General features: G+C 43.6%; 3 protein-coding genes across 10 annotated transcripts; 2 read left to right on the top strand and 1 right to left on the bottom strand.

Moving 5' to 3' along the window:
* The first annotated feature begins 6543 nt into the window (after window positions 1-6543).
* On the top strand, window positions 6544-39277 carry SUSD3 (sushi domain containing 3). Of its 3 annotated transcripts, none has more exons than XM_085073172.1 (5): window positions 6544-6823; window positions 23711-23904; window positions 25401-25516; window positions 28358-28525; window positions 38883-39277. In XM_085073172.1, the coding sequence occupies exons 1-5, from the start codon at window positions 6739-6741 to the stop codon at window positions 39088-39090; spliced, it is 771 nt and encodes a 256-aa protein (XP_084929298.1). In that variant the 5' UTR covers window positions 6544-6738; the 3' UTR covers window positions 39091-39277. The 3 variants fall into 3 exon arrangements, with proteins under 3 accessions (XP_084929298.1, XP_084929297.1, XP_084929299.1); XM_085073171.1 differs by having other exon boundaries at window positions 6546-6823; window positions 23711-23899; window positions 25369-25516; XM_085073173.1 differs by lacking the exon at window positions 6544-6823 and adding an exon at window positions 18013-18099 and having other exon boundaries at window positions 23711-23899.
* Window positions 39278-49560: 10283 nt separating this feature from the next.
* On the top strand, window positions 49561-81139 carry CARD19 (caspase recruitment domain family member 19). Of its 6 annotated transcripts, XM_085073165.1 has the most exons (7): window positions 53661-53740; window positions 56509-56574; window positions 60130-60272; window positions 62133-62286; window positions 66526-66585; window positions 68407-68478; window positions 69146-72271. In XM_085073165.1, exons 3-7 carry the CDS (start codon window positions 60162-60164, stop codon window positions 69256-69258), a joined length of 510 nt encoding a protein of 169 aa, XP_084929291.1. In that variant the 5' UTR covers window positions 53661-53740; window positions 56509-56574; window positions 60130-60161; the 3' UTR covers window positions 69259-72271. The 6 variants fall into 6 exon arrangements, with proteins under 6 accessions (XP_084929293.1, XP_084929290.1, XP_084929294.1 ...); XM_085073167.1 differs by lacking the exons at window positions 53661-53740; window positions 56509-56574; window positions 69146-72271 and adding exons at window positions 49561-49720; window positions 78359-81139; XM_085073164.1 differs by lacking the exons at window positions 53661-53740; window positions 56509-56574 and adding an exon at window positions 49561-49720.
* A 1177-nt stretch (window positions 81140-82316) lies between these two features.
* On the bottom strand, window positions 82317-101777 carry NINJ1 (ninjurin 1). Its single transcript, XM_085073170.1, has 4 exons — window positions 101554-101777; window positions 93107-93341; window positions 88165-88326; window positions 82317-85959 (listed from the first exon to the last, which is right to left on the bottom strand). Exons 1-3 carry the CDS (start codon window positions 101623-101625, stop codon window positions 88172-88174), a joined length of 462 nt encoding a protein of 153 aa, XP_084929296.1. The 5' UTR covers window positions 101626-101777; the 3' UTR covers window positions 82317-85959; window positions 88165-88171.
* Window positions 101778-109991: the final 8214 nt, after the last annotated feature.

Genomic DNA, 109991 nt, shown 5'->3' with positions numbered 1-109991 from the left:
GGCTATTATAGAAAACTGCCTGCAAAAAGCTGATGCATAAAGCACTGCTGTACTTTACACACAGCAATAAACTGAGCAAGAAGATCCACTCAACTTCCTCAAGCCACCAGCAAATGTGAAGCTTGCACTTTCACAAGTTGCTGATGTCTTTCTTCATAACTTTTCTCAGAAATATATTTTCTTCATTGCTGTACCCATTAAAAATGAGCACCTGAGGTTTCACAGAGACTCAAGGTACAAAGACTGAGGGGATGCAATGAAGTAAAACGTACTAATTACCGGAGGGAAGTCAGCAGGGGTTGCAGCGCTGCCAGCTCACACAATATGTTTTGGATGACTGTTGACTCCGGGGTTTAGTTTGTGGTGGGAAAATAAAATTAACATAAATATTCTAATAAATACTTTCCTTGCCTGTGAAATCAGATTGACAAGTCCTGTGGGGGAAAATTACTCCTTTAATGAGCCTTTCTGAAGATGATGAGTGCTGAGCTTGTTCTGGCTGGTATGAATTTGGGAAGTATATATGAATTTTGGGAAGTATATTGTGTCTCTCCTGGATACTTTTTATTTTCAAGACAGAAAACAGGACATAGAAGTGTGCATTTATTTTTGGTTTTAACAAAATAAGTACATTCAGGAGTACATTTAATGCCTTTGCTTAGAATCAATCTTAGTGGAACAAGTCATGCATGGGTAAGAAGTACAAGCTCCAACTCAAAAGCAGTTGGAACCTAAGCCCATGCTGACTCCAATATTTTTCACTAATACGTAATAGGAATGAACTTTGCCCATCTTCTTGGGAATAATTAATAATTATCACTTGAAACTCAGTTTTTTGGGGGAACCTGTCAGCATTCTCCTCTTTATATGATCTAAAACAGGCCATCTCACTTCAGCTGATAACATTATAAGCCTTAATAAAGCCTTAATAAACCCTATCTGTGGCATCAAACCCTGTTTGTCTTATAATTTCTCCATCTTTAACTCTCTATATTTGTTCATATTATCTCATCCCTGAGGCTAGATTTTCAGCTGTGATGGAGAAGAACTTGGAATTGGGGGAAATGAAGAAATTCAAGCTCAGTTCTGAATATTGAGTACAAGGTGCAGTTGAGGACAATCATTGTGATTACTTCTTCCTCTTTTTTTGAAGTCCACAAGGAAGAATGGAAATTAATAGAATTGATTTCTAAGAAATTAATCCCCTCCACACCATGAATTCTACTTCTTGGGAACTGGTAGATTCCCCAGTGTGGGACACTTCTAATATTTGTTCGGACAGGGTGCTGGGCCATCATGTCTAGACCATGCTTTTGCCAAGAAAATCTGGACCAGATGATCCTGAGGTCCCTTCCAACTTGGTGTTCTATGATTCCATAAAGCCAGGAACTGTGCTGCAGGAAGCTGCCTCTGTCTTAAACTGGCACCACTCTGATCTTCCCAGCAGATCTGCTTTCCAAGAGCTCCAGGTCTTAAGTAGAGAGGAAAATCCCACACCCACATAAAGAAACCAAGCAACATTGTGACTGTGGGCTCCCTACCTAACACAACAAATGCTTAGATCAAATTTGTTTCCAACCCATTCTGGGCAGATCTGTTTATCTCAACGATTCAAACCCCACCTTGGGTGCCAAATAAGGCTTTTGTGGTTTAGAGGCAGTATTCTCCAATTTAGTGCTCCCACTGACACTCTCCAAACCAAACTGCTGCTTGCTCACTCTCCCTCTCCTCTCCCTCCTGTGGCTAGAGAGAATTGGAGGCACAAAAGGTAAAGATCATGGGATGAGAGAGAGGAATAATTTACTGGAAACAGCAATGAGATAAGAAAACAAACAGAAACAGTAACAATAACAGAACTGTACAAGAGAGAAAGGGTGATTCACAGGCAAAATGCTCACCAACCCAACCTAAGTGCAGCCACACCACCCTGACTGCTTCCTCTGGCTCAGAACTGGCATTACCCAATTTTCTCCCTCAGCCATGTTTTCTCAACTGGAAGAAACCCCTTATCTACAGAAGAGACTCTCTTCACCCTGTCCCCAGTAATGACATGAGGTGGTACAGAATAATCTCTGGGTGCTGGCCATTTCTGGCTACTGCAAAAATTAACCCTGTCCTGGCCAGAACAGGGCAGCTGGACATCAGCAGGCCTGAGGCAGCTTTGCAGCATGCTCTCACACATTTCTAGGAGGGCCCAAGGCTGTCAGACCCACACTGTGATGCAGCTTGCATGTTTTTAATGTAGGGGTTTGCATGTTTTTACCATTCATTTTGTTTTCTTATTCCTATAATCAGCACGAACAATTTACATGAGGAAACAGAATTATCAGTATTTGCTTTCCATTACAATGCTAAGAAATGAAGTTGGAGAAGGAAGTGTGACATATACCAGATTACCACAGGCACCACATCCCAAACCAAACATGAATTTGCAAGGCCATGTCTGCTTAACTGGAACCATGCTGATTAGCCCCAAACAATGCTGGAGGAGATAGCTTGCGTGAGTGTTCACAGCAACATTTTATCTTGAAGACACAAATGGTTGTTCTCAGAATGTTTGTTTTTCCAACCTACTGACAAACAGTATGTGTATTGATGCCACTTGGCCTGTCACACTGTATTTATTCATTTCTATAACAGAAGGAACAAAAATGTTTCCTCTTCAAATTAGCTTAGCATTTTCATTTTCAGACTCTGATGTAGCTGTGTGCTGGTGTGTTTTTCTAAACCTTAACATTGGACTGCATTTAATAGTAATACCAGAAAATAGCTCCTGAGCTATGGCCCCCACGCTGAATCCACTACCTCCCTACTTGAAAGAAAGAAAAACGCACTAGAGTTTGCAGCACGCAAGCAGGTCACTTGTTATCAGCCATAAGCCATCTTTGCATGAGCACTGCAGAGCTCTGTGCCACTGATAGCTATGAGGAGTACCTGGAGGAGCCAAAATGGAGCTAGGTGTGGGCATACAGTGTGTCCTTGTCAGAAAGGACTCCCCAGGTCCCTGCATGCAGTATTTCTCAGTACAGGACCAGGTTGGTTTCTTCCATACTGAGGAGTTCCCCAGCATCACTCCCCTCTGCTGAGAGAAGCAGTCCCTTATTCCTACATCTGTCATAGAATCACAGAATGGTTTGGGTTGTCAGTAACCTTAAAGCCCATCTCGTTCCACCCCCTGCCTTTAGTGCTGTGTCCAGTTCTGGGCCCCTCAATTTAGAAAAGATGTTGAGATGCTAGATGCATGTCCAGAGAAGGTCAACAAGGCTGGCAAAGGGTCTAGAACACAACTCCTGTGAGGAGCGGTTGAGGGAGCTAGGGTTGTTTATCCTGCAGAAAAGGAGGCTCAGGGATGACCATATCACTCTCTCCAACTCCCTGACAGGAGGGTACAGCCAGGTTGAGGTCAGTCTCTTGTCCCAGGCAACCAACAAGAGGACAAGAGGACACAGTCTTAAGCTGCCCCAGGGGAAGTTGAGGCTGAACATTAGGAAAAAATTCTTCACAGAAAGAGTGATTGGGAACTGGGATGGGTTGCCCAGGGAGGTGGTGGAGTCACCATCCCTGGAGATGTTAAGAAAAGACTGAATGTGGCACTTAGTGCCATAGTCTAGTTGAAAAGGTGGCGTTAGGTCACAGGTTTGACTCAGTGATCTCAAAGGTCTTTTTCAACCTAGTTAATTCTGTGATTCTGTGGGTGAAACCTACAGCTGGGATGGAAGGAAGAGGAAAAGCCAGGGGTTAGAGTGAAGTTACTTCCCTGAGGCAGCAGCACACCACTGATCCAGCAACCTGGGGGATGGGAACAGCTCCAACAACCCAACAGATCATTTCATGTAACTTCTAAGGGTCACGTTTTTTTTTTTCAGGGATCTAACTGCTGAGCTTTTAGCGACCACACCTATACATATGTGATCTGATTAAACAGAAACTAAAGCAGAGAGCTACTATTCTCCTTTTCAAGAGTTACTGAACGAGCAACAGGGTCTCTCTGAGGCTCTTAGCAGTGTAGGCAAACCCAAGAGTCAGTGCCTTGGGGCTGAGGAACTGATGCTCAGCTAAGCCAGGCTCACCTCCTGGGGCTCAGGGAAGAAGGGGATGGCAGCAGGGCTGGCCAGGAGAGGAGAAAACTTGCAGTTTGCTGCTGCTGGAGGGTTGGAAAGCTGCCATCACTGGGCTGGGACTTGGGAGCATGTCCCTGCTTGTGGCCAGGCAAGCCTTGCAGTCACCCAGGCAGCTTTGCTGGGGACTGTTGCTTCAGCAGTCTTGTGCCCTTGGCATGCCTGGAGCAAGAACTAATAACCAGGATTAAAAGAAAGGCAGTGCCTTAGGGCAGCTTAGTGAAATCCAATGGTTAAACAATCCCTAAGCAAAAGCAGCGTCTGGCTGAGGCTGCATTGCTTCCCCTGATGCTGAAGGTGAAACCAGTGGCCTTAAAAATGATGAACATCTCCATGCTGCAGCCCAGCAAAATGTTTTTTAGATGCTCTCCCAGGTCTCTTCCTTTCCCTATCACCTTTTTCTCGTGTGTTTGGTTCCACTATACCAATCTGATATTTTTTATTAAATTCAAAGCATATTTGCATGGAATAGGTGGCTTTAAAGGCAAAATCATGTCACTGCCATTGATGATGGCAGATGACTGCACCTTACTTGGACAAAATCCCATTTTATGATAGCTGTATTTTAAGTAAGGGATGTAGACTTTGTGACAATGGAATTGGCCATTTTCTCCATTAAATGTATCAGCAAGACTTCACTGATGGCAAGCACTGAGGCCCTACAGCTTCCCCATGAAAGCACTCACCTGCAGCAGGGAGTGCTGTGACCTTCTCAGGGGTCACAGCCAGAACCAGGGCTGCCTGTGGTGCTCCAGGAGATGTGGATCAAAACCACTGCTGTTGGTTTATACCTTCATTTACAAAGCAAATCTGAATGCTGCCATGAGGCGAGTATAATTCAGGTGCTGCTGCTTAACTTGCTTCTGTGAGTGCCTGTAAGGAAAGATTTGACTCGCAACAGAGTTGTGTTCAACTTGAATTGTATAATAGCAAGCTGCAGGGGTAGTGGCTTACAGAAAAAACTACTTCTCTGTCTTTGGTATTCCTCTGGCTTCACAGACATGAAGAACTTGACTGCAGGAGCTATAGTTCTTTGTTGACTTTAATTAGATTGATGAATATTTGGCATTACCAGAAAAACAAACCTAATTCATAAGCTGCAGCATTTTCAAAAATGCTGGGGTTTTGCTACAATGTGACCAAGCATTGCTTTTAGAATGTGGTTTAGTTGTAGAGCTGGAAATAGCAGTCCTTTATATCTGCAATATTCCTGAGACCTTCCTGCCAGATAAGCTCACAGAAAAGAGTGCTATGGCCATCAGCACAGTGAGCTGCATCACCATTACGTGTGGGCATGATTCTGCTCCATTTGATGGTTCCAGAAGAGCCTCAAGAGATTTTTCAGTCTGATTAGGTTTGGTGCATCTTGGAATTTCATCTCTCTAATCTGCTCCTGCGGACTATTTTTCCCTTCTAATTCCATGTGAAAAAATAATGAGAGTAAAAAAGTGGAGAGAGCATTAATAGCCACAGTGCTTGGTTTGGGCCCCAGACCATGCGCTCAGCACCAACATACAGAGCTTCTTCAGCAGAGCCAGTTGCTTCTCCTTTTGGTTTCCACAGACATACGGTGCAGACCATTACAGCTCTTTTCTGGATCCACTGCCAGTGTCAGCAAACCAAGGATCTCAATAAACCCTGCTGAGATCCAGACTCACCGTGGTAATGCTGCCAGAGCAGTAAGTGGCAGGGGGTGACATGGCCAGTATGTGACAAGCACAAAATGACACACGCAGTGTGTGCAAGGTGCTTGGATTTCACTGAGTAGCCCATGCGTGTTGGTGTCTGCCACTGAGCTCTGGGCAGGATGATGGATCTGGGAACTATCCGGTGGATTTAGCTGCAGACCGCAGTGAAAACAAACGCAACTTTGTAGACCATTAACTGGATAAATGCGAGAGATTCAGCTCCTGGAATATAACCGCATGAAGAGCAGTAGACTGTGTTTGCAAGACCAGACAGGGGGGTACCTGAGGCTCTGTAGGCTGTGTGCACCAGCCCGGCTGCATCGTGGACTGAAAGCAGGCAGTAGAGGACAGGCAGCGGGCGGGCGGCAGGCAGGAGACAGCGGGGAGCAGGCACGAGGCAAGAGGCAGGGCAGGCAAGCAGGAGCAGGCAGGGCGAGCTGCAGGCAGCGAGGGGCAGGCAGGGCGAGCTGCAGGCAGGGCGAGCTGCAGGCAGGGCGAGCACACACGGCAGGCAGATGGCAGGGCAAGAAGGGCGGGCAGCGGGGGACAGGCAGCCCCGGCCCGGCGCCGCAGGCGGTGCCGCATCTCCGCCTGGCCGCTCGAGGGGCGCGGCGTGGGCCGGAGAAGGACCGGGCCGAACCCCAGGGTGTCAGGGCCCGGTGCTACCCGGTGCCCCCAGGCTCTGACGCTGGCCCAGCTGCGCCGGCCCCGAATGGCCCCTCCTCTCCCTCCGCTGCCCCTCCTCCCCCGTCCCGTGGGTGTCGCGGAGGGGCCGCGGGGCGGGCGCCCGGCGAGGGCTGGCGCGGCCGCGGCGGCGCTCCCGCGGGACGCACCGTGCCGTGCTGCTCCCCCAGGTGCGCCCCGGCGGAGGGCGGGCGGCTGCACCTGCCGGGCGGTTCGGCGGGCTCGGCGCGGCGGCGCTCGGCGGAGCCATGCCTGCAGCTACGGCGCCCGGACTGGACGCGCCGCGTACCCCCGCGCTCGGGCGGGACAGCGGCGGCCGCCGCGGATACACAGGTACGAGAGTGGTCTCACATCGTTCCTCGCACAAGTTCCCTCCTGGGTCGCGCCGGAGGAGAGGGAGGATACCAGCGGGGATAGCGCCAGACCCCGGTCAGGGTGCAGGATCCCTCCCGCGTAGGGATGGGGGGTGACCGGAGCAGGCTGCGGTACCCGCCGACAGAGGTGTTGTACGTGCCCCAGGAAGGGGCGCGAGAGATCCAACCCGGGCTGCGTTACCCTCCCACTCGGCTCCGGACTCCCGCACAGGGCAGGGGCCTTTCCCATTCCACTCTATGCCGCCTCCGGCCGGTCCCTGCAGCCGCGGAGCGCGGAGGGGACAATGGTCCGCACCCTGAAGTTCTCGGGCTCACAGTGCCTCGGGGGGGGTGTCTTGGAGCCGCCCCGGGCACTGGGTGGTGCCGGCGACCCTGGGACAGCTCTGCCGAAGCTGCACTCGGGCGGCCGAGCGGCGCCAGTCCTCGGCTGCGGGTCAGGCGAAGGGCCGTGCATCCCCAGGGCTGCACAAAGCAGCCCCTCTCCGGTGCCTCCGAGCGGGTCACAGGGGGAGCTGCTGGAGCCTCGGGGGTGGGGGGGAAATGCTCCCAGAGAGGAGGCGTTGCGGCTCAATGATGTGAGTTCGGGGTTCACTTGCTGGGGTGGCCGCGGGCGCTGGGGACGAATGCATGGGTGCAGAGGGAAGTGTCTGGCAAGGATGGAAGGTGCTGGTTCTCAGAGACATCGTTCCTGGGCACATGTCACTGGGCTGGGAAAGAAATGAAGATAACAGTGTTTTAACGGAATATGGTAATACATTGAGGGGTGGAATGAGAAACCGTCACAGCTTTTTGCTTCTTTACCTTTCTCTTCCCTAGTGTTTTGTTACTCAATTTGATTGCATAGACCATACATCCCTTCAAAATCTCTTTGGCATAAGTGGGTCCAATAATCTGGGGATAATGCAAGGTGACAGAGGGTCTGGCCCTTAACTGGTGGGACATGTCCACTGCACAGGGCTGTGGTGTTGGTGGGTGTCTGGGCCTGGAGGAAGCAGGGCCATGCTCTGGATCTGTTGGCCTGGACAGCAGGAGATGCTTGTTCCCAGCCAGAGCCATCTCTGGATTCCAGGAGCAAGGTGAGATGGAAGGATGCTGGAGCTTGGTGCAGCTGCAGTGGCCTGCTGCTTGCCGGGGTTTCTTCCTTTGTACTGCAGATCACAGAGCAGATGGGCCTTTCCCTAGCTTCAGTGCAAGCAGGGCTGAGTGCTCCTGAAATCCAGGGACGTTCTTCTCATGTGCACCCTGTGCTCTCATATCCTTGTGATTTAATCAGCTTGTGAAGTTCTAACAGCCTTTATTAATGACCTGATTTTGTTGTGCCTATAGAAAATGGCAAATGTATTTGGGCTGCTAGTATAGCAATGTTTTAAATTGTATCCTCTGAATCTGCTTAACTGTTTAATTTGAATTTAATGGAGCAATTAATTTGAAAATGTGAAAAAGTTCTGGGAAACCTGTTTAAAGAATTAACTCAAACCTGGGTGCAGACCCTGTTGCTCTAGCCTGATAGTGTTGCTAATTATTGACTTTCCTCTTTTTTAAAATAATGTATATTTGGCTACTTTTATATGTTGTGTCAAAGTCTTATGGGGCTGGGTTTGCCCACACTGAAAGGAGTTTCGGAAAGGGCATGTCCTGTGTTACACACAGCCTTTCTGATTTTGTATAGGTTAATCTTACTCTTTATAGATCTATGGCAAAACTGCTAGAAATACTGATCTGCCAAAAAAATCTGGTGCTCAAATTAGAAATCCACCCTCAGTTAATCCCGTGGATGTATATAGACCTGGCTCCTCTCAGCCATGTCTCCAGCCAGAACAACAAAGATCATTTTTTCCAAACCAGCTACACTAAAACTATGGAGCAGAAGTTCTCAGTAAGGTGCTTAACTGGAACACACTGGGTCAGGGGTTGGCTGTGCTGCACAGAGCTGCTGCACTGGCTGTAGGACCAGCAGTGATACTTGAGCACACAGGGCTTTGCCAGATCTTACCTGGGTGTCTGCTCTCTCATCCTCTCTCAGCTACTTCATGGAGATTCGCCATGGTGTGATTGCACCTTCAGGAGCACCCGTTTGGAGCTACGAATGTATTGAGTCAGGTGGATGTACTGCTGGTAGCCCTAAGCAGTTTAGATAGCTAAAATGATGGCTACTTGTATAATTGTAAAATAAACTATTGCTCAGGATGCTTCATTTAAACACAGCCATGTTATTTATACATCAGTGTTTGCTGCCAACTGCTGTACAGTATTTATGCAGTATCTTTCATTGCAAAGGTCATCATTATTGATGACTTTTTTCATGCTGAGTGCCCCCTTACATTATTTCAGACTGTGAGTGATAGGGTGATAATAAAGACTTGCACAGATAAACCGCCTCACATGTTCCTTTTTAGAGGATGAAAAAAATGTGGCAGGATTTCCATTTGAATTAACTGGAGAATGAGAGAGAAATTAAAGGAAGTTCCTTAGTACAGCCTTGATGCCTGTCTTAGAGGGTCTTAGAGCTTCCTGAGACACAGGTGTGACATTCAAACACCCTCTGCTTTTCCTGGTCTTGCCTTCTTTTGAAGGACTGGTGTCTCCTTCTGACAGGAGCAGGAAGAATGATCCCAGCCTGTATTTGGGGAGGGTCAGCAGCATGCTTCCCAGAGGAGCTGTGGGAACCTGGCTTACCCTGAGGGAAGGTCAGCAAATGGGCAGGGCAGGAGTATGGGGCAGGGGAAGAGCATAACAAATGTCTGGAAGCTGAGAAGCCTTCAGCAATTCAGCGCCTATTACACTGTAAAGTTTTGCAGCTGCTGTTACGTGTTCCGCACTGTACAGTGGTTGTTTTGCTGTCACAGCAGCATTACAGCATTACTGCCTTGCTGTGGTAGTGTGCTATGGAGACTCATCGAGCAGCGAATGCCAGGCTTAGTAAATTCTCTAGAAAAGCCTCTGAGATTCTGACAGGCTTGTGTCAGTGGTGACCTGAGCACTCTCCTGCCCTGTGGGAATCACCATGGAGCAGTATGCTGTTGTCAGCCCGTGCCACTGAGGTACTGGTGCCTCTAAAACTGCTGAGATGATACCGGGGGCTTTTGGGTGAAATAGGAAAAAGAGGAAGGAGCAACAAAGACGTATCATTATTTTTAGTCTTCATGTTGCTGAAGTGGGAGGCTCTGGCCCTCTGGTTATCCAGGGTGGTACCTTGTTTTTGCTGTGATTCCTCTCTCATTCCTCAATACCCTCATATAGCTCTTTCAGACCAGGCAGCACATACTTCTGTAAACACAGAGATGCATCTACAAATATATCAGTGCAGCCACAGACAAAGGGAGAATAAATGCAGGGCATGGCAGAAACACTCATTATGACAGGTTATAAATTTGTAGGTCTCGCTGCTGGGCTGTAGTCTGTAGTTGTGGTTCTGCCTCATCCCTCCACTTTCCAGACCAGGGAAGGGGAGAGGTTTCATGAGGTGGGAAGTGCTGCAGGCTGCAGTGAATGCTTCATTCAGACCTAGTTGTGGAAGGAATTATCTAGCAGACACCACTGAAGGAAAGGGACAAGGTCTCTGGCTGAGGATAGATAAAAGTTGCAATTTGCTGGAGGATAGAAGAGGGATCACCATGTATAGGCTTGGTTGTACCCTGCATATTGGTAGCCATGGTGGGTTGCAGGTACCAGGATGGATGTATCTTTGGTGTGACTTAAGCTGTCTGTTCTTTTGTTGTGAGCATCTCTATTTTTCTGAAGTGAGTTTCCTTGGCAGTGCAGAAACTGAAACCTTGTTACAAAGAACTGACAGTTGCTCTTCCAGGACAGCAAAAGCAAAGTTGTTCTTCAAAGTCAGGAGCATTGCTGCTCTGCAGGAATGGTGCATGGAATTTTATCACCTTGTCCCTGCAATCCTGAGATGCAGTCCAGTTTTTAGGCTGCAGAAGAAAACATGGATCCCAAATTTCCATTTTCACGGGGCAGAAGGTGTTACAACTTGGAGTACATGGGCTTGCAATTTCTTCAGGGTTATTTCTCATTTCTTGTTCTCCCATGAGCTCAAAGTCAAACCTTGTATTAAGTAAAGTAAAAGAAGTGACAGTTGCAGAATGTCAGCTAATTGGCTTTATCTCCTGTACCTGGCAAGGTGTTAATCTGGTGGTTAGGCATTTGCACCAGGCATTGATACTGCTTTGAGGGAAGGATTTTTGTGCTTGTCATTAAAACTCCAGAACAGTACAAAGTAGAGAAGGGAAAGAGTTATTGGGTTTTCTGAGTCCTCCACAGTGCAAGATTGTTCCCTGTTGTATTCTCCATTGCTTCATCCTAGCTACTCTGAAATTTCCTAGACTTCTGAATTTCAGCTAATGAATAAGGTGAACTGAATGCTTTGGACCCAAAACACTGATATTTGAAAAATCACAAGTCAGTCTTCAAACACAGAAGCACCCCAATGACAGCAGTTAACCCAGCATTTCTGGGGTGGTGTGGCGTGGTCCATTTTAAAGAGCCAAACCACTGCCAGTTTTGCTGTTCCCACTGTGGCAGAGCCGGGAGCACTCTTTTTCCTCTGAAAAAGTGGAGGATCCCCAAGCATCTCTGCAACTCTATAGCAAAGAGATTTCTAACTATGCTGTAATTGGCATGATTTTGCTTATTAATCATGATTGCCACAGACTTTTTATGTGCACTGTAGAGTCTTATCTTCAATATCATGATGGGGACAAGCTAACATGTAGGACAATTTTTGGTTTTCATTTAGGCATTTTATTGACATGCTGTCTTTGAAATGCAGCCGCAGATGAGCAAGCATGTTATTCTAAAGAACAGTTTTGACTAGCTCAGTGGATCAGGATTGTCAGAGAGGTGATTTTGCAGTCTGTGTGGACGTCTGCCTCTTGTTTGGTTGCCAGATGAGAAAGAAAGCAGAAGTTGCAGAATGAGCAACTGCTCCCCAAAATAAATCAGTTCCTGTGTCTGTTGAGGGTCTCAGGGATGGGGTTGAGCTGGTGCCTGGGCTACAAATGACCCTTTGCAGCAGAGTGAGGTCCCTGTGGCCCAGCAGCATCTTTAGGGGGGTCTGTAGCTGCCTGGGGAGGCAGCACTCGCAGCTGTCTCAGCCCAAATTGGAGTGGTGGTGGCTGGTAGAAACACTGGGGAAAGGGATGGGTTAACTGCTTGCCTTTCCTCCAACAGACCTGGAAGAGACGATTCCATTATTATTTTTGGGATGAAATAAAGCCAGACACAATGCTGCTCATGTGTTCCACACACTCCCAAACAGAGGAGCTTTGACTGCGAATGGATTTGAGGAGAGGTGAAAATGGGGACAGAAGTCGAGTAGGGTGAAGGGATGGTGCACAAAATTCCCTGAGTGCATGCATGGGCGGGGAACAGTGTGTGGGGGGATGATTTGGGCTGTGGGGGCTTAGAGAGGTACAAAGGGCAAATTTTGGGTTTTGATTTTTCCTGTTCAGAAGAACAGAACATTGTGCCTTCATGTAAAAGCAGAATTACACCCAGGAAGGTTTCTGCTTACAGCCACAGTTATTTCCCAGATCTTTGCTAGTTGATTGGGTCAAAAGAGGCATCTGGACTGGACACAGGGCTTCTGCTTTGCTCTTAAATGTGGTGCTCCATGAAGGCAGGAGCAATTTTGCACAGGCAAGAGAGCTCTGGTGTTTGGCCCATTATTGTTAATACCTGCAGAAATTTAGATTAGGACTAAGGTTTTCATTCATTTTAATCTGTTTGCCCAGAAGCTGAATTCTCAGGTGTAGCTCTGAGTTTCCTAGCCATGTGCAAAGGAAGTGGAGGGCAAGGGGCTGCCATCCTCTGCTCTGCTCTGTCGAGCTACCTGTCACCTGTGCATAACTCACCTGCAATCATTGACTTTTTTAATGAGAAAAAGTAAACACAATACACTGGTTCTTTGTCTTTATACTGGCATTCCAGTCAATTTTCCTGCCATCTTGCACCAGTTCCTGAGTCCAGGGAGGTCAAAAGCAGATGTGCTTATTGACCCATGCTGTTAATCATTGCTGTGCTGGAGTGGTTGCTGGCAGGATGCTGCGTGGCTCTCATGCCATGCAGTTTGCAGGTTGCTCTGGTGTCTGTGGCCAGGCTTCTGGCTGCACGTCCCTCTGGGTGAAGCCCAGAAATAGGAAAGCCAAACCCTTCAGGAAAATAACCAACCAGGAGAGAAGAAAAATAAAAAGTGATAAAGCCACAGAGAAGGGTTTTAAATCTGGCTGTTTTCTTAGCTCATGAATTACTTTTATCACCAAAATAAAAGACATACTATTGCTAACTTTTTTCAGACTGGTGTCTAAATCAATTTTTCACAGAAATCCTTGCTGACAGTCGTGGATGCCAGGTCACAGCTCTGTGGTGTGCATTTCACAGCTTAACACAGCAAACCAAGGACAGGGGCAGCTTCAGATTGCTCTTGGGAAGGAAGAAGGACTTAGAGAACCCAAAGTGGGCCAACCCAGGGGGTGGAATGCAGGTAAGGTTTGTAGCATTCAGGCTGGTTTGGCTTAAAAGGGCAGTTGGAAATTCCCCATGAAAACTAACAGATCTGTATTCCATCATCTGTTTTAAAACAGGAAAGTGGTTTCAAAGAGAAACCACTTGAATAGTTGAATAGTTTCTATATTCTTTACAAATCAGTTCTTTTTGGAAATGCAGTTCCTACATTTTGAGCTTTTGGGGGAAAAATGAGTATATAACCATCAAGGAGCACACAGGTCTGGTTCACCTAAAATTTCATTATAGGGATGGATTTTTTTAATGACTGAAGTGGTTTTTTGTCTGGACCCTTTTGCTTGAGAATTTTTTTTGTCAAAGTAGGTCAGTGCAATGTGTCCCCACCAGTGGGGATTTCTGCCATCTAGAGAGGTTGTGCCCAGTCTGGCAAGTGTCGTGCATAAGCAAGGGGCCACCAGCCATATCACCTGGGCACATCTGCTCTTATCAGCCATGTTCAGTACCCCCACATGTGCATATCGCTGTGCACAAGCCAGATCAAAGAGTTGCTGCAGGCAGATAACCCAGAGCCAGGCAAGGCAAATATGCAGCCAGGCTGAGCTCTGTGTCCTGCGGCACCCAGGGCTATGGAGGAGAGTGGGAGCGTGTTGAAGGTGGACAGTGGACACCCAGTGATGCTGCAGGAGGCTTCCCATAGGGCAGCACACAACCTCTGCCCTGTCCAGTAGTCTGGTGGGGCATCCTTCATCCTTCCTTTATTCATGGCTCCTAACAGACATGTACTTTCCCTATGGAAATACATATGGGGTTTCTTTTTGCTTCTCCAGTGGCTGGCTTTCCAGCAGAGAGCTGGAATTTGATCCTGCCTATTGAAAATCATATTAAAAGGCTGATGTTCCTGGGACATCATATTCAGACTCAGGTTTCCATCTAGTGTGTTCAGATAATTATTTTCTGTCCTTTACCCTTGAATTCATGAGGTTCTTAGCACTGCCCAGCTCTCCAGCTTATCCATGCAGCCCAGTGAGGGTCCCCAGAAGCACTAGTGATTTATATATTGAACCTGGAGATCCAGCGCTTAATAAACAATATTACATTTGGTTTCTCTCTATTTTAGTTTCTTTGTTTGCAAGAAGCAGTAAAATTTTGTTCAGTTTATCAAAGATCTATTAAAATGTCTGATTTTGATGACAAAACCACAATAATTATCATGGGAAGCAAGAAAGTGATGGATTCATTAGTAGATGGCTTTCAGGTTAAATACAAATTGATTCACTTAGGTGTTGTAAAAGATTGTCTGCTATAAAGAGAAAAAGCTGAAGGGTTTTGCAGAGATCCTTAAGGTGCTAAAAACCATTCTGTAGATGGAAAGCCACAGAGCTGAAGCTTTTTTGACAGCAAGCCCTTTTCTGGGCCCTTTGATAGGATGGATGCAGGTGAGGTGTTGTACTAGAGCTGGCTGGACAAGGTGCATCAGACATTTTTCTTCTTTCTTCTTTCTTCCCTGTCTTAAAGGGAACAAAAGCAAGAAGGTGGATTCTGTCAGAGCACCCCTTTCAGACAAAATGCTGGTTTTTCAATTCATGTTCCTACATGCAAGTACCTGGAGCCTTCTCCAGATCCCAGATGTTCCCAGAAGCATCTCTGTGTGAAGGGAGAATGCTGAAATCAGCTTGTTCCTGAAAGCAATTGTTTGTTCCCTTTCACAATGAGCTTCTGTATGAGCATGGAGAATGGCTTGGCTCAAGACAGACTGTGAGTAAAACTCATCTGCTTTCCTCTTGATACCTGATACATGTTAGCAAGGTGCTAAATTATGGAAGTACAGAATGGTTTAGGTTGGAAAGGACCTTAAAACTCATTTTCCACCCTCCTGCCGTGGGCAGGGACACTTTCCACTAGCCCAGGTTGCTCCAAGCCCCATCCAACCTGGTCTTGGACACTTCCAGGGATGTAGGGCAGCCACAGCTGCTCTGGGAAACTGTGTCAGGGTCTCTCCACCCTCACAGTAAATTGCCACGGGGACAATAGTGAGTTGGATGTTGAAAACTGTAATTCCCAAAGTCATTGGCTTTCTTTAGCATATTTGTTTAACTTTTGTTGTGATTGTTTTCTTGCAGTTATTGTGATGATGGAAAATATTTTGAGCATTGGTCCAAGATTGTCTTATCTTCACTGTGGAAAAGGGAAACTTTAAACATTTCTGATCATCACAATTTCAATTAAAAATATACAGGGTCTGGCTCATGGATCACTTTGCATCCTCTGCAGAAATGTTATAATTGCTTGCACAAAGTTTAATGAATGAGAGATTATCCATGAGTACTGGGGGAAAATAATGGTGAAAGTTGAAACTGTAAACATACAGACTTCACTGGGCCAATGAAGGACACCAGCAAGGATGTACTCACCAAAACCTATCTGAGGAGAGAGGGGCCTTGTGACAGAGGGAAAGTGCAGGGATGTTCCTAGTCTTTGTTATTCCCTGGAGAGAAGGAAAATGATATTGAAACATTTCTGACCTGTAAATTTAAAATTTAGAGTTGAGCTGATGGATTTGTTTGCCTTGCTTTGTGTTTCTCATGTCCCTGATTCTGCTTGGCTCTCACTAGAGAAGGGGTGACAGATCCTGGGGTAATACTTGTATCTTGCTTTGAATTTGAGCGTCTCAGAGGCTGTGGATGTAGAGATACATGGGGGAGGCTGAGGACCATCTGTAGAAGACTGTGGTACTGTGTAACCAGCTACTTCTGTTCTTCTAGTGAATATGAGTGCTGATTATGCAGGAAGCAGTGCTAGCAGGTTTTGGAGGCAAGCAGATCCAGGGCTTATTCCTGACTGCCTTGTGGGCATAGCAGCTGGGGCTTGGCTCTCAGGAGATGGTGGCATCCTCCTGAGATGGCCTGTGGGTCATCTGTGGGACTCAAGGTCTCGGCTGAGACTAAAGCAAGTGAAAAGCTCATTTCAAGATACTCCTCTTAACTGTATTCTCTTTAGGATCTTTGTTTTAGAAACCAGGCCACAAACTCTGCTTTGTGCAAATACGTATTTATCATCTGCTTTAGAATGCCAAAAAGGGGAGACCATCAGCACTATTAGCTTCATTCAGTAGATTATCACAAAAGAACTGTTTACATTACTTCCATGGGCCATTTTTAATTGGAAACAGTTTGAAGCATCATTGTGATGTGCTCAGTAGTAGATAGATAGATTTGAGTGAAAAATAATTACTTTTTTTTAATATGGAAGTAACAGTGAAGAGATAAATAGATGAACACTTCTGATTTGCTTTAGGTTTAACAGACCTTTACTTCCTTCAAAAGTCACACTATTACAAACTTTTCAGTGTTTTCCCAATTCTTTTGGTAAACAGACTAATAAAACACAAAAGACCAATAGGTTCTTGCTCTACTGGGGACTCCATAAAGCACTTAATTCTTCATTTAATTCTTATTTTTCATTCAATTGTTGCCATAAGAAGCAAAATACTTTGTCTGTTTCTAGATCCAGAAGTAAAATCTACAGATGAGAATAACCTGACTCTGATGTAAATTGGCAAAATAAACTGATCATGGTGAGGGCAGTATGGTGACTGAAACAGATCCTCTCCTAACATAAAACACATTAATAAGAATCACTTTACACCAATCCTACCTATTATTTATGTTTGAAGTCAAAGTGGGTTGCACATGTTGTGATTGAACCCTTTAGCACTTAGGTGATAGTTAGCTTGGATTTTACAGGGATTAAAGCTGTTTGCATCCCCTACTATTCCAGAGTAGATTTCAGAAGTGTTTAGTACTGGCTCCTAAATCTTGGTCCATCTTGTTCGCCACATGGAGCAACTGAAGAGCCAGGTGGCAATGCTGGAAGAGAGAAAAGAAAAAGCCTCAGTACTGTAAAGGAGATAAACTGAATTTGTGTACATCAGGCTTGGATATAAGATTTTGCAACAGGGTTTCTTTGGGAGATGGAAGGCAAGGATTTGCTGCTAAATGATAATTGTTCCTACCTTAGCAGGCTTGGAAAGGTTTTAAAGGAGGCTTTTCCATCCTTCACCCACCACAGGCAGCCATCAGGAACCATGCAGTGGTCAGAATGTTACTGTGTTTTTCAGCTGGATGTATGGATAGAGATACGAATAACTGCAGCCTGGTATGAAGGGGGTACAGCTGTCCAGACCCTCTGGATTGCACAGGGGCAAGCAGCAGTGCTACTCCACCTTGGCTGTGCTGATGAGTTGGTTTAGTGCCTTTCCCACAACTTCTCTCCTCGCTGGCTTCGCACTAGCTTTGTCCAGGCAGAGGATGAGATTTAGGAGAATCAGGTTCCCACTGAGCCTCCCCCAGCACCCAGCAGCCATTGGGTCTGGGCTTTTGCTCTCTTATCTGAAAAGGCCATGTTGGTGGGTGGTCCTGCCCCCCTCATGTTCCAAAGCTCCTGGCATTTGTCATTGGGCTCTTTCTTTCTTTTCTCTGGCTGCATTTGCTCCCTTGTTCTTTACTTGTGCACTCTTTGCTTCAAGGCAGGAAGAATCCTGGTTTGTGCTGTAGGAGCTGCTGCCCAAGCTGCCTTAGCCAATTTGAAGTTGCAGAAGTGCTCCTGATGGCTCACTTGTCCTGGGACTCCCATGTTGCAGGTCCCATGGTGACCTGCATGAGAGAATGGTGAGGCCCTGGCACAGGGTGCCCAGAGAAGCTGTTGCTGCCCCTGGATCCCTGGCAGTGTCCAAGGCCAGGCTGGATGGGGCTTGAAACAACTTGGGTAAGTGGAAAGTGTCCCTGCCCATGGTAGGGAATGGAATGGAATGGAATGAGTTTTAAGGATCCTTCCAACCCAAACCATTGTGTGATTCCATAAAAGCAACACTGCCCAAAATGTGATGGATGTGGGAGTCTCAGCACCCCTTCGTGCTGCTGAACCCTTGCATGTTGTTAATTACACGGGCTGAAAAATCACTTTCACCCATAAAACAGACCATGGAATAAAATGAAGGAAGTGGGTAGGAGTGAGCCTGAGATATCTGCTATAACAGAGCAGAGAGCTTATTTGAGCATGGATGTGTAAACACAGAAATAAACTCGCTTCAAATACCTTTTTGCTTTCCTTCTCAATTGCATGGAAATTACCTGTTAATGGGAGAACAAGCTTTTCTGAAAAAAGTATTTTTACAAATGTTTAATGGTGGCCTGTGAGAATCATCAGATACTTGGTACCCTCTATCACAATTAAAAAAATAATTTTATCAGTAGAAATCCAGAAAGTTTTATGGGGAATGTTTCCATTTGGAAATGAGACAGGTGCCAGAACCTCATATTAACAAGTTGCATTTCTTTTGTCAGATAACATGCTGTGGCAGATATGTTCCTTAGGTACCTGCAAGTTTCACTCTCTGCAGTTGTCCAGATGTTTCTCTCTGCAGCTCACCCAGGGGAACAGGTGGCTGCCGTTCAGTTCTTGCAGGTCTCCATCAGAATTTGGGGTGTGAAGCTCCCGGAGCTGTGGTGGCCAAGCCTGGCCCTGCCACTGAGGTGGTCCTTGCAGTGATGGGTGTGCAGAGGGCTGTGTTTTGGCATATGTGGTTTGTGCCACACCTGAACTTGTAAAGCTTCCCCCAGGGGGGTAACTTCGTAGAGCCACACCTGTGTGTTGGAAGGCAGACAGGTCTGTAAGAGCTTTTCAGCATCTCCACAGCAGCTTCCCGGGGACTGTGGCACAGCTGGGGACCTTGGTCAGTCTCTGCAGCTTCAAGAGCCTGGATCTCCCCCTGCTCTTTTACTGTTCGTTTAGTGTTATATTTAACACTAATTTCTTTAAAAGTCATGCCAGCATCTGGATTTTTTCGTGGGAGGATCAGATCCTGGTAGCCATTTGTTGCTTTTAAAACCCAGCCCTGGCAGGACTCGTGGCCGGCTCTGAAGGGAGCAAAGGCATGGTGGCAAGGAGACCAATGCCAGGACCAGACAGTTTCACTCTAAGCAAGATGCTCTGCTACATCTGCTTTATTTTGTGTTTCACTTCTAGCTTGCTTTTTAATGCAGTGAGCTCTTGCCAGAGCTCTTCTGTGAGATTGCTGTGGATGCTTAATGTCATGTCTGTGATTTCAGGAACACCAATTTCCAAGGTGTACTTCTGTAGGAAAAGAAACTTGCAGGAATAATATTGGTGTGTTTATTTTCTGCAGTGTGGCTAGAACCTGGTGTTCTGTTGCCTTCTGGCATCTAGTTATTCCAGCATATTTTAGTGATATTAAATAGCCAGCAATAAGCAATGCAAAGGGGTGACTTATGTGTGTCTGGGAATAATGAGCTGAAGGCATAGATCACTCTCTTTCTGCACAGATAGCAAGTGGCAGCCTTGATAACATGCCTCCAGGTAATTACTTCTGTAATTTAGATAATTTTGGTAGATACTTATGCAATGTATTTGATTTTTAGTCGCTATTTTGCTGTGGAAGGAGCACAGGAAATGTTTACCAGGCAGGTGTGCCTAGGTTGCTCTCTCATTTCTTTTTTCCTATCAGCAAAACATAAACCCACAGCTTGCTGACAGCAAAACCATATGGTTCGTCTTTTTGACAAATCAATCGTGCAATACAGATAATCCTGGCTGTACATGAGAAGAGGTATTTTGGATTATTTTAATTCTTGCATTATTTATTTTTCACTGCCTGGAAATTATGTATGTGGCTATTTCTGAACCCAGAGGTTGAGGTGAATTAAGAATTTATGGAGGATGCTGTGCTTTAGTGTCTCTACTTTGCGGACGATTATTTGTCATATGCAATAACCTGTTTGTTGTAGCCAGTGCTGTTCCATGCTGCCAGACAGCAGCATCAGATTCAGAGATTTTTGGAACACTGGATATCTTCTCAGTGTGAGGCCAAGCTGAGAAATGTGTTTGTATAAATCAGCTCTTGCTTTATGAGAAGCTACAGAAGTAGCTGCAGAAACTTGAATCATAGAACCATAGAATCACAGGAGGTTTTGGGTTGGAAGGGACCTTAAGGATCATCCAGTTCCACCCCCTGCCATGGACAGGGACACCTTCCACTGTCCCAGGTTGCTCCAAGCCCCAGTGTCCAGCCTGGCCTTGGACACTGCCAGGGATCCAGGGGCAGCCACAGCTTCTCTGGGCACCCTGTGCCAGAGCCTCCCCACCCTCACAGCCAAGAATTTCTTCCCAGTGTCCCATCTAAATATGCCCTTCTCCAGCCATTCCCCCTTGTCCTGTCCCTGCAGACCCTTGTACAAAGTCCCTCTCCAGCTCTCTTGGAACCTCTTTAGGCACTGGAAGGAGCTCTAATGTCTCCCCAGAGCGTTCTCTTTCCCAGACTGAACAATGCCAGTGCTTCCACCCTGTCTCCAGAGCAGAGGGCCTCCAGCTCTCTAATTAGTTTTTCATTTTACAGTTTTTAATTTTTACATTTCTTGGTACCAACAGTTATGCAAACCAAGACCTGAGCATGGCATTTTCTAGCTATTTATAAAAGAAATACAAATAAAAATGTAAATCTAGTCAGCACAAATGTTTGTGTTTTACCAGGCAGCAATGCAGCCTCAAACACCAGGCTCAGTTGAAAACAAAAATAAAAATAAATTGTATTAATAAAAACAATAATACAGTTCTTGCTTGTAGTAGATTTAGTCTGATAAACATGCCTGAGAAATATTTTAAAAAGAAGTCTATATGGAACATCTGCTTATGTAAGTATAAGGATGGAAGCTTGCTTAAACATGATTCTTGGGACATGTAAGGGTAAAATTAACCCAGCAGAGAAGTGAATGCCATGGTTAACTACAAAAACATTACAGATAGCTAATAGTGAAGGGCACTAGAGCTTGCAGGAAAGTTTTCCAAACAAGTTTTGAGAAGACATTTGCTGATGAAAATTAGGGCAATTTTTATCCAGAGGTGCTAAATTTCAGCTTGGATGAAATTCACAAAATCATTCTGGCAAAACTCCATCTGGGCATTTGGATAAAAGCATTTTTAAAAAGCAGTGACGTCTAATGTTTTTACTTTAGTGAGAAGAAATGATGTTGAGAAGTTGTTATAAGAAGGACAATGTTTCTCCTCTGCACAAATGCAGGTACATGAAATTGTTGATGAACTTTCAGCTCAGGTAGAGGAGGTTTTGGACGTGTACCTCTCTCTTAAGCTGTCGTTAAGAGGCGCCTATGTGGTTCCGGCCCAAATTACATTCATGTGGGAATGATCATCTGGGCATGATCCACACTGGCTAGTAGACATTTCTGTAGTGCTCAAAAAACACTTTTTTAACTGCACAGCTGAGGAATGGTGCTGACAAGGTCACTGCCATTCAGAGGTTTGAGCATTTGGCAGACACTGTTGTGTGCAAGGATGGGGCAAGGAAGGTTCAAAATACCCCAGCCAGCCACAGCTGCACGTGTTACTCAGGATGCTCAATGCTGGATTAAATGAAATATGCCTTGAAAGAAAGGACCCAGTGCCAAATGATTTGTTCTTTGGAGGACAAAGAGTGAACAATGAGTCCAGGTAAACTGGCAGATGTACTGAATGCTTCTACTGAGGCTGCATGTGGTGGCCCAGCAGGTGTGCCTTAAGTCCAATTCAGCTCTAATTACTTTTTGCATCTTGTGCAGCTACAAGACTCACCAAAGTGGACTCTTAAGAATGTGGTCTGATCTCTAAAAACAGCCTCAAAATTGTAAAATGCAAAAGAAATAATATCTATATGTAAAATCTTTATTTTGCAGTTTATGAAAATGTTTTCTCATGGTAAGTCGCAGAGTGATTAAAACAAAAACAAAAGTCCAAACTCATAATGCTTATCCGGAGTGAGAAGGGAAATTGCCTAATGCATCCTGTGTGTTCCAGGAATGGCATGTGGGTGGGAAGGACAAGAGATGAAGAGAAACCAGTCCTCTAGAAAATACTTGCTGTCATTGAGGCTGATTGCTGCCGTAGTAAGTGACTGAAAGAAGTGGCAAAACAAGCAGAAATAATCTGCATGGAATTAAAGAGCTATGGTTTTAAAAGCTAGTGCTTGGTACATATTTATTCTGTAGATTAGCCCAGTAATTGTCATTGGAACTTTTATTTGGTCTTTTGCTGAGATTCCTTTGGGCTTGTTTTCCAGGAACAGGGGTTTTAAGAGCATGAATTGGAGATAGATAGGTGGGAAGCCAGCATGCTGTGATATGGTCTAGGAGCTTAACAACAATTAATGACATGGAGGGAGTTTTAGTAATAAAATAGATTTGCCAACAACATATGGTTCTGTCAGGATGTTCTTAAGGAGGCTGTAATTTCTTTTTGCCTGTAGGTGTTGGAAACATATTTTTCCCCTTCTAATATTATTGTGTGTGTCATCATAGTGTTTGCAGCACTATGCCTCTGAGGTTTCTCAAGTCATTTGGAAATCCAGTGAAAAATAGGGAACTTGGGGTCTGATGCAGAAGCAGTGCTGGTATTTTGTAAATGTTAAAAAAAAAAGTTTCCAGACTCTGTCAATGTACCTGTGCAAACCCAGAAAACGTACTTGTTACCTCTGAAGTTATCTAGATGTTATATGTTTGTCTTAATGACCTGACATTAAAATTTTTGTTTAAAATTACTGTGAACAACGAATGTTGTGACAATAAAACTGAGTGTATGACGTTAGTGGCTGACATTAGGTGGCCAAGGGGAGAACAGCCCCATGGCTGAAAGTACAGCTATACTAACACTAAAGAAATAGAAAAGCTGAGTGAACAAAAATGTATTAAAAATTAATGATCTGCTGTAAAGCAGAGTTTGTCACTTGAAAAGGGAGAAAAATTATATGTGTATGTCTTTCTATGCCACTCCCTGTGATTTTGACCTCCTTGGCCTCTGTTAGCCAAGCCAAACAGAGGTGCAGTGCTTGTAAAGATAAGAAGTTTCAGTCAGACCATACAAGAAGCTACCATGATCAGTCCACTAGATCTTGGAAATTTGAGCGGGGGAAGATGTGTAATGAATACTCCCAGCGTGGAAGATGCCAGCCTGGGAACGAAATTAAACAGAATCCAACAAGACACGGATCCCTAGGGGACCATGCCACTCAGAAATTACTTTTTTTAGGGTTTTTATTATTTTAGTGTTCAACATGTACCAGTCTGAGCAGATGGTGTCACAACATGAGTTGCTTTGTGCTGGCGGTGGGGGCAGAGGAACTGTAGAATGGCACTGGTAGAGATTGGCAGTGGGCTGGCACTTGGCAGAGCAGCCAGCATGGGCCACCCCAAGGTCTGGTATATGTATTGACCATTAACTGGGACTGATTTACAGTCTGGTGTCATTAAAACCGCAGTGGACCTTCACTCATGGCTGTGGTGCTGCATTGTGTGGCTGTGTGTTTGCTCTGCAGGGCAGTGCAGCCGCCTCCTCCCGCCCCAGCTCGGCTCACTCCAGGTCCTTCATGGCAACGGCACAGATGTGGGAACGGTGGTCACGTTCCAGTGCTCGGCTGAGCACCAGCTGGAGGGACCAGGCATCATCACCTGCATTTGGAAAGGGAACAGCACGCAGTGGACAGGCGGAGTGCCCTCCTGCAAGCGTAAGGTTCTTCCCAAACCATTCCCCCTCCTTTTGGGATGTGGTATGTTCGTTTTGCCCTGCCTATCTCTGCAATGTTAGGATTCATTCTAGATATCTGTGCAAAGAAAAAGACAAATTCCATTTTCTTCAGAGTTGCCCCACTGATGGCAATTCCACTCCATATATGTTCTGACATGTCATTATCATGACACAGAAAAGACTGAATTGGATTCATCCCTGACCTCATGTCACTGGTAGCGTTACACCTGGAATAACTGTGGCTCTAGCTAAAAGCTGTATCCTTCTTTAGAGAATGTATGGGAATGACCAACTGATGTGCAAGCATATTCACGAGCCTCTAATCTCCTGGCAGTCTTTTCTGACTGTTTTTGCTGTAAAAGAAACACAGTGATATTTTTTAAACAATTCTTGGTTGTTGCCTGTGGGCAGCTGCACGGGAAAGTTACCATACAGAGAAATAGTGTCTGAATGGCAACAAGCATTAACTACCTTTCACACTGTATTCTTGCTTATTTATTATAAGGTGTTACTAGTTTGACTAGAAGTAGACCCAAGCAAAACTTGGTACCTCTGAGCCTCGAGCACCTCAGTTTGTGCCTCAGACCTCATGTCATTTCAAATCCCCAGTGGACACATTGCTCTTACAGACACTTAGTGCTCTCACACACACTCAGCTATTCTTACCTCTGGTTTGGAGATCCCATAAAAGAAAAATGAGAGAAATCCTTCCCCCAGAGGCTGCAGAAATGTAATGGTTTGTGTGGAGCTCAGCTGAACCATTTGTGATGCTTGTCATTGTGACATTGGGAGAACTAGATGGGCTTTGAAGCAAGACATGCTTACTGCTCCAAGTGAGTTGGCAGAGGTCTGCGTTAGCTGTGCCACACCACATTCACTCTCCTCCTTTTGTCTGGAGAACTCACTTCCAGCATCAGATCCCTGCAAAACACTCAGCTCTGCAGGTCACTTCTTCAGTCCTGCATCCTTTCCCAAACAGAGGAAGACCTGCAGTTTGCTGCTTGTCAAAGAGGAGGTAATTACATGGAACTGTCCTTGCTCCAAAGAGCTTCTTTTAAGCCCATTTACCCCTGTTAGTATTCGTTTTTGTAGCTCCGGTCCTCGTTAATAAAGAGTGTGCAGCTCATCTGTATTTGATCTGCTGACAGAGTTGTGTTTTTTACTTACCGTAGTGCTAAGGGCACTGTCTTCAATTAATTGAATGGTGAAATGCTTGTGAACAGTTCATTAGTAACTTATAAACAGTAGATTTTTAAATAGTCCAGTTTGAGGCTTGCATAGCTTTAAGCTGAAGCCAAGATACTCTGGTATCTTGACACATACTAATGTGAAAGTCCTCACTGAGCAGAAGTGTGAAGCAGGTAGGTTTCAGCACGGTTTAATGAAAATGTAAAAGATAAAATTGTGGACTGATCTTAGAAATATGTTTCTATGTTTGCTTTGCTGCAGCCATATCAAAATATGAGACTTTTGGCTTTAAGGTTGCAGTGATTGCCTCCATTGTGAGCTGTGCTGTTATTCTGCTGATGTCCATGGCTTTCTTAACTTGCTGTCTGATCAAGTGTGTGAAGAAAAGTGAGAGGAGGAGAACTCAAAGGTATGTCAAGATGTTTTTAATAAAGAGTAAGAGCGTACATCATACGGACCCTACTGCTATAATAGCAGAGAGCTTCAAAGGATTTGCTGCTTCCAGCATTGCAATGATGTTAATTAGTTAAAATCCTTAATTTGTAGGTCATGCTTTAGGCATAGAAAGACTTGGAATTCCAGAGTATTTAGTACCTGGTGTCTGTTAATATCTGATAACCTCAACACATCTGGACCAACCCAGGATTATGCAGAAGCTGAACACACAAGTCTTATTTTCTGGCCCAGCATTTCTCTTCTCAAGTTATTGAAGATTGGCAGTGTTTCCCCTTCTTCTCTATTTCTTTCCTTTTTCTCCTTTCTTTCTTTGAACATTGCTGGGAAATTGAATCTCCCTGTGTCAGAGCCATCCAAGCCCTCACCATCTGCAGAGCATCCTCAGAGCTGTCACACCATCAGGCTGGAAGGACAGAGGATTTTGTCTTCTGGCTTGGAGCACAAATCAGTGGATTATAAACAGGAATGGGAAGAAGTAAAATTTTCAGTCCAGTCCATTATAAAAACTCAATGGGGATAGTGTCAGCAGGAGCACATTTGCCTGTAGGCTGGAGCTGCGCTACTGTTGCTCACGAGAGCAGCCACCCACCCTCACTGCTGCAGAAAGCTTTCTATGGGAACTTTCTCTCTGTTTTCCTCTCACATTTCTTGCTAGTTATTCCCACCAGGCCCTCCAATGGAGTAGAGGGAGACTGGGGAAGACAGTAGTGATACAACTATGCTGCCCTGTGCTTTATCTGAAGTTTCATGAGAACCAGCTGAAGGGGGAACTTCTGTCATTTGAAATCTGAGTGTAGCCAAAATGGAGATTTTCTGTTTCCCTTGAAAGAATTTTTTGAGTCAAAAAATGAAAGTCCTTAGTATCAATCATAATATTAGGTTTTTACTAGTAGCATGAAATAAGTTGTTTTGAAATGAAAGGGTTGATTGACATTTTTGAAATTGCCACTTTTCTTTTTGATAAGACTATTTGTATCAAAGTCCTTGTTTTTCATTTATTTTAAATGAAGTTTTGTAAAGATTAGCCATTCCCATTATTGTGATGACTTGATATTTTTCTCTTACAAAAGAAAAGCCCTTCACACTGGACCTTATGACCTGATTCTGTCATCAGGCTGTAAAATGATTCCTTTTGCTGAGCGCTTCTCAGTTCTCTGCTGCCCCTGTGCTCCTTTCCCTGTCTCCTGGAGGAGCTGCTCCATCCCACTGGCAACAGAGCCCAGCTCCAAGGAGAAACCTGGCGGCATTGCAGACATTGTATGTCTTATCCCCTCTGTCAGAAAGAATTGAAGTCATGTACAAACTGTCCATGTCATGGGCAAAAAAGTAACATTCACCCTGTGTGAAACGTGGCGAATGCAGTGGCAGCAGCTCTGTTGGTGGTGGAGGTGGAAAAGTGGATCAACTTCTGGATGCACAAAGCATTAATTGGCCAAAAAGCTGCAGGCTTGATAACTTAATACAAAATGAAATACAAGTCTCTTAGACCATATCTGGGAGTGGTCTGTACCTGTGGAGCAGAGAGGATGTCCTCACCTTGCCTTTAGCTCTGAAGTCTGCCTGTCTGCTTCTTTTGGCTCTTTTAGTTGGTCACCCTAGAGATCACCTCTGCCTAAAAACCTGTCTTGCAAGGTGTCTGATGATCTTCGAAGTGCCATCTTGTGTTTGTTTAATAGAATCATAGAATTATTAGGATTGGAAAAGACCTTTAAGTTGAACTGTCAACACAGCAGCACCACCATGGTCACAACTAAACTATGTTTCCAAATACTGCATCCACATGTGTTTTGGTGAAAAAAAGGACAAAGGCTGCTGAAAATCCTTCCCACCATTCAGCCTCCTTGCAGATCTTGTTCCACTGAGGCAGCGTGGCTGCTGTTTTCTTTGGAAAGAGTAGGATTGCATCCCAAGAGGACAGAAATGGCACTGAAACAAGTGTTGCTAGCTGTCACAATTTAATCTTGTCCCATCAGCCAGTGAGAATGTCTGTGATTCTGTGAATCTTAGACTTCTTTTAAAAACAAGAAAAGAAATTGTGATTTTTTTTCTTGCCTCAGAGTTGCAGAGAGCAGCATGAAAACAGCCCTAAGCGTTTCCGAAAGAGAAACCTGACAGTGAGAGAATATGCCCTAAGCTTAACAAAGGCAACATTACCTGTCTCCTGCATTTTCAAGTCAATATCTTTTCAACCTGCCTGGTGATTTTGGAAACCTTAGGAATAGCAGTGCTGAAAAAAGTCACAGAAAATATTTTTTTCCTGAAATAATTTATTCCATAAAATAGAGATGGTCTGTAGTCCTTTCACACACAACAGGATGTGGCCTGATGTCACTGATGAAAGTGCATGAGAACACTAACACATCATCCCACCTTATGTGAGTTTTCTTGTTACCTGTAGTCTGAAGAAACACTGAATCAAATGAACATAATTCTTGGAGGTTTGTTCCTTTCAACTATCCATCAGTTTTCTTATGAGTATCCACTGGTACTCATAAGAAAATTGCTCTCATTTTTTTGTTTGTTTGCTTGTTTTTGAGGAGTGCTGGACAATACTTAAAATAGCACTATTTTACAGAATAATATTTAATTCTATTGAAGAACTCCCCATCTTAAGGTATTCTTTAAATCTCTGCAAGCTTGCCTTACACAGGAAGTTCAGCGCATGTTTAAGTGTTTTCTTCAGTAAATTTGGAATTAGATTTAAACTCTAGAAGTCAGGTCTGTGGTCAGATAACAGCTCAGCTGTACAGCCATATATCACAATACTGTATTCTACTGCTTGGTATATTCACAGAGATATGCAGCTGTGGTACCAGCTAAGAACTGAAGAACTAGAGCACATGCAAGCTGCTTACTTTGGTTTTAAGGGAAGAAACAATAACAACAACAATAAAAAACTCAGGAATACATCTGTATTTGATGACGTGACTAACATGGCATATGATAACCAAGGCTTCTACAGGTAAGGCTGTTAAGATATAGTAGGTTTGAATGAGTTTGTGGAACAAATTTTAGAAAGAGGATTCTTTGAAAATGTATTTAAAAGGGAGGCACCTGAGGAGGATGTGATGCCCATGGGTTGTCAGGGCTTGTGCTTGACCTTGCCTGTCTTATGGGGAATTAATGTTGTCGAAAGGTGAGACAGCAGAGGATTTAGTGTGACCTCCTCTCTTACAGCTGTTTCCTTCCCCAGGGATGTCTGGTTGAGCCTGGTCTAGAGGGGAGGTTGCTCCAGATTAGCTGGGGAGAAGGTTTTAATTGGTTTTGTTAAACAGATACTAAACTGCAGCAGGGAAATCCCTGCTCTGTATTGGTTAGTGGGATCAAGGTGCAACTTGCCTTCACTTAGGAGCCTTAGGAATGGAGGCAGCCCGGGACACTTGGGGCTGAAGGCGGGCTCAAGATGAGCATTAAGCATCACTGTTCATCCCACAGTGAGCAGGAAAGCTCCCCTGGGAACTCTTTGGTTATCAGGGGGTGCAGCACAAGAGCAACAGAACTGTCATCCCCAAGGCAGCAAGAATTCCATTGTGGGAACCCTGACTCTGGGATAGCCCAAAGACACATCCTCACTGAAATAAAGTGCATCACATACTGTGGGTGCATGGATGATGAGCACAGCACACCTTTGTGCTTGTTCCGAATCATCTCTGAGTGTGTTCAGGTGTGTTACGTTGCTCATGATGGTGCCAACAGAAGAAAAACAGAAGAATGAATATATCTGAAATCTGATCACTGTTTGGCTAATACTGTTTGTATAAACACGTCACTGTGTCTTTTACCCTCCCTGGGTTCTGCTTCCTTGTCATATACAATAATACACTACACAGTTCTTGTTTGCTTTTAATTCACTGCCCACCTGTACAGCCTTTCTGTACAGCAGTATCAGCGATTTCTAGTGCTTACCTGCAGAAAATAATCTTACGGAGATTATAAACCTGCTTCCATGACACAGCACAGCTGGAAATCATGTTCAAATGGAGTACTGCACAAAAAGCTGATGGCAATTTAATCAAATTCTGGGTTTGGATGATTTCAGAAAGATGTATAATGCTAATTAAATGCTAGTTATAACCTAAACAGTTTTTAGAAGATTCAGGATGCAGTTTTTAATTTTGTGTGACTGTGAGGCTGCGATGTTAATGTTTTGTGTAAGTGTAATCTGCTTTTAAAATAGCATGGATAAATTTCTGAAAGGCTGTAAGCAGGGCTGAGTGTTTTGATGGAGCCTTGAGCTCCTTCTGGGTCCTTACCTACACCACTCCAAGGAGCAGAGGCTTCTGTTTACTGAATTCTTCACACCTTTTCTTACCTGAGAGTAGCAGGGTAAGAAAAGGTGTGAAGAATTTGTCTGGATAAGCATTTGCCTGGATGAGCAGCTTCTCATGGGCCAGAAATCAAGTTTATTATTGCTTTACAAAACTGGGGGATGTACAAACTTCAGTGGGGAATGGCAGTGGCAGGAGGAAAAAAGCCCGGAAGCTCTGGTTTTCCTAGGTAGAGCAATACACATGCTGTGTGAAATCCTGGTGCTCATACCCACCTCATAGTGCAAGACGTCCAATAGTAATCAAGGTTTTCTTTATCTCCACCATGCAGAGGTGATGGGATCCTGGCTAATCACTAACCAGAGCTAAAACCAGCTACGAGAACAGGTATATCAGCCTGTGCACCCTTAGCCAAAAGTCTGGCTGTTTTTCATATGGAGAGTGGGCATTGCTTCTAATCAGAGATGGAAATGGAATTAAAGGGGAATATGAATAAAGCTGTCCTGGAATTGCTCTTGGAGCAAATGTGACCCTTATTTCTACCTCGTTCCCTTTTTCCACTCAAATAAGAGCTGTTTAATCAAATAATTAGTAAAAGATGCTGATTAATTTTGTTAAGTGAATATACGTGCAGGGTAAGATGTGGGAATTCTGCTAACAGATTTCATTAAGACAACAAATTGCCTGTCAGTTTTTTTTATTTTTTGTGTGTAGCAAATTAGGCTCAGTTTCTTCATCCTGTGCTCGTCCAGCTTACTGGGAACAGGAGGACAGTGTAGGCACTGGGGAGGTGCAAACATGAATCTGGGCTATGCTGGGAATACCAGCATGAAAGGACTGTTCCCTGCCTGGTTATTGCTGTGGTACTGTTTCCCTGCTGACGTGAGGCGGACATGTTGGCAGCCTGTGCTTGGAGGAAATCTTTAAACCTGTGGGTGTTGCTGTGGTGGTGAAGCTGTTACAGCACTGATTGTCCAAGGAAATAAATATGGGCACGTGGCATGGTTGGAAAAAAGCAGGAAAACTGAGGGCAGGCAATCCCAAAGGAAAGATTCCATATATTTCTGCATGTCCATGGTCAAGAACAAAACCAAAAGAAAATTTAACCATGACTCCTCAGGGAAGGTTCAGACTTGACACAAGTAAGCATCTGTGTACCAAGAGGGTGGTCAGACCCTGAAACAGGGTCCTGGAGAGGGGGTCGGTGCCCCAAACTGTCAGTGGTCAAGGGGCATTTGGACAATGCTCTAATGGTGAGCTTTAATTTTTGGTCAGCCTTGAAGGGATCAGGCAGTTGGACCCAATGATCCTTGTGAGTCCATTCCAACTGAAATATTTCTGTCTAGTCTAGTCTAGTGTAGTCTGCTCTACCCTATGCTACCCTTTTCTGTCCTACCCTCTTCTTGTGTTAAGGTTTTGGGTATTTGGAGGAATTGTCCAATGCATTGCTGGATCTCTGAGCACAACAGCAATTCTGCTTGGCTTTCCTAGGCAGGAACTGTCCAAGGAAGCACAGGGGATGAGTCCTTTCCTCCCTGCCTTTTCCAGGGCTGTGGTACACGTTGTTTTCTGCAACCCAGGCATGGGAAGTGGCTCTGCAGCCCACTTGGAAGGTGAAGTTGTGATGAGTGGTGCTCATGTCTGAGAAAGGAGTGGGTGGAGGCCTGACAAATTCAGTCATTTTTACGGTAGCTTTTTCTTTTCTTAAAACAGTTCTGCTGCTTCTTGTAGCATGTGAAATATCTGGAAGAGTGAGAACTCCTCCACCCTTGAAGACGATCCTCTTGAGTACATACTAGTTTATTTTTGACTAGAAAAGCATGGAGGTCGTGCTGCTTTTCAGACTTAATTGAATAGATTTAGAGATCAACATTTTATTCAGTACTTTAGGATCAAAATACTGTTAGAGGAGATAAAATAAAAAGCCAATTCTTTCAGGTAACATAAAATCAAAACTCAGTTCTTTCAGGCAGGTAAGATATTTGTTGAGGTTTAGACCAATTTAGGATTAAAGAACTCTAATCAGTTAAAGCCGTGCCTTAGTACGCTGACAAGATAATTTTGGCTGCAATGAGGTGACAACAATGTGGATGCAGAATCCTGATGTGTAGAAGTTATAAATAACAGAGAAGCCCAGCTGTGTGACAGTAGAGGCTCCAGCAGGTTGTTCTGGACCTGTCTGCCACAAAATGAGAACTTTTTCCCCTCACGTTTGAAACACAGAACCAACATAATGAATATGTAGTTTTGCAGGGAAACATTGAATTTTAGTGGCAACTACTTTAATTGTAATGAGCCTTATTCTGACTGCTTTGCTGCTTGAACAAATTGCTTTAAAATTATTAGAAATAAGTGTACAAATATGCAGGATCATTAACTACAGAGTGCAGCCACTGCTGATGTCACCTCTTTCATTTGGATGTAAGGAATCATGATGAGGATGAACATACCAGTTTTTAGCAGAAGGTCTTATGTGCATGAGCTGCGAGTATTTACAGCATATTTGCTTTCTTATGTTACTGAAAATGCTAAATCATGTTGAGCAAGGAAAAACAAGTTACAGATCATGGTGCTCCTGGGAGAGAGGTGTGTCCCCAATGTTGCTTCTCAGAAGTTGAGGGCAGCAGAGATAGCAGTTTGCTCTGTGGTGCAGAGGTTTGAGCCAGATTAGCTGAAAAAAAAGGGTCTGTGTCTAAGGAAGGGAGATTAGGTGCAGCTCTGAGCCACATAGGTAGAGGAGAACAATGTCCATGGGCCTCCAAAGCAATCTCCAGAAGGATTGCTGGGCAGAGGGCTTGTCAATATCTTGGGAATGGCTCTCACAGCCTGACTGCAAGATGTGCCAGGATATGTTATTTTTGAGTCAATTATTTTCTGACAAAGAATTATGCCTGACCCTGCAGTTATTCTTCTCTGGAGTACTCGCTTGGGCACCCACCACCTGAGACAAACCGTCCTCTTCCATCCCAGCAAGCAGCCACGTGGGAGAGCTCGGATCAGGCAGCTGCCTGAGCAGGCAGGTTGTCCTCTGCCCTGTGACAGGCACAGGGTAAAAAATCAGTAAGGAGAAACTTAATGACAGCTGTCCTTCCTTTGTGCCAGCTGCTGGTAATGTTTGAGAGATGGAGTTGAAGGTCACTGAGACATTCTATTAATGAAATGAGTGTCCAGAAGAAGAGCGGGGTCAGCTTAATCCCAGCAGTGCTAACACTCATCCACTGCTCAGGGTCGGCTGTAGCTGCTCCTCAGGTTAAGGTGTTCCAGGGCTTGACAGCCCTTTCTGTGAAGAATATTTTCCTAATATTCAACCTAAACCTCCCCTAAACTGGGGAGCTCAGAGCTTAAAAACTGCCTTCAGTTTTCAGCAAGCAGGCAAAGCTTCACAGCGAACTAGCACAACAGCCTCAGCAGAGTGGCTGCTCTTGGAAAACAGGTTTAAAATACAGGGTGAGGAAATGCAAATAAGCAATTGCTCTGATAGACATCATTGCCAGATTTTACATCTGTAAAGAATTACCCTGTCCTTCTGTGATGTGCATCAATTAAATTTTATGCATCCATACAGGGAAGGGGCTGTGTTGTGTGTGTTTAAGTCGTTTGTGGTATTTTCACTTTTTCTTTAACTGCACACCATCAGTTCCATAAAAAAACAGAAGGAAATGCAAGTGTTCTGTAGCAAAAATGGGAGCCTGAATCCAATTGCAACCACTTTTGGTCTGGCAAAATATGCACAACCTAGTGTAACATTGTGAGAGCAAGCAACAGACCCTTCTGGCATGAAGAGACATTAAAGAATGAGGCATTCCACTTTTGGAACCTATTAATACATCAGCATATGTAGAAGATACTGTCCCAGGAGAAGCACAGATAGCCAGCATAAAGAAAACCATGAGAGCTTATTTCACTTTGCATCAGCTTCCTGGTGATGGTCAGAAATAGCCACATCTTGGCTCTATTCCTTTGTTTTTCAGTGTAAAAACCGTGTAACCTGTCTTGGAATAGATACTCCCTTGACTCAGGGATGTGCTGATTTTTCATAAGGAAGAATTAATGATCCATCATTTTCTACACTCAGGAGAACTGAATGTAGCTGTATACTAACTCCTTTTCATTCTCTGTCAGCTGACAACAAGAAAAAAAATAGTCCAGTTCAAAAATACGATTTAAAGAGAATCAAAGAAATTTGGTGTGGACTTGACTTTTTTGTCAAGTGTGGAAGCATTTGGAAGAAGTTGTGCATTCAAAATTTGGACTGTTTAGAGGTGAATTATTTTCCACAGCTCTAGGTCAAGTTATAAAACATTCTTTATGAAGTAGCTGATCTGACTGCAGGAGCGAGTCAAATGGAAAAGCCCATATGTCAGTAGGCTTAAAGTTCTCCTTTCAGCTATTCACACAGCTGGAGCATGTTACCAAGAAGAAAAAAATTCTTCTGCAGAGAAGCAGGCTGTTATGTTCTCCCACAGAAGGTATTTCTAGTAGCTGAAATTTTTGTACCAGAGCTTTTTCTGACTACAGGATGCTTTACCATTTTACCTGGGAAAAAGCAAATAAGGACAATACAACAACAAAGAATTCCAAATGAAAAGGTTTTGTAGAAAATCCCAAAGTCAGCATGCTATTAGGAGAGGCAGCTCAGCATTTTCAGTCAGTCCAAGAAGTTGTGTGCAAGGTTGGTGAGATTAGCCCATGGCTTTAACCTCTACAGTAAAATAAAATGAGTTTTCTTTTTCTCTTTGATTTAGTGGCTATATAGTGGAAATTTTCCGCTATCTTATGTAAGGGGTTGTGAGCAAGGCCCAAGTTAGAAATTCATGTTGGCCTAAAAAGTTATTTCTGTCCAGCCTTGCTGAGGATCACAGCTGTGAGCAAAGAGATCTTGTAGGATGGGATGGAACAGCTGGCTACATTCCTGCCTTGCCCTCTGTACCCTTGAGTACCCTCTGTACCCTTTCCCAGCTCTTTGCTCTCTGAACACCTAAGTAGAAGATATTAAAAAGGGGAAGGATAAAACACCCTTTTATTAGTAGGGTGGTGTGGTGTGGATTTACCACAGTGAAAGGGAACAACACTTGGAGAAAACCCCATGTTGTGAGACAAACTGCTGCAAAACTTAAAGGAAAATGTCAGTGGAACAAGAAAAATGCACCAGGACACCTGGAATGACTGCCCAGAGATGCACCAGTGGGACAATTAAGGGGGCAAATCATCTTCTACTACAGTGACAGTGCAAGATTGTCCTGGGGAACTGATCCTATCAGGGTTATGAAGGTCTATCACTGCTTGTGAAGGTCAGCAGTGTCACCAGAGAGGTAAGCCCTTAGCTCTCTACAGCAGATCTGTGCATTTTCTGTTATGATCAGCCTCATGGTCAGAAGTTGCTGGTGTTTGCCTGCAGGCAAAGCGGTGCCTGAGGCTGTGGACACACGTGGGACTATTGGCACAGCATCCTTGAATGTTTGTGTGGGTGTGAATGTGTCCCTCTGCTCAGCTATCATTGCAGTGAGGCACCTGTGGGCTGCTGCCAGGGCACAGGAAGGGATGCAGGACTGCTCATCACTGTGGGGTTTCATACTCCACCACAGAGAGCATCCAGTGAAAGGGCTGCAGAGGGCAAATGATCTGTTTGACACAGTTGTATGCAATGAATACTGTTCCCCACAAGAAATGTTTGATTGCATGGCACCAAGGACTGAAGGGGAGGAGATCCAGCGTAGGAGAGGGGCATGATTTCCTTTCCCTGCTTTTCCCCATGACTGATCCAGTCTTGAGCTTCTGTTCATAAGAGTTGTTCTTTTTTTCCCTCTTGTTTTTCATGTGCTTTGTGTTCCCCACTGCCATCTTTTAGAGGCTCAGATTTCCCCAGTACCTTTTGACATGCAGGTTTCAAAGGAAGCTGAGACAGAGGAAGTAAGTTGTGGTTTCAACTTGGGGCCCCGTTAGAAGATGGGATAAACTGGCTTTTAACTTTCACCCATTTCTGGATTTCAATCCTAATTATCATCGCAAGAGCTTGAAGGGGGCATGTACAGCAACATGTGCTTTCAATAGAGCTGCTATTACTGTTTTCATAATGCTTTCATGGTTACCCCAGGGTCTTGTAAAAAGCCACCAGGCATACAGCAACAAAAAAATCCCCTCCCATCCTCCAGTATAAAAGCTGATTTGAGAGGCAGTGCCAGCACCAGGCAGCTTTGTGGCTGCGTTCTCACACGTCTCAGATGTCCTGTGAACAGTGTTTTCCCTCCAGCAAGGAACAGCTCTCAAGTTGTACAGAAAAATGTTCTTGTGAATCCTCTAAACCCCATTGACAAATGCTGTGGTGGCTCTTCTTCTCCCCTGATGTGAGCTCCAGATTTTATCTGTCAGGTAAAGGCTGACAGATAAAATGTGTCATGCACTTACCTGTGCAGCACCCAGGGCGGGTTTATATTGGCAGGTAAGGGTATGGAGAAGGGTTCTGATCCTCTTGCTGTGGTGTTTTGAAGTAGCCCAGCTGGGAACTGGCATTAAGGAAAGTTGAAGTGCTTGGAAAAACAGTCGCAGTTATTGAGGACACAGTACAGAGCTTCCAAGGATAAGAGAGCAAAATGAAGGCTGTGTCCAACTGAAGGCCATGCACACAGAGCAAAGTCCACTGCATGCACAGTTGTCTGTCCCTTGGTGACACTGCAACCCTCTTAATAGCTCCTCTCATCCTCTGCTGAGGTGGAACCATACTGGCTTCACTGTCCCTCTGATGTCCTCAGGGTTTGATCTATTGCCTGCTGTCTCATCCTACATTTACAAAATCACTGAATCATGGAATAGTTTGGATGGAAAGGGGTCTTAAAAACGATCCCATTCCACCCCTTGCCATGGGCAGGGACACCTTCCACTTCCCCAGGTTGTCCAAGCCACATCCAGCCTGGCCTTGGACACTTCCAGGGATGGGGCAGCCACAGCTTCTCTGGGCAACTTGTGCCAACAGAAGTCAATGAAAGCTTAGTAGTTCCCAAAATGGGAGGAACAGGTTGCTATTCAGGAGTACAGTTCTCCTCCAAGTACAGTTTTAACCAGTTTGGGTTCCTGAGTTGGTGGTAGACTGTGGGTAATAGCAGTGTTTCACAACATAGACCTTTATAGGAGAAACTATCAAAGTGGGAATTCTGCCCAAGTGAGCTCTATTTATTGCACTGTAACCAGAGTACCTAGACTTGAGCTATAATCCTGGCAGGGCAATTTGTAAAGGCTTGCTTTTTTTGCAAAGGTTATTTTGCTGGCCCATGCAAAACTTTATTCCATTTCTTCTCTATGTATATGCTGCTTTGATTCGATTTTTATTTTTACCTTTGACTACCACTTCAAGAAGATGGAACTATTTTTAAAAAATGCACAGCAGCATCTCAGAAGATTTTCTTTTGGCAGTGAGGTGTGCAGCATTCCTCCATGTAGCTTCTGTTCTCTGATGGAAGGTCCCAGGGGTGCTCTGTGCTCAGCTGGTGCCCAGAAAAAGGTACTTGGGATCTTGTTGAGGTCCCAGGATTAAAAGGCATAATTAAAACATTACAGGTCAGTACAACATGGGTGAAGTTACCAGGCTGGTATTTTAAAGAGTTTGTTGTCTCAATTATAGGTGGGTAAATTCTGCTCATCTCAGTACCTCCTTTATGAGTATGTGCAGACTATGCTGATACAATGTCCTCTCACATTCAGTGGTGTTTTAAGAGGCCTTTACACTATCTGACTGTCACTTGTGCCCCCACTAGTTTTGTAATGTAGTTTTCCAGTGAAGAGCAAGATTTATTCTACTTTGCAGGAGAGATGTATCTGCAGCATACATAGTGTGTATCAGGAGAGCAAGACTTCAGTTATTTGGATTTATTTTCTGTTATTCCCCTGTGTTTCCTCTGTGTATGCACCGTTTGTGTGTGAGCATTTCTGCTGGCTTCTGCAGCTGATAATTGCAGAACACAGCTTCTGTTTCCTGGCCAACTTTTCAGGTGTGAAACAGTAAGACTGTGCTGTCCTGGATGGGGATGTGCAGGCTGCTGCCTTCAGAGGCCCACACAAGGTTAAGAGGAAGCTGGAGGAGCCACATGAGCTGGCTCACCTGCAGTGAATGTGGGACAGGAGCTCTCAGCCTTCACCCTACCTGCACAAGCTGCTGTGCAGTAGCCAATGTTTTACAAAAGCCCCCACGCTCAGGCTGCAGCAAATTGGCATTTTTCCCAAAGGGCTGTGACTTGTCTGGTCACAGACCATGCGCAGAAAGCCCCTTGCATCCATGCATGCCATCATGCAGCAGATTTCAGAACAAACATCCCCCTGTGCTCCTGAACGAGGGATGTGTGATTTCCTGAGCATCTTTTCAGAAACTCTGCCATCTCCATCTGCCACTGCTGCTACTCTGCCCACACCAGCCACTGCTGGGGTGTAGCTGTCTGGGGCAGTGACCATGCTGGCTTCCCCCACAGCTAGACAAACCCTCTCTTCCTGATGGGGAAAGGTGGACAGTAGGAGGGATCAGAGACTGACAGTGCTGCAAACACAGAGTCCCAGCCCGTGGTCCCTTCGGAGAGGGCCCGGCAGTAGCCAGGGCAGGCAGCCAAGGGCTGATGCGACTGCTGGCTGCTCTGCAGATAACACCTCTAATCCCACTGAGCACAGCTGGCTTTTGTGCTCCCAGCAGTGCTCCACTAACCAACCAAGGACATTCCTTCTGCACCAGGCTCAGCATTCAAATGTTCCCAGTAACATTCTCTGGATACAATACATAGCGCTACATTGAAGCTGAGAACTCATTTGATGGCAAGCAAACAAATAGCATTTGCCCCAGCCCCAGATAAAACCAACCTCACAAGTCTTTTCAAAGTCTGCATCAGCTTTTACTGAGACACAATTATTTGCCCCACTGCTACCAACTGGTTTTGATGCTGGGAGAAGCAATTCCATATATTACAGCACGAGTCATTTGCGAAATGCCTGATGTACAAATAAAATAGATTAGGAAATTCTGTACCTTCACCAGAATTAATGAAACAGAAATAACTTTTTCCATTGTGCTTACAGGTTCCAGGAAGAGTGGACTTGGGATGTTGTAGTTCCTGGGTGTTGCAAAAACAACAATCACCTGCTGAAGGTAGCCAAGAGCAGTGTTGCACCTGGGATACACGTGGTACCGAGACACAATTCTGTGGTGCAGACAGTGAACTCAGTTGTTGAAGTCTACAGTTTTAAGGACAGTTACAACAAACCAAGCTGCCAGATACCTGGATAGCTGTTGTCTGAAACACAACTGCTTCTCTGGACCAAAATGAAATTTTGATAGAAATATGTGCCTTAAAGACAATATGAAAAGTTCATTATTCATATGAATTGAAAGTCTTCTATATTCCAAGATGGTTATTTAACAGAAATGCTTCAAAGTCTGATACAAATAAAAATTTGAATGTTGGGGCTGTTAATCCGTAGCTGTTCTCTGTGGTTTGCTGTGCAGTGTGACCATGACAAAAGCATATTGTCCTTCTGTACAGCTCGAGAGGTGGTACCCTGACAAAGCGACGAGAGGGAACTCACGGCAGTCTCAATGTGAGATATAGAGTAAGCTCCATTTTATTTCACCAAACGAGAAACTTATATACTGTTACAGATGTTACTAATTATAGTTACACACGTATTCACAGTCTGTTCTCACATAATCAGGGTTCTCTCCTGCATTCTTTGTTAATCACAAGTTCACTCCCGTACATTCCTTACACAGCTGCATCTTCTTGATATTTTCTCACGAAGCGATCTCAGGGAAGCAAGCTATTGCAGCTTGTTAGGATTTTTACTGAGGCCTGAGTATGCTGAGGCTTTGTTCAGGTTTATTTAGTTAACATAAGTTTTGCTGGAAAACTGTGTTTTCCAACATTTCCCCCGTTTCACTTGTGAGAACAGACGTTGTCTGTTATCAGATTAATTTGTTTTGCTATTTTATTTCTACAATTATTAGAAATTTACTTAAGGAAATATCACTAGTTATTTAGTTATGTTGCCACGGTTCAGGAACTGCCATTGTTGAAAACATTCACTTCTCAGGCAAAGCTTGGAGAACTTTTCCCGGGTAAGGACTCCAAGTTTACCTGGAAGAAGATTTAGTTTTTGTAAACTCAATTTGGCAAGTCAAAATTACTTGATTACATTTTGGTGCAGAACACTTGGGACTCATGGCATATTTCCCAGCTAATTAGGACTGAGGCTTGGCCAGAGCCTAGGCCCTAAGTAGGAGGGTTTTCTTAGAACAACAAGCTTTGATTAATATCAATAAGGAGAGTGTCTTAACATGTTACTATTTTTGCAGATAACTATATAAGGTGAGATTAAATATTTGAAAACAGTGGATATTATTATTTGACTTTAACTAAGGAAGATAAAACTGCAAAGGCTTTTGTGAATAATAATATAAACTAACAAATTTAAAACTTAAGATTAATAGCACTGAAAATGAATAAAGCTTGATCTTAATAAATTTGATCTAAAACTAACAAATAGTAAACTGAGTAACACTGAAGAGGCTTAACTATAATTGGATTCAAACTCAATGGAATTTAAAATTGATATCACTTTAACAAACTTAACTCTAACAGAATTTAAAACTTAACAGAATTTAAAATTAACATCACTTAATATTACTTAACAGAATTTTAACCTTAACAGAATCTAAAACTGAATAGAATTTAAATTCAATATTACTTAACTCTAACAGAATCTATACTTAACCAAAGGCACTTAACAGGTAGCTTAAACTATTCAGTAGAACTTTATTTATAGGTTTCATTCACACATCAAAACTCTCAAGAAATCAAAACCACACTCTCAGCAGTTACAGGTTTCATTTACACACTAAAGCACTCAACACTCTCAGCAGTTCAACATTTTCAGCAGTTCAACACTTTCAGCAGGCCTGCAATATTCACACATACACACAAACACTATTTTAAGCAACGCTTTAGCAAAATTCAGCTTTCGTTCAAGGCTTTAGTAATCAAGGTGTTATTTTTTATCAGGATAATATACTGTTACAATGCTTCTTTATTAGTAAAACGCTGGAAACAAGTTTTGGTCTCGGTGTCGGTGTAGCTGGGCAGAAGGAAGAGCCGATCTGCTCCATCTGCCTGGACATTTTCAGGGAGTTTTGGTTGCTGAGCTGCAGCAGGTGGTGAAGGTTTGCCAGGAAGGAGCCAAGCTCAGAGACATTTTCCTGAAACTCTAGAAAGGCTGAAAAGTCATGAAGCTGCACCGGATCAGCCATAGCAAGGCTGTGCTGCTGGTCAACACGTGGCAATGGGTGTTTCACCTGGCAAAGCGAATAATTAGAGGTTTTGGGGAGAATCTGCCGCTCCAATTCGGGTATCAGACTGTTGTTTTTGCTGGCAACACTGTTGGTTAGTTCTGGTTCGCTGCTGAAGCTGTCAATCATTTCTTCCTCGGAGAGGAGTAGAGTTTAGGGTCTCACCATAGACATCACAGCTGGGGCAGTGAAGGAGGCGTGGATGGCTCACGGCTCTGCCTACTGGGGCACCCTCTGCTACCTCTGCTCTCGTTGTCATTCGACCGGAAACCACAGTTGGAACAACTTCCGCCACAGGTCTCTCTTTGTGGCATTCAGGCGGCGTGCGGTGAAGGGCAAGGGCCGCTGCAGCTGCGCAGCCACCGGTCGCTTTCTGTTTGTCTTTTTTGTTTTTACAAGCTTCTGTGCTGTGAGTATCTCTATTGCAGCGGGAACACCAAACTTTTTCGTTACAGTTCTTTCGTACGTGTTTTTCACTGCCACATCGATAACACCGGGGTGATTTCTGGCTACTTTGGTGCTTTACCCGTGATATTTGAGCTCTCTCTAGCATCGTATTCAGTTGTTCTGGTAAAAATTCAACGGTGACTTTCTCAAACAAAGCAGCTAAGATGTTTTTTGTTGTAAAGTTGCTAAATTCTATGATACATTGACACAGGAGTGTCACTGTTGAGCAGCTAGCAGAGTAATGAAAGCACCAGTTCTCAGTGGCAAGAAGGAATGACCTTTATTGTTTTGATTTCATCATATATATAGAGTTTTCAAAAGTCACCCAGATTGGTCGGTCAGAAGCCTTCCCCTAGGCCTGATTGGCCAGGCCTGCACCGTCCAAGTTCTGGGACACTGTTCCAATAACATCCAAACTGTATCTTTATTTATAAAACACAAGAAGAATTCTCGTGGGAAAAACCTGTGCTAGCCACACAGGAGTAGTTTTTTCATCCAATCAGGTAACTTTGTATTCTCAGCTGCCGGCAGCGGCGCGGAGCGCTCTCCCCTTGGAAGCACTGAGAGCGATAGAGGGCTACGATTCCCCCTCCCCCCTGGTGGGGGGGGCTCCCCCGGCTGCGCCGCGGCTGCTGGAGTCGTTTGTATGTTAAAAGCAGCACGGCAACTCTCAGGTTTTTCTCTGCTCTTTGTGGCTGTTATCTCCTGTGCTGTCACCCGTGCAAGTTCTCGCTCTGTTGCATGTTTCTGTAAGCAGGCTATGACTTTACTCCATGGTTTACCAAGCTTTTTTGCAATTTTATCACCTTCCAGAAGTAAAGTAGCTCCATAATTTAACCACTCTCCTATGTCGAATACTGTAATAGGATTTGTAAAAAATCCATAGGCTTGTCGCACCGCCATTAGGCCAGCTAACTGCGATAGACTGCCTTTACTGAGTCCATGCTTTTCTAAAAAGCATAACAATAAAAATTGGGCTACCTCCGTCTCCATTTTGGTCCAGCTGGGTTTAAAGTACCTTGGTCGCCGCCGCCGGAGCGCACCACTGGGGCGTCTCTCTATCTTAACGCAGTCGCCAAATGCAGTGCAGCTTTTCCGAGGTTATCAGCCCTTACAGAAGCGGGTCTTTTTTGGCCCAGGCCCTCGGATCACCTACCCCCTGGCAGGGGCGATGAGCTTGGCCCCCCAGCGCTGCTCTGGGACCTCTCCATTCTCGCCGCTGTCTGGGGCAGGGTCGTAAAACTCTGCTGCCAGTGTCCGTGGTCGTTGCTTTTCGGAGCAAGGTCCTAAGTCCTCCTATCTCCGTATCACGTCGGGGTCACCGTTTGACAAAGCGACAAGAGGGAACTCACGGCAGTCTCAATGTGAGATATAGAGTAAGCTCCATTTTATTTCACCAAACGAGAAACTTATATACTGTTACAGATGTTACTAATTATAGTTACACACGTATTCACAGTCTGTTCTCACATAATCAGGGCTCTCTCCTGCATTCTTTGTTAATCACAAGTTCACTCCCGTACATTCCTTACACTGCTGCATCTTCTTGATATTTTCTCATGAAGCGATCTCAGGGAAGCAAGCTATTGCAGCTTGTTAGGATTTTTACTGAGGCCTGAGTATGCTGAGGCTTTGTTCAGGTTTATTTAGTTAACATAAGTTTTGCTGGAAAACTGTGTTTTCCAACAGTACCCAATTTGTATATTTGCCTCATACAGAGTTGCTGATAATAATTACACACCCCTCAGATTCCAATCTTCTCTGAACCAGTGGGTTTTGTATGAATTTCAGAAAGAAAATTCCCCATATTTTTACATCTCCAGTCCCCCATATTTTTACACAGTAGCCTGATAGAACTACAAAAAAAATTGGTTTTACTTAAATGCCCCATTATTTTGTATCAGGAAGATCTTTAATTCATCTGCTCTGTGTTTAGAGACTATGTGAGCCTGGGTACAGCAAAGGCCCATCTCTAGGTCCGCCTTTGGGAGAGGAGATGGCACATGGAGGGATGTGGTGTCGTGCTGTGGCAGACCTTGGGGCCCACACCAGGGACCTCCTGTAGCTTCTGCAGCTATTCCAGTGTGAGAGCAGTTGGTGTGCAGGTGAGGACAACAGTGCAGCCTTGCTGGAGCAGCCAGCTTGGAATCACTGCATCATTGTCCCTATGAGAGCTCTCTAAATAAAGAGCTGGGATAGCTTTTGAAAGCCTGCCTTCTTTTCCTATTGTTAGTCTATTCCTTGTGTGAGGAAACAAGGTGGTTTTTTTTCTTGTTTTGTCCTTTTTGAATAATTAAGTAACTGATCCAGCTCTTTTTCTGTTGTTTATATGCAAATAGATGTATATCCTAGTTATAGTATAGTTATTTTTGTTCAAGTTGAAGCCTTATTTAGTTCTGCCATCAGCTGTCTAATGGGAATCATAACATCCCTCTCATGGATGGAAACATGACCTTATAGCATGTTCCAGTAATTGTTTTATGGTATATCGCCTTGGTATGAATCAGGTATCCTCTTACAACCTGCAGCTCTGAAGCTTCAGTTTTGAAATTCAAATTACTGTAGCTTGCTGGCAAGCCTAGAAATGCCCTCTTCTATCCTGGCCATACTCTGCAGAGATCAAAAACACATGCTTGAAATTCAGTAACATGGAAGTTGCAGCAAAAGAACTTTTTTATTATTTCTAATAAGCTCAGTTCTACTGTACATTACACCAAGGTACACCCTCCAACGCACTTCTTGGTGTGTGCTGCGAAAAGGAGAATGGGAGTACTTCCCATCACTCCACCTAATTAAGTTCTCAATTCATCCAGTTAATACTAGCCAGGGTTTATCAGGACATAGTTGTGCTGTGAACTATTTTGCCTGCAGTTTTCAGTTCCCTGTCAGACCCAGACAGCTTCTGAACCCAGCTCTGCTCTGCTCTGCTCTGTTCTGCTCTGGTGGGACCTCACATGAAGCTCTGTGTCCTGCTCTGAGGCCCCAGTGTAGGAAGGACATGGAGCTGCTGGAAAGAGTCTGGAGGAGACCACAGAGATGCTCTGAGGGCTGGAGCCCCTCTGCTCTGGAGCCAGGCTGGGAGAGCTGGGGGTGTTCACCTGGAGAAGAGAAGCTCCAGGGAGACCTTAGAGCTCTTTCCAGTACCTAAAGGGGCTCCAAGACAGCTAGAGAGGGACTTGGGACAAGGGGAAATGGCTTCCCACTGCCAGAGGGCAGGGTTAGATGGGGTACAGGAAAGAAATTTTTGGCTGTGAGAGTAGTGAGGCCCTGGCACGGGTTTCCCAGAGAAGCTGTGCCTTCCCCATCCCTGGAATTGTCCAAGGTCAGGTTGGAAAGGGCTTGCTGCAACCTGGGATAGTGTAAAGTGTCCCTGCCCGTGGCAGGGGTTGTACGAGATGAGGTCTAAGGTCCCTTCCAACGCAAACCATTCTGTGATTCTATGGTTCTATTCACTCTTGCATCCTGTGCGTGGCATTTGCTTCTGGCTAGGCCTGGGGCTGGCACCATCTCTGTTGCCTGCCCCATCAACCGTAGCTGTGCCAGGCAGCTCTTTGGGTGGCTCGTGATATTCAGATGGATGCAAGGGGCCAGAAAGTTTTTAAGAAGATGCATTATAAAGTCTCAGCACAAGGCAGTCCCTGAGGGCCCTGCAGGGCTCTTGCAGGGTACCCTTTGGTGGAAAATGGGGTGCAGGGATGTGAAACCTCTGCGCAAAGCTGTGCAGTCCAGCTGTCACAGCAGCAGCAATTCCTCATTGCTGGCATGGGTCTTTCTGGCAGTACAGCTAGGAATGGCTGAGCTCCATCCACCAGAAGACAGACTCCTGGGTCCTGTTTGGGAGCAAATGCTTGAATAGCATCCATGGTGAAAGTCTGCAGGTGGATGAAAATAAAAACCAAAAAGTGTGAAAGGAGTATAGAGACCAACAAAGGCTGGGAAAAACAGCCAAACATCTGAGATGCCCCTACACATGTGGCTGGTACATTAGAGTTAAATGCAAAGACATTACAGAATTTCCCAATAATGAAAGGTATGACATAGTAAGAATGACTCGTGCTTGTGGGACAAATTACAGGACTGGGATCTTGGCATAGTAAACTATGGTTTGTTCCCGGTAGATCACATGAGAAGGAAGGCCTGTGCGTTCCCTGAAGTTCAGCATGAGGTAAAATCTCATTAATCAGTGTCTGTGGTGTGAGGACAAAGAGCAAAGGAGCGTTGGCACATGGGCTGTGGGGTGTCCAGCACTGACTCTGCAGTTAGGAGGAATAGCTGTGGAAATTTACCTGGGAAAATACCAGAATCATCTTCAAGACTGGGTGACTTTGTCTAATCCTCTGCTGGAGAAGTGTACAACCATTAGGAAGCTGAACATCTGTTTTGGCAACTGCTTTATTTCTGAAGGCAATGTGAAGTGGGTGGCAGCTGCTTCTGCCTATAGCAGGGATAAACTTGTTAAAAATCAAAAGGGACATTTGAGTGAATGTGAAAATACATGTTTTTAATGGAGACCAGCAGAAAAAGGAAAAATTTTGAAGGACTTCAAAAAATTGAAGGACTTCAAGTAAGTACAAAGACCATGTGCATGGAGCATGGGAGAGCTGACAACCACTAGCAGGGACTGGTAAAAAGCATGCCAGACCAACTTGATGCTGGCAACAGCAAAAATCTAATACAGCTGACTCAGGAGCTCTTGAGGACATGAAAATCAGAGTGGAAATACTAAAAAAAAAAGAGAATGTGACAGACAACTGCGGTGCAGCACAAAAAGAGATTCAGAAAGCTGTTCAAAAAGAGGTAAATGTATGTCAGGGCAACAAGGGAAATGAAAGAAGAGAAAATACAGTGGAAAAAACAGAGGTAAAATTCCAGGCAAGGTATAGCTTGGGAAAAGCGAAAACAGGCCCAGGGATGACAACCACTTAATGTCTACTTTGTATCAGGCATCACTAGAAAGTTCACTGGTTATTGCAGTGAATTTTAATACAGGACTAGGATTGCAGCCTCAAATAAAGCAAGAAAACACCCACAAATATGAAGATAAAATTTCTTTGCATGATTAAATTCATCCTAAAGCACTAAGAATTAACTAAGCAATATTTGAACCACACTGATTTCAGAATCAATTAAGTTGGAAAAGACCTCAGAGACCATTGAGTCAAACCTATGACCAAACACCACCTTGTGAAACAGACCATGCCACTGAGTGCCATGTCCAGTTGTTCCTTACACTCCTCCACGGATGAGGGTTCCACCACTTCCCTGGGTAGCCCTTTCTAATATTTAATCATCCTTTCTGTGAAGAATTTCTTCCTAATGTCCAACCTAAACCTCTCCTGTTGCAGCTGAAGACAATGTCCTCTTGTCCTGTCACTAGTGGGAGCAGAGCTCAATGCCCTCCCTGGCCACCGGCTGCACCCTCTTGTCAGGGCAGTGTAGAGAGCAAGAAGGTCCTTCCTGAGCCTCCTTTTCTCCAGGCTGAGACCCCCCAGCTCTCTCAGCTGATCTGCATCAGAGGACTTGTGCTCCAGACCCTTCACCAGATTTGTTGCCCTTCTCTGGACCCACTGCAGCACCTCACTGGCCTTCCTGAATTGAGGGGCACAGAAGTGAACACAGGACTTAAGACACATGTACTGATACAGCTTCAGGAAACTTTGAAGGAATAAGGGAAGTCTTAGAAAATGGGAAAGGGCAAATCTAACTTCAATAAGGGGAGAGAAGAGAACTTCAAAAGTACCAGAGTGGAAGGGCTTCTCTGATCCCCAGAAGTGTAGAAAAAATGATTAAACAATTCCTTCACAAAGAAAATACATCTCAACCTAGGATTGAACAGAGTTGTAGGCATAGGAGGGAGGTGTTCTGTCCTACTGGCAATATTATGCCTACAGTACCTGTTTGAAGGGTGACCAAGATATCCTTGATCCTGCCTCTCTGCAGCTTCTTTGAATTTCTTTCTTCTTCTCATCTCTATGATTATGTTTACTGAATTTCATTATTTAGCTGCCTGCTGTTATAATTTTATTGTGTAGCTTTAAAATGCAATAATAAGACTGAAGGTGAAATAAATTCCCTGTGGGGAAGTTTGAGTCAGCACTTCGTGTCAGCAGAGAGCCTGCCTCCTGTTCTACGTGAGGCAAAGCTGAATAATGTTGGATGGGACAAAATGCACCCTTGAGCTGCCAGGCATGCTGGCAGCCATGGGAATCACCACAGAAATTAATAAATTTACTGTCCCTGTGCCAGAGCACTGCATGACTATCATTTATTTGGACATCTAATGCAAGAGGCAGCAAAGTTACACCAAGATAAGGAAGCAACACCCAAAATGTTTGTATAAGATTTGTGGCTCGGCTCCCTCTGGGACTGTGCTTAGTTCTGATGGCTGCACCCCCTAGAGTTAGCTTTATTGCTCATGCAAACATAATTTATTGTCAGAAGGGAAATAAGTGCTGTGCAGGAAGGAGATGAAAGCAGCTGAGACTCTAAAACAGACATTTAAAACCTTGTAGCCTTTAAATGTTTGTTGGCCAGTGGTTCCAGTTGGATTCAGGCTCCTATTTCTGCTACAGAACACTTGCATTTCCTTGTGTGTTTTATGGAACTGATGGCTTGCACACTTGCACACTGCTCACAGAAATGTTTCCCCCCAGCCATACGTTGTGTCTATGAGCTGGAGTCAGGACTGGCTTCTAACCCATGCCCTGTGCTGGCCTTTACTTCACACAGACTGTGGGTTCCATGCTGGCTGCAGACCGTCCTCTCCGTCATTCCTGTCTGTGGGGGTCAGATGAGGCCTGGAGCTGGCACAGAGATGCCTTCCATGTGATGACATGTACCCAAAAGGCTTTGTTCCCAGAGCTCTGCAGAATGTCAGTTTGCCAAATCTGTCAACTGTTTATTTACACACCTATTTTAAGGGGAGGATGCTCTAACAGCTTTATTTGCTTCCTGTCCTCAAAGAATTCAATTGTTTGGTGTTTTTTTTAATAATTAGTTGAGTATTTTTTCTCACGTGTAAAATTTGATTTGTGCTTTACAAGGGATCAGATAAGGAGCCAAGTGCAGTATTGAACAAGTTTGTGAAGCTTGCTATTCATTCTCCTGAGTACAACCTAACAGCCAACACAGAATCTGTGCAATATTTATCAGGACTATTTGTGATCAGTGTAGTCGGACTTAATTCTACATACCGATTTTTCTCTTGTCCCAGGAATAAGAGATACACAATTTTTCCATTATCTGCATCATCTTCTCGTTTTACTAATGCTGTTAAAATTTCCAAGAATAGGGTGTCATTGAGCAGAATCAGGGGTGTGTAATTCACCAGGTAAATACATAGGAAGTTAAAACTGACCAGGGATTTCAAGACCTGTGGATGCTCCAGGCTATCATAGAATATCCTGAGCTGGAGTGGACGCTCAGGGATCATGGAGTCCAATTCCTGACCCTGCACAGACACACCAACAATCCCACCCTGTGCCTGAGAGCATTGTCCAAATGCTCCTGGAGCTCTGGCAGCCTTGGGGCTGTGATCATTCCCTGGGAAGCCTGTTCAGTGCCTGACCACCCTCTGAGGAAAGATGATTTCATCCAAGTCAGTTCTGTTCCCATTTCACGGTTTGGCTTAACTGGTTGGAAATAAAGAGCTGGGAATTTGCAGCACAGCTTCTGCCTTTGTGTTTGGAGTCAGAGAATCTTTTTCTTCATCTTCTAACCAACAAAGTAACCATAGAAGTAATAATACTCTGACTATATAAATAAGGCTGGAAAATATCCCATTTTATATGCAAAGCAACTCTAGAAATTATTAGCACACACACAGAAAGCCTTCATAACTTTGAGTAAACAAACATCTTAGTTTTCAGAGCTAATTACACGTCCCCTAAAATTCGCAGCAAATTGCTGCTGACTCCCAGGCGCAGAGGAGCAGCCGCCATCGCTCCCCATCTGCCGGCTGTCACAGCCGAACTCGCTCCCTCTCTGTTTACTTTCGCTTCTCTAAGTTGCCCGTGACCTCTGCTTATCCCGGCAAGGAGGATTGCGCTGCGGCCGCCCCGCGTGGGACGTGTGCCGGGTACGGCACACACCCACCCCTGAAATCCATGGATGATGCTCTACAGAAGAGGTAAGTGCACATTTGTAACGAGGAATTTGGGCAAAACAACGGTCTGAAAGGTGCAAATCTGTGGGAACAGAAGTTCAGTGCCGGAGGGGCAGTGGCTCTGACGGGAGTGGCCAGCTCGTCACTGCCTTCCCATTTTATTTTTCTTCTTAGAGCTTGTTTTTGTAAATTACTGACTAAAACTTGCTGAAGGGAGCCTACTGCGCAATCTGAGCTTTTAAAAACATTTTATTGTATTTTCTTAAACACAAAGACTTTGTTAGAGGAACTGCTTGCGGTATCTGGATTCGATTCGTTGCTAAAGAGATTCGGTCCTCTGGCGGTGGGAAAGTAACAAAGCGTATTGTGATTCAACAGTTAACAGATAAAACAAAACACTACATGATGATGTTGCCAGGACAAGGGTGATGTTTAATAAGTCAAATTATTCATTCAAATAAACAAATCGGTCGGTTTAGCGGGGGGGGGGGGGGGGACAGTACTGGCTTTTGAGATTAGCTAACCAGGAAATCGATCTGCTGGGAAATAAAACACTGTTGTGCAGGTCACTTCGCTTGGCCACTAAATTCGAAGGCAGAACTCTGAAATGAATCCGTTTTAGAAAGGCATTGGGCTCTGTCAGGAAGCGGGGGCTTCGCACGGTGCCGCTCTCCCCGGTAGCGGTTTGAAGTCCGCGTTTCTCGCCTCGCTGTTCGCGTACAGCTCATCACTGTGACCGCGACCGAGATGCGGCTTCCACATCCGGCTGTGCTCTTTGAATGTCACGGATCACACCATGGGAGGACATTCGGCGCCCAGCTCCAGCCAGGTCGCTGCCTCCCAGGGAGCATGTCCATGTCGGCTGCCTCTGCTGTGGTCGTGTGGCTCCCCAAGGATCAGTCTTTCCAAGGCAAACCTAACAGCGATCCTGCAGCAGAAGTCTTGCATTCCACCGGCATGAGAAAGAGATATGTTTAACCTCTGCTTCTTGTGTATTTATCTGAGTCTGTAGGACAAAAATATCTCCAGGCAGTGTGGCACTGTACATCGCAGCATACCTGAGGAACTGATTTTCACTTCCATTTCACTCACCGTACTTGGAATCACTGTGTGCTGAAACACATTTAGATTTACATTAGAGATTTCGGTCCATGTCACATCATTAAGATGACCAGGTTTTCTGTTTAGTGGTTTAGCTTCTAGTAGTTTTAAAAGTTCTAAAATTTTAAATTTAGAATTTCTAAAATTTCCTGAAGTTTCCAGGGAAACTTTTTAGCAGAGCACAAAATGCAGTGAATTCAGGGAGGGGAAAAAGGGTTATAAAAACAAATCCTCAGCATAGCATTCTCCCTCTGCTTCTTAGTATTAGGCAACCTCTCTTGCTGTAATATTTTAATATACATATGAAAGTGAATCATAGAACAAAATAGTTTGAGTTGGAAAGGACCTTAAAGATCACCTTGTTCCAACCCCATGCCATGAGTAGGGACACTTTCCCCACTGCGTCAGGTAGCTGAGCCCCATCCAAAATAGTCTTAAAAATATATGATGAAAGGAGTTACAAAATTCCAAGTTCTTTTCCACAAGGTTCCTGCTTCTTTACCACAATACATTGCCAAAATCAAACCAATACAGGCATGATCAAGGTCTCCATGTGCAATAATAATAAGAAAAAAATTTATTTTCATGCTGTTAGGAAGATCTGGATTCCAGAGGGTAAATAGAATAAACTCAGGATGTTTATATTCTATTGATCTTCTCAAGGATATGCATCATGAAGGTCACAGCATTTGACAATACTAAAAATATTTCAGTGAGGTGTTTTCTCCATGTTCTTACTGTTTCTAGAGATGAAGCTGCTTTGTTGTGTGCAGAGGTATAGATCAACAAGTTAAAGAGTAAATGTGGGGCAGGTAACTCATTTGTTAATGGATGTGCATTAAATTGTGTGAGATGCAGCAGTTGTGGCCATGGTCACTGGGAATGTCTCCATGATGAGCACCTTGGATCATTATGTGGCACAGGGTTGGACGCCATGTTCTTGGGAGAGCTGTGCCACACTAGAAACTGCACCCTGGCAGGGAAGGCCAGATTCTGAAAGCAGAAGTGACAGTATCAGAGAGAGAAATGATCCAGAAGCATCAGACCTGTCTGGGTAACTCTGCCAGTCAAAATGCTGCCCCAGGACTAGTTTGGGGCTTGTGATGGGTATAACACTCTCCCTGTGATACCTCAAACTGGGCTGTGCTTGGTGTAACACTCCCCCCATGATGCCTCAAAGTGGTGGCTCTCACAAACTACCAGCAAATTCTCTGTTTTCTTTTCTTTCAATAACAGCCAGGCTAGCTGGAGCTGTCTCTCTGGAAACCCAAGAGTGGGTGTACAGTGTGTCATGTGCAGGGCCAGGAGTTGGACTCAATCGTCCTTGTGGGTCCCTTCCAACACAGGAGATTCTACGATTTCTCACTAAATCCTTTTGGCAACTCATGGCTACTCATTAGACTTCAGAAGTCCTGGCCTGTCCATCAGGACATGCTGACTTCCAGCATTAGTGCCCCACGCTCCCAAGGCACCACAGCACTCAAAAGCATGGAGCTGTATGATTTATTATCTGTTTAACCAGTCCTAGTATATCAGCAACAGCTTTTCCACATGCTTGGGTTCAAACTGAGTCAAAATTTAGGTTTGATATATGAAAGAAAATCTTCCTTGTGAGGGTGGGGTGGCCTTGGCACATGTTGTCCAGAGAAGCTGTGGCTGTCTGGAAGTATTCAAAGCCAGGTTGGAGAGGCTTCGAGCACCCTGGTATAGTGGAAGGTGTCCCTGCCCATGGCAGGGGGTGGAACAAGATGGGCTTTAAGGTGCCTTCCTACTGAAACAATTCTATGATTCCATGATTCTATGGCATGGAGGCAAACCAGGGAAAACGTTTCAGGATCATATGGACTAGTTTCATGCACTAATGGCTGTTTCCTGGGTAAGAGTATATCTTGCTGCCTGCGAACTTGTTCTTAACCAAACTTTAAGTAAGAGATTACCCTTGTGCAAGGGTACTTGAGTGGTTAAGTATGTTATGTACCAGTCTGGAGGCAGCTTTGCCTACTATGAGTTTAATCCCTCCAGAATACTTCTGTCTCTCTTATAAAGTTTCTTCATGGTTTCAACACAGTCATAATTAGAAACAACCCTAGGTATTTTTCATAGTAAAACCCCACCTTTTTATACATTATAAAAATATGTTTTTTGGGGAAAAAATCCCTGCAACAGTAAATAATGTATACCTTTCTTTGTCACAGTTTTCAAAACCGAGGTTCATTTTAAATTCTCTGCAGCATTTATCCCTAGTAAGGCATATTCTCTTCCAGACGTTGCTGGGTAATTAAATGTTGACAAAATTTAGTGCAAATGGCAGGTTTTTATATCCACAGACTTGCTTGTCCTTTTTCCCTCATGAAGTTAAATATCCCAATTAATTTGATACTTCAGTGCAACCTTTTCTATGAGAGAAGTTGTCCCTGCTCCTTGGGCTTGAGTCACTGCCTGCCCAAAGTTCCTGATGTGTCCAGCTGCACTTAACGCGTGCTGTGCTGCAGCATAAGGAAAGTGTAAACTGTACATGGATATTGTGAAGACGTAGACATGGTATTTTGGACAGTGAAATTACTTCTGGAAAAGGAAATTGCGGCTTTACTAACTACGCATGAATTGTTTAAACATTGATGGCTGTGCAAGTGTAAATTCATGTTTCTGCACTGGACAGCTTGGTGAGCACAGACATTTTAAGAACTGTTTTACCTCGAAGCTGTCAAGGCGATGGGAAACCGCGGTGTGGCTTCATGGGGCCCGCCCTGGTACCGCACTAACTCCCTCCGGCCGCCACCGCCCCCACGCTCCCTTCCCCCGGCTCCCCCGCGCCGCCTCCGGGCCCGGGAGGTGGTGCCCGGCCCCGCCGCCCCGCCCGCCCCGGCCCTGGCAGGAAGGCCGAAGGCCGCCGTCCGAAGGCCGCAGCCCGCGGGCCGGGCGGGGCCGGGGCTGCCATGGGCGGTGAGTGCGGGACGGGCAGGGTCCGGGGACCCTCCGGCAGCTTCGTGAGGCGCCGCTGCGCTCCCGGGCCCGGGCCGGAGCTCCCGGGGGGCCGCAGGGCCGGTGTTGGCGTCCCGCCGGCGCCGCCAGCGTGGCGGCCCCGCGGGTTTGGCTGCCCGGCCGTGGGTCGGGGGGAACCATCCGCGCGGCCGTGGACCCGCCGGGCAGCGGCCGCCGCTCGGCCGTGCCGTCCCGGCCCTGGGAGGTGCCGTGGGGTCCCCGCACGGCCGGGCCGCTGTGACAGCGCGAGCAGGCCTGGGCTGGGCGCGGGGCTCGGGGCAGCAGGTGCGTGCGGAGCCCTAGCCTGGTTGTCGCCAGGTGTAGCGGGGCAGTGGCAGATTACACACCCTGGCACACTGGCTGCGTGTCGTGTGGCAGCGAAATCTCCTGTTTGCCCCCATCCTCTATCCACCTCACTGGGATTGTGCCTCTTCACCTGGGCAGCGAGCACACAGGCTGTCCTGGTGACTCGAGGGCCATGTTGTTTTAGCCATCGTATGGAGCTTGGAGGACTGCGATTGTGTGTAATCTGATGTCACACTCGGGTGTTGAATGCTTTTTAATATTTCGCTCACTGTGCAGTTTTGCTACTTTTCTGCTTTTAAAAGATATTTCAAGTAAAAATGATTTACTGAAGTCTGCAATTCCCTGATAGGAAGGTATAGCCAGGTGGGTGTCAGTCTCCCAAGCACTGAGCAACAGGTGATGAGAGGTAACGGCCTCAGGTTGCACCAGGGGAGGTTTAGGTTTGATAATAAAGAAAATTTGTTTATTGAAAGGGTTGCCCAGGCGTGGTACAGGCTGCCCAGGGTAAAGGTGGAGTCACCATCCCTGGAAACGTTCAAAAAACGTGTGGATGTGGCACTCCAGGACATGGTTTAGTGCTAAACATGGTGATGCTGGATTGATGGTTGGATTCAAAAGTCTTACGTTTCCTTCTCAACCTGAATAATTCTGTGATTCTTTTGACTTGCTGTCAGAGACTCTTGACTTCTGTTTGCTTGCCAGTAGCACATGGCAGTGGGTGGGAGTAGCAGGGGAGGGCAACATCTTGTTTTTCACCTTTCTACCATTCTTCCAGCCCAGAGGAGCAGGCCAGTTGCTCTTCATCAGTGCATTTGGTAATCAGTACCATTTGATCATCTCAGATAATTTCTCTGCAGCCAGACTCCTCCTTAAATCCTTGGCATCCTTTTCTTGGGCTCTTGAAAGGGAAAAGCCAAAACTAAATTAGTGTTAGGCTAACATTTTGTTGAGAGAGGCTTTTTAATCTCTTTCCTGAGGTGTTACAGAAAGGAGTTGTCATGGACATGTGCAAGTGGTTTGATCATCAGATCCAAACCTTCAAGGTTTTGGTTGCCAGCTTTCCTGTATAAAGTTTATGAAGATCACCCAGGAGTTTTACAGGAAGTAGCAGCTTGTGTTTGCACTGCACAGCAGACACCATTGAGATTTCTGGAACGGAAGTTTGCAAGTTCTGTGTATTACAGAGAATGTCAGAGAGTTGCATTGGGTTTTGTGTCTGTTGTATTTAAATTTATCTGCTTAATAAACTTAAGGGGAAAACAAACCAATGATGAAACCATAATAAGATACAGTGGTGTCAGAGACAGCCTCAGGAGTCCTTACGTAAATATTAGTGGAGTTATTAATTAGGAATGTTTATCTGCCTGACATAAAGGGGTTGGCAGCATTTATGTTTGCAGGGCCCAGGTGTGGATGAGAGTGCTTACATGTCACAGTATGGCAAGGAAGGGATCTCAGCCTACAATTTTGAAATGCAGCTGTATTTATTAATTTTCTGTGATGAATAGGAAGTAGCAGTGCAGCTCCTTAGAGCTCTGTGGCTTTATCTGGAAGGGCAGCAAAAGTAGATCATGGAGAAAAGCATGCATGGGACTGTGACAGACAAAATCCTGTTTGATGTTCCTTGTACAGAAAGCAACATGATGTCTTTTATGCTAAGGATAGTTAAGCAGAACCAAAATTACAGAGGGGTTTTTAGCAACCAGTATAACCTGAAAGTTCTTGCTTCTGAAAACCTGAAAGTTCTACTGTTATGCCAGTGGCTAGTAACAGCTTTCAGGGACCACATACCTCACCACAGGCATATGGAGCAGGAGTGCAAAGGTTTGTCCAACATCCTGGCTGCTGCCAGGGTCTGACATATCCCTGCCTTGATTAGGAATTGTCCCTGACAAACTCCCTGTGAACACTCTGCTGTTAAATCAGGAAGAACGTTAGAAAAGGTGTCCCTGTTACCCCTGATGTTTTTTCTGCAGGTGCTGTAGCAGACAGTCTGGCACCTTATGGTCACATGCACTAAGTTGTTTTTATGAGCCTTTTTATTTCCAAGAGCAGAATATATTTCAGCAGCCTTACAATGCCAGTACTTAGTGTATTGGCTGTGTTATTCTGCAGCTATTGCCCATTTGGAAGGAAAGATCAAGAGATGTCATTTTGTGAAGGGTTTCAGTGAGGGTAACTTGAACCTGCAGGTGGAAATTGGCGAGTGTGGTGCTTTGTTACTGTCATTTGCTGCTTGCACAGTCATCATCAGTAAATCAGTGATTATAATTTATTTTATAAATTATTAATTTAAATATTTTATAATTGTTTTATAATTTATTTTATCCTCTGTTTGAGGACCTGCTAGATACAAATAATGTCTTGCTTTTCTCTGATATCTATTAGTTTTACTTGTGCTTCCTTTCCTTCCATGTGTGCAGTCTGGTGGCAGGGCGTATCCTAGTGTGGGTGCCTGTGCTGTGTGCCAAAGGCTGCTTGGACTTTGGGTAAGAGAAAAAACTGGGTGTGTATGGTCTGTCATGGGCTTTTAGTAAATATAAGTCAGTAACATGAAATTATTAGTCATGTTTTCTTCCCAACTGCCAAAGACAGTTCCTGAGTTTCTTATCTGCCTATTTGACAAGTTTTCATTACTTCAGAGTAAGGAAAATACCAACTCCTTTTAAAAAACTTTCAGGACAGGATCAGTGTCATGATGTCAAATCTCGGCTATATTTGCTTTTCTGTAGGGCTGAGCTCACTGCCAGCCCTCCAGCTACTTCCCAGCACCTGCACTCTGGAACAAACCTGCTTTAGGCTCCAAAGTCTGTGGGACAGGATTAAGCCCAGTTAGATTAATGTTCTGGCAGAGGGGAAAGTGTAACTACTGTAGTATACGAAATGTCAAATTTAAAGTTAGATTCAATCCTTGTGCACTCTGAGGGTATTAAAATGCCTGGCAATGCTACACCTGTGCTTTAACATGTGGTAAATAGACCTGCTCTCACAGTTTTGGTGCTCTGAACTTTCTAGGCAAGTACTGGCTAAGAGTACAACTGTCCCTTTAGTGCTGGGGTGACTCCTGCTTGAAAACAGTCTCCTTAGCATAATGATTTTAAGTCGTCCTTGCAGCACCTGTTGTCACTTTGAGGCAGTGCAAAATAAAAGCTGGCTGTGCAAAATACCCCAAACAACCCCTCCCTATGTTCTCAAGACCTGATGGCACATCAGTAGCCTTGCTGCAGTCATGAAGTTACCACACTTGGCATTCTTGTTACTCAAAAATGTATGTAATAGGTATGTTCATTGTTAAAAAGCTGCTGCTTGTGCACAGTGATTATAAAACCTCATAGCAGAGTCATGTTTGTACACCCATACCTGGGCCATGGCTGGCAGTGTGCCAGGAGTGAGTCTGTGCCTTGACAGAGCTCCTGGAGTAGGATGGGTGCAGGGGCATTGCATGGTGCCTTGTTTCAACTGCTAGGATTAATGGGGCTTATTTTGTTTGTTTTCTTTAAATTTAGTAATTAAAAAAATAGTTTTGTAACTAATTTAAGAAAATTAGTTTTCTTTAAATTAGTTCTGCACTGGTGGGCAGTGTCAGTGTGGGAAGTTTTACTTTTCTGGTCTGAAGGTAGTTCCTTGTGTGGTTTGGGCAGAGATTTCTCAGAATTAGGGAAAAGACAAAAGATTTTGGAATAAAGAGGTCAGGTCCTGGAAGGGTGAGATATTTCTACTCTGCTTTTATCCCAGCTAGTGTTGAGCTTGATAACTGCTCTTCCGGAAATGTTAAACCTTGCAGCCCATCCTAAATATTGAATGAAAATACTTTGGAGAGGTGCAGGTGCAGGCAGGTGAAACCTCTGTAGGGATGGGGAGGAAGCCGACTGCTTCTTGGGTGCTTCTTAAAATCAGAGCATCCCACTGCATGGGAGAAGCATCTTGCAAGGGCCTAAACCAGGCATTAGACCTTTCCTTGTGGCAGGCACAATTTAGCAGTAGCTGGAGAGGCCAAGAGCGTGGTCTCATTCTCTGCCTCTGCCTTTTGGCCCAGAGGGTTAGAAAATGTAGCTGCCCCTGAAATCTTGGAGCGGCCTCTGCGCCGTAATATGGCACCCCAGGGTGTGGGTTTCAGGTGACAGCAAAACAGTTGTATAAGGTGATGGTTTAATGAGTGTACGTAAATGAAAAGTGTCACAAGGACAGGGAGTGCTCGTGGCTGCTCAGAAATAGCATTTGGTTTAAATGAGATCTTGAGATGGTCACAGTTACCTTCACTGGTGTGACTACTGCTCACAGACATCTGCATGCTGCCTGTGTGAGACAGGGAATGACAGCAACAAAGTAAAAAGCAGATAGGAGATGACATTGAGCCTGCTTTTATTTCACTTTGTATACTCATTCTGCTGGATCCTTGTGTTTTTAGCCTGTTGTTTGTCATGCTGTTATTTGAAGTTTAATTGCTCTGCTAGCTGTAAGACCCTGGTTTAATACATGTTTTGTCTAAGTGTGCAGAAGGTACAGAGGTGCTGGTGACACAGATTTGCTACAAATCGTGGAGTTGAGGTGGAGGAGGGGGAGGAAGTTTCATCCCCCAAATTGTATTTTCATGAAAAGACACAAGTTCACAGTGTTCTGGTCCTTGCCTCAGCCCTTTGTCATGCCAGTGAGTTTTTTTTAAGAGAAATTTGATCTCAGCCCTGGATTGGAGAATCTGAAACTTCTTGCAACAAAACAGAGTTGAAGAGCATGTATGTCAGGGCAGTGTGTTTGTGACAGTACACTACAGCAGCTTGGCAGTGAGCTGTGGAAAAGTGAGGCATTGGAAACACATGGAAATGAAACGGTGTTTGTATAAAAATGAAAAAACATAACTGAAATCTTGTGCCCACAGCTCTTTGGGCTGCATCAGTAATGGTGTATATTTGAAAAGGAGTGGCACTGGCACTGGAGAAGTTACTAATGTGTGATGGTCACACTGGAAGGTTTTCCTGAGCCCTCTTCTGTAAATGCTGTCAGTGCTAAACCGATGCAGAAAAAGGACAGTATAATAACAAACCAAATCACACTATAGAAAGGGCAAGAGGTGTGCATAGCTGCAGGTCATAGTGGCAAAGTTTTTTGGCTATTTTTTTTCATTCTTTTGTTTATCTTCTCTAAATTGCAGGGTACAAAGAGCTGATGGTTATGTATTTTCTTGTAGCCAGAATACCATAAAAGCTATGTGTTTGCTTTACATGGGGGATGTGCAGAGGTTTTAGGGGGTGTTTTGGGTTTGCTGCTCAGTTATAAAGTACTTTACTGACATCTTAACACTCATTTCAGACACGGTCATAGATGTTCTCTTTCTAAATCTGGTAAGAGTACAGTAACTTTTGGAACCAGTCTGTACCTGTATCTTAATGCTGGGAGTACAGACAAGCAGCTATGGGGAAAACTATGCTCCTGCAAAATCCACTGCTGACAAATTGGAAATTATGCCAACCAATAGCAATTTCGGATTTGTGTGTTTGTAGAGGTTTGGTTAATAGAAAAAGATGTGTTTTATTTGTATGTGTATTGAGTGTGCTTCCCTGGTGAAAAATGGACTGCCTTTAGATGTCCTTTCTCTCCACTTTTCTGTGAAATCCTTCCCTAAAAACCTTGATGACTCTTTGACAGAGGTTCAGTTATAAAACACATTAGTTTTAAATGTCATAATCTGACTTCATAAGTGATAGAGAATTTATCTTCAATGATTTATTAACTTTAGGGCTGTATTTGATTAAATATCCATCAGAGCTTGACTTCTAAATGATTTTGAACCTTCTCCCTTTGGAAAGAGAGAGGCAGTAGGAGCGACCAGCCAGAAGTTCGGATTTGTGTAATTTCAAGTGGATGGGTCTTTGAAAGCACACGGCAGCGTTGTGTTTCCCTAGCAGATAGTTCAGCTTTCTATTATTAGGTGGTGGTGATAATTTTATTTTAGCTATTTAATCACTGGTAGGAAAATGAAATTTATGGAATTTTAAAATGGCTTATTAATTAACTGCTGTGCTTTGTTCTGTGTGTTTTATCTCTAGATCAGTCATATTGTCATCGGCTGCAGCATGACATGTATTTCCTTACAAGCACTAGCCGATTGAATGAGCAAGTGGTTGATAAAATCATTCTTCAGCTTAACAGAGTCTATCCCCAAATTCTTACCAATGAAGAAGCAGAAAAGGTAATTTGACAAGTTTTGCTGTGTCTCTGACTGTTGTGTTTCTTTTGCGGGTCATTAGCCCAACTGTCCTTTTCCTGACACAGCCCTGGGTGCCACATGCAGCCAGTCTGTCTTACCTTGTGCTTGCTGACCAATTGTATTTGACATCTCACGTAAGAGGAGTAGTCACAGGGCTGGCACATTCCCTGTGCCAAGTGGTTACAAGAGAGAACACTCTTCAGCAGCAGCTTAATGTCACGGTCCCTGCCATGATCAGGAACATGCAATTGTACAGCCAGTCCATGGGCGGGAGCCACCCATCCTGTGACCACATGCCCAGCATGCCTGCCTCCTCACGTGAAGTGGTGTGGAGTGGCACACCAGGTGATCTGTGCTGCATCCATCTCTGTCTACAAAATCATCTATATTAGCTCAATCAGTTTTGGTAACCAATTAATAATTTTAAGTATTGTTAGAGAAGTGGGGGTGTGTTAGTCCCACCAGTAAGTGTGAAGCTGTGGCAAGTGGATCGAGTTACTAATGTCTTGCAGTGCTGCCACTATGTATGGAGGAAGGCCACCCTCCCTGCCATGAAGCTTTCAAAAATGGGTAGCTTTTTTCAGGGAGAAAGAGCTTCTAAGTTTGTGTGGAGACAATATTAAAGTCAGCTGAGAGCTTCCCCAATCCTACTTTTAATAGTTTGTACTTGCCCTCTGCTGGCTTCATGTCTGGACAGGGTTTTGGCATATCAATAGTTTAAGATCAGGAGAAACAGGTCCAGTTCTGCCATAATCAAACTCCATGGGGGCAGTCAGTGGTGTGATGTAGAGCAGAGATAGGTCATTAGCTGAGCCAGTCTTGCCACTTCCTTCAAGAGCTTCAAGATAAATCCATAAAGAACCTGTGGAACATGATTTGTGACTTCTGCACTTAGGCAGAAATGAACTGCCTTTTTATGGGTCCAGGCAAGTTTGTGTCAACTCTACTGAGTGTTTAGGAAGCTTATAATCTCAGCTGTATCTGGTAGACCCTGTGGGAATTTTGTCAGAATAAGGAGTGCTGTGTAAGATCTGTAGCATTCCTGACACCCTTGAGCAGGAATTGTTCCTAACTCAGTATGCTCCAAAGGTTATCCACTATGCTGCTATGAAATACGATGCTTTGCTGAGAATGGTTTTGGATTTTTTCCAAATAAACTGAGATCAGTTCGATGTGTAAGGCTAGGGATGCATTTTCCTTCTTTTTGTAAGGTCTCCTAATGCTCATCACATTTAGCACTACAGAAAAAATGTATTTTCCTCTGCTGCTGCTTGCCAGCCTGAGTAATGGAAATTTGTGCCTGTTGAAGTGGGTACACAGCAGTTAATTGTGCTGGAAACAATAAAAAACAATGAAATATACAATCTAGGGATGATGAACACTCCAATATTGTGACTAAGAAAAGCAGGGCCTTTTTTGGGATCATTACAAGGCAGCTAAGGGCAAACTTGAAAACATCAAACTGCATATCACATGATAAGATTTGCTGAAATTTTCTATCTACAGCTGTCAGAATTAAACTGTAGAATAGAAAGTACTGTGTTAGCTTGGATGCAGGGAAGACATCAAATTCAGAGTGGCTTTCACTTGATCAGGACAGACAAAAGCATGAGGGGAGGCACAGACAATATGCTCTCCATCAGACAGTGCTGACCAGATGGAGCTCAGTGCTGTGCAATGCATGTATGTCCTTTTTGGGTTTCCCCTATTTTTTGGTCCCATTCTTTCAGTAAATATCTAAGAACCTTCATAACTTTGCTCTGTGGCGTAGTGATGTAAAATTGATCTCTCAATCTTGCTTCTGTTGTAATCTGTCTTCTGATGAGTGCTTTTCTCTTACAGTTCAGGAATCCAAGGGCATCGCTCCATACCAGACTCTCAGATCTGTTAAAACACCTCCAAAAGAAAGGAGACAGACACTGTCAGGAGTTTTACAGGGCTTTGCAGATCAATGCTGAACAGCTGTTTAATGACCTGCCAAGCAGGAAAATCTTGAGTAAGTTGATTTGTAAGTTGATTGAGTTGTGCATTTCCTCACCAGTATATTACAAAACCTCATTTCAGATGTGGTTTAGGTTATTTAAACAACCTAAACAGATTATAAATAATATAAATAAACTAGTTACTTAAATAATTTTTGGAGTATACCTTAATTCCGTCTGACTTGAGTTTTCCAAAAGCTGTAAGGGGATTTGACTTCTTGTTATTTGTGATTAGTGTGGGCAAAACTCTTTGATTGTTTTGAAATATGGAATACATCTTTAAAACAGTTTAAGTGCAACATGTCAGACAGCTATATAACTCCCATGAATTGCAGCTTCTCTTTCATAACCATTGCTACATAATGGCTTATTTATTTCCTCTGTGTTTATTCTGTCTTATAGCACAGGAGAAACATTACAAATCTCTAATTTGTTAAGCTTAAAAGTCTGCTGACCCAGAACCTTGGCTTTCCCTCAATCCATAAATGTCCTTGTTGTGTCTAGTTTAACATGAAGCACACGCTCATAGGCCCTTGCACTGATGGACTATGGTATTAAAATCACTTAGGACTTGTTTTGTGGAGCTGACAGACCTGATTGACATCCATAAAACTGTCCCCCAAATACACTTGTATGCCATTCAGAAGGACTGAGGCTCAAACCAGTTTGATTCTGTACTGTAAAGGACCTCATTTCTTTAAGAAAAGGTTTCAAGCCTGACTTGCCAACGTGGGATAATGCTTGCTGCTATATAGTCATCTTCTTTCTCCCCCTACCTAAGAAACACAGGGAACACTGTTCCAAGTGTATGGGAAATACATTCAGGCATCCCATACTGAAATTACTTAAAGAGTTTGAGGGAAAGCTCCCACATTTACCTAAGGAAGCATCAGTTTAAGAAATCCTTATGAAGTATCTACCAGCACTAATGCTTCATTAGTCAGTTGATTTCTAGTTGAAAGAACCTCCATTAGGTGCCAGGGGAAATTACAGATGTGAGGCAAACTCCAGTGGCATTCAAACCATTACTCCAAAAGTCTGTAGGTTGGCCTCTTTTATTTATGCAGTGAAAATTTAATGTAAAATTGTAATTACCTTAATTTTGCCTTTCATTTTGAAGGACCAGTTTGTATCTACCCAGCACAAAGTGGTGGCAGACCATTTTCCTGCCTGCACAGAGAGGCTGCAGAGTTACCCACATCCATACCTGAACCCTTTTGAACTCGGGAAGTCTGGGCCCATCCTGCCTCAGAATCTCAGTTGAGCCCTAATCCCAATTGATTGAGCCTCGCAGCAGCTTGAAGGCAGTGCTTTGATCTGATGTTCACCTTGCAGAAGTTGTGTACTTTGGGGAACAGGCTCTTCAATCAAATTATCTTAATCTATCATTTTTACTTTGGTAGAGCTCAAGAAACAGGTTTTTCTGCCAGGCCGACTAGAAGTTAGCAGACAGCCTTTATGAATTAAGAGCAGATTGAGAAGTCTTAGTGTAGTCACTAGGAATAAAATTTCAAGGCTGTTTTGATGTTTAAGAGTTGAAGCTTTTTAAATGTTCAGTAGCACCTTCTGCAAGCCATTTTTGAAAATGTATCTTTACAAGGAGACTTAGATAGGGTCTGTGGGATGTTTTCACTTTTAGCTAGTGAAACATGCTCATCCTTGCACATGATTTACATGATGACACCGAGCTCTCCTCAGGTAGGGTAGCTGAGTAGGCAGCTACAAGTAGGCAGGGTTAGGGTTTCTCATATTCAGACTATGCATAGCAAATACCTGTGCTAGAAGTGCTTCATGTTAAACATACAGCTCCTTGCGGCACCTGAAAACTGTTTTGCTGCTGCTGCAAAGGGACTTCAGTAACTATCAAAAGTCATTAAATTCTCTGTTATCTTGGTACACTCATCCTTAGAAGGATAAGAATAATTTAAAGAACTGAGTTAAAACATTACTGTGTGCTGAGGTTCTGCAGTTTCTTTCTGTTGACCTGAGAAAGAAATATTGAGATGATTGTGTTAGTATGCTTGTTGCTTCTTAGGGTTATGTAATTAAAACAAATGTCTGCATTTCTGGATTGAATGGTCAAGAAACATCTGTGCAGCTTTTTAAGCTAAAAAACCACTTTCATTCTGCAGGAAAAGCTCCTTTTTCAATATGAGAAGTAACTTCTCATTTAAGTGAAGTTGGACATTTTCTGTATTAAAGCCATTATCCTTCAGACCTCCAACACACACAGTTCGTTACTGGAATGTTACTCCTTGGAAGTGCTCTGTGGACTGTTCAAGGCCAAGGTCTGTGGGGTCCTGGGCACCCTGGTCAGTGGAAGGTGTCCCTGGCCGTGGCAGGGGGTTGGAACTGGATGGTCTTTAAGTTCTTTTCCAACTGAAACCATGCTCTCATTCTACAATACTCTTAGCTGTAGTTGTTAAATTTAGCACAAAGCATTTACAGAATTGCCACTACAATTGTAAATGGGAAGAAAAAGAAGAATCCCCAACAGGGGGATTTTGTTCTAAATGCAGATCGAGCTGAAACAAGCAACATTACAAACACCTGGAGAAATTACTGATGAGGGCATAGATGAACCACGGCCAGGACGGAATTCTGTAATAGATTACATGCAGCTATATATAGGACAGATTTTTTTCTACAGAGGAAATAATTTCAAATATTTATTTTTCATTTTTAAAACAGCTTTGAAGTTTGTGCTAGAACAAAATTTCTTTGCCTGAAATGTAAATTGCCAGTGAAATGTCTAGTAATGTCTGAACATTCCCACTAGAGGGAGGATAAGGCACACGGTGTGGGCAGCCTCGCAACTGTTGAAAAAAATGGGAATTTCCAATTGACTCAGAAAATGTTTTTATTTCTCTCCATGCTGACATAGACTAGAAACATAAGGGCTCAGATCATCCTCACGCAGTAGTAGAAGTGGCACACTCCTGTGCAGTGTGAGGATTTCCTAGCTGGAATTTTCAAGGAGGACACGAGCCCCTCAAAGCAGGGCAGGCTGGGTGAGGCTGCCAGGGGCACACAGTGCTCATGGAGGCTTTGCAGCGATCATTGCTGCTTCGGTGACTCTCAGGTTTCACAGCAAAATGCTCCAGATGCTTCTGTTTTGCTCCAGTGCCATGCCCCATTTCCTCATGGAGAGGGACATCCTTAGCAGGGGAGATGGATGTTCATCTCTCGCTGCCTGGGTGGACAGGGCAGTTTTCGAGGCACCTCTCCTAGATCCAGGTGTCATGTAGAAAAAGGAGAGCAGTTGAAACTGATCAGTCTTAAATTCTTCTCTATTGACAGCCAAATTTCAAGTGGCTTATCTTTTTTCCTTTCCTTTTTTAACCCTCTTAACCCTTTGATGGTTGGACTTGGTGATCTTAGAGGTCTTTCCCAACCTTTATGATTCTGTGACTCTATGACCACAGAAATGTTTGGCTAAAGTGGTTGTTTTGCAGATTGGTGATGTGTTATGGAATGTCTCTGCCATGTCTGGTGACAGCTGTGCATTCCTGTTCTGCAGACAGTGTGATCTCCAAATCTGTGTGGCAAAGGCAGCTCTGAAAGGGTCTTTCTGTCCAGAGTGGAAACTACTGAACACTTTCTCTTAAGGCCAAACCTTAAGGCTTAACCTCCTTTTTTTATTAGAACTTGCAGAAAGATAGACGCCAAAATTACTTGTGCCATATGTTAGCATGTAGAACCTACAGAATTTTAAAGAAGCTGTGCATGTCTCCAGCTGAGACCTGCATTTAGTAAATAATCTACACCAATAAGTTTTTTCTATGTGCTCTACCTGTTAAATACATCAATGCCCAGAGATTTGCTCAGGAGCAAAGAATGGTGATACATTATGTTACAGAGGTGTTTTCAGATTAGTGGATCTGTTAACAAATAGTTTGTATCTATTACAATGAAAATTGCTGGCATTGTGAAAGGATTATGACCTGCCTTCCTGACTCAGGAAACAAGTGTAATGTTATTTGTGTGTTCAATGCTTAAGCAGATCAGAAGTGGAACTGCAGCTATTTGTAGCTGCATTCAGATGACTCTGTGCCTATATCTTTTGATGAACACATGTCTTTTATCAGTGCAGCTTTAATTCTAGCAATGATTTACCATTGGAGGGGATAATACTTTATGTCAACTTTGGCTATTTTTCTGAAATATGTTGTTTTGCACCATTTTGCATGTGCTGATTATGTTTGTTTGCTTGAGCTGGGTACTAACTTTTCATGTGTTGCTTTTATTTCTAGAAACCCCAGATCCCACAGAGATAGACACTGACAAGGAGCAATATATGCTAAATGACAGGGGTAAATAAATCATACAGTGTCACCGGATGGAATGGCTTTGCAGATTATGATGCAATTTATTATATAATGTAATTTGCACTTCATGTAACAACTATTTTGGCTTATGATGTCTTTACTGTCACAAGTTAAGTAGAATTAATGGAGGAAAATGTACTGAGCTACTGTTGAGGAAATCAGTGCCAGGAAATTAAAGAGACTATAGAGTTTAATCAATATTTACAATGGTATTACTTACACTATTACAGCTAAACTGTTAATTTCCTGTGATTTCTTCAATGCTTGAACAGTAAGGTCTATTCAGCTGCCACTGTCATTTTGCATAAGGCCATCAATAACTTCTTGAGATGAATTTCAATTTTTAAATTTTTTTAAGCTCTCTGTTTAACTAGAAATTATTTCAAAGCAATGACAGAAGGGAAGGAAAAGCTTAAATATATTTTCCTTAGGAAAACATATTAATTATTTTCACCTTCCTCTGTTCAATGCCAGATTACAGACACAAATATTTTATTCATGGCAGGATATTTTGAAAAGGAAGATTTGAAAGAAAGATGAAGAGTTCTCACAATTTATAATGAACTATTGTATAATTTAAGTTTAGTAGTTTATTTAGGTATTTAGATACAATAATGAGAGATTCGAAACACTTTCTATGAATTAAGCCTTTTTTCCAGTTTCCTGAGAGAAAAGTGAAATAAGGAGGAGAAACACTGTTTAACTCGACGTATGTTTGTCTGTGGTGGTGCTTCTCTGAATATTGAACCAAATTGCTGTTCAGACTTTTCACATTGCTGTTGCTGTCTGCAGTGTAACAATGCAGGATGAACAGAGAAAGTACTTGGAAATAAGAAATTGAAGTAATTTTTTTTTTTCTGAGCTGACCTCAGACTAGAGATTGTTTGGCCAGTTGCCCCCCTCCATGCCAAGGAGCAACCAAATCCTTGCTCCTTTGCTGTTTCTCCAGTGTCCTTGTCCATGTGTCCATGGACATATCTCCAGTGTCCATGCAGTCAGCTCCAGGAATTTGTTGAGGCTTTAAGTATACTTGTCCTTAAATTGATAGGTGTAGTTTAATTGTATCTCTGTTTCTAGTGAGATAATAAATACAAATAGAATATTAGGTAATAAAGAAGCAGATATAAATATTTATTCTGTTTTGTCAGTGGATAAGTATGAATTAGAAAGGTTTTATTGAACATCAGTACTGACCATCACCATTAAACTGTGTGTAATTCCAGGTAGGCAATTTCCAGGGGGAGATTTGGTTTAGGTGCACATGTGGCTCTTCATTTCAGCCCCCAAGAGAATTGTGAACATGAACGGGAATATTTGCTCTTGCCAGAAAGTGGAGTTTGTGGAAAGTTTGCGGGGAATTAAAAAAAAAAACAACCCTAAAAATGTACTTCTGAGGGCTGTGGCCTCTTCCCCTGAGCAGGGCCTAGGGCTGTGTATGGAGTGAAGTGCCTGGCTGTGGGGGAGGCCCAACAGCCTGGGGCTTGTTTGTTTAGTGTTTAAAGGGTGGGTTGCACAAAGTTTCAGAGTCAGGAAACATTTAAGGAAACTTTTCCTTAAATTCCGTAGGCTGTAGCCAGATGAGCAGAGGGAAACAGGGAATGGTGACAAAGCAACTGTAGTAAAAAGTAATTGCAGTTAAATAAATGTGCTTCATAGTACATTAGCCACAGAACATAGAGTTTTGAATGTGTTAGCTTCATTTGAATATGGTTAATTATGCATGTTGATAGTAATTGATGATTTATGAACTGAGCTAAACTTCTGCCCTGTTCTGTCTTAAAGTGTTTCCTTTCCCATTTTCTCTAGGCCCAGTGTTTTTCCTTGCCTGTTTCAGTGTGGCTGCCGGCCTGGCCCTGTTCTGGTATTGCTGTAACTCAGGTGAGCTACTCAGGGGCATCTCTTGGCTGCCTTCCCTCAGCAGGGATGGAATGAGCTGGGCTCCTTAACAGAGTGGGTCAAGGTGTCATCATTCATTAATGAGCTCAGGATACAAATTGCACAGTAGACATGCTGAGGTATAAATAATGGATATTTTGTCTACAGAGGATGCCACAAATAGGGGCTCTTTTTAAAGACAGTAGTCACGTGAGCTCCTGTTGCTATAGCAATGGGTCATGATTCCCAGCAGTCATGAGACAGACCCAAACCTTCTGGCTCCCACACCCCTTGGGAGCTGGTGGAAGCTTGGCTAGTGTCAAGGCTAGAGAATGCTGGCTGGATTTGCTGAGTCCAAGCAGCTACAGCTGTCCCTGTGCTCTGCCTGCCACCTGACAGTCACCTGCTCCACATCATCCAGTGCTGTGTTCAGGTGGGAAGCTGCCCCCTTCCCTAACTGACCAATCTTCTCATTCTGTCTGAACTTGCAGCAATTAATCTGAACAGATTCATTGTTTGTCTCTCTTGGCAGCTGATTTCTACAAATTGAAGGAAGCGGACTTTCCTCTAGTTGCATTCGATTGATTTTTATTTTTTGCAGGTGCTGCTTCCTAGCTAAAATGAAACTTAAATGTGTTCACTTTTTCCTTTCATCTTCATTCTGTTTTAGAAACGCAAGTCATAGGAAGAGCCAGGAGAATCTTGGGCTTTTCTCCTATTATCATAGGAAGACATGTTAGAAATATTTGTATGTTGTATTTGGAAGACATATCAAGAAATTAAGGAAGCGCCGTCTCTTCACTTGTCTGTACAGTGGCCAAACGAAGCCAACGATGCATAAACATTATTGTCCTATACTCATACCAAAGATTTTATTAACTAGCATCATCAATAATTGCCTTGCCTTCAAATGTGTTCAGAATTTCAGCTATAAATGCCCTTCCTTGTGGGAATGGATTGTTTATTTTTGTAAATGCTTATTTTAAAGTATTTATCATTTGTATAAAAATATTTTTAATACAAGCTTTAAAACAATCTCCTAACTGAGCATGGGTTTGAAGCCATGTTTGCATGTGTATTTTCTGTACTGGAATGAGGAATCACAACTGTTTGAAGAATGCTGGCCTGTCTTTTGTGAAAATTAATTTAAGAAAAGCACTTAAACACATACACTCAAAGCCTTACTAAGAAGTGGATCTCCATCTCAGAATTCTGTTTTGTCTAGATCCTTTATAGTCACTGCCTGAGCTCAGGTGGGCACTGGCACCTGTGAAAAGTTTATGGGGGCCAGTTCCCTTTATGCCTGCCTTGTATTCACTATGTCTTCTGATTCCCTGTTGGTGCCTCATCCCAGCCTGCCTTATTCCAGGTCACATTTAGCTGCTGGCCCTGGTTTGAATGCCCTGGAGCCAGTGCAGGCTGGTTCCCAGCCTATGGGGTATTCCAGGGACTAGAATGTCTAACCTGAAGCACTTCAGACTACCAAGAAAAATGTTCAGATTTTTTTAGCTTTCCATTTCCCAGTGAAGTGAAGGGAGGCTCTGCAGAGAGACCTGGACAAATTAGAGGACTGGGCAATCACCAACTCAAAGAAGTTCAACAAGGGAAAGTACCTGATTCTGTACCTGGGATGGGACACCCCTGGATGTATGGACAGACTGGGGAAGGAGATACTGGAAAGCAGCACCATGGAAAGGGACCTGGAGGTCCTGGTCAGTGGAAAGTTGAATGTGAGTGCCCTGGCAGGCAGGAGGGCCATCCATGTCTTGGGGGCACCAGGCCCAGCATGGCTGGCCAGGCCAGGGAGGGGACTGTCCTGCTCTCATCTGCACTGGGTTGGCCTCACGTCAGGTGCTGGGGGCAGTTTGGGGCACCACAATACAATAAAGACATTAGAGAGTTTCCAAAGGATGCTTCCAAAGGCCACTTCCAGGGATGGGGAAGCAACAGCTTCTCTGGGCAACCTCTGCCAGGGCCTTCTTACCCTCACAGGGAAGAACACCTTCCCAGAATGATAAAGGGAAGTTTACTATGGCTAGGGCTGTAATTTCCTCCCTTCCTTAGGTTCCTTGAGATGAGGGTGTCTCTCAGGGAAAAAACTGAGCCAGAATGAGCTGTGCCAAGGGTTAGAGCTGGAAGGAGAAAGAAAAAGTGAGTCTTGGTTCATCCCGGTATTGAAGGGATGAAGGACCTAAACAGCAAAGAATAGAAAATTATCTGTTCCTTTATTAGTGCCAGTTATTAATTTGAACAGGGAAAGTCAGGCTGCGTATAAAATTGGCATGTGCATAGGTTGGGAGAGTCTTTTTCTTAGAATCTTTTTCTTTTCGGGAGCTTGCCTCTGTGCAAGCACATCTATGCAACACATATGGACAATGATAATTCCATTTTCAGCTCCTGGAGGAAGCACATGTGCACCTGCATGGGAGTCAGGTCCTTCTGGGCAAACAGGACTTGGGAATAAATCAAACAGGATCTTGGATGATGCTGCTTAGCTGCAGAATTCCAGTTTCCCTGGCAAGCCAAGAATAGCTTGGCCTTCACTGTGGAAACTGTGCTGGTATTTATTTATAAATGTGCTTCACTTTTTGTGCAGGGCAGTTGTCCTGGCTGGGTTGCAGGACACCCACCCTTCATGCAGAGGGTGGAGGCCATCCTTGTGAACACTGTGGTTCTCATGCTGCAGGGAGGAATTGTAGGGGAGCTAAGGAGATGCAGCCGTGTCTCCAACGTACCCTCTCTCACCTTGTGCAACTCACTGAAGAAGTAAAACATTTTGCTTATCTATGCAGCATTGAGCCTTTAGTGGCATTCTGGGCTAAGAAGCTAGAGGGTTGCTGGGCAGGGATGCTCTCCTGGAGGGCTAGGTGTGATCCTCAGGTAGGACATGAGGGTGGGATGTGCAGGTCCTGAAACCATAGGCTCCTGCCTGCTCAGTTCTTCCTGCCTCCTGCCAGAGTCTGTCCCCCTTTGCTGCTGGGTGATTTGCACATGAATCCCAATGGGAAGGCTATGGGCCATGGGCTCCAGGTTCTTGATCCCCAAGGCTTCCTGATACCCAGCAAAAATCTTCCTTCCCTGGTTGTATTTTTAATGAATGGGCATTTTGATTTAAAGTAAAGCTGAACTGCCTCTGATTATCCTGGTGGCAGTGTCAGGGTTATCTCAATCCCAGGACAAGACCTATCAAGTGGGATACCCTAGGCTGTGCAGGTACCTAGGATGTGCAGGTACTGGCCTGAGCCATGGAAATGGTTAAGGCTGAGTGACAGGGACCATCTGTGTGCAGAGAGCTGGGAAGCAAAGTGATAGATCCTACAATGAATTTGCACAATTCCATTTAAAGCCAGACTGCTATTTAAAGGACTTGATGAAGGATGATGTGCCTGTGAGCCGGAGTGGGAATAAGTGATGATTCATTCTGAGATGCAGTGGGCTGTTTTACAGCTGCCGGATGGAGTTTGCAGTTAAAAGTGCCTTTGCTGAGGCAAAGTTACTCCTTTTGTTTCTTTCATTTTTCATTATTTTTACCATACTGTAATAAATTGAAAATGTATTTGATCAAAATGTGCTGTCATGGATGATTTTTCCCCGCCGTTCTGTGTGCACAGATGTTACTCCATGTTATGCCATGCCTTGGCTGTGCTGCCAAGAATCAGTTTGCTGCACTTCACAGGTCCTATGTCTTATAATAATTTCTCTGAACATACATCTTGAATCCTGTAGAAATTAATGGATTTCTTTTTTTAATGGGGTGAAGCTGGTGATTTAATTAAAATAAAATCTGAGAGAAGTACGCTGCTGTTTTTCTTGTCGTTAATGCATTGTTCTTTCTTCCAGAAGTGCCCCTTCATTGTTGCCCTCCCATGGCTGCTGATTGACCCTCCTGGGCTCATGGTTAAATTGTTCTGGGTATTTGTGTCAGGATTTTTAACATTTTCACCTGCTTTCAAAATTGCAGTTTTTCTGCTTAGCTTGTTTAGGGATCTGGAGTTAAACAGGCCTCATCAGTTCAAGAACTCTATGTCTTTGGGTTAATCCTGGACTTTGTGTCATTTTGGTAGTTCCAAGGGCCACTGCCCATGAAACCTTGGAAGCCCACTGCTGCTTGCTGAAAAGGGACTTCGACACACAGTTGTGCTTAAGTGCTACTTTGACCACCCAAAAAGGGACTTCATGTAAGGAAAAGCATGCAGACAGGTTTGTTACTGGCCTGTTCCTTTGGATAAGGGGGAACTGCTGGCCCAGGTGCCTGTATGAGCAGTAAGAATCCCACCACAGGAACTTGTTGCTGTAGCAGGAGATTCATAGCATCATAGACTGTTAATGCTGGAGAAGGCCTCTAAAATCATTGAGGTCAATCTGGCACCACCACCATGTTCACCACTAAACCATGTCCTAAAGTACTACTTCCGTATGTTTTTTAAACACTTCCAGGAATGATGACCTCACCACTGCCCTGGGCAGCCTCTGCCAAGGCTGGACAGCCCTTTACCTGAAGAAATCTTTCCTAATACCAAATCTAAATCTTGGCTGACACAACTTGAAACCTTAGGCGCCGTCACTGACCCACAGACAGGACTGCATCCCCTGCTGCAAGACTCTTTGCGGGCAAGAGGAGCCCCAGAGCTTGGCATGGGATACTGTTGAACAGGGCATGGGTGGTCATGGAGGAGGATTGCTGAGATAACTTGATCAGGAGGAGAGATCTGCTTCATCCTGTGCCTTTCTGTGGACTGACTCCCTGATGAGTGGGAACTAGGCTCCCCTCTTTTCCCACTGGTTTGTGGCCCTCTGGGGAGAGGAGCAGCTGTGTTACCAGGAGGCTGTGCTTGTGCCTGTGCTGAGCAGTGTGCCCCAAACCTCTGCCTCTGCAGGAGTGGCCTCGTGCCACATGCCAGGTGAAGGGACCAGTGCAGAGCATCGTGGGCATCACCAAGGTATGGATGTGATTGAAACAACAGCTTGATGAAACTACAAAACTGTAGGATTCAGGGGAGAGGGTAATTTCTATCTTCATCTCACCCACTTCATAAGGGTATTACTTGTGCTAAATGGAAAGAAATCAGAGGCAGGAGACGAGACAGGTATGCGGCATCACTGCTCCAGTTAATTCAGTGCCACTGCTTTGGCATAAAAGAGCATTTTGGGTGAATCCTGAGCCGCCCTTTCTATTTTGGAGCACAGGCCACTATACACTGTGGTCACAAGGAAAAGCTTTCTGTCATGGTGCTGTTGATAAATCTTTATTAACATTATGTCTAGTAAAGCAAAAACCTTTCAGACTCAGTCTGTGCTTCATGAACTGGTAACAGGTGAGGTTGGGTGCCAGCAGTCAGAGTACCACTGCACCTGAAGCCTGGATAAATCACTAGCGAGACATGTCCTCATGGCCCAATTTATGTCAAATCATCTCTTTTCCATGGCAAAATATTTCATAACACTCGGGTGGCTTTTTTTCCCTTTTAAGTCCTGGTTTTAGCTACCCTGGAGGTCTCACAGTGCTCCAGCCCTGCAGCCCTTGCCCAGAGAATGCTCTTTGCCATCCAGTGGTGCCTCACACTCCCCAGCACCACAAGCTCCAGTGACAGCCTGGAATGGCAGTGCTGCTGGGTCCCTGTGGCTGCTCCCTGCTGAACACTCTGCAGTAGCAGAAAGGGAGAGATCTGATGTTATTTTTTCCTCTGTGGGCTCTGAGCTAATTCATTTTAAAAGCTGCTAGTGGAGGTTAAAAAGAGGATGCCTAAGCCTCTTAAATATTCCTGATCCATAATGGTTGCATACAGCTGGATTTTGCTTCACATCTTTCTATGAAGGAAAAATCCCATCCACTGAGACTGAGGTTTCCAAATCCCCATGGGGCTGAGAAGCACACTGGAAACCTTTGGAAGTGGTGTGTTCTGTCGCCTCACAGCTTCCTTTTTGAGCTCAGCTCTCTGTCCCTCTCCAACCCTTCCTGTGTCCTCAGTCACCTTTCCACTTGCCTGGGTATTTCACTTTTAATAGGTATTAAGAATATTTCCAAGCACAAAGCAGATCCCTGTGTATTTTCAGGGAGGGAGAGGAGGCAAAAAAATGTACCATCTTCATCTCACCATTTCTAGCTGGGGGCTTATCCTTGCTTGGAAGGACAACACATTTAAAAACTCTAAGATGTCAAAACCAAAGGGTTGCTTCTGGGTGGTGTTGGTGCTTCCTGCCCCTTTCTCCAGGCAGCCAAGGTGGCAGGAGGGCACGTACTCTGAGGGTATGGTGACCCACACCTCAGGCTGGTGCTTGGGATGCTGACACACAGGCATGGGATGGCCCAAGGGACATAGTGCCATGCTGCAATAACCAGGAGTGACTGAAGGCCAGGTTTGGATTAGATGTTGGGAAGAAATTCTTTACTATAAGGGTGGTGAGGCCCTGGTACAGGTTGTCCAGAGGGTTTGTGGACTTCCCATCCCTGGAATTGTTCAAGGCCTGGTTGGACAGGACTTGGAGCAACCTGGTCTAGTGGAAGGTGTTCCTGCCCATGGCAGGGGGTGGAGTTCTGTGTTTCTGTGAATGAGTTGAACTTTAAGGTCCCTTCCCACCCAAACCAGTCTATGATTCTATGATTCTTTGGCAGCTCCAACTATCATGCTTTTTACTGCACATCAAGAGAGGGAAATCCAGAATTCATCACTACTTTCAAATGCAAAATTGACCCCATTAAGCACAGATGAGCCCTGACCAGTCAGTAGCTCTGTTGGATCCTTCTGGACATGTTACAGATGCCAAAAAGACTTCCACATGCTCTTGGGAGCTGTTGTTCCTTGCCTCAGGCTTCCATGTTCTGGTGGATGCATGGTTCTGCAGAGGGGATGAGCTTGTCCCCTTGCTGTGAGCCTGGGGCTCAACCTGCATCTGAACCTCTCACGTGGATGGTTTGTATGTCAAGTACAGGAGGTTTTCCTTCCACCCTGGAATCACACACTACCCCAAGGCAGGTCTGTTTTGCTTTAGTTTTATGCTGGCTTATGGTTAAGCTGCATGGTGCAGCCAGAGGTTTCAGAGCTGAGGAATCTCATCCTTCTCTGAGTAACTGGTGCCTCCAGAGCTGGCTCACAGTCAATTTATCATGGCTACTTTACTCTGCTCTGAAAGAACTCTGTTCTGCCAGGAGGTAGAAAGATAATTTACAGCAGGTAGGAACCAAATTCAAAGTTCAGGTATAACACATAAAATTATAGCAGAAAATAATAATTACTATTAATAGTAATAATTTAGATAGCAGTTTTCTATGAAAAAGTTGCAATGGTATCTTTCAGGGTATTCCCAGGCCAGGAGCCCTGTGGGGTACAAGGGAATCTCATCTTGATGAGCTCAGAGTCAATAACAAAACAAGTAGGAAGCAAATTCCTTATTTAGAGCTGGATGAAATTCAGCCCTGGATGAGTCTAGGCTGATCCTGACTGTGGAAAGATGAACAAGACTCATTATTCCATCACACCCTGTCTCTGAAAGTGAAGAGGATGTGCAAATTAAGCAAAGTAGTAACAGTGACATCAGGTTCGAAGATTCCAGGACCTCTGCGTGACAACCAAGGCCCCTTCAAGATACTGTGAGGAGTCCTACCAGTGCAGCTGTGGGATGTGGGGCTTTCAAACCTGTTTATTTAACAGCATGGAGAAGAAAGAATTTTTATGGCGTATGAAGGACAACACTGACCCACACAGGCCCGTCATGGCTTGCTCCCAACACTCCCGAAGGACAACACTGACCCACACAGGCCCGTCATGGCTTGCTCCCAACACTCCCCAATTACTGCACTTCACACAGTTTGTGAAGTTCACTCACATTCCCAAGTCATGTTCCCAGAATTTAAAACTACAAGGGATGACTGGCCTGGGGGGATACAGTAATTTCTTTCCTAAGCGATTCTCTCCCTGGCATGCCTGGTGAATCATGTTTTCTGACACTGAAAAAAAAATTCCTATTTCAGGGTAAAGACACATAGCTGTCAGGGTAAAGACACACAGCTGTCTCCCTCCATATCTTCTACAAGTTCAAAACAAATCTGAAACACAAGGCCTTCCCAGCAGTTTAAATTATTTTCATCCTTGATGCCAGAAATCTGGGGTAATGTTGTTTGGTGATGAAACCAATTTATTCTCAAATATTTTGGCATGAGTGAAAATGTTTAGCAATGTTTCAGTAGTGCTGGTGTGGTGCTTCCTAGCATGGCACCATATTTACCACTTCCAACTAGTTAAAACTTGTACCATTTAAAAGGGGGTGGGGCAGCTTCTGGGCTGGAAGTCTGGAAAAAAGGAGTGAAACACATCAGGAAGTAGGCTGAACGAAATAGGAACCTAAGTTTTTGCCTTCTCCATTTCTGACAAAGCCCGACTTGCCTGATGAGGAGTCATTGGTAAGTCTCTGTTCCTGGCTGGGAGCTGTGGCACTCTCCTTGGGAAGGGAGCCAGGTTAGTAAATAGTTCTCGTTATGAGAACCCAAAGGGATAAAATGAACCATGAAAACAGATCTTCAACAGACTGCGGAGGAAGAGGAAGGTAAGTTCAAAATAACCCATAGCATCCAACAGCAGGGCAGGTAATTTTTTGTCACCACCCTGTAAGGAAATTGGATAATTATTGGTTAGATTAAATTTTAAAAATACTGTATTCTGTGTCTCACAACCTCTCCTGCAATGACATGCCAGTGATCCTCCCATCGACACAGCCATGGACAAAGAACATTAGCAGCAAGGATGAATGGGGCATTTACAGGCTGAGCCAGAGGGGCTGGAAAGGGCCCAGCAGGAAAGGCCCTGGGCGTGCTCCTGGCAGTGGCTGAACATGAGCCCAGGTGTGCCCAGGTGGGCAAGAAGGACCAGGGCACCTTGGCCTGTACCAGCCATGGTGTGGCAGCAGGACCAGGGCAGTGCCCATCCACCTGTGCTGGGCACTGCTGAGGTCCCACCTTGAATCCTGGGGTCAGTTTTGAGCCCCTCACAATGAGAAATACCTTGAGGGGCTGAGCATGTCCAGAGAAGGGAATGGACCTGGGGAAGGGTTTGGAGCATGAGGAGAAGCTGAGGGAGCTGGGGGGGCTCAGCCTGGGGAAAAGGAAGCTCACGAGGACCTTCTCACTCTCCACAACTCCCTGACAGGGGGGAGCAGCCGGGTGGGAGTCGGGCTCTGCTCCCAGGGAACAAGTGACAGGACATGAGGGAACAGCATCAAGCTGTGCCAGGGGAGGTTCAGGAAAAATATCTTCATGGAAAGGGTTGTCAGGCATTGAAAGGGGCTGTCTATAGATGTGATGGACTCACCATTCCTGGAGATGTTCAAGAAATGACTGTTTGTGCTGCTGGGCATGTTCTGTCTGGCTGACAAGATGGTGGTTGGTGCAAGGTTAGACTCAACGATCTTTGAGATTGTTCCAACCTAAATGATGCAGTGATTCTATGATTCTATAATTTCATGCAGTGAAAATAATTCTGTCAGCGTGAAAATAAGAAATTCCTGCCAACAGCAGCAGCCTTTGTACACCACATTTTTTCCTGTCAGTCTCTTTGCTGTGGAGGTGCTTCCAACGACGTGTGCTTGCTTCCTGACATACCCAAGAGCTGTCTGCTATCAATCAGCAGGAGTTGTTCCATCAGCTCTGCCCATGCTTCTGCCCCCTCTGTCCTCCCACTGCTGCTGGATGAGTTCAAATGTCAGGATGGGAATAATTTATGGTTGGGAGAAGGGTGAAATTCTGGGTACCGCTGACACATCACCTTGCAGCACTTGGATGCAACCCAGCCTGTGATGGAAACTCTGCTCCAAGGCCTCCTGTGGCCATGCTGTTATTTACCTCTTCCTTGAGTGCCTCCTCTCATTTATTTCCATTTATTTCTTGCTCTAGGGACATCTCAGCTTCTGTCTCTGGTTCAGCTTTGTTGATCACCTGTGAATATTAAAAGGCTGCAGCAGGACTGCTACATACACTGGGTGGTGGGGTCCTGGTGGTGGTGCCTCCCCCACCCCTTTTCAGGCTGCACCACGATCTGGGCTCAGCTCCTCTTGAACTGATCAGAAGCACAGTCTGCTCCAGGAACTGGTGCTGTCCAACAAGCTCCTGCTTTTTTTTAAATCTCAGGGCTCTACAAACAGCAGTCCAAAATGAGACCCTTTGAGCTCTCCTGGACCATCAAACCCATTTTGAGTGGGGCCTCTCAGAGCTGCACTTGGGGAACAATGATAGGTCCTGGACTAATCCATTCCTTGAGGCTCCATTCTTTGCATTGAGAAGATGCAAAGGCATCTGAAATATTTCACCAATTTGTGGGGAATTTTCACAGGTACCTTGCACTGATTGTTTATGTTGCATGTCTGTGTGCACTCAGGTGTGTATTCACACACACTTCCATGGCAGGTATGGAAGAAATGCTGCTCTCCCGGATTCTTATAATTACTATAGATATGTAAATAAATCGGGCCTGTAAGTTACTGTTGTGGTATAGCAAATCCTACATGCACCCTTTGCTAAATTGTTAAGTTTAATTATAGGTTACTTTGGGTTAAGTTAAGTGTAAGTACTGTTCAGTTTAAATGCTGTTAAATGTTGTTCCTTTGCTAAATTGTTACATTTAAATTAAGTTATAAGTCAAATGTTGTTAAGTACTGTTAAGTACTGTTGAGTGCTAGTGAGCCTTTAGGCCACATTCCTTTTTGTCCTTACCCTTTCCATTCTTTTGTCTTGTGCACATATTGATAGTTTTCAGTTTATTTCAGTTTGGATTAATTGACCCTGGATTTTTTTTTTTTGGGTTTCCTCAGGGTGCCATATCATGTAGTCAGTAGCAGAGTGAACCTTGCCCATGAACTATGTCACGCTGTCACTTATACATTAAGTCTTTTTTACAGACACCTTTGCTGGTGAGTCTTTAAAAGATCGTAAGACACTCATTTGTAACAGTCCTCCCTGGAAGGAGCTGAGATTTGGCAGCTCCTCTCCTGCTCCTTATGTATTTCAGGTATAAGACAGAGACCACTCTTTTTCCCATGGGAGAAAAGCATCTGCTTCTTAGCCATGTTGCTTTTCAAGACAAAGGTTGTGGGAATTTGGGACACAGCAAACTCTCTTCTGCACATTTCCAAGTTAGCTCAAGCTTAGTAGTCATGTTGAGTCAGACTTGCCCTGCTTTCCAAGACTTTGGGCCTTAGTGCCTTGTGTTGTAGTGTGTGAAAGTTTCTATAACCAAACTGAAATGCTAAATGTCATTTCACAGAGAACACTTCCCATTTCTGTGGGCATTTTTTCCCTAGATACATCCTGTCCTCTGGGGTAGTTTTTTGGGGCAAAATCTGCATCTGAACACACTAGTTTGGGGTGGTCTTCACAATGAGGGAACTTCATTTTGAGGGCATTAAATTTGTGTACCTTAAATTAAGTGACCTTAACAGTTGTGCTGATTTCTACCAGAAAAGAAAAAAAAAAAAAGAATTTACAAATATCCACCATCTGGTGCTATCTGGGGTACCAGTTGTTTCCGTACTATTCTAAGGGAAATACTGTATCTCCATTATCCTTCCACAGTATCCTTTCCTGGATATGGGCTGAATGGTGGCAAAACCAAACTGGCTCTCTTAAGAACTACATATGCCCTGCTAGGCCATCTCCTTATGCACAGCCTAGTAAAACTGCTGGGAGAAGCTCCTGCTTTATTATTTTTTGATTTCTTAATGCCCTCTGCTGCCTCCATTCTTATGGGAGACTTTGATTATTTTCAAGGAGTGGTATGTTTAAACATGCAAGTTACCAAAGATGTGAATTATGTGTATGAACATATGTCATCAATTTTCTTCTAAGCATCCCCACTGCCCTGCAGTTAGCAAGTACACTTTCAGGAAAACCCATTCTCATGTGGTTTAACAAAATTATATTGTAGAATAAGGACCAGCTTTTGACCTTGTTTTTTGGGTATTTTTCTTAAAAACAATTTGTAAAATGGCGCATAGATTGGTACCAAATATAACTTTTCCTGAATCAGATAAAAGTTACAGTGGCAACACTTTTGGTAAGTTAGAAAATCAGCCATGCTTACTGTTTGCATTCTGTCAGTCATTTCTCATAACTCTTTTGTAAATATTTGAATGATCAAGATTATAATGTTTCTTCTTTTTCTAACAATAAAAGAACGTCCAAGCTTTTAGGGACACACAGTGACAAGCCTGTGTCCTGGACTGAGGGGATGAGTGCAGTGCATTGGTACCTCTGGTACCCAGTCAAGTAGCACCTACACCAATGTTTGGCTGGCAGGGTCAGGGTGACTTGCAGGAAGACAAAGAATCATAGAATCATTAAGGTTGGAAAAGATCTCAAAGATCAAGTCCAATCTTTGACCAATCCCCACCTTGTGAATTAAACCGTAGCACTGAGTATCATGGCCAGTCATTTCTTCCAGGGATGGTGACTCCATCACCTCCCTGGGCAGCCCCTTCTAAAGCTTGACAACCCTTTCCATGAAAAGATTCTTCCTCATGTCCACCCTGAACATCCCCTGGCAAAGCCTGAGATTTTTCCCTCATGTCCTGTCACTTGTTCCCTGGGAGCAGAGCCCAGCTCCCACCCGGCTGCTCCCCCCTGTCAGGGAGTTGTGGAGAGTGAGAAGGTCCTCGTGAGCTTCCTTTTCCCCAGGCTGAGACCCCCCAGCTCCCTCAGCTTCTCCTCATGCTCCAAACCCTTCCCCAGGTCCATTCCCTTCTCTGGACATGCTCAGCCCTTCAAGGTATTTCTCATTGTGAGGGGCTCAAAACTGACCCCAGGATTCAAGGTGGGACCTCAGCAGTGCCCAGCACAGGTGGATGGGCACTGCCCTGGTCCTGCTGCCACACCATGGCTGGTACAGGCCAAGGTGCCCTGGTCCTTCTTGCCCACCTGGGCACACCTGGGCTCATGTTCAGCCGCTGCCAGGAGCACCCCCAGGGCCTTTCCTGCTGGGCCCTTTCCAGCCCCTCTGGCTCAGCCTGGAGCTGCAAGGGCTGCTGTGACCCATGGACAGGACCCAGCACTTGGCCTTGTTGAACCTCAGACCACTGGCCTTGGATCCAGCCTCTCCAGATGCAACTCTGGAGCCTTCCTGCCCTACAGCAAATCAATACTCCCAGCAACCTTAGTGTTTTCTGCAAACTTACTGAGGGTAAAGAAGTTGATAAAGGAAATTATAACACCTGAATGGCAGTTGACTCAGATACAGAAACCAGGATGATGTTTTCTGCTTTCGCCTATTTTATGTAAGACTCAGCATCAGAGTAAGTTCCAGCAGTGACCTGGTTTAGAAGACAAATACCTAGAGTCATATGGTTGTTGTCACCTGCTTCAGTAAGTACAGCTATGCTGAAAATCACAGCCCAGGCTGTTCTGGATGTTGAAGGGACTAATGAGAAGGACCATGAGCAATGCTCATCCTGCCCAGAGCTTATGAAACAGGAGCAAACGGCTGACCTGGCATGACCCATTCCCCACACAGCCTGGAAAATTCATCTCACTTCATTACTGATGACCTCTTTTTAAGGGAAATACTTGCCTCCAACCAAGAACTCTGAAAAAGCACAGCAAACCAAAGAACGAGTCCAAGAACGAGTCAAACCTATGTATTTGTTTGCTGACCCTCAGAGATACTTGCCAGGATTTTAAAGCAGCACCTGACTTAAAAGAATAATAATCCTGTGATTAAGTTGTTTATACTTGAAACCAACTTGCAGATGCTTTTATCAGCTAAAAAATATATGAACTCTGAAGGCTTCAGAGACTTAAAATACAGATTGCATGTCTGAGGATGTTTTGCTTAATCTTTCTTACTTAATCACAGTAAAAGACATGGGAATAAACCAGAAGCCTTTTTATTTAAAAAGGCATTCAGTAGCAAGTTGAACACTGCTGATGCCCATCCAGCCTCAGAGGCAGATGGGTAACTCTCAGATCAGGTTTTCACATGTTTCAAACCAAAAGGAGACCAGGCTCTCAGTTGTGATGCTTCAGGAGGCAGAAGGATTCATGGCAGGTTTTTGTTGTGGTTCTGAGCCCAGCTCTGGAGGATTCCACATGAACAGGTACCCACCCCTTCTCTGAAGAGCTCCAAATCCAGCTCTTGGCATCCCACAATGTGTTCAATCTTGGAAGTCTTTTTTTCTTTCTGTTCTGTGTATCCCAAAAGCTGTGTCTTTCAAAATCCATTGGAATCTACAGTAGAGAAGTTGCAGTTGAGAACTGCCTCATGTTCCCTGCCCTACTGCTCTGGATCTTTTTAGCTCCACAGGCTCCCAGAAGATGGGATACACAAGCCATGGTAGTTTCTGATGGACAACAGCTCAGTACTAAGGATGCTGTAAGAACAGCTATTACATTTTTCAGGAGAAACCCACTCTAACAGCTTGTTGTCTGAGTGACCTGAAAAATTATGGTCCAGTAATGAGAAGAATGAAATGGAGAAAAAAATTGGTATGTTTTCTCTGTACCCTCAGACTGCTTTCACGTGTCTCAGTGCCAGACAAGTAAGAGGTGATTCTCCCCTCCACTGCCCTGGTGAGACCCCACTTGAAACACTGCATCCAGGGGGCTTCAGCACAAGGAAGATGTGGAGCTGTTGGAACGATTCTAGAGGATGCCAGAGAGATGCTCTGAGGGCTGGAGCCCCTCTGCTCTGGAGCCAGGCTGGGAGAGCTGAGGGTGCCCACCTGGAGAAGACTCCAGGGAGACTTTAGAGCACCTCCCAGTGCCTGAAGGGGCTCCAAGAGAGCTGGAGAGGGACTTGGGACAAGGGATGGAGGGCCAGGGCAAAGGGGGAATGACTTCCCACTGCCAGAGGGCAGGATTAGATGGGGTATTGGCAAGGAATTGTTCCCTGTGAGGGTGGGGAGGCCCTGGCAGAGGGTGCCCAGAGAAGCTGTGGCTGCCCCTGGATCCCTGAAAATGTTCAAGGCCAGGTTGGATGGGGCTTGGAGCAACCTGGGATAGTGGAAAGTGTCCCTGCCTGTGGCAGGGGGTGGAACCAGATGGGCTTTAAGGTTCCTTCCAGCCCAAACTATCCTGGGATTCTAGGACAGGACAGGACCATGGCAGTAACAGGGGCAGGTGAAGCTATGTTCAAAACTAAGCCAAATCACCACAAGTATGAAGCCAGCAAACATCAGCAGAGCCTTGGTATCTGCTTCTGCCCTTAGTCAAAAAATTAGAGGATTAGCTAAGTGCCAGAAAGACTCTTCTCCTTGTTTTTTTGTCTTGGTTAAAAAACTACAAAGATACAAATCTGGCAATGAAAAATATCTAATATTCATACCTAAGTCGAATGTCTTTTGGACAGGTTATATATTTAGAAGAACACAAAGCAACAGACACCCAGCTCAGGTACAAAGTTTCCTGAACAGAACAGAGATAGCTTCCCCCAGAGAGCCTGTCCAAGCTGAACCGGATGTGCAGATGGGCAAATATTCCAGTGAGAAGAATGCTGAAAGACAGCAAAGGTGGTAGAGTCAAAAATCTTACCAAAATTACTGACCAGTGTTGAGTAACAGATAAATTTCATACTGGAAGGGCTCTGCCTACAATCACCTATTTCTTCCAAAGGAAAGGTTTTTCAGATTTCCAGCAATGCTCTGTGGCCAGGAAATCCACTCCTCTGCAGCATCAAAAGTGTAACAGCCACGCATGGGTATGAACAGTGCTGCAACAGTTGGTCGTTTGTAAAAAATAAATACAGGAAGTTTTCCTCTGTGCCTCATTCAGAACTGGTTTTGAGCTGTGTTTAAATTAGTATAGCACACACAATTGAACCATTGCCTGCTAGATCCTGGTTAAATACATATTACAATGGAAATGAAGCAACAAAACACAAATTAGAAAATAAAAAAGAATGTCTATTCCATTACTAATCATACAAGTTTCTACATTGTTTTCTGTTAGTAATTCTTACAGACTATATACATGAAAATCTACTAAATCAATGGGCTTTGAGACATAATGAAAGAGAAATGGCAGTAACAAAAACTGTAAATGAGATGAGACACATGAAGGTCAAACATCTATTCTTAAGTACAAGGCAGCATTTGAAAATTGATGCTAAGAAAATTGATTAATGCAAATCTGCATCTACTTGTAAGTACAACCTAGAAAATTCAGATTTTCTGATTGCAGGTATGATACTTTGGAAATAAAATGACAAAAATATTTTTGTTGAAGAAATTCTTGTAGCCTGTGCAATAGTATATTTAGAAAAAGTGTTAAGTCCCTGAGCCAGCAGGTAGGAGCCTAGAAGATATTTCTATCTCTATACATATATTTAAAAATAAAAATTTAAAAATTTGTTTTGCTTTTAGCCATAAACTCATAAAAGTAAGAAAACTGCAGCAATCAATGGGAAGAGAGAGAGGAAAGTGGACAGAAAAACTCTATTCGTCATGCCAATTGAATTGCTGCTGAGAGGCACCTGGTACCAGTTTAGCAAGTAAAGTTCACCCTGGATCCTCCAGTTTACCAGCTGAGCCTAGAAAAGGTGGCACTTCTAATACAATTTCCAGAAATTTAATATAAGAAATAACCTTTTACAGTGAGGGTGGTGAGGCCCTGGCACAAGCTGCCTAGAGAAGCTGTGGCTGCCTCATTCCTGGAAGTGTCCAAGGCCAGGCTGGATGTGGCTTGGAGCATCCTGGGATAGTGGAAGGTGTCCCTGCCCATGGCAGAGGGTGGAATGAGATGACCTTTAAATGTCCCTGGAATCCAAACTATTCTATGATTCAAATAAATACATATGCTGCACAGAATACACAGAATAGCAGTTCATGGTAAGAAACTATTAACAATCAGGTTGTGTCTGTGCACAAAGGATAGGAAATTTTAAGTCTATCCAGAGATGAAGAAACAAGACAAATGTGTGAACAAAACTGGACAAAAGAATGCTGTTTGTTTCTGTTTTCCTCACTTTTGCTTTAGCTAGAATGGAAAAAAAAAAAGGAAAAAAAGGCACAGCTACCTTTACATGCTGCAAAGGAAGAGCCCCGCTGGGCTTACAGAGTACATGGGCTTGTGTGCCAAGCTGTGAAATAAAGGACAATCTGACCACGCCAGAACTGAAGGCCTGACATTTCTTACCATGGTGGAAATGACGAATTGCCACAAAAATCAAAGGCATATAAAAAAAAAAGTCCTGTGAAGTGCTACCACGTGATATTTCCTTGTTTCATGAGCTTATGCCACTTCTCTGAAAAAACATTTAGTTTCTACTGAAATCAAAATGCCAATATTCCAGAAAAATAGTGTCCTTGGGGCAAAAGCTACCTTTTCTGAGATGACAAACAGTTTAAATATTAACACATAGGAAAATTTTAGGTACACAAATGTGTTGATTGTTAGAAACTTGAGAAAGCTGCTTGACATGTCCAGCTTCTTCAGATTATTTTTCCTTCCCCACCGTGTCCAGTGTAACCGGCTCAACCACAAATGGCATCTAAAATGAATGCTCCAGATCTCTGAAACACAAAGATATTGAGATTTTAGTGAGATGGGAATTATAGTAAATGACACATTTGCTTTAAAAGGGGAATTAAGTTTTCTGTGGAAAAGGGTGCATAATAGCCAGAAAATGGTGGCCACCCACTTCTCTCAGGGTTTTGAGGAGACTCTGGCAACAGACTGAAAAACACTTAATTTTCAAGTTACATTCAGATTACCACATATTTTTAGCAAGGGCAACGTGTACAAATGAGCAAACAACAGCTGTAATGTTCCAAAGCAATATAGAACTTTCACCTTTAACAAGTCTGGAGCAAAAAGACAGGTTCTGGACACCACATTTGGCTGTTTAATTAGGAAACTGCATGTGTGAGAGCATGGAGGCAGAAGCCCACAGCTGCTGGTTCTGTACAGACGTAAACTTGCTTTATTGTGTACCCTGGTCCTGCCTCTACCTGAGCTTACATAAACCAGCTACTATTTCTGCTTTATAGAGGCACTGAACTATGTTTCGTGCTCACATGACAATCTCAGAGAAGTTATGGCAGAACTGTTTCTCATTTAACCCAGCTTTCTAAGGAGGTATTTCAGGATCAAGCCACAAACCCCTCTGGGTCAGTGGTTGATGGAGTGCAGAAGAAATAGCAGAGGAGAAGTTCTAACACCAGTGCTGTCACAACCACCTCCTTGCCAGCACATGCCAGCTGAACAGCGAGGCATAGCACAAACTCACTGATACCTCCTTACGCCTATTTCAGATTCTTTTCTCTGCCTCTGGCCTTGGCTATTGTGTGTGTTTTGTCCTGTGAAAGCAGCTAAAATTCCAGTAATCCTTCATTCAGCCCTCTTAGCTTTGCCAGTGTAATTTTGGGGTTAGTGCTTCAGTATTGCTTTTACATTTACCGCTGAAGTCAACATTCTACCTGCATTTCTGATAATAACTCAGATAATCTATGTGCTCTTTACTGTTAAATATTTATTAGTCTATTTGTAGGGACTATGGCCAGAAAATGCAACAAAACTATCTTTCACTGCCAGAATTTCATGGGTTTTGGTTAAACCAGAACATTCCACCCACACTCTGAGATAAATTAATGTAGTTCTTCATCTTCCTAGTCATTTTTTGCACTGATCTCTCCCTGTGCTGTTTAGACTGATGAGAAATTTTGGTCTGACTCCCATTCTTGTTACAGATTTCTGTTGCACCATTCATCTACAGATTAATGATTTAAAGGCCGTGTATCTTCCTTTTCATGTGCAAACTTTCTAGAAGTTTGCACACAGCAGTAACATTACATGCACATGATGGGCTGTCTGTGTAGTAGCCAGTGTACCATGGCCTGTCAGCCCTGTAATTCCTCCTTCAGCAGGTCTCTGACCCTGGGTTGAGATTTGAAAGACCAAGAGCCAGAGCAATGTTGGCACACACAGACTTAGCAGTGCTATTTTAAAGGCAGATGTTGGCCATAGTGCTTCCTGAGTTACAAGCCTACAATTTAGGTTTATCTCCTCCTAAATTGCTCATCATAGCTATGATGCTAGGAAGATACCCAGTTTGATCCCCACAATTCCTATATTTATCCTTCTGTGTAAGTAAAGAACAAAGTTGAAAATGCAGGCAGAGCAATAGCATTGTACTAAATGGCCACATGTGAAGTGATAGTGCTCATCTTTGTGGGCTGAGTCTCCCACAGAGCAAAGCCCTGTCCCGTGGAGGACAGAAGAGCCACACGATCTGCACAGGAACTGAGAAGCACCAGGATGCATGGTGTTACACGTCAAACTTAACAGCCCTAGTTACTAGGAAACGCACTGTCTTCAGTGTTAACTAACAGACTGGATGCAAACCTTCCTTAAAAAAAATAAAGAGAGGCATTTGAAGAAAGCAAAACAACACTATTTCCCTTATTGTCTTAGTCAGCAGCTGGGAAAAGGAGTGGCTAGGCAAGGACAATCCTTACACTTCCTGTGCGTGACACATGTAAGGGGCCCCTGTCAGAGTGAGATGCTGCCATCAACTTTTGAACTCCACATTTACAAACACACTGTAACAACTTACCAGTTCACAGCAGCTTCTGCTTTTGCACTGATGTGAAGTCAGGTATTTGCAAGAACTTGAACCATACAGATATGCTTGTGTCTGTTTCTAAACTGCCCCAGTGTGTCCTGCATTCCTGGATGCCATGCCCTGCTACCTCATGCCACAGGGAGACCACACTCACCTGGTTCTTACTGTCTTGATGCTGACTCAGGAACTGGTTTCTGCACTCCAAAGGCAGTGATAAAAATATTCACAACTACTATAATGAATACTAGTCCAGTTGCAAGGTTGTTGAGGAAATTCAGCTTTCCATGTTTTGCAGGGTTGTTAAGGTCATATTTAACTTCAGAGAAAAAGGAGAAAAAATGTTTAATGATATGTATATTTCAAAATCCACAATAAAAGGTTTCATATTGATGTAGTTCAAGAATTATCTTACTCTGAGCTATTTGGATCAGTCATATTTAAAAGGGAAGTCAGATTCTGCTGTGTCAGTAAAAGTGCTAAGGGGAAGGTTTGTAATCACAAGGAGCCTATTAACTTCCAGTAATTAGCATCTAATCTCTGTGAAGACACATGGGAAGTAATGGATGCACTAACAGCACTAGAAATCTTCTGAGGTCTTGATGTTTTGAAGCCTAGCTTTGTTGCAGACTTTAAGCATTTAAAAATTATTTCAGTCTTAAATACATGAAGCTTGAGGCCCTGACAGGATGAAGTTAAATTTCCTAGTCAAAATGCGACAAATCTCTTTACCAGTGCAGAATTTTTTTTGTACTGCTGCCCTTCCCCAAGGTGGATTCCCTTGTGCTCCCTGCTTTTGCCCCAATTCTGTTTTTAGAAAGCAAGGGCACTCTGTCTGTTAAACAGAAGATATCAGAGCAGTGTAGTTGCTTTCTACAGAGAGCATCCGCTGTGTAAACATTTTCCTTTGTTTCTTGCAGTCGCTTTTTAGTTGAACTAATGGGAGTGAGGGAGGCTCACACAAGGGAGATAGCATTAATTTCGTGTAAGCTTTGATTCCAGGCCTCATGATAGCATACAAATTGGCCTGATAATAGGCTTTGTTTAGGACAGTGAGAAGTCTGGGGCACTTGTCTAGCATCAGAGAATCATTAAGGCTGGAAAAGACATTCAAGATCATCAGGTCTAACCTTTGACCAAATACTATCGTGCCCACTGAAACATCATGTGAAAACCCAAGAGTTTCCTGTCTCTGCTCTGTGGCAGTAAGACCCTTGCAGCTCAGGTCTGCAGCTCAGACCCTTGGCAACATTTCTTTGATGGTGGTGGACTGAGTGCTGAGGAATTCTGGAGCATGTTTTGAGAATGGATTTTGTCAATTAAGACTCCTAGTTTTCAAGAGCATAGATCACTGTAGTTTGTGTGTGCATGTGCACAACACACAAGAGAACTTATACCTGACAAGTTTTTACAGCAGCATAAAACTTTGAGCTCCTTCTGATAGGCATACACATAGATATACAGCTTATGACTCTACTACATGAGATAAATCTTGTTATTTGGTTGTAACATAATGATCCTGTTACATACTCCAGAAGTGAACCACAGAACCAATATCCCTTGTTGTTGAAGCAGTTAAGTGGCAAAAACACTTGTGATGCTGAAGTACTAACTGCTCGGTTCACCTGGGGTCTCTAATTAGGAAGTCTAATGCTGTTCTGGTTTCAAGGAATTCTGGGCGCCTGTTCAAGTCCCGTTTGCTAAAGCAGTGTAGTCAAACATCACAGGCCAGGCAAACCACTGAAGAAGGGGAACTGTCTGAGAAGCTACTGCACACCTGTATGGGCATGAAATAAGTTCAGTAGTACTTCAACCTTAAAATGAATTTACAGATCTATAAAGCATCTGGACACTTGCATCCCAACGGGACCTGGAAGGAGTCTAGTACTGCCATGTAAATGAAGACGAATAAATGAAAGGGAGTAATTGGTTCTGAAACATAGAGTAAGAGCATTTGAGATGGTTGGTTTAAAAAGGAAAGGCAATAATGGCCTAACCTGTTATGCCAGTTAAAAGAAATCACGCTGAAAAGCAAACTGACACTTTCCAAGCCGTCCCTCTGTCCAAAGGAGGGCCAAAGACAATACTTGTCAGTTTAGGAAGAGCTCTAAATTTTGAAATAGAATTGCAGCAATCCTATCTTTGTAATTACAGTACTTAAGATGAGGGTGTTAGTGACAATGTTCTTAAGAACAGTTATTCTTAAGTATTTTATTATAGTGGATTACTATAATTTCATGCCACTGAAACTATTTCAAGGCGCTCTTTGCTTTTCTTCCAAAAAGTTAAGGTCATCAAATCACTTTCAAGGATAAGTTTGCTGAACATTTATCACATTGTTTTTGTGAAAGGCTCTTTTTAAGGAGGAAAAACTTTTAATACCTAGTAGCAACTGTGAGAACTGGTAGCTCCCAGGATAAAACCCTGGCTCAAGGAATGAAACTGGATGGTGGCACAGACTGTTGTTTGGCCTTGTGAGAGCTTGTAGAGACAGAATTTCATGGCTGGACAGAAACAAACTATTCCTGCAAGTTAAAACTATCAAATACACATTGTGAAAACCAAGTTCTTGCTCTGGTGCCTGTATCTTCATACCTTCATGTCCTATTTCCCGTCTTCTTCCTATCTTTTGACCTCAGTAGGACAGCATTGCTCCAACAGTGTGTCACCATAAGTCAAAGGCTCTGTCACCCCCAACATGACAAAGATAAAACTGACAGCAATTTAAACCATTTTAGCAATGTCTTGCAGAAACAAGCATTAAAAAGCAGTATCTCAGCATATATTGAGAAATTATTGCCCAACAGAAAGACAGGGAACTTGTTTACAGCTCCAAAGCCTGCTGAAACAACCAGGGAGATGCCGTCAACCAAGGAACATAGAAGTATTTTGTTGATTTTTCCATTACTCTCTTCCCACACCTCCCAGCATCAACAGGTTGGTTTTTTTCCAGTCCCTTTCTGGAATCTCTTCTGAGCCAAGACCTGGATTTTGGTCTTGTGGCAACTCTACCAAATGCAGAGACAGCTGTATTCCATCTCTTTTGTATGAAAGAAGAAAGCTGCGTCAACTACATATTGATATCACATGCCATGTGTATCCTGAATCCCTTCAAACTTTCTCCTTAAACAGAATGTTGTTTTTTAAGCTGTGAGAAAAGAGCACAACACTGAAAAATTGACAGGGATGCCAAAGGTGGCACTCATAACTCAGTAAATGCCATGTATGAACTCTGCCTTTTCATTTACATTAGACCCAAGGTCAATTATCTAGTTCTCACTAAGGTAAAGGGCAAGATTTGAAAAATGTTATTAGAATAAACAACGACGTATCAGTAGAAGTGATCCACAGCTGTTCCCATTCAGTGGAGGTGTCATTTATTCCAGTGAATAATGGGGTTCAATATTTCCTCTGATTTCTACTGGTATCTTTGACTGGCTCTCCAAAATGATAGTCTAAGGCTGCTGCTAATTAACGTTGCAGGTTTCCAGTAACTCTGCAAAGTGCCACTGGATTACTTCTGCATTTTGCCTCACAAAAGCACAGAGGAAAATAGCACAGTAGATTAAAAAGAGAGTTACTGAAGGCTTATTTAAGGTCAAAACAGAAACCCCAGACTGCCAGAATAGTGCTGTCTCTCCACTCTCTGTGGAGTTTCAGTCAGACTTTTTCAAGTAATTCATGCTCACTTACCAATGACTTCTACAAGTCTGGTTCTACAGCTACTTAGAGCAATATTCTGTCTTACAGAGTAAGGTAGAGGGTATAGAACATAAATGTGCTACTAATTTAGCCATACTAACTTAAAATACCTAATTTTTAGTGATAAATACTGAGTCTTGTGTCTCACACTGTTGTACTTATTAATATTCAACATCTCTTCCTGAGAATAGCAAAAACACTTTATTGAACTTCCAGGAGTGTTAAGGTCTGTAATTCAACAAACAAGACAGAAAGGGGAGAAGGGAACTAATTCTTACAGCTGCCTCTTTAAGTGTGTCCAAAGCACACACTAACACAACTCCTATTTGAACTCACTCTCTTGAAGGGATTTCTAGCATATGTTGAAGGTATCTCACCACATTTCTTTGGCAGAAAATAGAAAAGGTTTCCCTAGCAATAGGCAGAATTCAATACAATCTACTTGCAGTCCCTAGATGCTGCTCGGCCTGTATTTTCCTATCATGTGTCACTTCAAACTGAAGTCATGTGGATAACATGTGAGGTATGCTTTTACGGGGAAACGTTGCTCCAAGGAACCTTTCTTTTTAAACTTAATTTCAGTTCAACATGGATTTGAAAATCAACAAAAACTAGTGTATTTCTACCATTTCCCACCTACAGATTTGGGATCTCTAGGTGGAGAACAGTAGATGCAAGTTGATTGCAACACAGCCAAGCTGTAGACAACAGGCCACACCAACGTGAAGATGGACATTTTGACTTTCACTTCTCTTTTGGAGTTCTGCACTCACAGTATTTTCTTATATGACTGATATGGAAGAAATATATTTCAATCATAAGATTAAGTAAAAGGTCTTGCCAAAAACAATATTATGAAACTGGATAGACTGCATTATCCAATCTGGCCTACTGATGTTTCTTTTACAATATTTCATAATTTTCCTTCCTCCTCAGGCTTTCTGAAGAGAAAAATATTCATAGTCTAGGCAGATGAGTAGGAGGAAGTTGATAAAAATTTAAGATTTCACATGAAACTGCCCTTCCTCCCTTTGTTGCAGTATTTCTATGGTTTCAAGAGAAAATCTGTATTTTTGGATATTAGGAAACACTTCTTCACTGAAAGGGTTGTCAAGCATTGGAACAGGCTGCCCAAGGGAAGTGGTTGAATCACCATCCCTGGAGATAATTAAAAGACATGTACTTGTGGTATTTATGTACATGGTTTAGTGTCAACACGGCAGTGCTGGGTTAACTTTTGGACTAGATGATCTTAGTGGTCTTTTCCAACCTAAATGATTCTATGATTCTAACTTTAATCGGTTCTCAGGTAAAGGCTTTTTAAAAGCAGATGGTGCGTCTGTGTACCATCTTATAGGCTGTATCCTGTAAGAAAAATACAAGCTGTTGCTACCTACCAAGGAATATCAGGAGCACTCCCACCATAACTTGCAGGGTGAGTGACAGACTGATAAGAATGATCAGCGGGATGTAAAAGGAAAAAGAAGGCCCTTGCTCCATCACGGCTTTGAGCTGGGACGCATTGGCCATCAGCAGGGCGATGTCCAGCATGCTCTCGGCGGCGCTCTTCTTGTTGGCGTAGTGGTTGATGTTGATGGGTCTGTTCCTTTGGAACCACTGTGACATTCTGCGCTGAAGTCAGCAGAGAGGAAAATGGTTATTCACATCTCTTTCAATTGGTGGTGAGTGAGAGATCACCTGACCCATCAACTGATTTCTGTAATCATATGGGCAGAGCCACAACAGTACTGAGATTATCTGTGCAGCTTTCCCACTGTTACCCCCATCCTCCCAACTGGACAGCAGAAAACAGTGCCTGCCTGTACTGCCCTTTTGCACTTTTTCCAGCTTGCCTATAGGATCAGTCTAAACAGTCAGCATGTTTCTACCCTCGGAAAAGGAAAGACTAGAAAAGCTGAAGAGTTTGCACTGAGAAAAAGCTGGGAGGGAAAAGCCACTATAACACAATCCAGCAATCAACAGTTTGTTGTGACTAATTTACTCCTGAAGGCACACTTAAAAGTACAGTTATTTATTAAATTCATTTTCTCTCATAACACATCTAAAAAGTTCCTTCATTATTCACAAGCCTTATTTTAAGGATTGATGTGAAGCTGGCCACTGTGCGAACTTTGCTTGCCCTCCTTTCCCTGCTACGCCTTCCTCTGCCATGGCACTGTCCAGGGCCAGCCATACACCCATACACAGATGTTTTTCCACTCAACTATCAGATGATCTGGTGTTGCCAAGAACTGCCCAATTACAAGGGAATCTTTTTCCCCCCATTTTTACATCAGCTGGTTTTGGTTTGGGATTGGTTTTTTTGTTTGGTTTGGTTTTTTTTTTTAATTGCTGTGCAAACAAACAGGAAAATAAAAACCAACTGCAGGGCAAACCCAGAGCTAGTTAACCCGATGGGATGAATATATGAGTGTTTGCTGATGATGATTCATGTGACCTACCCTGAAATGTGATGCTTGTCTCCCCGAGGTGCCTATTTCTGCATGGATTAGATACAACTTAGGGTAACCAGGTTAGACTTAGCTGCCCAACTTCAGAAAGAAGGAAGAGTAGGTGATCCTCTATCCTGCTGTCTCTGAATAGGTTAGGAATTTCATTCTTGATGCTCTTACTTCTAGACTTTATTTTCATAAATTACAGACAAATATATGAAGAGTAAGTTTATTTTAGCTGACTTCTTTTAACCTACTTTAACTTAAAGACCTTTTTATTGCCCAAATGTGTTCCTGCTTGCCAGAAGATCCTGTGAAAGAAGTCTGGCATCACAGGTTAGCTCAAATGCACAAGACACCCTCTAATTACACTCCTCAGCAGCACTAAACACGATCAAATTTCCAACTACAAAGCCAGGCTTGCCACAGTCCAGACCTAAAAGCCTCCTTTTAAATAGGGCAGATATTTATGGACACATTGCCACTTTTTGCAGGGCATTTAAACACCAAATTTGATCTATTTTCACCAGACACGTTGTTATCCATCACAACTCTCAATATTTGACTGAGTGTAAATTGTCATAGAGCAGCAGCAAGTGTTTTTTCTCTGTCAAGAGAAGCAGCCATGTAATCGCAGCTCCACTCAGATTCTTCATAAGAGCAAGCTCCTGGGAAGAAAATGGCTCTGAGGTGGATACTGACTTCAGTCAGGAAGAACATGATAATCATTTGGTTTTGTCTAAATCCCACAATCAAAACAGGTACTTTGGAGAATCTATCCCACACTTGGCACCTCTTTTTCTCCTCAAAAAGAGCTTCCTATTTTCACCCCCCTGCCCCATTACACTAATACAACATTTGGATGCTTCAGAAAAAATACCACAATTCCTGCATACTATCCACCAGAAGCATTAAACCAGGAGCAGATGTTCATGTTTCCCTTATGGAAGGAAAGCAGCATAAAATATTCGCTGGCAGTACTCAGAAGAAAAATCCAGACTAACATTTTTCACTGTTCATTGTGCAGTAAAAAGCCAAACACACTCTTTGCTACCTGATGCACCAGTGTAATAAGGGATGGGAAACTATGCATGAAATAGCAGAATTCCATTTCTGGGCAGGAACTATAGGAAATTGTTCTCAGTACACCATAGAAGTAATTTCTGTTTTGTTTACAAGTGCATAAGAGAGGAGCTTTTTCCTATGTCTAGGAATTAATTAACCTCTTCTTGCCAAAAATACTGACTTTGAAATATCTATTGGGTCTATGGGGCTGCAGCGTGTAACACAGGCACAAACTGCCATGAGTAGCTCGAGTCAGTTCTTAATCCTGATGGAAGGGGACTGCACTGAAAACATGAGGACTGGTTTCTTTGTCTTCACTCCATGTTGGAGTGTGAACATGTTTGGCTTTTTTTTAATTACACAAAAGAGTTTGGGCAACATCTTCCTTTCAGTTACATCTGGGACTCCATGATCACAATCTCATCCCTGGGAAAATTACAGTTGCAGTTTCAGAACCCTGCTGGTTGCTAATTTTCTGTATGGTGGAAATAGCAGACTCTGGCATTTGAACTCTGTGGGGAGAAAATGGTCTGAGTCACTTCTGAGCTCCAATAGCTCCAATAAGAGGAGACTTTTTAAAGTAGGGAGTTCCTAAGGTAAGCTGAGACAAAACTTTATTATGGAATGACAACTCAGCTATTAACTGTGTTTCAATTCTAAAAAGTGGCATTTTACTCAGTTAAGATGCTTTTAGTTACCATTCTTGAAAGCAGACCAGTTCAACACTGGAACCAGGCATTTGAAGAACTGCAATTTCAGAACTTTTTCTCAGCCAGGAATCTTGCCTTCACCAGGAAAAATGACCTGTAATCATGAAAATCCCAGAAACATTCACTTCCTGCCTCCTGACTGATGTTGGAAAACCATAAAATGAAACAACAAAAAGGCAAATTAGCCATGTCTTCTGGGAGCAAACTGAAAGCCACTGCCAGGAGTACTGAAACTGACACAGTCAGTATTACACAAGCACTTTTTAAGATCAGACTATGTGTTACACACCAATATATAGACAGGCAATGAAAGAAGAGACGTTGCCTTAACCTCAGGAGAGTGACAGTCATATACAACAGAAATTATAGTAGAATATCGTTATGTGACTTTATGGTTTCAGGGAGGTTCCAAACATGTAGCAATATGTGTAGTGCACAGCACCAAACAACACTTATTGTGCCTTGATCACCTGCAGGGCTGTAGAGAGGGTAAGTGGAACATCTGGAGATTTTCTAGGATGCAGGTAAAAAAAAAGCTTTTCCTGTGGGTGTTACCAGGCAAAAGAGCAGTATGCATTCCACACGACCTGCTTCAGTCTCAGTGTAACCAAAACACCTCGTCACACACATTCAGTATCCAAATTACTTCGTAGAGACAAGCTAAGCCCTTGTGTTGTCTTGTTGCTGTCTCCAAAGGAGTTAGAACAAAACAAGCACATGTGTTCACACGTGTCTAAGAGCCAGGTGCAGCTGGCACTGCATTCCCTGCAGTATTCCCTGCCTGCCCTCAGGTCCCCTGTGCTGCAAAGCTTCAGCCTCACTGACCTGCCCTGCTGGTCTATGCACAGCAAGACAAAGGATGTGAATGAAAAGCCTCTCCCTCCCACTCCATTTGTGACTGGAGAATCCCATAGAAGAGCTTATTTTCACAGCGACATGGTGCTGTCCCCACAGACAGTACCACTCGGGTCTGTTTGCTTGCCCAGAGCACTGCACTCTGCAAGGATAAAGCTACAATGCCGTGTCATAAACTGGCTTTTTTTGGTTCTGTAAGACCAAATTTTCACTCCAAGCCTGCATCGTATTGGTTTACAGTCTCCCAGTGTTGGTACAGACTTTGCCAATGCTTTGCTTCACTCCCCATTTCAGTGATACACCCAGAAGAACTGAGTCCCTTTGAAATACAGAAAGGATTTATTCGTTACATGTATTTAAAAACTAATTCAAGTGGCTCTTTGGCAAATATCCTTAGGTGCTGAGTTTCGTTAATCACAGCCAAGCTCCACCTGGTGATTCAACAAGAAGGAAACAGCACAGAAAATGGAAATATTTGAAAATGAACAGTAAAGTATCTTTGCTAAATACAGTACTTGTTGTAGTAAGGATTACAGCAGTTTTCTTTCTGTTTGGGGGTTAGCTATTAAATGCAATTTTGTGGGCCAACAGCCTTGATTCAAAATGAGATGGGACCAGAATGACCTCTGGATTTGTAATGCCATAGAGCAAGCTTCCTGAAAATTTCATGTTTGGGAATAAGTCCAAATTATAAAACAATGGAAACTTGTAACATAATAATGAGGCTGTGCAGAACTAAAGCTGAGCCATACTGAACTTACAGTGGGGCTGCTCTTTACTGTGTTCTGCAATAGTCTTCCCAATCAGAACTGTTAAAAACATTCTAAAAAGCAATTGTTTAAAAAGCAATTTGCTACAGTTCTGAAGTACTAATCTTTCAGAAAAATACCATACGGCCAATTTTTCCCGGTCTTGTGGTGAAACTTTGCATTTGGAAAAAATTCCAGTTAAATCAAAAAAGAGATGGATCAGACATAAAAGGAATAATACGGGACTAAATTAGATCACAATTTTAGAACTTTTATTTTTTTCTAAGATCAAACCTACAGTAACACGATTGAACTAGTAACTTTATACTAGTATTTAACAATCCTTGTAGTTGTGGAATTTCTGTCCACATCTCCATCATCTACACACTTTCATTTCAAAGGGTCATATATGGGCACACTGAAGTCAGACTTCCCCTCCATCTCAGAGATCTTCCTGATTTGAAAAAAAGATATAAAATATTCTACAAAGAAAAGACATATTCTTCCAACGAAAATATTTTAAGCCACATTTGTTGTGTAACGGATGATTACAGAATCACAGAATAGGCTGAGTTGAAAGGAACCCACAAGGATCATCTAGTCCAACCCCTGGCCCTGCACGGACACCCTAACAATCCCACCCTGTGCATCCCTGGCAGCATTGTTCAAACACTCCTGGAGCTCTGGCAGCCTCAGGCTGTGCCCATTCCTGGGGAGCCTGGGCAGTGCCCAGCACCCTCGGGGGGAAAATCCAGAAATCCACCCCAACCCTCCTCTGACACAACTGCAGGCCATTCCCGCAGGTCCTCTCACTGCTCACCATAGAAAGAGATCAGTGCCTGCCCCTCCTCTCCCCCTCACAAGGAAGTTGTTGACCCCAATGAGTCTCCCCTCAGTCTCCTCCAACTGAAGTGACCAAGTGCCCTCAGCCGCTACCGGCTTCTCCTCCAGGCCCTTCACCATCCTCGTGGTCTCCTTCAGACACTTTCTAATAGATCCTTTGTACACCTCCTCAGGAGATATTTTGTGGTTTTTCCTTCAATAAAACATTATATCACTTGTTCAGCTTAGCACTGACCCAAGAGAGGAAAAACACCGATCCCTAACTCTGGAATGAATCATCAGTTTCATTTCCTATGGAAATTCCATTTTGAGGAGAGGGGGGAGATGTGCATTCAAGTACCAACCCAGTGTAACATTAACTAGCTCGTGAGACCTCTGCAATCACATCTTCAGATGGTGTGGTTGCATGCGAATACGGAAAAAAAAAAAAAAACCCAAAAAAACCCCCCAAAAAACAAAAAATGAAAAAATGGGGGAACACCTCAGCATGTGTTCATATTTCATAGGCACCATGATTTTCTAGCAGCTTTGAAATGATGTGTTTAACAAGAATCACTCTCTATACAAACAGAAAATGCAAATATGACTACATTAGGAAAAAAAAGTAGCAATTCTGTTGACTTCAGAGAGCTAAAAAACTTAATATTGAAAAAGGGAAAAGTACAGTCTGCTGAGGGCACAGCACTGTTTTCCTAAAGCTGTACTGATTCCAGGATCCAGTTAGAATATTTTTAACCATTAAATTAATTAAAAATAATCAGCACACCTCATGACTAACTTCGTGAATGAAGAAGTAACTTAAACTTGTTCACACAGCTATTTAAATAGAAGTTTGCTCCTGCATAAATTTTTTTCTGCACTGCGTTATTACTACTCATTCCAATTATTTGGTCTTACAATACTGTTTCTCCAAACTGGGTTGTGGACTATTGATTTTGTGTGGTTAAAGCATTGTTTGTTTACTCTAGCTACTTAAAAACATGCAAACAAAACCTTATCACCAATAGTATCAATATTTGGAGTTTATCAAATACCTCAAATTCAATTTGATATGAGTAATGCTCTAGAACATCCCTTTTCAGGCTATATGCAGCAAGATAATTTCAAGTTCCTACAGGCTGGTTACTTGCAGTATGATGTCAAGAAACTGCCATGTTCCGAATTACTTCTGAATAAATATACAGACTTTAATACATTTTTAGGAATAACATCATTAAAGCTGTTTACTTCTACTATCTTGTTCACCTTTTTCATGGCTCTAGTACGTCCTGTTATCTTGGAAACGCTTAACTAGAGTTTACAACACGGTGAATGGAGAGTGTTTCAATATGGACCATGAACAAAGAAAGCAACTAGAGGGACAAAAAACCAGTTACAATCTGTATTTGTATGAACAGGTCCTTTGAAGAAGAGACCAGATACTTCTGCCAGGTGTAATTACACACATTAGTCAGTGAGGTGTGCCACACCAGCCCAGTCCTAGAGGCAAGGAATTTTTTGCTTCTAAAAGCTTAACAGCTGCTAAAAAATTTATACAAATGAATGGTGGAGTAAAAACAAACTACATCAAACCACTGTGTGACCACTTGTTCAGAACTACAGAGAGCTTAACTAGACTTTTTAAAATTAGCATGCTCTGATTGCTTCGAAGGTAACGCAACTACACCTGCATTTCCTGCCACCTCTTCTGTATGAGAAGGTAGTGGTGTACCTTCTCATACAGATGAGAACATGTACAAGAGAAGAGGGCAGGCGCTGGGATGGGCAGGAAGGAAACCAGGGTGGCCCATGTTCTGATGTTGAGCATTCCTAAAAGCAGACACATTTTTTACTCCAAGAGGGAGGATTTAGGCACCTGCAGACGGTCTCTCCAGGTTTAGGTTGCTGCCAGCTGGGGTGTTCTTTTGTTTGTGTGAATTGTGAACACTGGCAGATTTTTTAAGGTATCTTCTATTCTGAGATTGGTTTTTGAAAAGTGTCCCCATCTGTTTCACCTTATATATACTTTATGTGTGTGTGTGTGAGAAAACTTAAAAAGTGTCTCTAAAGTTCCCTGAAGTGCCACTGTATAGATTTAAAACAATATAATAAGATGTCTCACTGCTTGTTCTTTATATGGCACTCACAGAGAACTTTAGTTCTGATGAGAAAGATGTAACAAAATGAGGATTTCTTGCGACTGAAGATGAAGTAAAACAGGAAAGTTGCTGAAAAATTCTTGGAGCAGACCATATTGGGAAAAATAAACTCCATCAAGAGTACTTCTGATACAATCACAAAGCTGTGTCAAGAAAATGAGAGAACTGCTGAGAAGTCAGAGGTTTAGAGGAAACCATTCCATACTACCAGTTTGACCTGCATATCCCAGCCTTGATTCACTTTAGGCTTTCCAGGATTTATTAAAGCCAGACTTTCATTTTTCTTGGTTTGATACTCATGACTCCAAGTGTTTGTCAGGAAGGGAGGGATGGAGGAAGGACAGATGTGCTACACAATCAGCCCAGTCTGTCTGTAACCAGAAAGTTTTACCAGTGACAGAGAGGATGGTTTACTACAACGGTTTCTATGTGGCTGAGACTTAGGTTGGAATAAAAGCTGCCTTTAGAGTTTAGTCCTTTCCAAAACAAGATAAAAGACACTCTTTTACAAGTCTGTTTTTTTCAGATAAGTAGCATGCTCAGCAAACATCCTTTATACTTAAACAGAATGTGGGATGAATACTTTCCAGTGAGGATCTCTGGTCATGTTTTGACTACATGGAGTAGAAAAAAGTTGGATATTCTTATTTTTATTTGGAATACTGCATGGAAAATTAACCATACAGGCCCAAACTCTTCAGTGATTCCTGCTACTTTTGTAATTGTTCATTCTGCGTGGATACCCGCTCCCAGGTCACCTGGATGGCCTAAGCTTCGGGAGGGGAGGGCCCTGGGTGACAGGTGTCGGAGCCAGGGCCCGGCCTGCCAGGGATGCTCTGCTCCGCCCTGCCTCGGCATACGGACCCGTGCAGCGGCTTCCCTACAGAAACAGCGCTGACTCCATGGAAGACGGGTAAAAACCCACTAACAACTGAGAAGCCACAGACCGCCCGCACCTCCCGGAGTTCCCCTCCCGCCCCACCCGGGAAAGGATCCGATGCGGGTCTCCCCTGCCCCGCCCCGGCCCTCACATGCTCCTCGACCGCCGACTCCGCGCCCTCCGCCTGCCCGTTGAGCTCGTGGGTCTCGCTGCCGGAGTCCATCGCGGCTGCCGCGGGTCTCTCTTGTCCCGGACGGGCCGGGGGCGCTGAGGGGAAATTTCCCCGCGAAGCAGCAGTTCCCGGAGCTGGCCCGGCCGCCCCGCACAGCGTCCCGCGGACGTTCCCTCCGGCGGGACCGCCTTCCCCCCCTCTTCCCCGCCTCCCTGCCCTCCTCTCCCGCTTCTCCTCCTCCTTCCTTCTCTCTCGGGCGGAGCTTTCCGCGCAGGGGGCGCCGGCCTGGCCAGGCCTGAGGGAGCTCAGCGCGCGGCCCGCGGTGCGGGCTGCTGGAAGGGCTGCAGGCGCGGCGCAGCGAAGCCCAAACCGGCAGCGGGGGCGAAACCCAACCAGCCCGGGTTGAGCCCCAGTTTCTACTGTTGGCCAAGAATCACACTGCTTGTTATTCTGGTATGTAGGGAATTGGTAATGGAAGCTAAGGGCTCGTTTCAGAAATCTCTGTCCTGACTAAATGGAAGGCTAGAGTTGGATTTTGAAGAGCCCTCTGATCAGTGTTTTTAGGGTTTCAGTATCGTTATCTTTTTTTCTCATTATCCTATATATTTTTGTCTCCCTATGCTTATTTTCCTGTACTGTCACAAAGAGCACATGCAAAATCAACATAGAGATTTGATGGTGATGGGGCATCAGAGGAGTTCTCAGATGCAAAGAAACAACTGCCAGTAAGAGCAGAAATGTGAAAAATAAATGCAAGTAATTGGGTTTTATATGACCACATGTGATCTCTTTTAAAGCCTGAGTTGCTCATCTGCACTGAAAATGTTCCTGAGTAGTTGTTAAACGAGCCACTTTCTATGTGAAGAGTCCAAATGTGTATTCCCCAAGTGAAACTCCTTCAAAATCCACCATGTTAGCAATCGCTTTTCTTGTACTCTAGAGAGAATTAAAAGATATTCTATTCACAGAATGCAAGCAAACATATAGAATATAAACAAGCATACAGAATGTAAATACATATAAATGTAATTTGAATTTTTAAAAAATAGTAAAAAATTGAAAATGCAGGCTGAGGGTTAAGGACTGTGACACATAAAGTAAAAATACCATATCCCTGCAGCTTTACCCATGCAGCAGCGGAGCTCACCTCTCTGATGTGCAATAACTTGTGAGCAGGTTGGAGAGGGGAATTGTGGCAACCACCTTAAAATTTTGTGTCTCTGACTGTTTAGTCCTTTGGAGTTTCTCCAGTGGGGTGTGATGGAAATTCATACTCACCTCAACTTTAAACTACACTGACTACTCATACCTGACTTCTGTTTGGGAGTTCACAGTGATTTTTTATTAAAGCAGACTCAGTTGGTGACTGAATCAATTTTTGGAGTTCACATGAAAGCATATGGACAATCCAATGTGGCAAAGTACAAATTAAACACACGTTGGACTTCTGTTTTTCATGCTAGAGGTTATTGAAGATTTCATTTCACAGTTCTCCACACTGTGCTGAACTGATCATTAATGTTCATCACACAAAACTCCTTTGAAACAATGTACACTCTCAAGTTACTGCCTTCACAAATGACACAGTGAACATTTATTTAATTAGACTTTACAGGAGATCCTCATTTGTCTTGATTCCTTGGCTGCCTCTTTAATGCAGTGGACTAGGAAACACTAATTTAGAGAGAGAGAAATAAAATTTATTGTTATAGCCCATAGAAAGTGGAAGAAACAATGCATTATGAGAGCAAAGATACGTCTGTATGCGAATAAACCACACTGTTGTCAGTTCTTAGCCAAGTCCAAGGCTTAAAAAAAGCACATTGCTTTCCTTAACTTTTGGGTTTGTGGTAGCTAAGCTTCAGTAATACGCTCAGCTAGGCCAGCCTTTATCAGATATATTGCCTGTTTATTTAATAGTTATTAAATATACATGGACCATAATTGTTGCTGCATTTGGATCCCAAGACAGCCTGGTCAGAACCTTCTCTGGTTGCAAGCGTCCAGTGACGTTTTCAGAGATAATACTCTATTTTTAATGACCCCTTTTTCATCTTCTGTACCTCCTTGCAAATGCATTTTGAGAAACTTGTTTGGCAGTTGTAAAGATTTGATGTGAAATTATTCTGCCCTTAATCCTAGAAATGAGAGATCTGCTCTTTGTATGTGACAGTGATAGTGCTGAGTGATTCCTCCTGTGTGCTAACTCACTTTGGGCTGCATAATCACATGCCAAAGAGACCTGAGAGTAGGACCTGTTGTTAATGCTATGGGAAATGGGTGTAATTTCAGTGGAACTGGGAAACAGCTTAATTAGTGTTTGTGAAACATATGGCCTGACACAGTTCTCTGCTGAAACTTTGCATTTGTCAGTCCAGTGTAATTTTTTTAACAATAAAATTTCCTGTTATCCAGCCTTTGAGTTAGTTCTGTTGGTTGAGTCTTTAAAAAACCCTTCTCCTGCTAATGAAAAAGACTCTCTGCTCCCCACAGGGAAACAGCCTCAGACTCAAAGTGTGGTAAGAGAGAAGCAAACTGGTAATGTGATCAGTCTGCAGCCATGGAATGAAGCAAAAAGACAACACTCTGTGAAAGGTCAGTCTTGTTTGTATGTGAATTACAAAAGGAGAGCATGCAAGCGTTGTCACAGGAGTCTGAGTTAGGGGTTTTGGTGAGTGTTTTGCAGACCAAAACCTGTTGGAGGGTGCAGAGACAATCCTTGGGACCACTGTCAGAATAGCCATTGAAATCTGGATGGGAATATTGAAAACAAAAAAAACCCCACTGCTCTGCATCTTTGCATCTTAGCTATGAAAGAAATTTCCAGTCTCTATTAGACTCTCAAGCTGTTAATAATTATTAACCATTATAAACATTTTGTGGTTTTTTTCCTCAAAATCACTGTGATGACTATGGGACAGGCACATAATGATCCTAAACACTGCTGAAACTCAATTAGAAAGGACAGCACTTCACATTTCACAAAAGTGTCAAGAGTTTTTTGCTTTGCCTTGGTTTTGGGGAGGGATTTGGATTTTATTTTGCTAGGGGTTAATTTTCTCTGCCTGAATACTATTTATGTGGCCAAACAGACAATCTGAAGAAACCCATAATAAAAAGTATATGGTACTCTCTAGCATTTTATGGTGGTCACCATAAAAGCAAGCTGTGAGCCAAGCTGGTACTTCTGAACTAGAGCATAAGTTTAAGTAAAGAGACTGGTACAATCTGCCTGAGGGAAAATGGATCAGTCATTCAAAAACGTAGAAGAGAGGCAACTAAGAAGGAGAGTGCTGTGATGAAAAATGAGGCTTCTGGAAGTATTTAATATGGATATAGAGGTTAAAATTCCCAGACTGGTACTTTGCTTCAGGTACAACTGCATCACCTTTTATTATCTCCTCTTACCTTCCTCCTCACATCTTTTTTTTTTTGTTGTTTGTTTTTCTGGAATCTAAATTTACATATTTGAAATTTTAGTTCCTTGCCCTGGCAGCTATTCTAAAAAAAAAAAAAAAGCAAACCTAAATCCCTTTTTCTCTTACTTCAAGATATGTGTAGTTTGATTGTTTCTTTTCACCTCTGGGAAGAGGTGAAAGTGCATCATATCTTTGAAAATACTTGAAGTGAAACCACTTTATTTTGTGTTCTTTCTTTCTTTTTTAGTTTCCTGTTATTCCTGCAACCTTTGCACTATATCCTGCAGAAATTCATGGTGTTTTAAAATTAATTTTAAAATAAATGCTTGATTGAGGCAGTTCTTTTTCCAGATGCCTGTGTGATTTTAATGAAAATAACATTAATAATAGTAGCTAGCTGTAGGTATCTGATACCTCTTTAGTTCATGACTACTTGTAGGTCTCTAGGAAGGAAACTGACTCTTTTCTTTACATTTCACCTGAATTATGTGTTTAGTTGTTTTCTTGTTTTGTCTTGTCATAACTTCCCATCTGATGCTTGCTCTTTGTGCTTATGTGAACTGCTTGGGAGTTGGGAGAAGACAGACAAAAAGGCATTTCCATGATGCTCTGTGTGAATGGAGGGATGAGCAGCAGAGAGATGTTCACCTAAGGACAAGAGACCTATCTCACTTTCTCTTTTTAAGCAAAAATTGAGTGGGTAAAAACAATCAAAGCAGTAATCTGGAGAAAAAGCAAAGTAGAAGGGCCTGACAAATACCCAGCCTGGCAGTGGAACTGCAGAATTCCCTGCATCTTCCATTCATCTCCCTGAAATCAGTCTTTGCTGTCTGCTGCTTTCCAGCAAGGCAACCTGTTTCAAATAGCTTCATAATGGGTAAGAAAATGGTACTCTTTTCTATAATGAATGGTGCCAGGATGGAATGACTTCTCTTGGCTGGACATACCCAGCAGTGTAACCAATACTGCAAGCTTATCTCCTGCAGTTCATTTTGTGTTCAGGGGTCACAATACATAATTTAGATCTAACCTGTTGCAATCCCTGGATCTTTAGTAAATCTGTATTTAAGTGACACTATTAATTCCATAGAGCTATAATATTTATCTTGCAAAATTACTGACTTCCCACAAACTGCAATTTAGTCTGGAGTGATAAAGGAAAGTAAGGCTGGAAGGTCTAGTCTGATTGTGGCAGCCAAGCACAAAGCCACTGCAAAAAAGTTTAAATAGGCTATCTGGACAAGACTGCATGTTGGAGAGATAGAGGAAGAAAGACTTTAAACTATTTTGGGTTATGACTGCAGCCATCGCTAATATTGGAGAGGGTTGTGGAAGGAGGAGTTGGTTGGGCATGCATACTGAAAGACTTTTAGATAAGCTGAAATTTTTCAAAGTCAAGTTTTGGGTTGAGAATTAATTGTGGCAGTACATCTGTGTTAACCTGGAAAAAAAGGAAGCTCAGGGAAAACGTTATTGCTCTCTACAACTACCTGAAAGGAGGTGATAGTGAGGTGGGTGTCAGTCTCTTTTCCCAGGTAACAAGTGACAGGACAAGAGGAAATGGCCTCAAGTTGTGCCAGGGGAGTCTTAGATTGGATATTATGGAAAAATTTGTTCCCAGAGAGGGGGGGTCAAGCACTGGAGCAGGCTGCCCACGGTAGTGGTGGAGTCACTACTCCTGGAAAGGTTTAAAAACTGTGTAGATATGGCCTACATGGTTTATTGGTAAGAATGGTGGTGCTGGGTTGATGGTTGGACTTGATCATCTTAAAGGTCTTTTTCAACTTCTATGATTCAGTGATCTGCTTTGGGCACACAGACAGAGAAGCAGGTCATTGGGATATTTTTAGGTGCTGTAACAAGTGTCTGGGGAAAAGAGTGTTACATTTGTGGGTGTATAATATCAATATGGCAAGCAGTTTTCTGTATTGCAAGCAGGTACCTAATTCTCTGCTACTTCAAAACTCATTTTGTGAGTGATTACATTGCATAACAGAGAGTAAGCAGGGTTTTTGAACTCCCTGTGTCATAACCTACCTGCATTGGTGGAATTGCTTCAGAACAACTTAAATTGTAGGGCTGCCTGGCATCCCCAGGAATCGATAGTTATGACAATACCAGGAGTTCAGAAAGTGACCTGAATGCTTTGGTTTACTATGAGCTTTCATGAAAAGCCAATGACCAAGACAAGGGGTGGTACCTTTCCCTCTTAATCAGTAGGATCTGGAAAGACATTTTGGAACATTTTGCAGACATTCTGGAAAGACGTTAGTGAAAGGTTCCCTGTCCATGGGAGGAGGGTTGCAACATGATGATCTTTGATGTTCCTTACAACCCAAAACATGCCATGATTCTGTTATGCTGATTTTGCCTGCTCACAAATATCTAGTTGTGGGTTTAATGCATGAAGCACATACAGAAATTTCTGGCTGATGTTACTTGGAAGATCAGTTTCAGCAATCTCCTTTGCCATTTTGGTTTTAAAATCTATTAAGCCAGTGATTAAATATATTTTTTTTCTGCTTAAGATGTGCTGCCTTGCTTGGCATACACATTTGGAACAGACTTTTTGAGAAAGAGAAGATTTCAAGCAGTGCTGGACTTGTGCCAGAAGGAAATGAATAAGCTCCTACCTAGAAATAAGCAGAAACATCTACACAAGTGGTTTAGCATTAAAATGGGGACATCTGGAGTTTGTGAAAATGATCTGACACAGTTTAGCAATACACATTTCGATTAATTTTTGATGCATTTAGAAATGTAAGGCAGTTAATTTTCTTTGTAAAGAGGAAGTACTACCCATTACATAAAGGACTTCTCCATGTTGTAGTGCTTACTTCCCCTGGGCTCACTGCCTGCATGCACTCACACATTGCTGTAAAGTGTGCTGTGTTCACACCAAATTAGTGGTACACTCGAATCGGCCTCTCTGCTGCCTTATTCTGTCTTGTACAAACAGCTGTTCCCATAGTCTGGAGTGCTTGGTGTTGTTTGCTGAGCAGCCAGCCTGCCTGTAGTGCAGGTGTTAGCAAGGCTGTGCCTGGCAGGGCTGATTATAGGGAGAAGAGGGACCTGATGGCCTTGGGCTCCTCTGGAAGGGAGGTGGCTAGGAGTGCTCATAGGTGTCTCATCTGAATGTGAAGTACAAATATGCAGCATTGTTGTAACGTGTGTCCTTCCTGTCCCTGACCCTGCCCCCCTGACCCCTTCTGACTGGATGTGAGTCAGGACCGCCTCCCATCCCTAGCGATAAAAACCCCAGCCAGATCTGGAATGGTCCTCTTTGGTTCTGGGCTCGTATGGAACCTGTACCCTCCCTTGTTTTCCCTTCCCCCTTCCCAATCTCCCCACTCCTCTCCTGTTTTCCACAATAAAAACACCATGGAGACCAGGAACCAAACAGCTGCCTTTCTAAACCTGCGACGCTTCTACAAGGACCGCGTCTGACCAGTCCCACAGCTCGTGGCCATGGAATGACCATCCTGCGTGTTCCAGTTCTGGGGCAGCCCTCCCCCTGCAGCAGGGGAGAGCTGCCTTCAGGTTTTGCACTGCTGCACAGCATGGCCACAAGTCATCTGGATACCAGAGAATTCTGCCTGGGCTTGGCCATGGCATGGCATTGCAGCATGTTGTCTGACTACAAACCATGTGTTCAGAGACAGCTGTGTGGTCCCCCAACCTGGCCCTTTATACAAATTATTGGCATTCCTCCCTAGAGACTATGATGATCCATTTTTTATATATTGTTTTAGATGATGATGACAGCCTTCCAGGTTGTCAGGTGGTTCTACTGTTCGCTAATTCTGGAGCACACTTCCTGAAGAGATCTGGCACTCTTGGCTTAAGCTTTCTATTAACTCCCTCCTGGAAGGCCTGCTTTGGGGTGTGCTTGCACTACTGCACCTTTCTTTCCTGCAAGGGAACAGGATTCACACTTCAGAGGGTGTTACGACACAAGGCTATCTGAGAAACTACGTATAACCTTTTACTTAAAATAGGAAATAAACGTCCTAAGTTTGGATAGAAGAGACTCAATAGGAGGGAGTAAAGCTCTTATTTTTATCCTCTCTCTTAAAGACTTCATAATTTTTATGCTTTCTGGCTGAAATTGCTTAGCTTAGTTTATTTCTGTATATTAATTTCTCCTTTTAAAAGTACTAGTAGAATCACTGCACCTTTTTTAACCACAGCATATGTATGTGTGTATATTTACACACTTGTACAATTAGATGATGGGATTTTTATGCAAAATCTGTTGTGGGAATCGTAAAGCTGAAATGAAATGGCATATAAAGTTGCAAATTTGGCATGGTGAGGCTGGTCTAAAAGTTCTGCTGAGCTTGAGCATTGTCTTTTATAAAACTGTGATGTGTGTTAATGATTTCTCTTAGCTGGTAAAGTGTCTTGCCAAGAAAATCACATTTGCATGTGCCTGAAGGTGCATAGCTTAGCTGTGTGTTACAAAATACGCAAATAACACAGGGGTTTAAGAGGTGGTGGTGTGTTTTTAGAGGATGTACTGGTAATTCATTTCAGAGGTGCTGAATCTTTATCTAGGTAATGAATGAGATCAGGAATCAGTTGCATTTACATTTCCAAACTGTGTTCTCATTGTTTTATTGTAGCCAGCAGAACTTTCTTACTATCGTTAAGTTCTTTTTATGGATTTTATTATGTCAAATAGATGGAGAATGATTTAAATACCTCTATGTGCAACCTCTGGGATTTAATGTTTATTTTTGAAGGGTGAATGCATTTTCATCAAATGCATAGGCAGTGATAGGTCAGAGATGACCCATTTGCAGTAATATATTTCAAAACAAGGAATTCAAAGAAAAATCAAACTTAATGTACTTTTCAGGTGTGTGCAGAGGTGGAGTGGTGCTCTAGAAGAGGGAGTGGAAGGAGGTTATCTGTAAACCAGAATAAAGAATGCACCTGTTCAAAATGGCAGGTCTCAGTCTCAGTCCAGGTGTGAATCTGAATTGTATGTCCCTA

This window comes from Lichenostomus cassidix, chromosome 12 (assembly GCF_008360975.1).
Source record: "Lichenostomus cassidix isolate B80296 chromosome 12, HeHo_3.0, whole genome shotgun sequence".
Lineage (NCBI taxonomy): Eukaryota > Metazoa > Chordata > Aves > Passeriformes > Meliphagidae > Lichenostomus > Lichenostomus cassidix.
This window is presented reverse-complemented; position numbering and strand designations above follow the sequence as displayed.

Excerpts from the sequence above, each read along its gene's own strand:
- SUSD3 (XM_085073171.1), top strand. The coding sequence starts at position 6,739 with ATGCCTGCAGCTACGGCGCCCGGACTGGACGCGCCGCGTACCCCCGCG. Across the intron at positions 23,900-25,368 it reads CGGAGTGCCCTCCTGCAAGC|CCATATCAAAATATGAGACT; the intron begins GTAAGGTTCTTC and ends GCTTTGCTGCAG. Across the intron at positions 25,517-28,357 it reads GAGAGGAGGAGAACTCAAAG|AGATATGCAGCTGTGGTACC; the intron begins GTATGTCAAGAT and ends GTATATTCACAG.
- CARD19 (XM_085073164.1), top strand. Across the intron at positions 60,273-62,132 it reads CCAATGAAGAAGCAGAAAAG|TTCAGGAATCCAAGGGCATC; the intron begins GTAATTTGACAA and ends TTTCTCTTACAG. Across the intron at positions 66,586-68,406 it reads ATATATGCTAAATGACAGGG|GCCCAGTGTTTTTCCTTGCC; the intron begins GTAAATAAATCA and ends CATTTTCTCTAG.
- NINJ1 (XM_085073170.1), bottom strand. The coding sequence starts at position 101,625 with ATGGACTCCGGCAGCGAGACCCACGAGCTCAACGGGCAGGCGGAGGGC. Across the intron at positions 93,342-101,553 it reads AGTCGGCGGTCGAGGAGCAT|CGCAGAATGTCACAGTGGTT; the intron begins GTGAGGGCCGGG and ends TGCTGACTTCAG. Across the intron at positions 88,327-93,106 it reads AGTGCTCCTGATATTCCTTG|TTAAATATGACCTTAACAAC; the intron begins GTAGGTAGCAAC and ends TTTTCTCTGAAG.